Source organism: Scyliorhinus torazame, chromosome 18 (genome assembly GCF_047496885.1).
Source record: "Scyliorhinus torazame isolate Kashiwa2021f chromosome 18, sScyTor2.1, whole genome shotgun sequence".
NCBI classification, from domain to species: Eukaryota; Metazoa; Chordata; class Chondrichthyes; order Carcharhiniformes; family Scyliorhinidae; genus Scyliorhinus; species Scyliorhinus torazame.
The window spans coordinates 56790691-56932525 of NC_092724.1; the positions used below are offsets into that span (position 1 = coordinate 56790691).

The 141835-nt window shown below is 47.4% G+C and overlaps 1 protein-coding gene and 2 long non-coding RNA genes across 4 annotated transcripts; 1 reads left to right on the forward strand and 2 right to left on the reverse strand.

The window, feature by feature from the left end:
* Nucleotides 1-8070: 8070 nt before the first annotated feature.
* On the reverse strand, nucleotides 8071-71463 carry uhrf1 (ubiquitin-like with PHD and ring finger domains 1). 2 transcript variants are annotated; one of them, XM_072482758.1, is made up of 16 exons: nucleotides 71131-71463; nucleotides 57722-57991; nucleotides 54370-54554; nucleotides 50326-50541; nucleotides 40174-40283; nucleotides 35125-35311; nucleotides 29984-30107; nucleotides 29381-29488; nucleotides 28294-28398; nucleotides 21930-22036; nucleotides 21210-21372; nucleotides 19424-19561; nucleotides 19117-19231; nucleotides 10563-10723; nucleotides 10175-10273; nucleotides 8071-9245 (listed from the first exon to the last, which is right to left on the reverse strand). In XM_072482758.1, the coding sequence occupies exons 1-16, from the start codon at nucleotides 71281-71283 to the stop codon at nucleotides 9099-9101; spliced, it is 2388 nt and encodes a 795-aa protein (XP_072338859.1). In that variant the 5' UTR covers nucleotides 71284-71463; the 3' UTR covers nucleotides 8071-9098. The 2 variants fall into 2 exon arrangements, with proteins under 2 accessions (XP_072338859.1, XP_072338860.1); XM_072482759.1 differs by lacking the exon at nucleotides 71131-71463 and adding an exon at nucleotides 70198-70451.
* LOC140394814 (uncharacterized) lies at nucleotides 67099-68265 on the reverse strand. The gene is made up of 2 exons (XR_011936017.1): nucleotides 67948-68265; nucleotides 67099-67407 (listed from the first exon to the last, which is right to left on the reverse strand). It is a non-coding gene; the product is annotated as an uncharacterized lncRNA (long non-coding RNA).
* Nucleotides 71464-71621: 158 nt separating the features above from the next.
* LOC140395218 (uncharacterized) lies at nucleotides 71622-116029 on the forward strand. The gene is made up of 2 exons (XR_011936130.1): nucleotides 71622-71782; nucleotides 114134-116029. It is a non-coding gene; the product is annotated as an uncharacterized lncRNA (long non-coding RNA).
* Nucleotides 116030-141835: the final 25806 nt, after the last annotated feature.

A 141835-nucleotide genomic window follows, 5' to 3' on the forward strand; every position in this document is an offset into this window, starting at 1 on the left:
CTGACCCATTTATCATCTCGACTGTTTCCTCCCAGTTAGCCAATCCTCTATTCATAATATATTAGCCTCAACATCATTAAAGTCTACTGCACTCAATAGCTAATGTGGCACTTTATCGAATGTTGCTTGGCAATCCAATTACCCAACATACTTTATCCATTCGCAAATATCTTCAATAAATTCGTTAAACACAATTTCCTTGTTGACACGGCTTCAGTTCTAATTTTCTATAAAAGCAGATTCAAACTCCAGGCTGTGCTTAGTTAACAAAACCAAAATACCAGATGAAAACCTGGGGCGGGCATGGTGGACAATAGTAATGTAGAGTGATCATGCAGTTCTATGACAAAATGCATGTTATTTGCAGCAGGCTAAAAAGTGGGAACACCATCGGGCTATTGACCGATGATCTGCAACGTCAAATTAATGTTCGAAGAATGGTCGTCGTAAATTGAAAAGCCCATTGACGTGCTTGCGGAATTATTCTCTATCAAGAATCAGGGGCAGCACGGTGGCGCAGTGGGTTAGCCCCGCTGCCTCATGACACCGAGGTCGAGGTTCAATCCCGGCTCTGGGTCACTGTCCATGTGGAGTTTCCACATTCTCCCCATGTTTGCGTGGGTTTCACCACCACAACCCAAAGATGTGCAGGCTAGGTGGATTGGCCACGCTAAATTGCCCCTTAATTGGAAAAAGTGAATTGAGTTCTCTAAATTTATTTTTTGAAAAGTCAGCACCTTCGAAGGACTTTAAAAAATAGTTGTTTAATGCAGAGATAAGTTAGCATGACCTTTTGTCAGAGCACATGCCAGACAATTTGCTGTAAAAGTTGCATGTAGCAACAGATGAGTTAGAGGTGCAAATATTTAGGTGTTGGCCTGAAGTTTGGCACAATACCTGTCCAGTTGAAAAAGATATGCAAGACTGTAGCCAACTTGTCAATGACAGATTCCACGAACCATTTACACAGCAACTTAACTGTGCCGACTCGAGGTTCCAGTGCTATCAGCATAGTAAAACAAATTTTCTGATTTTAAGTATGTTCCATCGAGTCCAAGTGTTGTCATTTAGTTTTTGACATTATTTTGATAACTGCCTTATCCTTGCATGTATTAGTAATTTATATGCTGCGTGTGCTCTCTTTAACAGTGTTGTATCCAATGCTGTTTGGTGTGATAATGATAGCTCCAAGAGTTCTTTGGGTATGGTCCTTCTGCCAATTTAGGAATCTCAAACTTTCCTTCGTTGTGGATTAACTAGGGTGGCACTTGGCACAGTGGTTAGCACTGTAGCCTACGCCACTGAGGACCCGGGTTCGAAACCCGGCCCTGGATCACTGTCTGTGTGCAGTCTGCGCATTCTCCCCGTGTCTGCGTGGGTTTCACCCCCACACCCCAAAGATGTGTAGGTTAGGTGGATTGGCCATGTTAAATTACCCCTTAATTGGAAAAATATATAATTGGGTACTCTTAAATTTCTTTTTAAAAAGGTGTGGATTAACTGAGCTCAGCAGGATCCGTTGAGAAAATATGTTACAGGGTTCAACTAGAAACAAACATTGTGTATAATATTCACAATCTGTTCAGCTAGGACGGAACAGATTGAGTGGTGCCCTTATCCCATTTGTTGCACCTCTGCAATTGAAAGCAACAGTTTGATACCAAACACTTCACAAATGTTTTATCCTACAAAAATGTCAGCTGATGAGACAGTTCAGCAGGAGGAAATTAACATTTAAAAACTCAGTCTCTGGTTCTTTCCAACAAATGCCGGAAGGATCATTTTGGTTCACCTTTGAACCAATAAGTTATCCTTGACTTATTGGGGGAACTGCACTGTTCTATTATCTTTGCCCCAATTCCATGTCTTTGTTAACCAGAATGTCAATTTATCCACTTGAATTGATCTTTGGGTCAGGGAGAGAACAAGGAAGAAAATGGTATGATGTCAAATGCCAATTGTTATAAATAAAATAATTGCCTGAGAGAGGCCATAGAGTCAGGGTGAGGCTAACATCAGACTTAGTCATGATATCTTTCAAAATCAAGGCTACCAAGCCACCATCCATCCTCAATTTAAGCATGAAAATGTAACTTTGCCATCAGGTGGCAGAAGGCTGGAGGTGGTGAAAGACAGTTAGTTTAAAAAAAATACTATTCAACCAAAAAGAAACAAGCACAGTACTACTTTCTTTCCATATTTTAAATCAAAAGAAAGAGCAAGGCTGCTTGATATCTTATGAGAAACCCTGCAGCACATTGTGCACTAGCCTCTGTATTGTGGAACAATTCAGTATAGATTTGTAATAACTATGTCCCAGCAAGTTCCAATCTCTGATGCAGTGTGAAGCAGATGATATGTACTGCAACTGAGGTGAAGCACTCCTGGCAACCTTTGTGCATTACCCAACAATGGCTCAAAAGACAATGTGCCCTCATCTGACCAGGCTGGCCTCAATAGATCAAATGCCATTTTTATACTGTATGGATTAAAGCTATCCAGTCAGAAGAGGATAATGACAGCTTAAGTGTCCCAACATAAATTTAAACTGTAACAATCAATATATTACAGCTTTAAATGAGGTGAAGATTGTAAAACACCACTTCCAATTTGCAATATCGAACCAGGATAAACATATTTGATATTATTAATGATGGAGGGAAAAACCGGCGGCGGCGGCTGCAGCCCGAAGGATCTGCAGCCAGGTCAGAGGGAGTGGAACAAAATGGCGGCGGAGAAACCACAGGTGACATGGGGGCCTGAGCAGGACGAGGTGGTGAGACGGTGCGTGGACCTGCTGAAGGAGGTAATGACCCCGTTGTTACAGGCAATTGAGGGGCTTAAGGAGACTTTAAAGACCCAGGAGACTGAACTTCACGTGGTGGAGCAGAAGGTATCAGGTATTGAGGACGAGGTCCTGGGCCTGGCGGTCAAGACTCAGACGCATGAGGCACTTCATAAAAAGTGTGCTGATAGGATTGAGGCCCTTGAAAATGGAGCGCGAAGGAAGAACCTTAGGATACTAGGTCTCCCGGAGGGTGTGGAAGGAGTGGACTGTGGAGCGTACGCAAGTAAGATGCTGAGTTCACTGATGGGTGCTGAGGCCCCTGTGGGCCCCATGGAGGTGGAGTGGGCAAATCGGATCCCGGCGAGAAGACCAAAAGCGGGAGAACCACCGAGAGCGATAATCATGCGATTCTACCGCCTTAAGGACAGAGAAGAGGTCCTGAGATGGGCTAAAAAGGTGCGGAGTAGCAGATGGGAAAATGCGGTGGTAAGGATCTACCAGGATTGGAGTGTGGAGGTGGCGAGAAGGAGGGCGAGCTTCAACCGAGCCAAAGAGGTTTTGCACAAAAGGAAGGTGAAGTTTGGGATGCTGCAGCCGGCAAGACTATGGTCACGCATCAGAAGAGACACTATTATTTCGAGACGGCAGAGGAAGCATGGTCCTTCATCAATGAAGAGAAACTGGACCGGAACTGAGGGACTGATGCTGCAGGGAACTGTTATTGTTGTTATTATTGTTTTTGTTAATGGGATGATGAAAGTTAATCGAGAAGTAAACAGGGAAGGGGGGGGACACTGGGGAAATGTGGGCGCCGGTGAGGGGGGAGAGGCGGGACATAGTCAGAGAATGGGGAAGGAGAGGGGGAGGGGAAAGGGAGCTGCGCCATAAGAGGCAGATCAGGTAAAGGGATGTTCCCGCGCCAGAAAGAATAAGGCGGGAAAACAGGCGCAAGGTGGATGGGAGTTCCCTCACACCGGTGGGGGGCCGAGGAGCGAGCAGGAGTAGCCGGGGTCAGTTGAAGTCAGCTGACTTACGGAAGTGATATGGGGGCAGCAATCAAGCTAGATAGGGATCTAGCGGGGGGGGGGGGGGGGGGGGGGGACAACTGGGTTGCTGCTGCGGAAATCCAAAAGGAAATGGCTAAAGAGAGGGTGGTCGGGGGCGGAACGCGACGCTGGGGGAGCGAGCGGGAGCGCGGAGGCGGGATATGGGACTGGCCTAGAGAAGGTAATGGCTAGTCGACACAGGAGGGGGGCAGGTAGCCCCCCAGTGAGGCTGATCACGTGGAACGTGAGAGGCCTGAATGGACCGATAAAAAGGGCTCGAGCGCTCGCGCATTTGAAAGGACTAAGGGCAGACGTGGTTATGCTCCAAGAGACGCACCTAAAGGTGGCGGACCAAGTTAGGCTAAGGAAAGGATGGGTGGGACAGGTGTTCCACTCAGGACTGGACGCAAAGAACAGAGGGGTGGCCATTTTGGTGGGGAAACGGGTAGCATTTGAAGCAAAGAACATCGTAGCAGATAGTGGAGGTAGATATGTAATGGTGAGTGGAAGGCTGGAGGGAATGGAGGTAGTGTTGGTTAATGTGTATGCCCCAAATTGGGATGATGCGGGGTTCATGAGACGGATGCTGGGGCATATTCCGGACCTGGAGGCAGGAAATTTGATTTTAGGAGGGGACTTCAATACGGTGGTGGACCCGGGGCTAGATAGATCCAGCTCAAGGACTGGAAGAAGGCCGGCAGCGGCCAAGGTACTTAAGGGGTTTATGGACCAAATGGGGGGAGTGGATCCATGGCGATTTCTTAGACCCAGGGCTAGGGAGTATTCCTTCTTCTCCCACGTCCATAAAGTGTACTCCCGGATAGATTTTTTTGTTTTAGGAAGGTCGTTGATCTCTAGGGTGGAAGAAGCTGAATACTCAGCCATAGCGGTTTCGGATCATGCCCCACATTGGGTAGACCTGGAAGTAGGAGAGAAAAGGGAGCAGAGAACACTCTGGCGATTAGATGTGGGACTGATGGCGGATGAGGGAGTGTGTGCAAGAGTGAGGGGGTGTATCGAGAGATACCTGGAGGTCAATGACGACGGCGAGGTCCCTGTGGGAGTGGTCTGGGAAGCACTAAAAGCGGTGGTCAGAGGAGAGCTGATTTCTATTGGGGCCCACAAAAGGAAAACAGAGGCCAAGGAAAGGGATAGATTACTGGGGGAGATTTTAAGGGTGGACAGGGAATTTGCAGAGACCCCAGAGGAGGAGCTGTACAGGGAGAGGAGACGACTCCAGACCGAGTTTGACCTTCTGACCACCAGAAAGGCGGAGGTACTGTGGAGGAAGGCACAGGGGAGGAGGTATGAATATGGAGAAAAGGCTAGTCGCCTGTTGGCGCACCAACTGCGAAAGAGGGCAGCAGCGAGGGAGATAGGAGGAATTAGGGATGAAAGGGGAGACACTGTGCGAAGGGCAGGAAAGATAAATGAGGTGTTTAAGACCTTTTATGAAGAACTGTATAGGTCTCAGCCCCCAGAGGGAGAGGAGGGGGTGCGGCAGTTCCTGGACCAGTTGAGGTTCCCGAAAGTGGAGGAGCAGGCGGTGGCAGGCCTGGGGGCGCCGATTGAGGTGGACGAGGTTATTAAGGGACTGGGAAGCATGCAAGCAGGGAAGGCCCCGGGGCCGGACGGGTTCCCGGTGGAATTCTACAGAAAATATGTGGACTTGTTGGCCCCGTTGTTGGCGAGGACGTTCAATGAGGCCAGGGAAGGGGGGGACACTACGCCCGACAATGTCGGAGGCGACGATATCGCTAATTTTGAAGAGGGACAAAGATCCGATGCAGTGTGGGTCCTATAGACCTATTTCACTATTGAACGTGGACGCCAAACTGCTAGCAAAGGTGCTGGCATCGAGGATAGAGGACTGTGTCCCAGGGGTGGTGCACGAAGACCAGACAGGGTTCGTAAAAGGGAGACAATTGAATGTTAACGTGCGACGGCTATTAGGGGTGATAATGATGCCCTCAGTGGAGGGGGAGGCAGAGATAGTGGCGGCAATGGACGCAGAGAAGGCATTTGATAGGGTGGAGTGGGAGTATTTATGGGACGTGTTAAGGAGGTTTGGGTTTGGGAACGGCAAGCGTAGTTACAGGTCGACATAGATCAGAGTATTTCCGATTATATAGGGGAACAAGACAGGGATGCCCGCTGTCTCCATTGTTGTTTGCGCTGGCAATTGAACCTCTGGCCATGGCGCTGATAGACTCCAGGAAATGGAGAGGGGTGACTAGAGGGGGAGAAGAACACAGAGTCTCATTACACGCGGATGACCTATTGCTATACGTGTCGGACCCAGCGGGGGGGATGACAGAGGTTATGCGAATCTTGAGGAGGTTCGGGGAATTTTCGGGGTATAGATTAAACATGGGGAAGAGTGAATTATATGTGATACATCCAGGGGACCAGAGTAGAGAGATAGAAGGCTTACCGCTAAGGAAAGTGGAAAGAAACTTCCGATACTTGGGGATTCAGATCGCTAGGAGCTGGGGAACCTTGCACAGACTTAATCTGACACGGCTGGTAGAACAAATGGAGGAGGACTTTAAGAGGTGGGACATGCAGCCTTTATCGCTGGCGGGCAGGATGCAAGCAATTAAGATGATGGTCCTCCCGAGGTTCTTATTTGTATTTCAATGTCTCCCTATTTTAATCACCAGGACCTTTTTTAATAAAATAGATAGGAGCATTATGAGCTTTGTGTGGGCAGGGAAAGTACCGAGAGTAAGGAGGGGGTTCCTTCAGCGCAGTAGGGACAGAGGAGGACTGGCACTACCGAACTTGGCAGATTATCATTGGGCCGCCAATGTGGCAATGATACGTAGATGGATGATGGAGGGTGAGGGAGCGGCGTGGAAAAGGCTGGAGAGAAGGTCCTGTAAAGGGACGAGTCTAGAGGCGCTGGTGACGGCGCCGCTACCGTTCTCACCGAAAAAGTACACCACAAACCCGGTGGTGGCGGCAACACTGAACATATGGGGACAGTGGAGGCGACAGAGAGGGGTGCGGGGAGCCCTGGTGGGGTCCCCTATCAGGAACAACCATAGGTTCGCCCCAGGAAGAATGGATGGAGGATTTCAAAGCTGGTACCAGTTGGGAATTAGGAAGGTGGGAGATTTATTCATAGATGGGACTTTTGCGAGCTTGGGAGCACTGGAGGAAAAGTATAAGTTACCCCGGGGGAATTTCTTGAGATATATGCAGGTGAGGGCGTTTACTAGACAACAGGTGAGGGAATTTCCGCGGCCCCCGGCACAGGGGATACAGGACAGGGTGCTTTCAGGGGTGTGGGTCGGAGAGGGCAAGGTGTCAGAGATTTATAGAGAGATGAGGGAAGAGGGGGAGGAGTCGGTGGGCGAACTAAAAAGAAAGTGGGAAGAAGAATTAGGGGAGGAGATAGAGGAGGGTATGTGGGCTGATGCCCTAAGCAGGGTAAATGCCTCTTCCTCATGCGCCAGGCTTAGCCTGATTCAATTTAAGGTGCTACATAGAGCACACATAACGGGGGCAAGATTGAGCAGGTTCTTTGGAGTGGAGGACAAATGTGGGAGGTGTGGCGGGAGCCCGGCAAACCACGCACATATGTTTTGGGCGTGCCCGGCACTGGAAGGGTATTGGAAGGGAGTGACGGGAGTGATTTCGCAGGTGGTGAAGGCCCGGGTCAAACCAGGCTGGGGGTTCGCTCTATTTGGAGTTGCGGAAGAGCTGGGAGTGCAGGAGGTGAAAGAGGCCGATGTCGTGGCCTTTGCGTCCCTCGTAACCCGGCGCAGGATCCTACTCATGTGGAAGGAGGCAAAACCCCCCGGACTGGAGGCCTGGGTAAACGATATGGCGGGGTTTATTAAACTGGAGCAGATAAAGTTTGCCCTGAGAGGATCGGCTCAAGGGTTCACCAGGCGGTGGCAGCCATTTCTCGACTACCCAGGGGAACGTTAGAGGGAAGACGGATGACCAGCAGCAGCAACCCAGGGGGGAGGGGGGGGAAGGAGGCTCAGTTGAGTATAGGTCAATAGAGTACGAGGTTTTGTTACTTGTATATTATTATTATTGTTAAAAAGTTTTAAAATTTCTGTTTTGTTACTGTTATCGTTTCGCTTGTTTTGTAAGCGGGAAAAATGTTGCTCAGGGAAAAAAATTTCCAATAAAATATTTTTTTTTTTTAAAATATTTGATATTATTAGCTACAAATTGACACTTCAGGGATTCTCACAGACACAAAATAAAAGCCACAAGTGAAAAGCAAGAAACTTTATTTTAAGGCAGCATATAGATACAGCATGTACCAAGTGGAACATTTCCATGGAAATTCACAAAGTTTCACAGCCAGCACCCTTAAACAATATTTTATAAAAGGAATTAAAGTAGATTATATCCAGTCTAACTCGATAAAAGCCTAAATCTGATGTATGCAATGATGTCCATGCAATGTTGAGGTACCATACTGCATCCTTTGGTATTGCCATTAGAGAAAGAGGGTGCCTGTGTGAAAAGTTAATTTACAAATACAAACATGTAGGTTGCAGGTCCCTTTTACCCAGGTTCCATCCCCTTTTGCAATTTCAATTAATAAAGGATTGCTTTTCACAGTTAACCAGAGTAGGAAAAGACCATTAACAGTTCAATAAGCATCAATAAACAAGGAAAAAATGTGTACATTTCTGAATTACAAATCACAAATAAGAGGTTACTGTTCTATAAAAATAACGGCATCAAAAACCTGCATATTCCCTGTTAAAATAACTTTGATAAATTGATCTGCACAGCTAAGTTTGTCAACCAATGTGCTATTTGCAGTTTTTATTTTTATTTTTTAAAATCAGTGCTAGGAAGTCGCTCACAGCCCAGCCTTCAACAAGACTAAGGCACTTGTGTGATGGCTTAACTTATCAAGCAAAGAGAATCAAGGCTGACTAGACAGGCAGTGTTCAGCTGAACCTACACTGGCCAAAGAAAATCCCAGAAAATTATCCCCACTTTGAGGTAGTATTTTTTTTTTTTATAAACTTCCCCCCGCAGTGTTACACCAATAACATTGGTCTGCACATCTAGACAAGCTCCTAGACTAAAAACAAAACAAAATAAGCACAAAGATTTTGAAGTTCATACGTGCTACACAAAGATTGGGGAATGGGAAGTCAGCTACCCTGGATTCATTAGTCAATCTGCCCTCCAGTCAAGTTACACAGGCCAGAATGCCCATGCTCTTAAAAAAAAAAAAAATCAGCAACCAAGAAGCAAGAAATAATCTTAAAACGAAAGCATCACCGTCCATTACCATATCCTGGAAACAGTTGGATTAGAAGTGTCTGCAGACATTTGTTGACTGCCATATTGCAGTTTTTGCCAATGTCATAGCGGCAAGCAGGACAGGTATACACATCAGCCTTGAAAGAACGTTGTAAGCAGCTCTGGGTGAAAAGAAAGAATCCGTAAGAAAACTGCAGTTGCAAATCATTGCCAACTAAATCACTAATTGATTTTAACGAGTAAATAAAGGAAATTTAGTACGGTTTCAAGTTTCATAAGATTTACATAGCGAAGAGGTCTAACTGGTTGCTAGACATTATAGAACCTGAAAATGCAAGAAATAATCTTGATGCAAACCAAGGAATCAAAAACATGTTTTCTAAGCTTCCCAACAGAGCTAGAATTTTCTGCTCAGCAAGGACTGAATGCTAGAATGGAAGACAACGAAGCAAGTGGAAGTGGAATAAGTGTTTATTCCTTGGACAACATTGAGCCCATCAAATGAAAACTATTGCCATTTCAACTCAGATCGGAGTTTCTCAGCTCAGAAGGGCAGCACAGTGGTTATCCCTGCAGCCTCACAGCACCAGGGACCCAGGTTCAATGGAGTGGAGTTCTGAAAGTTCTCCCCGTTCCTTTGGATGTTCCGGTTTCCTCCCACAGTCCAAAGATGTGCAGGCTAGGTGGGATTATGGGGATAGGGTGGGTAAGTGGGCCTAAGTAAGGTGCTCTTTCAGAGGGTCAGTGCAAATGCGATGGGCCAAATGGCTTTCTTCTGCACTGCAGGGATTCTATGGAGAACAGTTCCCAGTTAGACTTTTGTATATTTATATGGCCAGATTCTTGACAGAAGTATTTTATTCATAGGATTTGCATATTTTACAGCTTTATGTGGCTTTCTGAAAAATAAGTTTTGATTCTGCTGAAGTCTTTGGTGAAAGTAGAAATTTTGAATTCAAAGTGGGACAGTGGCAATAGATACTAATTTGATCACAAATGTGTTGCAGGATTCTGCCATTTACATATAATCCAGTACAGTGAAAATGGTTTAAGTTTAGTTTTGTAGTGTGGGTTGGTTTACAGTACTTACTTTACAGACGTTGTGTTGACAGTCTGTTGTAATTGGCTGGAATACTACCTCCTGGCAGCAAATGCACAAGAATGTTTCCTCCAATTTTGACAGGAATTTCTGGAGAAACAGATTTCAAATCATCAGTCTTCATAAGATATTGATAGATCATCTCCATACACTGCCCCACAAATGCCACATTCAGTGGACCCTCCTATCTTCCTTATTATGTACAGGAATCGTAGCGCAATTCAAAAATGTTACATCCACTGGTACTTGCTGATAACTATTCAACCTAGAAAGCCAAAAGCTACTTCAGCATCCAGTATACAATAGTCCCACGATCAGGGGGAAATTTGCAATACAATTACAATACAATATTTAAAACTGGAATGCAATCCTTGCTTACCGGACCATCCTTAAGGGACATCAGTGCTTCATCCCACACCTTCTTGTTAACATCATCATCTTTTATCAGTTTCTTTTGCTCTGCTGTTAGTTTGAATGCTTCCACCTTTGGCTTCTTGGGGGTGCCTTTTGGCGATGGGGTTGGTGAAAACCTGTCTTCATCTGAAAATGCATTAAAATTTTAAAGTTAGGCATCAAAATATAGAAACTAATGCACAAGACATCACAAAAGGTTTCTTTTTTAAAATCATGAAATATGATCACTTTCTCCCCCACAAATAATTTGGTGCTGATTGAGTGGATTACATGTTGGAGTTATCAAAATATTAAAAGTTTCAAAAAGCAGCACCTAGATGAAAAGCTAACATTCCATTAGGTTGTTATTTATTTGTTAAATCTTCAAATGTAAGATCAGGACTTCCCAAACTATGCAAGACGACATTTTGGGGTCATGGGCTCAGAGGCAGCAATGGCAGCCGTAGCTTAGACTGATTTCTGACAGCTGTGCAGTCCCTTTAAATGCTTACTTTTTTGTTTTTGGGTCTAACAAACTGATCTTTGAGGCCCAATTGCTGTTGCAAAGAAAAATGCCTGAGAGTCCTGGTCAAGAACAAAAGGCTCCCCCTCCCCCCTCAACAACTGAAGCCTTCCCATCTTCAAACAACACTCAAATCCTCCAGATTTTCACTCTGGGGTCACACAAAGTCGGAGGCATTAAGACAGGGTCACACCGGGAAAACTTTTGGGAAGCACGGTGTTAGATTACCAAGATCCAGTGACTACTTTCCAATCAAATACATATACGCACAGCACACTCATTCAGCAGGAATTTGTAGCAGCCTCCGAGTAACTTGCAATATAGTCCTTTACCCAATATTAATGTCAAAGTTCAACCCCAATCCAAAATCTCCATAAATTCCACACCAAACCTATTACCCCAACCTATTTAAATTTTCAATTTTGTAGACATCAAGTTGAACCTGTAAAAGTGTTGTTTTTTTAATGTTTACTGAAAAATTTTCATTATAAACAAAATAATATAAAACAATTAATTCAAGTTACAATGACAAAGAACACGGCAAACAATCTAAAACATTAAACAATTGACAGTGACTATCGCTGCCATCTTAGGTAGAACCCTTCTACCGCCCCTCTAATGGTGTACTTGACCTTCTCCAAATGTAAAAAGGACACGCGGTCACCCAACCAAGCTGAGGCACTGGGCAGAGTAGGAGACCTCCACCCAAGAAGAATTTGTTTCCCTGCTATTAACGAGGCAAAGACAAGGGCATCAATCTTCACCCCCATCTGCAGCACCGGCGAGTCTGATACCCCAAAAATGGCCATCAGCGGACATGGCTCCAGATCGACATTAAGTATCTCTGACATGGTGCTAAAGTAAGAGACCCAGAAGCTTACAAACTTAGGACAAGACCAGAGCAGGCACCTGAGAAAATGCTCACACCTGGCCCCCAACCCCAAAAAGAAAAAGCTCATCCTCCCAATCCAGTGCACCACCTTAAACTGGATCAGACTAAGCTGAGCACAAGAGGATGTGGAATTGACACTGTGAACATCCCCACTCCATACCTCATTCACCCTCCCATTTCACCTTTATCTCATTCAACGAAGTGATTCCGCTGATAGGATCTGACTGCATATGCACAAAATAGTCCCCTCCCACCAGACCCGGCCAAAGATAGAATCCTCTTCAACAGGGAGGAAGGTGCCAAGGGAAAAGCCTTGTGCGAAAAATTGTGAATCTAAAAGTATCTAAACAGATTGGAACCAAGGACTTGAAATTTCTCCGACAGCTCCTTGAAGCTGGCAAACTTTCCCTCCACAAACAAGTCCCCAAACCTGTCCAAACCCTTCCCCAACCACGACCTAAACTGTGGAGTCAAAATTTGCTGGCATAAAGAGGTGATTAATGCAGATAGCGCCTGTCTGAATAGCTTCCAGATTCTCATTTGGAAACCACTACAGGATTAGAGGAAACTTTGCCAGTGAGAAGGGCACTGATGTGGTTACTAATACACCAAGGCTAGAATCCTAACAGGAACATGCCTCCATTAGCCTCATATGGAACCTGGATCACTAAACCACTCCAGTATATTCTCAATGTTGGTTACCCGATAATAAAATAATAAATTGGGTAAAGCCAAACCTCCTAATCGCCCATCTCTCTGGAGGAACGCTGTATGGTAGACATTAACCAAGACCATCAAGGTGCCTGCCAAAGACCCACAGACAATAATACGTCTACCATTGGGGTCAGCCAAGATCTTAGTGGTGGAAAACTGTATCCTTTTATTGATTAAAATTGCCGCACCCCAGACCCTACCATCAAAGCCCGAATGAAAATTCTGTCCCACCCATTTCTTCCTCAACCTTGTCTGGTCTTGCAATCAGGCCCACCCAAGATGGTGACCAAGTCTACTAACAAGATTAAACAAAGAAAAATCTGTAGTCACCATCAGCAAATGACCCCCTGCCAAAGGCACCAATATACCCAAATATGCATACAGAACGGTGAACCTAAACCACCAAAACCTGCTTCTAATAAACCAAATAGAACAAAACACTCAACTCGTTATACAAAACAGAACTAATATAACAAGCTGCAATCAACCCCTCAGCACACTCCAGTTAGCTACTCTTTGTCAAGCATAGCAGGGTGACTCCCGCCCAGAAAATGCATACAGGAAAAAAAACCAGAAGTATGAAAACCCCTTATAACACAGTACTCCAAAAGGGAGCTATATATTTTCACAACAGTTGGAACAAACAGAACAAAAACCCACATAAAAATAAGCCCTCCACCCAAGTCCAACTTGCAAAATATTCAACCTAAACAAGAACAGAAAAATGCAAACATAAACAAAGAACCCCAACAATTCCACATATCAACATCCTCAATATCCAAAAAACCTCAACCTACACCCAACACATGCTTCTTTACAAAGGAATCTGCCACTTCCAGTGCATCAAAAAAAGCATTTCCCCTCAAAAGTCACTCTTTCATAGATTATCATAGAATTTACACTGCAGAAGGAGGCCATTCGGCCCATCGAGTCTGCACCGGCTCTTGGAAAGAGCACCCAACCCAAGGTCAACACCTCCACCCTATCCCCATAACCCAGTAACCCCACCCAACACGAAGGGCAATTTTGGACACTAAGGGCAATTTATCTGGCCAATTCACCTAACCTGCACATCTTTGGACTGTGGGAGGAAACCGGAGCACCCGGAGGAAACCCACGCACACACGGGGAGGATGTGCAGACTCCACACAGACAGTGACCCAAGCCGGAATCGAACCTGGGACCCTGGAGCTGTGAAGCAATTGTGCTATCCACAATGCTACCGTGTTGCCCATGTGGAAAGCAGGAAGGAGGGTGCCACCTTTGCCACGCAGGGTTCCCATACCAGCCTCCCCGAACAGGCGTCGGAATGTGGCGACTAGGAGCTTTTCACATTAACTTCATTGAAGCCTGCTTGAGACAATAAGCTGTTATTATTATTATACCACCCCAAATGGACTACACTTTTATGCAGGGCGGCTTTGGCCTTGTTGAACGGCGCTCGCTTCTTTGCCAGTTCCGTTCCCACATTCTGATAAGACCTGATGACGTAGCCTTCCCATTTGTAGCCCTGATGCTCCTTTGCCCACCTCAGGACCCGCTCTTTTTCTTGGAAGCTGTGAAACTTCACCACACTGGTTCGTTGGAACGGGGCTTCTATTCGAGTGTTCGGTGGGCACGGTCAAGCTCGGGAGGGTGCCGAATCCAACCTCCCCCACCATTTTTCCAAAATACTCCGTGGAAGTTTCGCCTTCCACCCCCTCTGGCAATCACACAATTCAGATATTTTGTCTTTTGGAACAACGCTTTCACTTTGGCCTCAAGCTCTTTATTTGCATCAGCCATCAAAGACATCTCCACTTCCAGAGGCAATCTGGTCGCTATGCTCGAAAGAACCACCTCCATGCCTTGTATTGTGTCACCTTGCGTTTTTAACGTTTCATTGATCCTCTCCCACGCCATACAAATGGGAACCAAGGCCTCTTCCATCGATTTGCTGAAGTCCCCTGATAAGCATCCACCAGTGCTTATCAAATTCTGTCGTCACAGTGCTGGTATGCCTCTCGGTCACTAGTGGAGTAGCCAGAGTCATATGACAGCCTCCGCCATCTTCTCCACCACTGAGCCCCGAGAAGCTTCCGATTCAGTCGACGAATTTCTACTTTCAGACTTTTTCAGTCTGAGTTTTCTAGGCATTTCATCTATGTAGGCACCTTATTTCACTAAGCAAGTGGGTCTTTAAACAAAAATATCCCTTGAAACTGAGCAAAAAAGTATTAAAAACAGTACCCTAGTGGGAGCCACCTAGTGCACCTCTTCCCCCTGCATAATGCCAACTGAAGTCATCATACCAATAAAACTGTTTCTTAAAGTTATAAGCATCGAGATTACTTTAGGCTTGCGGCAATCATAGAATTCAGCATTTGTGAATCAAAAAGATTGTATTAACAGAGTTGGCATCATGCTGAAAATGAGGGAGGGTGTGTGGAAAAGCAGCTAGAGAAGAACCTATTGAGTTCTGGAGAGAGTGAAGAGCAGCAGACTACATTACAATTCTAATATTGCACAAATTGGAATGACAGGATCAAGTTCAAGTTCGTAATCATGAACATTCAAATTACCAATTTTAGCAGTTATTTTTCAAATGTGTGAAGATAGCAAGCACTGTGGAGCACCTACGCTCAGACAGCTTCAAAATGACACTGGGAAACAGCAAATTTCCAAATTGTGAATATATTCTGCAAGTATATCCAGAATATTGGGATTTATCTGTGATTGGAGGCATAGAAGTCTAATTTTTTTGCATCATCAACCACCATGCTACAAAATGCAGTCACAATTGACCAGACTACCAAAGTGACGAGCTTAGGCATCTGGATTCCTCGCCCAGAAACAACACTATACTTCATTTAATATTCCTCAAAAGGAAACTGAATCTTGAGAATACAATGCTGGCCATTGTAGATTTAATTCAATGCAAGTTTCTCACTTTCTTTCCCATCTTGTCTTCTCTTCACCAACCTCAAATTCAATGATCAATCCTTTGTAGCCAGTAGGGCAACCTCACTGAAATTGACAACGGAGATGGTGATGGAGATTAAAATATGGTGCTGGACCCAAGGATGGATAGATGTTGGCCATGCTCACTGGCTCCTTCCAGGGGGCAGGGGCCGCAAAGGTGTTAGCTGTGTTTATGAAGGAGATTGGAGGGGCAGATCTGTGGAGGTTTTAGCACCTATGGGACAGGGAATATTCATTCTTACCCTGGTACACAAAGTGTATTCGAGGTTAGACTTTATTGTTGTAGGCAGATGTAAAGAAGGCAGTGCACTTTGCGATCGTGATATCGGACCATGCACTGCACTGGGTGAATATGGTCTTGGAGTAGGGTCCGGTCTGTGGGCTTGTTGGCAGACCCAAAGTTTTGCATTAAGATGGGGGTGGTGATTGGGGAGTATGTGGAGTTCAATTGAAACGGGGAGGTCTCGTCATTGGTGGTTTGGGAGGCGTTGAAGGTGGTAGGGAGGGGTGAGGTCAGCGCATTTAAGGCGGCAAGGGTGGATAGGGAGGCGCAGGATGTTCGTCAGTTAGAGGAGATTTTGAAGGTGAATGGAAGATACGCGGAGGATCCAGAGCCGGAGCTATTGGTGAAGAGGAAGGAGTTGCAGGCCAAGTTTGACCTTCTGTCCACAGGCAAGGTGGTTCGGCAGTTGAGGAGAGCTTCGGGGGTGGTGTATGAGTGTGGTAAGAAGGCCAGTTAATTGCAGTTGGGCCAGCTCCGCCGGCAGGCTGCGGCAAGGAAGATTGTGCGGATTAGGGATGGAACGGGAGGGTTCATGGTGGCTCCGCAGCATGTGAATAGGGTGGTAAGAGGATTTTTATTCAGGACTATTAAAGTCGAAGCCACCAGAGGACGAGTTGGAGATGGGAGAGTTTTTGGAGTGGCCAGAGATGGGAGAGGGTTGGGTTAGAGGATGCAGAGAAAGCATTTGACAGAGTGGAGTGGAGCTCTGGTTGCAGTACTGGGGAACTTTGGGTTTGTGGCTTGGGTAAAATTGCTGTACAAGGATCCGACAGCTTGCGTGTGGACGAATGAGACGCAGTCGGAGTACTTCCCACTATTCCAGTGAACAAGGCAGGGCCCATGTCCTCACTCTTGTTCGTATTGGCGATTGCGTTGAGGGGTTCAGGCTTATGGAGGGGAATAGGGAGGGGAGGGGAGGGGTGGAGCATAAGGTGTCTCTGTACGTGGATGACTTACTGCTGTACATTACGGGCTCATCGGTGAAGGATACAATGAGGTTGCTAGGGAAATTTGGGGCGTTTGGGGTACAAATTGAATTTAGGGAAGAGTAAATATTTTGTCATGTCCCCTTTGGGTGGAGGGGTGGAAGTGGAAGGGTTGCCATTCATGGGCGTCATTCTCCGCTGGCGGGAGTCTCCGTTTTGCCGGCGCCCGGGGGTTTCCTGCCAGCGTGGGGCTGCCCCACAATGGGAAACCCCATTGACCGGCTGGTGTAACGGAGCATCCCGCCGGCGGGTCGGGGCAGAAATGTGGCGGGGCGGGATGGAGAATTTCGCTCCAGATTAGCGACAACTCACTTTAGGTACTTGGGGGTGCAGGTAGCACAGGGCTGGATGCCACTCCATAAACTAAATTTCACGACCCTGATAGGAAAGGTGAAGGAGGATTTGAGAGGTAGGATAGTCTCCCTTTGTTGTTGACTGGCCGGGTGCAGGCAATAAAAAAGGAGTATTTTGCCACAGTTTCTGTTCTGGTCCCAGTGTCTACCGGTCTTTTTGCCAAAGGCAAGGGGTGGATAAGCTGGTCTCATCATTTGTGTGGGCAGGGAAGGTTGCGAGGATAAGGAAAGCGGTGCTCCAAAGGGGCGGCAGTCTAGGAGGGCTTGGCACTTCAGAATCTGTTGCACTATTACTGGGTGGCGAATATAGATCAAGTGCAGTGCTGGAGAAGGAGACGGAAGCTTTTTGTGGGTGCGGTTGCAGGCGGGGTCCTGTAAAGGGTCAGGACTGCAGGCACAGGCAACGGCGCCGGTAGCCCCAGGGAAGTATTCCAGGAATCCGGTAGTGGTAGCCACGCTGAGGATCTGGGGCAATTTCAACAGCACTTAAAGTTGAGGATAGGGCCATACCGATAAGAAGAAAGCATGGGTTTGAGCTAGTGTGGATGGATGCGAGTTTCTGGGAGGAGAAAGGTGCAAAAGAGATGAAGGATTTGTTTCTGGATGGGAGATTCACAAGTTTGGAGGAGTTGGGAATCAAATATGGACTGCAGCACGTGAGGGCTTTAGGTATTTTGCAAGAAAGGCTTTTCCAATGGCACTGTCCTCCTCATTGCTAGAGGTGCAGTTGGTGGTTGGAGAGTAGGGTCGTCTCAGCGATTTATGGTAGGATTATGGAGGACAAAGAGTCTATGGAAGGGATTAAGGCCAAGTGGGAGGAAGAGCTGGGGATGGGGCTAGAACAAGGGTTATGGTGCGACGTGTTGCGATGGATTAATGCCTCGACCTAGTGTGAGAGGCTGGGGTTGAGACCGGCCGTTTTGAGGGGGTGGTGGATATTTGCGAGCGGTGTGGGAGGCGCCCAGCCAATCCTGTCCCTATGTTCTGGTCCTGCCCAAAGTTGGAGATATTGGGGGTCGTTTTTTTTTTTTAGTACCATGTCCGAGGTTCTGCATATGGAATTGGAGCAGTGTCCCCAAGAGGCCATATTCAGGGTATCAGACCTGCCGGAGTTGCAGACGGGAGTGGGGGCAGATGTTTTAGCCTTCGTCACGTTTGATTGCTCGCAGGCAGTTCCTGTTGGGGTGGAGGTCAGCTTCTTCCCCCAGTTCCTCGGTGTGGCTGGGGAATCTGTTGGGAGGTTTTGTCCTTGAAAAAAGGTGAAATTTGCCCTGAGAGAGGCAGAGGAAACGGTGATATTTTCCCCGAGAGGGGCAGAGGAAAAGGTGATATTTTCCCTCGGATGAGGGAGGTTCCACCAGAGATGGAGGTGCTGCCGAAGGGCGGGGTACTCTTGGTGTAAAACTGTTAAATTAAAATATTTTTCCAAAAAAAGTAATTGAGCAATGTAAGAATTCCATTTTATTTAATTCTCCCATGCTATTCCATCAGTTTTTACATTAGATGAGGTGAACAAAAATTTCAGGTGTCTTTTTAATTGTCTAAATAAAACTCAAATGCTTAAATCTCCCACAGGTCTCTACTTATAAAAATAATTAACACAGCTTCCCCAATTTCAGCAAGTTTCAATAAGAATTCAATGTCATCCTCAACTATGCTTGTTCTTGTAGGTTTTCCAGTAAACTTTATTCACATGCAAGACAAAATACATGGTATTTCGTGGGCGCATACCAACTGAAGTGCTCCAACAGGTTAAACCGTACAATATTCACCGAGAAAACATTGCGATAGCTTGGAGTTCTATAACTTTAGAATATAAGCTACAGACCTGCGTTGGATTTTCTTTTCCTTTTGCTCGGTGTTGGTTCAGGATCATCATCTCGCTTTTTATTCTCCTTCTCTTTCTCTTTATTGGCAACAGAATCAAGGTAACCTTCAGGGTACTGTTATAAAAGATCAGTTAATTCAACATATTACACAATGGGGAAAAAAAACACTGACAACTCACATCTTAGTCAAACTGAATTTTATGCCTGTGCTGAAAACATCAGGCAATGCCAATTTTGAGCTAAAATTTAATTGTACAAAAATCCATTAGATCATTAGGCAACCATTTTGAAATAAAAAGGAGTTACCTGCATCGTTAATCCTAGCTTTTTCATCCTCTCCTTGCCATCTCTGGTCCATGGAGCTGGTTCTTCGTCATCCCTTTTCAATAGGTACCTCCATACCAAGAAACCAGACTTTCCCTTCTCAGGCCAGTATTTTACCACCTAGTTCAAAAACACAGATGAATGAGGTTAAAGCCAAAACGGTCTGAATTTTGAGCCAAGGAGTTATAGCACTTTTTATGATCTGTAGTGAATGCTATTGCTTCTAAGCCACTTCAAATGGGCGGCATTCTTAGGACTTCAAATGGGTAGGAACATTTTTTTCTCTTTAAAACCTATTACCATAAAGACTGGACCAATGCCATCGTCTATGGCCCCTATAAAACAAAACAGTTCTCATGTCACCTATTTCACCCCTCCCAGCGCTGAATCAGACTGTTCTGACCACAAGATGAGCTTCCAACCACATGGCTGTCCCATGGGGCATCACAGTGGCGCAGTGTTAGCACTGCTGCCTCATGGCACCGAGGAGCGGGTTTAATCCCGGCCCCAGGTCAGTCCGTGTGAAGTTTGCGCATTCTCCCAGTGTCTGTGTGGGTCTTACCTCCACAACCCAAAAAGATATGCAGGGTAGATGAATTGGCCACAATAAATTCCCCCTTAATTGGGGGGGGGGGGGGGGGGGGGGGAGATTGAACACTCCTCTTTTCATATAAAAAAGAACAGGGTGGCGCGGTGGTTAGCACTGCTGCCTCATGGTGCCAAGGACCTGGGTTCGATCCTGGCCCCGGGTCACCGTCTGTGTGCAGTTTGCACATTCTCCCCATGTCTGCGTGGATCTCGCCCCCACAACCAAAAAGATGTGCAGGGTCGGTTCTCCAACATTGGTGGTCATACTTTCACTGCCCCGACACTAGGCTTAAAGTTTCCACCTATTTAGCCTATCTACCTCACTTTCCTCCCCTAAGGCATGTCTCAAAACCTACCCGCCCAATCTTTTGGTCATCTGACTCAATATCTCCCTTTTGTGGTTCAGTGTCATACTTTCTTTATAGTGCTCCTGGTGAAGCACCGTGGAAAGTTCTCACATTATAAATACAAATCACTAGTATAGTGTTCACAAGAATTTTGAATTACCGGAATTGATTTCTCAGACATCACCAAACAAATTTTAAATTCATATTTTTGCCTCATTTTACAGGGTTTTCTGAAACAAAATTGCAAATTGTATGTTTCATGTCTTCTGCCGGGATAATTGTTTACAATAATTTTCAATGATGTCGCCATATTCAACATTCCTGGCTGGTCAATTAAGTTAAGCAGTAGCCTACTACCCAGTGCTTTATAACCAAGAGAGCTTGGCAAATAAATGTTCAGCAGAACTCCCCAGTTTATGCTGTGTGCAATGCCGGATAAATCTGTATCTGCTATTGAATGCGACTGGGATCTGCCGGCTAATTCATGTAATAATAATAATAATCTTTATTACTGTCACAAATAGGCTTACGTTAACACTGCAATGGAGTTACTGTGAAAAGCCCCTAGTCGCCACGTTCCAGCGTTCGGTTACACAGAGGGAGAATTCAGAATGTCCAAATGACCTAACAGCACGTCTTTCGGGACTTGTGGGAGGAAACCGTAGCATCCGGAGGAAACCCACGCAGGGGAGAACGTGCAGACTCCGCAGACAGTGACCCAAGCGGGAATTTTACTCGGGACCATCTCTGTGAAGCAACAGTGTTAACCACTGTGCTACCATGCCGCCCATTATGTTTAATAGAGATTATAAATTTGTTTATCTGGTATGCACCTTATAAATTCCATCATAGCGGTTCCCTTCTTCTGGTGCATATTTGCTGTGTTTACGGCCTTTGGCGCTTCTCACAACCCTCACCGATTTTCCAGCTCTCCAATCTTTAGCATCAGCTCCCATTTTGTCATTAATGGGAGCATTACAGTTCAGAGCCAGAGCCCTGCAAAAGAAAGTGAATTTCCATTTACTATTAAACTATACATTTATATACACCGATGCAATATTTAAGCAAAATATATGTCCAGCGGTCAACTGGAATGTACAAGATATTTTGGAAAACAACCTCTTTAGATGGGGAAGATCAATGGGATGCTTTCAGCAATGGGTAAACCAATCTGCAATTGAGAGAATTTAGCGTGGCAAGGTGATTTAGGCATGTACTAAACTGAATTGCATATTTAAGAAAAGCAAAAGCTTCAGTATAAAAGACGCACATTTAGTCTTATGGATTTTCAAACATCACATTTGAGTACAAAACATGATCCAGGTAGGGGCAGCATGGCAGCGCAGTGGTTAGCGCTGCTGCCTCACGGCACCGAGGTCCCAGGTTCGATCCCGACTCTGGGTCACTATCCCAAACCCAGCTCCATAAATGCACAAATACAGTGCAAACAACATACTGTCAGAATTATCATTAGTAAATAATGGAAAAATAAAATGCGTTTCTCAAAGCAAAATCATTTTTTCTTTCTTTTAACAGATGTTAAAAGGACAAACCTGTTCATGTTGGTCAGTTTCTGATCACATGATTGTTCTGCAGTACGTTTGTTTCCAGAAAGGTCTCGTCCACCACTACCTGTATAGGTGAAGTCACCACCATGATCCTGTAAAACGAAAGGTTCAACAGTCATTTCCATCTTTTCAGCAGAGTTCGCAATTGTTCCCTAAATGTATTTTCCATAGTTTTAACAGGTTCCAAGGAAATAGCAACAAAGCGTATGCCCAAAGGTCACTTTGCGATCATCTACCAAACATGGTCTGGATACTACTACCTTCCTCCCACATCAGCCCCCATGCAAAACTGTTTAATTAAGGTCTATGCCATTCAAAACTTTATTAGATTACATTTTAATTATTAAACATGCATACAGTAATACTCAAACTACCAAAATACTTAATGTAGGACTATTCAAAGTTGATCCAAAAAAAATCATTATTCCAATACAAGGCACATAAATGGCTAGTGGCAGCAATATCAATGAAGCCTATTACATTATTTGCACAAACATTTTCAGAATCTTTCATCAATCCTGGACAATCTCAGCAGGTCTGGCAGTATCTATGGAGCGGGAAAGGAGCTAACGTTTCCAGTCTGGATGACTCTTAGTCAAAGCTCACCAATCTGATCGGTCTCTGTTTTGGGTACAATTATGAAGTTTATTGGGACAGATGCAGGAGTTTACATGCTCCATTAGGATACTTTCCACTATTTTCCTCTTGCTTTCTATGTCTGTTTAATTCTCTTTTTCACTCTCTCCCTCTCTCTCTCCATTTTCTTGCAATCTCAACTCTACTCAGCTGTCGCTGCCACTATGTTTCCCGGGGACCCAGAGTGAAGGTCCGTAGCTTTCAGTGATTTAAAAACCACCCTATCCCAAGGTGGAGGAAGCCTTTCTTCTGGTTAACGTTTTGTGGCTTGTTTCCATTTGAACCTCGTAATAAAAGTGGAGTGAAAAATGTCTTAACATGATGGGGGGGAAAAAAATGGGCCGATTTAGAAACGATATGACATAAAAGGTTAGATGGGGTTATTGGGTACGGGGATAGGGTGGAAGTGAGGGCTTAAGTGGGTCGGTGCAGACTCGATGGGCCGAATGGCCTCCTTCGGCACTGTATGTTCTATGATAGTCTGACAACCATACTCACACGATGGAATTGCTTACACAATTAGGGAGATGGTGACGTAGGTGTTGTCACTGGACCCGTAATCCAGAGGCCTGCGGTAATGCTCTGGGGACCTGGGTTCAAATTCCAGCATGGTAGATGCTGAATTTGAATCCAATTAAAAAAATGCTGGAACAAAAATTCTAATGATGTCCATGAAACCATTGCAGATTGTTCTGAAAACCCATCTGGTTCACTCCTTTAGGGAAGGAAATCTGCCATCTTTGCCTGGCTTACATGTGACTGCAGATCCACAGCAATGTGGTTGACTCGGAAATGCTCGCCGAAATGCAAGCTACTCAGTTGTATCAAATCATTAAAAGATTTCACGGGAATTAAATTGGACGGACCACACAGACCACCAGAAATGAGAACAGCAAACTCAGCCACGTCGAGCCTACAAAGTCCTCCACCTCGAACATCTGGGGCTTCTGCCAAAATTGTGCTGTTTCAGACGAGTCAGACATAATCAGACACCTGCAAGGACATGGCTGCTGGACTAGATCTGGGGCAAGTGACGAGGGACCCAACAAGAGGGAAAAGCATATTTGACCTCATCCATGAACAGATGCATGTTTATGACAGCACTGTTACACCATAAAAGTGACAGGCAATGACCATCTCCACCAAGAGAGAACCTCATCATCCCCTCTTGACATTCAAAGACTTAACATCACCGAACTAGAAACTGGATTGGACCAATTATATAAAATTTCACTACAAGACCAGTCAGAGGTTGGGAATTCTACAGCAGGCAAATCACGTCTTTGCACCCAGAAGCCTTTCCAGCATCAACAAGGCACAAATCAGGAGTGTGTGTTGGAACAATTTCCACTTCAATAGGAGTGGATGAGTGAAGTGTCAACAACACAAGAAGCTCAACACCATCCACGACAAAGCAGCTTGTTTTAACATTCACTCTCTCTACCACTCCGTGCAGTGGCAGCAACCATCTTTACGGTGCAGTGCAGTAACTTTCCAGGGATCCTTCGACAGTATCTTCCAAACCTCTATCACCGTGAACAACGCAAGAAGTCTTACAACACCAGTTTAAAGTCCAACAGGTTTGCTTTGAATCACTAGCTTTCTGCGTTCCGAAAGCTAATGATTCGAAACAAACCTGTTGGACTTTAACCTGGTTTTGTAAGACCTCTTATTGTGCCCACCCCAGTCCAACGCCAGCATCTCCACATCATGACCGAGAACAAATGCAGTCGATGTATGGGAACACCACCACCACTTGCCAGTTCCCTCCAAGGCGTATACCAAATTGAGTTGAAACTATATCGGCATTCCTTCATGGTCACTGGATCACAAAACATGTAGCTGAACCTTCCTAACAGTACTATGGGCATCAATGCACCAGATGGACACAGCAGTTCAAGGCGGCTGCTCAGCACCATCTTCTAAAGGTTAATTAGGGATGGGCAAGAAATGCTGGCCGTGGCACACCATGAAATATAAAAATTACACCCACAGAATATGTCAGTCTCTGCTCACCCTTTAAAACTATCCCATATATTTCCTCCACTCATTCTTCCTACTTTAGTTCTCAACATTAAATTTCATCTGCCACGCAGGTGTCTTCACAGCATTTCACCAGTCTATGTCCTCTTGAAGTGTCTGCTATCCCCCTTGCTGCTTAACGTCATCTGATAAATGTTAAATTAAGCCACCAGATATACAAATCCATCTGACTAATAAAGGTCAAAAAGAGCAAGTCCCAATACCAACGTTTTGGTAAGAACGGTGTATACTTCCCTCGAGACTGAAAATAAACTGATCATTACTAGTTTTTGCCCCTTAGCTAATTTTGTATTAACACTTCTCCTGTTCCTTTAATCCCAAAGACCCGCTAACAAAACTAAAAGCCAATTATGCAATATTTCATCAAACACCTTTCAACGGTGTTGTAAAACGTCACTCACGCTACCCACATCGACCTTCTGTTACTTCAAAGAACTATTAAACAGAGCGGCATGTGGTGCAGTGGTTAGCACTGGGACTGCGCAGCTGAGGACCTGGGTTCAAATTCTGGCCTTAGGTCACTGTCCATGTGCAGTTTGCACATTCTCCCCATGTCTGCGTGGGTTTCACCCCCACAACCCAAAGATGTGCAGGTTAGGTGGATTGGCCACGCTAAATTACCCCTTAATTGGAAAACAAAATTGGGTACTCTAAAGAACTATTAAACACTTATGGCAAGTAGTTTTTGTCATAGAATTCCTTGGTTATTTTTGGTTAGCAAAGCTGTTCAGACTTCCGGTGGCGGCTATGAAGGAGTAAGTCGCACATTTGGTGGCTCCTGCTCTGGTCGGACTTTTGGACCTTTCCCCAGTTTTTCTACCAGACTCAAATTGTAAAACGGATGTTAGTGGCAATTGTTTACTGAATTCCCACTTCAGTGCATGGAGAGAAGGTGCATGGGCAGCAGGGTAGCATTGTGGATAGCACAATTGCTTCACAGCTCCAGGGTCCCAGGTTCGATTCCGGCTTGGGTCACTGTCTGTGCGGAGTCTGCACATCCTCCCAGTGTGTGCGTGGGTTTCCTCCGGGTGCTTAGTTTTCCTCCCACAGTCCAAAGATGTGCAGGTTAGGTGGATTGGCCATGATAAATTGCCCTTAGTGTCCATAATTGCCCTTAGTGTTGGGTGGAGGTGTTGAACTTGGGTAGGATGCTCTTTCCAAGAGTCGGTGCAGACTCGATAGGCCGAATGGCCTCCTTCTGCACTGTAAATTCTATGAGAAGTGTTCGTAAGGGCAGAAACAAAAAGATAGAGAAGGCTTGGGCTGTAGCTGCACAGAAGACAGCAAGGCGGAGGTTCGGACATCTGGCTTGACGACCCAACAGTCTATGGAGCAGCTGATGCAAGTCATTCAGGAAGGCTTTGCTACGCAGAAACGGGACTGCTTGGACTCAATAAAACAGTTGATTGAGCAGTTGGAGCATCGATTGGACGGCCAGGATCGGGCAATCCAGAAGGTGGAGAAGGCGCTGGTTGAGCAGGAGAAACATCAGACTGCGGTGGAACTGGAGGCGAGGATGCCAAGGGACCAGCAGAAGAAGCTCCTGGAGAAGGTGAAGGACCTAGAGAATAGGTCCCGCCGGCAGAACCCAAGAATCGTCGGGGTCCCGGAGGGGTCCGAAGGAACGGACGCTGGGGCATACATCGCAGACATGTTTGTGAAGCTGCTGGGGGATGGGGCATTTTTCTGGCCCTTGGAGTTGGATAGGGCTTACAGAGCACCCGTGAGGAAGCTGCGAACGGGAGACCCCCGACAGCAATGGTAGTGAGGTTCCACAGGTTCTCGGATAAGGAGCGCATTCTACAGTGGGCCAAGCAGACACGGAGCTGTAAATGGGACAATAGCATCCTGCGGGTGTACCAGGACCTGAGTGTAGAGATGGCCAGGAGGAGGGCAGGCTTCAACCAGATCAGGTCGATCCTTTTTAAGAAAAAGGTGACGTTTGGACTGTTGTACCCTGCCCGTCTCTGGGTCACGCATGAGGATCAGCACTTCTACTTCGAGTCGCCCGAGGACAGCGTTGGACTTTGCGAAAATGAAAGGGCTGTTGATGCATTGAGAACTTTTGAACTTGGCTGCAACATTCATGTTTTTGTTTTTTCTTTCTGTTTTTGCAAAAGGTTTCTCGTTTTGCATTTCATGTAAGATGTTTGCGATGCCTTTTGCATTGATTTGGAACCAGCGGTAGAGCTGAGTGAGTTAAGGTTTTCATTTGCACTGTTGGGGGATGGAGGTGTGCTTGTTTTAATCTTGGTGTTTTTCTGTTGGGCAATTGTTTGATTTTGGAGTTTGTTTGTATGAGCGGGGGGGGGGGGGGGGGGGGACACAATAGGTGGGAGACTATCTGGTGCCGGGGATGGGAGCCACCAAGCTAGCTGGGCGAGCTAGCTCTCGGAAGCGCAGTGGGGGTGTGTGCACATCTGTTTCGTTTAGTAAAGGGGTTGGGTTACAGAGTGTTGCTACTAGGGGGGGCAAGGGAGGGTGAATGTTCTGCTGACGAGGGAGGGACTTGGGATGAGGGACAGAGAGGAGGTTGGGGGCTGCCTGGGGATGGACCAGTGGAGGCGTGGAACACGGGCTGGAGGTGGGCCTAAAAAAGGGGATGGCTGATCAGCGGAGGGGAGGGGGGGGGGGGGGGGGGGGGGGGCAATGAGACCCCAACTAGGTTGATCACCTGGAATGTTCGAGGTTTAAATGGGCCGGTCAAAAGACCACGTGTGTTCGCACATCTTAGGGGATTGAAGGTGGACGTGGTAATGTTGCAGGAGATGCACCTTAGAGTAACGGACGAGGTTAGACTGAGGAATGGCTGGGTCAGTCAGGTCTTTCACTTGGGACTAGATTCAAAGACTTGAGGGGTCGCGATCCTGATCAATAAGCGGGTGGTGTTTGAGGCGGGTAGGATAATCTCGGATGTGGGAGGTCGGTACATTATGGTCAGTGGGAAGCTAGAGGGGGCTAGTAAATGTGTATGCGCCAAATTGGGATGATGTGGAGTTTATAAAGAGGATGCTGGGGAAGATACCGGACCTGGACTCGCACAGGTTGGTCATGGGAGGGGACTTCAACACAGTTATGGACCCTGGCTTGGACCGGTCAAGCTCGAAACCGGGCAGGGTGCCAGCAATGGCAAAGGAACTAAGAGGGTTCATGGAGCTGATTGTGTGTGGGGGGGGGGGAATCCATGGAGATTTGGGCAGCCGAGGGTGAAGGAGTTCTCCTTCTACTCACACGTGCATAAAGTGTACTTCCGGGTTGAATGCCTGGAAGAAACCCACGCAGACAAGGGGAGAATGTGTAAACTCCACGCAGTCACCCGTGGCCAGAATTGAACCCGGGTCCCTGGTGCTGTGATGCAGCATTGCTAACCACTGTGTCACCGTGCAGCCCCTTATTAGGCCAGTTAAGAATTATTGAGAGTGAATTTACAATAACGTTCAAGTGGGAATGGATAACACTTGAAGAGGAAGAATGTGCAGAGATATGGGGAAGGAGCAGAGGAGTGGGACTAATCGGATTGCTGTTTCAAAGAGCCAGCAGAGTCCCAATGGGCCAAATGGCCGTATGCCATTACCCTATGATTCCAGGTGCCTATTTTGCCAAATTTATAGTATCTTAAAGGGCACATGCACAAGTCGAAAATATTCAGATCTTCATATATGATACTCACCACATCATCTTCATAGCCACCTGCAAGCACAAGGGAATATGCTCCATCATTACTTCGACCATGAATTCCTGCAACATGAGGCCTGTGAACCCCTGACTCACTCACCTTCAAATAGAGAAATCAAGTGAAATGGTCAGTCACAAAATGTCCATAGCAGAGCAGACACTGGGACAAAATAAGTGTAACCAATTTCCTTGCCTGCAATTACACAATTTAATGCAGCCAACCCCACCCAGGAGGGTAGGCCACAATGTTACTGGGCGCAACATTACCATTTTAAAGTGCACATGACTGCCAGTCCATGCTTTGCATGCACAAAGGAAAGAGATATGGCTGTACATGTCAAAATGTCTTGCAGTATGCATCAAGTAACAAACAAATTCAATAAAGATGGGCTCATGGGTGATACACTTAGCTGTAGTACTAGTGAGTAATATATTACCAATTTTCTTAACAATTTGGGGAGCCCCTGAAGTCAATTTTAGAGCAAACAAGTCAGTTCAGGTACCTTTACCTTTATGGCCACATTGAGGTCAATATACAAAGGGTGCTAATCATAGTTTGTAATGGTAGGCTTTATAATTACTGGAAAGAGGCAGGCAGGGGTCAGGACCAAACACCAATCCTATTCTAGTCCCGTAACTACATTCATAGACGTCCACAGAGGTTGCTGGATAGTAATGCGGGTCTTAAAATCAAACTAATTTCCCCTCATCAGATTGACTTCTAGTTACCTGATTCCAGATCTACATGGATCAAGTAGGCATTAGGGAACCTAAAAATACCATAGTGAAATGTACTGATAAACGTCTTATAATTTAAACCCCCCCCCCCACGCTAAAAAAGAAAACACATCACCTACTGGCAGTGCCAAGATCTAATAACAAGACAATTAATTATCTTTCCACATGAGTATAAACAGCTGCTGCTCAGTAAGAGAAACACATAGCTGACTTTCTTTTTCTTCTGAGAATGAAAGGATGCAAGTAGAGCAGTTAGTGTCAAACAAATGGACTAAAATATGCTTTAATACTGTATTCCCAGCCTATTTCATCAAACCAAAACTGTAAATAGAAAGCAAACATACCTGGACCCTGAATTTCCACTGAGTACCCACAGGAACACCAGGAATAGGTCCATAATGGTTGGAGGGGACAATTGTGCATTCCTTTGTGCGACCTACACAAGCCATACCCTGGAATAAATCATTAAAAGATTAATGCAGTTCATAGCGTTCTACCCTTCCGAATACATAAAAGGGCTATTAAAAAGCATAAGAAAGTTCTGACAGCAGATTTGCTGGGTATAGTTACAGCGAAGCCATATAGACATTACACAAAACAAAATCATTGGAACCAAAGTAAGATTAACATGGCCAGGGTTGTGCTTAATATGCAGGCAATGTGTATCAAGATTAAATAGACATTATAATGCCTCCTATAGTTTCTAAGTTTTACTATGGAGGCTAAATTGGAGTGCAGCGTTGCCAATTTCAGGGTTTTAAGAACATGACTTCCGAGAGAAATGTATCCCGCACCAAAATCTCATTACATCAGACTTGGTTGGAGAAATATACTGAGAATGGCTTATCCCCCTTCCATTTCTACCTCCTTTAAAACTGCAACAAACAGTTGAAATCTAGTTGTTTCAATCTTCTGGCCCCACCCACAACTGTTTGAAATTTACTCACCTTACCCCAGTCCCTCTGGCAGGCAGAGTTAGCAGAAGCCATCTTAGCTTTCTTTTTGCTCTCTTTCAGTTTCTCACCAGCTAGCACCACTTCATTGGCATCAATTTTGCAGAGAGGGCAATACCTGTGAACAGGTCCCCACAACACACATTAGGAGTTGGCTAACAAGGTTAGTTACAATCTGTAATGAAGCTACGAAAACATGACAAAAAAGATAAGCTTTCACTGGGGCACTGGAAAAAAATGGTAGTGATTAAAAACTAAGCACTGAAACTCTCAGATACAACACCTTGCTTCAACAGTGTTCTTGAATGATATTCAATTGCATGTTTTCCAATTTGATTTATATCACAAGTTCTTAGTCCTGCAATATTGTCTCAATATGATATTCATATCCATCTGCTACGGTAGAAGATTTAAGGTGCTTTTCAGAGGGGGCAGAAATACTTTTATACCAAAAATGGGTTTCTTCCATTTAAACAGCAAAAAATTGACAGTTAAGAGTAATAGAGGTTCCTTCGTCAAAATGATGAGACTGCAAGATGGATCTATAGCTTCAATACTGATCAATACCCTACATTTCTTTCATGTTCAGCTACGTAGAAATGCATTCTTAAAAGCTGCATCCTGTAACCTCTGGATCTTAAAGGTTTGGTTTGTGAGTTGAGGAAATTGCAGATTATGCAATTAAATGCATTTTTTAAACAATTTTGAACATCCGGTTTCAACAAGAACAAAACAATATAACCAACCCCCCCCCCCCCCCCCCCCCCCCCCCAGTGACAAACCCCAGCCAACATGGCTTACAAACAATACCACCCTCCCCAGTCCCCATTCAATTAAAAGCATCTTAATTAAGTCAGAAATATATCTAATTGCAAACAGTTGCAGTAATTACCTTCCTGCTCAAATACAAGGCAATTTTTAGTCAAGTAATGTTCAGCAAGCACTTTATTCATTGGTTACTTGAAGGGTGATGAGTTTGCTGAATAGATTTCATCCATTATTATTTGCATTACAGAAGTATAGGAGGAACCACTAGTTCTGTAATTGCATTTGTTGCATTGCAAGTGAAATCCTCCATGTTTTAGTTGCAATTCTTTGAAAGTCACAATGAAATGTTATTTTCTGGCTGACATATTTCCCAGTCTGGGGAATGCCCGCAGACCAGCAGGCAGCAAAGAAAAAAATGTCAGTTAACATTTATAGCCCTATTCTGATTCCAATTCCACGGATATTCACATAAATCATAGAATCTCTACAGTGCAGAAAGAGGCCATTCGGTCCATCGAATCTGCACCGACCCTTTTGAATGAGCTACCGATTTAAACACCCCCCTCCCCATCAAATCCCGTAACCCCATAGCCTAACCTAAACATCAAGGGGCAATTTAGCTTGGCCAATCCACCTAATCAGCACATCTTTGGACTTTGGGAGGAAACTGGAGCACCCAGAGGAAACCCGCGCAAACACAGGGAGAACCTACAAACTCCACACAGACAGACAATGACCCAAGGCAGGAATCGGAACCAGATCCCTGGTGCTGTGAGGCAGCAGTGCTAACCACTGTGCCACCATGCCACACCACAGGGACTCTCAGCTTTTTTATCATATTTGAAGTTGCAATCTGACTCCTCGGATCAGGTCTCTTGTTAAAACCTGAAATGGACAGGTTAAAGGTGCATTGGGTCAGGAGATAGATTTTTCTAACTTTAAGCAACCCCAAGCCTGCCCATTTTTAAAAGTTAAAATATTGCCCTTTATTGCATTGATCTTTTCCAATTCTTCCTATTTTAACTAGGTTTCAGTACTGCCTCATTTACCTTAGTGCTAACATTGAATAGTAAATGGCACTATATGATAACAATCCAAATGTTGTTAGCAAGAACAGTAGCATCGTGGTTGTATTACTGGATCACTAATCCAGACGCTGGGACAAATAATCCTGAGACACATTCAAATCATTCAATGGCAGCTGGTAATTTAAATACTTAGTCAAATAGGAGCTGGAATAAAAAAAAACTAGTGACAGCAGCAATGGTAAGTAATCAATAGCTACCGATTGGCTCAATAGTATCCTTTAGGAAAGGAAACTTGCCGTTCTTACACTGTCTGGCCCATGTGTGACTACAGCAATGTAGTTGACTTAACTGCCATCAGAAATTGGTACAACTGATAGCTAATTGCTAGGCAAACTGCTCACCACAGAACTACAACTGGCGGGTTCCCCACCACCACTTTCAAAAATAACAACTACCGACCATACTGGTGATATTCACATTCGGTGAATTAAAAATAACATATCTAGCGCCCTTAACATAATAAAATGTCGCACATGAGCTTTATTAAACAAAATGACACCAAGCCACATAAGGAAATATTAAGTCAGATGACCAAATGCTTAGCCAAAGAGGTAGATTTTAGGGGATGTCTCAAACGAGAAAAAAGGTAGAGAGGTTGTGGTGTGTCTAGAACTTAGGCTGAGGCTACTGTGGTGGAGGAATTAAAATTGAGGTACCAGAATTAAGAGGAACACATATGGGTTTCCTCCGGGTGCTCCGGTTTCCTCCCAGAGTCCAAAGATGCGCAGGTTAGGTGGATTGGCCATGCTAAATTACCCTTAGTATCCAAAATTGCCCTTAGTGGTGGGTGGGCTAACTGAATTATGGGGATAGGGTGGAGGTGTGGGTTTGGGTAGGGTGCTCTTTCCAAGAGCCGGTGCCGACTCAATGGGCCGAATGGCCTCCTTCCGCACTGTAAATTCTATGATGATATCTCACGGGTTGCATGGCTCGAGGACATTACAAATGTAGGGAACGGTGAGGCTGTGGAGAGAATTGAAAACAAGGACAAGAATTTTTTAAATCAGGATGCTGTCTGATGGGGAACCAATCTAAGTTAAGAGCTGAGAGATGATTGATGAACAGGACTTGGAGCAATCCAAAACATGGCAGCAATTTTAAATGACCCAAGGTTTACAGAGGGTTGAATATGGGAAGTAGCCAGAGCGCATTGCAATTATCAGTCTGGAAGTAACAAATCCACAAATGGGGGTTTCAGCTATTAAACAGAGAGAGGGACGAAGTTGGTCAATGTTACAGAGAAGAGCAAAAGGGTATTGTTAGTGATGGAATGAACATGTTCAAAAAAACCATCTCATGGTCAAATGAAACACTAAATTTGTGAACAGATTTTACCCTCAATTTTAACCCCCAAGCTGTTGCTATGGAGATTGATGGAATCAGTAGCCCAGGAAATGAGTTTGAGGTGGAGACTAAAAACAGTGACTTCCAGTATCAGATGTCAGATAAGCAGTGTGTTAATTTAGCAAGGGTGGAGGAATTGAGAGGGGTAGTGGTGAGGTAGGGCTGGGTGTCATCACGTGTACACGTTAAAATTTTTAAATTTTTTTTTTTTTTTTTTTTATACAGTACCCTCTAATTAAGGGGCAATTTAGTGTGGCCAATCCACCTACCCTGCACACCTTTTTGGGTTGCGAGGGTGAGACCCACACAGACTTGGAGACAATGTGCAAACTTCACACGGACAGTGACTCGGGTCCTCAGCGCCATGAGGCAGCAGTGCTAACCACTGTGCCACCGTGCCGCCCTATACGTGTACAAGTTAACGCTGTGCTTTGAATGATGTTGTCTAATGGGCACCATGTACACAGCAAATAGGAGATAGCCACGGTGGATCTTTTGTGAGGCACCAAGAGAAAGCAGAGTGGAAGCAAAAAGAGAATCAATTACAAGTAATACCCTGGATCAGATTATATAATAGAACCAAGTGATAACAGTCCCACCCAACTGGATGATAGTGAAGAGAATGGTGTGGTCAACCATGTCAGTCACATAGTTGTCAAGTGACTTTCACATAGATGTCATGTGACTTTGCTAAGAACTGTTTCAGTACTGTGGCAAGGGCAGAAACCGGATTGGTAGCAGAAACCGGATTGGTAGGATTCAAACATGGAGTTTAGAGAAGGGTGGGCATAGATTTGGGAGGCGGAAGCACGTTCAAAAACTTTAGAGAAGAAAAGATGGCAAGGAAAGTGGAGTAACGGTCTAGACGTTTGAGAAGCAGGATAATGATGGCAGATTTAAGGAAAGATGGACAACACCTGAAGAGAGAGAATGCTATTAATATCAGCTTACATCAGGACAGGGGTGGGGGTTGGACAGTTAAGTGGGAATTAAGTTCCAGGGAACGCAAGGTGTTCATGGAAAAGACGAGTGCAGATTGCACGAGGAGAGGAAGGAGAGAAACTAAGACAGGGCAAGGCATTAGAGGAACTTTGGCAAATGGAAGGGAAGGACATGGCAGAGGCATCTGATCAGATCGTCTTGATCATAGTGACCAAGTCCACTAGCTCCACACATTTATTAGAAAAAGTCCACAAATTTGTTTCACCAAGTACCCTTTGGAGCACTGTTTATGTGACTTTACAGGGCACAAAATGGCTATTGTATTTGTTTAAGTAACAGTGACTGCATCCTATTAAGTACTTTAGGTCTAGTCTACAATGAAATAATTTAATGCAGGTGATAGTAGATAACTACTCTTCAGTTATTGCAGAAATATTATTTGAGGAGTGGGAGCTGCCTAATTACCATGCCCATTGGTAGGAAACTAACCTCCTCTCGAAGATGAAATGGTTGTGTAATCATGTCCAGACATAATCAGGAGTACACAACCTACAGGATTGGAAATATCAAAGTTCAGGAAACAAATCGTCAGCAATAATCGTCAACAATGATCTCCCGCATATTCTCAGAGTTGTGGGCCACATGAGGAACTAACGTTAGGATTGTGAAACCCTATTCAACGCATTAATAAACTTCGGAATTGGGCAGCATGGTGGTGCAGTGATTAGCACTGCTGCATCACGGCGCCAAGGACCCAAGTTCGTTCCCGGCCCCAGGTCAGTGTGTGTGGAGTTTGCACATTCTCCCAGTGTCTGCGTGGATGTCACCCGCAAAACCTAAAGATGTGCAGGTTGGTGGATTGGGCATGTTAATTGCTCCTTAATTGGAAAAAAAATTGTGTATTTTAAATTAATAAACGTCTGAACGTTTTTAAAAAGGTTCTTTTAATTCTGCAGCAGAAACAAAGAAGCATAAAAGCAGAGGTCAACGTACCAGTCTTCGACTTCTGGTATGCTAGTAAGAGGAGGGTTAAGACAGTAGGTATGATAGGCCATATCACACTCATCACAAAGCAGTTGCTTCCCTGGGTCACCTTTCCCACCACATGTGTGACAGGCACACTGTTTGCAGTCCTTGTTAGGGTTATCTTTGCAATGCTTGCATTCAGGTCCATTCTGCCCTAGAGTCAAAAAATAAACACACAAAAAAAATCTAATATACAGTATTGAGATTCAATACCACTGTAAAATTACTAGGGGGATAAACAAGTCAGCAAAATGCAAAAGTGCTCTTAATTTTTCCCTCCTCAACCTTCTGTGGCCTCCCCAACTGTAACAACATGATTCAAGTTCGAACTTTACTTCCTTGTAAAGCAGCTAGCCTACACTTTGCAATTTTACATCGAGACAGGCAACTCATTACACAGCAGTAGACAAACCAGTATCCTACCACAATGCTTCAGCTCAGTTCAGAAAGCTACTCTATTACATGGTTGTTTGCAATAAGAGGATTTGGTCTCAGTACAGAATGCCAGCTAATAGTCACTAAATAAAAGTAAACTGCACATAACATACAAGTTATAACGAAGCGAAACACCCATTGACATGCTCAGGATTGAGTCCATCCATCAGCTTTTCCAATTAAATGAGGTGGGGTAGGGGAGCAGGCATGGTACAGGACTAGGAATTCAGATAGCACAAATGCAAATCGCACTGCAGAAAAATATGAAAAAGAATTCAATAACAATGATAGTTTGGCAGGGGGGGGGGGGGGGGGGGGGGGGGGGGGGGGAAAGAGGGTCAGCACCTTACAGAAGAGAAGATGCTCATGAAAATTCAACAGTGGCGCAGTGGTTAGCACTGCTACCTCACAGCGTTGAGGACCTGGGTTCGATCCCGGGTCCCAAGTCACTGTCCATGTGGAGTTTGCACATTCTCCCCGTGCCTGCATGGATCTCACCCCCACAGCCCAAAGATGTGCAGGGTAGGTGGATTGGCCACCCTAAATTGTTTTTTAAAAAAATGAAAATTCAACTGGTCCAGGTTAGTGAACCTACCATCCATAGTCAACCTATCAGCGGTTTGACAGTATAAGTGCCAGAACAGGAGACTTCTGGTGGCAACATGTTGGTAGAGGTCACACGTTGGGTAACTCACGCTAGTCTTCGATTTTTCAGCCCAGTCTCAGGGGTACTTTTTGGAAGATCCAGTGGAAGTTCTAAGGAATCAGTGGAATGTCAACATTCCAGATGAAAGGTCAGGGAAGGAAGGGGCGAGCGAAAGGTCGCCAGCGAGTGTTACTGTCAGTCCAGCAGGAGGGAAGATGGCAGGTGCTGGTTCGTCGGATGGGGCTGCTCCCATTATGATTGAAACTCTGACTGAGGTGTATCAGGGGAGTTTGAAAGGCTGTTCGCTAAACATCTAAAGTGCACCGGAGAGAGATGATGATGACCCCGCTCGAGGAGGGTAGGGGAGACGCTTACTCCAATAAAGGGGATTTTGACAAAGACATTGATGGAGGTGCGAGAGCAAGGAGAGAAGATGAAGGATGTGGAAGAGGCACTGTCGCAGCATAGCGACTAGCTCACCTCGATGAGGAGGAGCTGTGAAGGATGGTGGACAGCAATAAAGGGCTTAGAGCCAAATTGGAGGCCCTGGACAACAGGTTGTGGAGACAGAACTTGAGGATCATGGGCTTACCCGAAGGGGTGGAGGACGGAGGCCGACCGAGTACTTTGCGGACATGTTCACCTAGTTGATGGGTGAGGGGGAAAAACCCTCCCTCTATACGAGTTGGACAGGGCCGAGGGATTGGGAGTATTTGGTTGGATGTGGGATTGTTGGCAGATTACAGTTTGTGTGTTAGAATGGGGAAGGCAATCGAGGAATGTGTGAGGTTTAACTAAATGGCGAAGGACTCATACAGAGGTTTTGGAGGCTCTGAAGGCAGTGGTCAGGAGTGAGCGGTGAGGTTATTTCATTTCAGGCTAAGATGGATAAAGATGCAAGGGAGGAACATCAACGATTGATAGAAAATATTCTGGAAGTAGACGGGAGGACTCCGACGCGGGACCTTTGATGAAGAGGAAAGAGTTGCAGGCAAGGTTTGATCTGTTGTCCACAGGGAAAGCGGTGCGTAGCTGAGAAAGGCGAAGGGGGCCAACTATGAGTCTGGAAAGAAGGCCAGCCGTATGTTGGCCGGTCAGCTCCGTAGGCAAGCTGCGGCGAGGGAAATAGTTTGTGCGAGCTGGTGGTGGCGCCAGCGCAGATTACTAAGGTGTTTGAGGTGTTTTACAGAGACCTGTATAAGTTGGAACCACCAGCAGACGAGCTGAAGAGGGGGGAGTTTTTTTTTGGGGGGGGGGGGGGGGGGGGTCGCGGTTAAGAGTGCTGAAACATGGGTGAAGTGGAGAGGATGGGGCTGGAGGAGTGGTGGGGGTATAGAGGTGAAGGTGGTGATTGGGAGGATGCAAGCGGGAAAGGCAGCGGGGCCGGATGGTTTCCCGGTGGAATTCTATAATGAATTTAAGGATAAGCTGGCACCATTGTTGGTGGAAATGTTCAAGGATTCGATGGTCAGGCACATTTTGCCAAAAACAATGGGAGAGGCCTTCATCTCGCTGCTGCTAAAAAAGGATAAGGACCCGATGGACTGGGGGTCGTACAGGCTCATCTCTGCTGAATGCAGATGCAAGATATTGGCAACGGTGCTGGAATTAAAATTGGAGGTGTGCCTACATTGGGTGATTGGGGAGGATCAAATGGGGTTCACAAGTGCAGACAGCTGTCGTTGAATGTGCGGCAGCTGCTGAACGTGGTGCTTTCTCCATCAGTAGAAAGGGAGTTAGAGGTGGCATTAGATGCGGAGAAGGCGTTTGATCTGGTGGAGTGGAGCTATCTGATTGAGATGTTGGAGGTCCCCCATTCAATTTACATTGGCGAGAGCCCTTGGCCATTGCGCTTAAGAGTTCAAAGTTGTGGAAGAGGATAGTGGGGGACACAAATGATTTATCATTATACATTTTGGAGCCGGGCTCCTTGGTGGGGGACATAATGGGTTTGCTTCAAAGATTGGGGGATAAGCTGAATTTGGGGAAAAGTGAGCATTTTGTGGTATCTGTTCCAGGGATGGGGCAGAAGGATGCCATTCCATGTAGCAGCTTCTCATTTTAGATATCTGTAGGTACTGGTCTGGGATTGGGCGGGTCTTCGGAAATTGCATTTTTCGAGCTTCGTAGGGAGAGTGAAAGCGGATTTGTTGAGGTGAGATGGTCTTCCCCCGTCGTTGGCAGGTCGGATGCAGGCAGTTAAGATGAACATTTTGCTGCAATTTTTGTTTTTATTTCAGTGCCTCCCGGTCTTTTTGCGTTTTCAAGACTGGTTTCTTCATTCATTGGATGGGGAAGGTGGCACCTCAGAGGGGACGGCAGTCGGGGTGGGGTTGGTGTATGCATGTGTTAGGCCTCCCAAACCTGATCTTTTATTACTGGGCAACGAATGCGGAGAAGTTACGGGATTGGCATAGGGAGGCGGAAGCATTGTGGGTAAGAATGGAGGCAAGCATGTGTAGGGGGAAGCGTTGCGGGCGCTAGCAATGGCACCTGTTGGCTCCAGGGACGTATTCATGAAGTCTTGTGGTGGTGGCCATGCTGAAGACTTCAAGGCAATTCCAGCAGGTTGGGAGCAGGGTAGAGTGTGATATCGATCAGGAGGAATCACGGATTCAAGCCGATGAGGATGGATGCGAGGTTGCGGGGATGAGATAAGAGAAGGGCCAAGGAGATGAATGATCTGTTTCTAGGAGGACAGTTTGTGAACTTGGAGTTGATTGAGAAGTTTGGACTGGCACAAGAGGACAGCTTTCAGTGCATGCAGGTGCGGAACTTTGTGAAGGTCTTTCCAATAGCGCCCACCTCCTTGACGTTGGAGGAGCTGCTGTCAGTGGTGGGGCTGGAGTCGTCTCGGCGATTTATGGGAGGATTCTGGAGAAGGAGGTTGTTTCCATGGAGGGGATCACGGCCAAGTGGGAAAAGAAGTTGGGGCATCAGAGGAGGGAGTATGGAGTGAGGTGCTGCAGAGGGTGACTGCCTCAACCTCGTGTGCGAGGCTAGGGCCAATACAGCTGAACGTGGTGCACAGGGCACATCTGACAAAGTCAGATGGGGTAGAGAACACCTGTGAGCGGTGTATGTGGGGGGGGGGGAAAGGGAGTTGGGCCTGCTAACCATGGGAGTTTGGTCTCCTGGGGGCCATATTCAGGATGTCGGACCAGCCGGAGTTGCAAATGGGTGCGGGGGCAGATGTTTTAACTTTCCCGTCTCTGATTGCTCATAAGTGGGTTCTGTTGGGGTGGAGGTCAGCTTCTCCATCCTGTGCCTGGCGGAGCTCTTATCGCTGGAGAAGGTGAAATTAGCCGCACGGGGGTCGAATGATGGATTCCACAAAAGCTGGGGTTTGTTCATTTTGCCTTTTGGAGAGCTGGTTATCGTCGACCATTGGTGGTGGTGGGGGAGGGGGGTCTTCTTGTGTGGTGGGTTTAATATGTTGAGTTTTTTGTTATTGTTAAATGTTATAAACTGAAATTAAAACTTTTTAAAAAATAAACGGTAGAACAGAAACATCCATACCTGAACACGCATTTTAAAAAGCAAAATGCAGATGTATGTGGATGATACGCAGAAAGATGCCTTTTACAAACAGGAAATAAGCTACGTCTATGTGTTTTAAAAAATTTTTTTTAGAGCACCTTACTTTTTTCCCCCCAATTAAGGGCAATTTAACGTGGCCAATCCACCTACTCTGCACATCTTTGGGTTGTGGGGTGAAACCCACGCAGATACAAGGAGAATATGCAAATGTGTGCTATTAAATACAATTTCCTATTCATTGAACCAATAAATATCTTCTCACCGAATCGTGAACTATAACCTGCATAACATATAGTGCCATGCCAAAACTAAGATAAACAAGAACACCCATCCTATTCAGTTAAAGGAGACAAGCAATTTGTACATGACATACCACCAATCCTCAAGAAGCTTACTTTTCAAAGGACTTTCAGATCCATTCATTCCAACGCTTCCCGGCTCCTCAATCTTATAGACTTCATCCACCAATGAAATTCTGCAATCATTCAAAGAATCACCAGCGTCCCTGACAAAAATAAAATGATTATTTACAAAAATTAGCAAGCAAAGACCAAGAAGTCTGGGTCGTCATTTGGTATCAGCTGGATTCCAGCATACATGAATGGGTTACGCAGGTGGGGGAAGTGAAACATTGCAGAAAACATTTTTGCTTTGTAGTGTCACGGCTATAGTAAATTAAGAGTATTTTAATGTTTTTAGTTAACACTAAATAATATCCAATGATATTCCTCATTGCACATCAGACGGTAGTCATTTGGGAAAGACCTAACCATTTAAATTTGCAAGTATGCACCCTCTAGCAGAATGTATTGTTGTATTTAAAGTTCATAAAACACACCAACATAGATGACATTGTGATTGAGCAGTGCAACAGCATATATCTTTAATCAGCTTCCCAATTCTTTCATGCAGACCATTTAATAGTCATTGGCCACCTCATTAAGTCTTATTTTCTTTGCTTCGTCAAATGTACAAGTGTGATTTTTAAACGTCTTTCACAAGTAATTATTCCACTGAATGTTGAATGAATGCGCCCAAGGGCATGGAAATTGCTGCAGTAGCCGAAGATGATGGCTTCAGTCTTGCATACAGCAAGTTTATTTAATAAATCACAACATATTTTATTTTAAAAGCAAACAGGAAAGTCTATCCAAATCGGACTACTGAGCTGGACAACCCACTCCATTTGAAAAGTCAAAGTAATTCACAACTGTTCACAGAATATTACAGTGCAGAAGAGGCCCTTTGGCCCATTGAGTCTGCACCAACACGTGAAAAACACCTGACTTGCCTACTTAATCCCATTTGCCAACACTTGGCCCACAGCCTTGAATGTTATGACTTGCTAAGTTCTCATCCAGGTACTTTTTAAAGGATCGGAGTCAACCCACCTCTACCACCCTCCCAGGCTGTGCATTCCAGACTGTCACCACCCTCTGCATAAAAAGGTTTTCCTCACATCCCTCCTAAACCTCTTGCCCCTCACCTTGAACTTCCGTCCCCTCGTGACTGACCCTTGAACTAAGGGGATCAGCTGCTCACTATCCACCTTGTCCATTCACCACATAATCTTGTATACCTCAATCAGGTCGCGCTTCAATCTTCTCTCCTCCAGTGAAAACAACCCAAGCCTATTCAACCTCTCTTCATAACTCAAAATATTCCATCCCAGGCAACATCCTGGTGAATCACCTCTGCACCCCCTCCAGTGCAATCATACCCTTCTGTGGCAACCAGAATTGCACACAGTACTCCAGCTATGGCCTCACCAAAGTCCGACACAACTCCATAGAAGTCCCTGCTTCTGTAATTTATGCCTCGATTGATAACGGCAAGTGTCCCATATGCCTTTTTCTCCACCCTATTAACCTGCCCTTGGGCAGCACGGTGGTGCAGTGGTTAGCACTGCTGCCTCCAGCGCTTGAGACCCAGGTTCGATCCCGGCCCCCTGTCTTTGTGGTTTCACCCCCACAACCCAAAGATGTGCAAGTTAGGTAGATTGGCCACACTAAATTGCCCCTTAATTGGAAAAAAATAATTGGGTACTCTGAAAACAGAAGGGCAGGTGTTTAAAAAAATTTTTTTTTAAGAGGTCTATGGACAAATGTGCCCAAAATTCCCTTGTTCCTCAGAACTTCCCAGTATCAGGCCATTCATTGAATACTTCTTAGTCACATTATTCCCTCCAAAGTGTATCACATCATACTTTTCATGGTTAAATTCCATCTGCCACTTTTCTGCCCATTTGACCATCCCGTCTATATCTTCCTGTGACCCAAGACACTCAACCTCATTGTTAACCACCCGGCCAATCTTTGTGTCATCCGCAAACTTAATGATCCTACCCCCGACATAGTCATCTATGTTGTTTATATAAAATGACAAACAAACGGGGACCCAGCACAGCCACTGGACACTGGTTTCCAGTCACTAAACAAGCCATCACCCTCTGTCGCCTACAGCTAAGCCAATGTCCACCTTATCAAGTCACCCTGAATCCCATGTGCATTTGCCTTCTTTATAAGTCTCCCATGTGGGGACCTTGTCAAAGGCTTTGCTAAAATCCATGTAACCTACATCTACTGCAGTACCCTCATCTACACACCTGGTCACATGCTCAAAAAATTCAATCAAATTTGTTAGGCATGACCTCCCTCTGACAAAGCTATGCTGACTATTCCTGACCAACCTTGCTTCTCCAAGTGAAGATCGATTCTCTCCTTCAGATTGTTCTCCAATAGTTTCCCTGCCACCGCACGAGACTCACCGCTCTGCAGTTCCCTGGCTTATCTCTACAACCTTTCTCAAACAGTGGGAAACATTTGTAGTTCTCCAGTCCTCTGGCACCTTCCCGAGGCCGGATAGGAATTTAAAATTTGGGTCCGAGTCCCTGCAATCTCCTCCCTCGCTTCCCCCAGCATCCTGGGACACAATTCATCCGGACCTGAAGATCTGTCCACACCTCAAAAACCTCGTCCCTCCCTAGGACAATTTGCCTCTCAGTCTCTCTCCCAGAGTTCTATATCTACCTCCTCATTCTCTTGGATGAAGACAGATATGAAGTATTTGTTCAACATCCGACCAATGTCGTCTGGTTCCACCCATAGGTCCCTAATGGGCCCCAAATCCTTTGCTAGGTATCCTCTTTCCATTGATATACTTATAGAATAGCTTGGGATTTTCCCTACTTTGACCAGCCAGAGCTTTCTCATATCCCCTCTTTGCTCTCCTAATTTCTTTCTTAAGCTCCATCCTGTACTCCACTAATGCCACAGTTGATTTGCTCCCGTTTTTCTTGCACAAAGCCTCTTTTCATAGAATTTACAGTGTAGGAGGCCATTCGGTCCATCAAGTCTGCACCGGACCTTGGAAAGAGCACCCTACTTAACCCGACCTAACCTTTAGGATCCTAAGTGGCAATTTAGCGTGGTCAATCTACCTATCCTGCACATCTTTGGACTGTGGGAGGAAACCGGAGCACCTGGTGGAAACCCATGCAGACACAGGGAGAAAGTGCAAACTCCACACACAGTCAACCGAGGACGGAATTCAACCTGGGACCCTGGAGCTGTGATGCAGTAGTGCTAACCACTGTGCCGCCCATCGTATCCGGATGTCTCTGGTCATCCACGATTCTCCAGACTGGTTACTCCTTCCTATTACCCTAGAGGGAAATGTTGGGCCTGTACCCTCCCCATTTCCTTTTTGAACTAAAATCCGCTCTCCCTCAATCCAAAACCTTTTTTGCAACTTGTTGATAACAAATTTAAATTGTACCAAGTTGTGGTCGCTATCACCAAAATGCTCCTCCGCCAACACATCAACCACCTATCCGGCTTCATTCCCCAGAATTAGGTCCAGCAACCACCTGTCCGGCTTCATTCCCCAGAATTAGGTCCAGCACTGCACTGTCCTTTGTTGGACTCTCTACATATTGAGCTTAAAAGTTAAGAACTCCACTCCATTTAAGCCATTAATACAATGACTATCCCAATTAATGTTGGGAAGTTGAAATCACCTAATATGCACTCTTCAATTTCCCGCTGACTATCTGGGGGTCACATCTAGCAATGTGGCTGTTCCCAAGCTCTACCCACAAAGCTTCATTTGACATCCCTCCAAGATTTCAGCTCTCCAATCACAGTAACGGACTCCTTAACTAATAATGCAATGCCTCCTCCTCTTTCACCCTCTTCCTCTGTTTCTTCCAAAGATTTTATATCCCGGGATGTTGAGCTGCCAACCTGCCCCTCCCTCAACCACATCTCCGTGATGGCTACTATATCACAATTCCACGTGTCAATCCTCATCCTTCACTCATCCGTTTTACCTGCAATACTCGTGGCATTAAAGTAGAGCTCATCCAGCCTCGTCTTACTCCCTCTGACTCGATTGCTTTTCTGTGTTTTGCTGTGTCTCTATTCTGCATCTCTTCCCCCTGCCAAATTAGTTTCAATTCCTCCCAGTAGCACTAGCAAACCCATCGGCAAGGATGTTCACTTGTACAGGTCCCACCTTCCCCAGAAACGGTCCCAGTGGTCCAGGAATCTGCAACCCTCCCTCTTGGGCCAACTCTTAAGCCACACAATCATCTGCACTATTCTCCTATTTCTGCATTCGCTGCATGTGACTGGGAGTAATCCAGAGATTACAACCCGAGAGGTCCTGCTTTTAAGTCTACCACCTAACTTCCTGAATTCTTGATGCATGGCCTCATCTCTCTTTCTACCTATGTCATTTGTACCGTGTACCATGACCTCTGCCTTATCACCCTCCTCTTCAGAATGCCCCGTGCCCGTTCAGATACACCCTTGAACTTAGTACAGCGAGTACTGAGACTTCCGGGTGCGGCGATGACCAGCTGAGTCGCACGTTTCGGCAGCTCCCTGTGAAACGGACTTTTGGGCTCTTGATAGGAGCCCCAACGGCAATTTTGACGGCTAAAAACACTGTGCGGTAAACCAGAAGGGAATCCCCCCTGGATACGGATGGAAAAAGGAGAGAGTGGCCAGATTGCAGTGGATCCTTTCGAACAGCGGCAAGGAAGGCAAGCAAAAACCAAGATGGCGTCGGAAGGTGGCAGTTTAACATGGGGCCCTGAACAACAAGAGTTCTTGAAATGCTGTGTGGAAGAGATCAAAAAGGAAATGAAGAAAGAGCTATTGGCCCCGATACTACAGGCGATCGAAGGGCTAAAGGAGGAACAAAAGACCCAGGAGCGGGAGCTTCGGGTCGTGAAGGCAAAGGCAGCCGAGAATGAGGACGATATACAGGGCCTGGTGGTGAAGACGGAGACGCAGGAGGCACATCAGAAACGATGTGTGGAAAGGTTGGAGGCACTGGAAAACAACGCAAGGAGGAACAACCTGAGGATTCTTGGTCTTCCTGAAGGTGTGGAGGGAGCGGACGTCAGGACATATGTGAGCACGATGCTGCACTCGTTAATGGGAGCGGAGGCCCCGGCGGGTCCGTTGGAGGTGGAGGGAGCATACCGAGTGATGGCGCGAGGACCGAGAGCAGGAGAAATTCCCAGAGCCATAGTGGTGAGATTCCTCCGTTTTAAGGATAGAGAAATGGTCCTTAGATGGGCGAAGAAAACTCGGAGCAGTAAATGGGAGAACGCGGTGATCCGCGTTTATCAAGACTGGAGTGCGGAGGTGGCGAGAAGGAGGGCGAGCTTTAATCGGGCCAAGGCGGTGCTTCATAAAAAGAAGATAAAATTTGGAATGCTGCAACCGACAAGACTGTGGGTCACATATCGAGGGAGGCACCACTACTTTGAGACGGCGGATGAAGCGTGGACTTTTATTGTGGAAGAAAAACTGGAATGAGCGGGTTATTAAAAAGAACGTTCGAACAAAGTGGTGGGGCGAATGTGGGGGGCAAAGAGGGGTTTTATGTACTAATCCTGCGATGTGGTAACTTTTCTCTCTCCCACAGGTGGTGATGGGGGGAGATGGGGAGGTGGAGGAGATGGGGCGTTGGCCATTGGGGGCGGGGCCAAGGGAGAAGCGCGGGCTTGGTTCCCGCGCTATGATAATCATGGCGGGAATAGAGAAGCAGGACGGAGGGGGCGTCGCACGGTGCGAGCCGAGGTCACGGGGGGAAGCCGAGGTCAGCCAGAGTTTGCTGACTTCTGGGAGCAACATGGGGGGAGTAATTACGCTAGCGGGGGATCTAGCGGGGGGGGGGGGGTGGGGTGGGAGGGGGGAATTACTGGGTTGCTGCTGCTGGGGAAAGGGGGGAGCTGGTATGGGAGAGGATGGGCGGGGGGGGGGCACCGCCTGGGGGAGATACAGCTGCGTGGGAACCGGGTGAGGAGCTGGAAAAAGGTGATGGCTAATCGACAAGGGGGGGTAGGAAGCCCCCCAACTCGGCTGATCACGTGGAACGTGAGAGGGCTGAACGGGCCGATAAAGAGGGCACGGGTACTCGCACACCTTAAGAAACTTAAGGCAGATGTGGTTATGTTACAGGAAACGCACCTGAAACTGATAGACCAGGTTAGGCTACGCAAAGGATGGGTGGGGCAGGTGTTCCATTCGGGGCTAGATGCGAAAAACAGGGGGGTGGCTAGATTAGTGGGGAAGCGGGTAATGTTCGAGGCAAAGACTATAGTGGCGGATAACGGGGGCAGATACGTGATGGTGAGTGGCAAACTACAGGGGGAGACGGTGGTTTTGGTAAACGTATATGCCCCGAACTGGGATGATGCCAATTTTATGAGGCGGATGCTAGGACGCATTCCGGACCTAGAGATGGGAAAGCTGATAATGGGGGAGATTTTAATACGGTGTTGGAACCAGGGCTGGATAGGTCGAAGTCCAGGACTGGAAGGAGGCCGGCAGCAGCCAAGGTACTTAAAGATTTTATGGAGCAGATGGGAGGTGTAGACCCGTGGAGATTTAGCAGACCTAGGAGTAAGGAGTTCTCGTTTTTCTCCTATGTCCATAAAGTCTACTCGCGAATAGACTTTTTTGTGCTGGGTAGGGCATTGATCCCGAAGGTGAGGGGAACGGAGTATACGGCTATAGCCATTTCGGATCGCGCTCCACACTGGGTGGACTTGGAGATAGGGGAGGAAACAGGAGGGCGCCCACCCTGGAGAATGGACATGGGACTAATGGCAGATGAGGGGGTGTGTCTAAGGGTGAGGGGGTGCATTGAAAAGTACTTGGAACTCAATGATAATGGGGAGGTCCAGGTGGGAGTGGTCTGGGAGGCGCTGAAGGCGGTGGTTAGAGGGGAGCTGATATCAATAAGGGCACATAAAGGGAAGCAGGAGAGTAAGGAACGGGAGCGGTTGCTGCAAGAACTTTTGAGGGTGGACAGACAATATGCGGAAGCACCGGAGGAGGGACTGTACAGGGAAAGGCAAAGGCTACATGTAGAATTTGACTTGCTGACTACAGGCACTGCAGAGGCACAATGGAGGAAGGCACAGGGTGTACAGTACGAATATGGGGAGAAGGCGAGCAGGTTGCTGGCACACCAATTGAGGAAAAGGGGAGCAGCGAGGGAAATAGGGGGAGTGAGGGATGAGGAAGGAGAGATGGAGCGGGGAGCGGAGAGAGTGAATGGAGTGTTCAAGACATTTTATAAAAAATTATATGAAGCTCAACCCCCGGATGGGAGGGAGAGAATGATGGGCTTCTTGGATCGGCTGGAATTTCCCAAGGTGGAAGAGCAGGAAAGGGTGGGACTGGGAGCACAGATCGAGGTAGAAGAAGTGGTGAAAGGAATTAGGAGCATGCAGGCGGGAAAGGCCCCGGGACCGGATGGATTCCCAGTCGAATTCGATAGAAAATATGTGGACTTGCTCGCCCCGGTACTGACGAGGACCTTTAATGAGGCAAAGCAAAGGGGACAACTGCCCCCGACTATGTCTGAAGCAACGATATCGCTTCTCTTAAAGAAGGAAAAGGACCCGCTACAATGCGGGTCCTATAGACCTATTTCCCTCCTAAATGTAGATGCCAAGGTCCTGGCCAAGGTAATGGCAATGAGAATAGAGGAATGTGTCCCGGGGGTGGTCCACGAGGACCAAACTGGGTTTGTGAAGGGGAGACAGCTGAACACGAATATACGGAGGTTGTTAGGGGTAATGATGGCGGCCCCACCAGAGGGAGAAACGGAGATAATAGTGGCGATGGATGCCGAGAAAGCATTTGATAGAGTGGAGTGGGATTATTTGTGGGAGGTGTTGAGGAGATTTGGTTTTGGAGAGTGGTATGTTAGATGGGTGCAGCTGTTGTATAGGGCCCCAGTGGCGAGCGTGGTCACGAATGGACGGGGATCTGCATATTTTCGGCTCCATAGAGGGACAAGGCAGGGATGCCCTCTGTCCCCATTATTGTTTGCACTGGCGATTGAGCCCCTGGCGATAGCGTTGAGGGGTTCCAAGAAGTGGAGGGGAGTATTTAGGGGAGGAGAAGAGCACCGGGTATCTTTGTATGCGGACGATTTGCTACTATACGTGGCGGCCCCGGCGGAGGGGATGCCAGAAATAATGCGGATACTTGGGGAGTTTGGGGATTTTTCAGGGTATAAATTGAACATGGGGCAAGTGAGTTGTTTGTGGTGCATCCAGGTGAGCAGAGTAGAGAAATAGAGGACCTACCGTTGAGGAAGGTAACAAGGGACTTTCGTTACCTGGGGATCCAGATAGCTAAGAATTGGGGCACATTGCATAGGTTAAATTTAACGCGGTTGGTGGAACAGATGGAGGAGGATTTCAAGAGATGGGATATGGTATCCCTGTCAATGGCAGGGAGGGTGCAGGCGGTTAAGATGGTGGTTCACCCGAGATTCCTCTTTGTGTTTCAATGCCTCCCGGTGGTGATCACGAAGGCTTCTTTTAAAAGGATTGAAAAGAGCATCATGGGTTTTGTGTGGGCCGGGAAGACCCCGAGAGTGAGGAAGGGATTCTTACAGCGTAGCAGGGATAGGGGGGGGCTGGCACTACCGAGCCTAAGTGAGTATTATTGGGCCGCTAATATTTCAATGGTGAGTAAGTGGATGGGAGAGGAGGAGGGAGCGGCGTGGAAGAGATTAGAGAGGGCGTTCTGTAGGGGGACTAGCCTACAGGCTATGGTGACAGCCCCATTGCCGTTCTCACCGAGGAACTACACCACAAGCCCGGTGGTGGTGGCTACACTGAAGATTTGGGGACAGTGGAGACGGCATAGGGGAAAGACTGGAGCCTTGGGGGGGTCCCCGATAAGAAACAACCATAGGTTTGCCCCGGGGGGAATGGATGGGGGATATGGAATGTGGCAAAGAGCAGGAATAACGCAACTGAAAGATCTGTTCGTGGATGGGAAGTTCGCGAGTCTGGGAGCGCTGACCGAGAAATATGGGTTGCCCCAAGGGAATGCATTCAGGTATATGCAACTGAGGGCTTTTGCGAGGCAACAGGTGAGGGAATTCCCGCAGCTCCCGACACAAGAGGTGCAGGACAGAGTGATCTCAAAGACATGGGTGGGGGATGGTAAGGTGTCAGATATATATAGGGAAATGAGGGACGAAGGGGAGACTATTGTAGATGAACTAAAAGGTAAATGGGAAGAAGAGCTGGGGGAGGAGATCGAGGAGGGGCTGTGGGCAGATGCCCTAAGCAGGGTAAACTCGCCGTCCTCGTGTGCCAGGCTAAGCCTGATTCAGTTTAAGGTATTACACAGGGCACATATGACTGGAGCACGGCTCAGTAAATTTTTTGGGGTGGAGGATAGGTGTGCGAGGTGCTCGAGAAGCCCAGCGAATCATACCCATATGTTTTGGTCATGCCCGGCACTACAGGGGTTTTGGATGGGGGTGACAAAGGTGCTTTCAAAAGTAGTAGGAGTCCGGGTCGAACCAAGCTGGGGGTTGGCTATATTTGGGGTTGCACAAGAGCCGGGAGTGCAGGAGGCGAGAGAGGCCGATGTTTTGGCCTTTGCGTCCCTAGTAGCCCGGCGCAGGATATTGCTAATGTGGAAAGAAGCCAAGCCCCCGGGGGTGGAGACCTGGATAAATGACATGGCAGGGTTTATAAAGCTAGAGCGGATTAAGTTCGTTCAAAGGGGGTCGGCTCAAAGGTTCACCAGGCGGTGGCAACCGTTCGTCGAATACCTCGCAGAAAGATAGACGTAATGGGAAAAAGAAGGCAGCAGCAGCAGCCCAGGATCGGGGGGGGGGGGGGGGGGGGGGGAAGGAACCAGAAGGACTCTCAGGGTTGTTAATATATACTGTATAGTATGTATAGGTCGTTGCTACAGATAATTATATATTGGACTGTTAAATTATATTTTTGGAGAGTGTTACTTGTGACAAGGCAGTTGCCAATTAGGGCTAGTTTTCATTTTTGTTATTTATTATTTATTCATTTTTTGTTTATAAAATAGGTCATTGTTATTTGTGTTGTTATAATATTGTGTAAAGGATGCACAATGTACTGTGTTGGTTGACCAAAAATTTTCAATAAAATATTTAATAAAAAAAAGTACAGCGAGTACTCCTGAAACAAGACACAAGACCAACACGTCCAACAAACTATTAAGATTCCTTACCCCAGAAGAATTTTTGCATAGATCTCTTTGATTGTCCTGGTCTCCCTCTTTCGTAGAATTTCTGCATCATACCAGTATCCTCGCTCTTTAGGTTCATCTGGGTTGTAATTCACCATCACCACATGTCCAACATGAATTTGGTGCCATTGCAAGACCACCCTCGCCCGTGGCCGGATGTCTTTGCATCGCAGCTGCACAATTCCATTTTCCGGGTAACTTGGAAATTTAAATAAATAATTTCCAAGTTACAATTTTCATATACATTACATTACACAAGTATAGAGTGTGGCAAAAATATTAATGAGAACTTTGTCAGTCTTCACCGTTGAAGATGATGCTCATCTGTCATGAAGATAATAAAACTAATAGTATTAACAATGGTGATCATGTTGTTTTAGAGACACATTGGACAAGACCCCCATGCCAGCTCCTTTTAGGGAAAGCCCACCAAATGCAACTCAGTGCCCAGGATCAAGGTCCACAGGGGTGGAAATCTCACCCCAGAGGGCTGCCAGCCAGAGACCAGAAGCATCAGCAGGAGAGATGGGAGCCACTGCTAATACACCCCGGAAGAGGCCTGGGATCATCAAAGGACCGAGGTGAGTGAGTGAGAGATCAGTGACAGGAGGAAGATTGGCCAGGGGATGGCTCTCAGCAGTTCCCTGTTACACTCTTGACCATATTTTTAATAGCTTACTGCATTCTGGGATTGTTCCTGCAGACTAAGTCAATAAATAAAGAGAAGAAATTGACCCGTGTAACTAACCATAGGTCAATCACTAATTGGAAAGATGCCTGAGGAAACCATTTAAGAGTACAACATTCGATCACTTAGAGAGGGGCATATTAGGGACACCAAATGAACAAAACGATCATGCTTTACAAGGTTAATTGTAGTTTTGAAGTCACAAAGAATGTGGGAAGCCCAATAAACATTGTATCTAAGTTATAAAAAGCTTTCGACAAGTTAACACACAAAGAGGATTCTCTACAGGGATCTGTGCCTCTGGTATCGGTGGTAATATGTTGAGTTGGATTGATAACAGAAGCAAAATGTAGTTATTGATTGATTGTGATCTTTTCTAGATTAGCCCCAAGTAGAGGCCAATAACGACTATTGCTTGCCTATTTTTATTTATGATGTAGCTGTTAGTGGTACAATTTTCAAATGATCGCATGAAAATGCCAGGCCCTTAGAGGACACTTGAATGCACTGGTGGATCTGGATAGGTCAGGGGATTAAGCCTGACAAATTAAGTGTCATTTTTTAAAATCGCAGTATTGTGCAGGGCAAAACACTAACAGAAAAATATCTTGGAGAAAGGAAGATATCTAGGTGTATGTGTTCCAGTGCATAAATCTCAAAAGTTCATGTGCAATGTTATGAAGTAATATATAGAGCAAATAGGATGCTGGATGTATTCAGGAGCCAGTTGACTGTAAGACAAAATATGCAAATTAGTAATTGTTCAAGTCCTTCATCAGACCTCAGTAAGAAATACTGTGTTCAGTCTCCTTACAAGATGGGTGGTAGTAAAGCAATGGAAAGGATACAGAGGTGGCACATTGGAATAATTCAGAGTTGAAAGTATTTTAATTATCAAGGTAGGACTTAAAGACAATACTCAAGAAGCTTTGGGTGATTTGATGGAGGTTTGTAAGCTGAAAACATGGTGTTCAAGTTGGAAGTTTAGAATCATAGAGGCCATGTGGCCCATTAAGTCTGCACCAACCTTTGGAAAGAATACCCTCCCTAGGTCCACACCCTGGCCCTATCCCCGTAACTCCATCTAATCTTCTGGACACTAAGGCGCGATTTATCATGGCCAATCCAGCTAATCTGCACATCTTTGGACTGGGGGAGGAAACTGAGCACCCGGAGGAAGCCCACACAGACACAGGGAGAATGTGCAAATTCCACAGACAGTCACCCAAGGCCGGAATTGAACCCGGGTCCTTGGCACTGTAAGGCAGCCATGGTAACCACTGTGCCATTCAGTTTGTTCTAATTGGTTAGGTTGAGTGATACAGGTGGGTCACAATTTTAAGTTGTTTAAGGCAAGATCAAGATGTCAGGTGTTTCATTTCCCCAGAGAACAGTTGACTGCTGGAACAGGCAGCTAACTCGGGCATTCGTGGCCAATCGTTGAATTCTTTGAAGCAAGAGCTGGGCCTCTTTCTTGCTGGGAAGGAGGTCACATCTTAAGTAATATCAGAGTCAGAGTGATCTCCAAAACTAGTTTTAATTTCCCATAGAGTCGGAGATGAATACACTAAATATTCCCCAGCCAATGATTTGTTTGAAGTTTTACCCAGGAGATTGCATGGTGATTGATTGGTGAAGTGTATATATGGTGATATATTAATAAATAGGGTTTGTGGGGGAAGAGAGGAAAGAGGAGAGGAGAATGACATTATTTTAGAGTTGGGGATCTTGTCTGCCAGTTGGAAAGGCAGTGAGATATCCACGTCGCTTCCTCAAGGAGGCCAGTCGGTATGAAGTACCTCTTCAGAACTTAAGTGGCGACCAGCAGGTCTCCCCTAGCACAAATTCCACCTACCGAGAACTAGCAACTTTCTTTTTGCTAAGGGGCAGCACGGAGTTGCAGTGGTTAGCACTACTGCCTCACGGCGCTGAGGATCTGGGTACAATCCCGGCCCCGGATCACTGCCAGTGTGGAGTTTGCACATTCTCCCGCGTGTGTGCGTCTCACCCTCACAACCCAGAAAGATGTGCAGAGTAAGTGAATTGGCCACGCTAAATTGTTCCTTAATTGGGAAAAAAAGAATTGGGTAATCTGAATTTTTAAAAAAAACTTTCTCTTTGCTTACTAGCGTTACAAGAAAGGTGGTGGTTGTTATGGGACCAACTGCCACTGGAGGCCCCGGATCGAGGTGTAATCCAGGCCAGAGGTTACTTATGGTGGGAGAGTTTGCAGAGTGTTGGGGTTATAAGCAACAAGGCAGAGTGTCGCCCTTCCAGATGTTGGGTCTCTTGTTCAAGCACAAAGTGCCTTTGAACGAAGATGCCTTCTGGCAGACCACAAGCAACCCGCACGTTTGCTGGTCATGCTCAGTGGCGATAGGTCTACCCACCATTGAGTTAATATCAGCAGTTGTGGGACGAGACCTTTAATTGGTCATAATTGTTCACTTAAGGACCTCCGTTGGCAGCTGAACAGGAGGTTTTACCTTAGACCTTCCCATCCCAGACTTAATTTTGGTGGAGTTGATAAGGTGGCACAATGCTTGCATGCCCCCACCCTATCTGATTTAATGCCCTCCATGCCTCCAAACATGCCAAAAGAAGTGGCATATAATTTCTCACGGCATCACAACTGTTTGGGACAGACTGGGTGGACCAGAGGGTCTCTTCCTGTCAGTTATTGTGTACATGTTCTTTAAACCCCTACTAATTCTTCAAACTACAGTAAATTACAAAATCTACAGCACAAAGAGGCAGTTGAGTCAAGTTGGTCTATGCCAGTATTTATAGCCTTCCTACTCCATTTACCTCTTTCCATCCTGCGTCTATATCACTAGTCTTTCCTCTTATGTATGTAAAATGGAGAGGAATCTTCCAAACGCACTATAGGATGATAGAACGGACAGCATCACGAATAGTCAGGGTGAACAAACTAATCGGTCAGCTTTTCACATTTTGCATATCTTCTAGACCAATTTGTCCAATTAAACACAGCCCAATTGTTCACACAAACCAGCAAGATCCAAAATAACATCTTATTTTGGGAATAGAAAAAAGATTAATGCTCCCTACAGAAGCATATACCCATGATGCCCTCCCATACCCAGTGAAATGTGCAGATTATATAGTTTGCCTAAGGTCTTTACATTAATGTGGACACATAACGTTGGCAGCCAAGATCCATGAAATTGCATCCCTCAAGTACCACTTCACCAGATAAGGAATATAAATAGGAACAAATAGGCATGGATTGGTAAATTGGAGGATACTGCCCCATCCCTTGTGTGGAAACAGCATGAGAGATAAATGGTACTCCTTATATTGTCATTTTAACATACTCTTCATATTTTATGTGATAAATCACATCTTCAGCAGCAATCTTTGTTTCTGCAGCTTTGCTTGAATGTGCAGACTCTTCATTATTGGTAGTATTACTTGCACTCTCGTCCTGTGTCACATTAACGACGACAGCTTCAAACCAAGCACCCATATGCATGTCTCGAGCATCAATCAATTCATTTATCTGAAAGAAAAAGCACAAATTCAACATATTTCAAACTGTTTACTGGTTACACATTACCAGGTGTCCTCTGGAGGGAGAAATTACTCAACCTACTATATAGCAAAGTAATTGCAAGTCAACAAAGCCAAAAGTGCCCGTTTAGCATTACTTAAATCAACCCAACATTATTTCACTGCCAAATCTTATATTTAGACTATGCAGTGCCACATAGTCATTTCAAGATCAGAAAATTCCCAATAGCGTTGTGATCTGTTCTATAAGTTTCTGTCTAATAATCAGCAATTCTGCCTGCCACCAAACATTTTCAACAGGCTAGATCATAGAAAGATTTTCCACGGCACTCTTACTTCAGGAGATGCCACCAACTGTAAATGTCAACATTTCCATCACCTGAATATTCAAAGTATAGGCATGCTTGAGATCTGATGGTTAGTAGGCTAATTCACATGAATGCAGTATAATTGCTGTAAAATTAAATTAATGGCTTAAAGTGGAGCTCTGTGTCTAAACACAAGATGCCCTGGTTCATAAAGTTGGCACTCAGTAGAAGTGCAGTCCAACACACAAGCACTCCTGCTTTCCCTGGCATTCACCCATGCTTTTCCCCTCAACAGCATCATGCCAACATATAGTTCCAGCAACATCTAAGCATGTCAATAAGCTATTAAATTCTGTTCAGGCCATTACAATAGAGTCCACAGCAGTGTGAGCCAAAGATATTTCAGAAATATTAGAAATCCCACTACTTTGGACGAGTACATTTTCAAAGGCTTTCAACAAATGTTATGAAAAATAAAGCTACACCAAGAGCTCAAGTTTTATCAAAACTTGTGTTGCAAGCTTCAAACTCTGACAGTTTAAATGTTGAAGCCTATAACCATTTAACTTTTATGGTCTAGCACACTTTATAGGGAATGGTGTGGAAAAAAAATTAATTATTTTGTCCAAGATCCATCCTTATAGCTCATCATAAATGATTACTTTTTGTGGAGGTAGCACCAAGCATTGAAGCAATGGTTCATGGCACTGCCAGAGAAAATTTAGAAATCAAGTTTGCAGCCACATCTGCATTGTAGAAAATAAATCTTGGCAAAATGCACAAAGTGAAAAACATGATTTTAAACTTACGCTTGAAAGTATGTGACATTCAACACGTGCAAGTGGTAGGTAATATAGTACAGAGAATCACCAAGTTGAGTCATATTTTTCATGTTCAAACAAATAAATTGATTCTGTTCGGTGGACAGGAATTCAGCTCCCTGCAAGCCAGGTTTCAGTAAAACTGATCAATTGGTAGAAATTGCCACTTTTAGAACAGAAAGATTTTAAAAATTATTCCTGATGTGGACAGTGCCTTAAAGCCAGCATTAATTGAAAGGTGGTGGCAAACCACCGTCTTCAGAGAATTTACAGTGCAGGAGGACATTGGGTCCATCGGTTCTGCACCAGCCGTTGAAAAGAGCATCCTAGGCCTCCACACTATCCCTGTAACCCCAACTAACCTTTTGGAAACTACGGGGCAATTTAGCATCGCCAATCCACCTAACCTGCACATCTTTGGACTGTGGGAGGAAACCGGAGCACCCGCAGGAAACCCACGCAGACAGGGGGAGAAAGTGCAAACTCCACACTGACAGTTACCCAAAGCCGGAATTGAACCTGGGACCCTGGAGCTGTGAGGCAGCAGCGTTAACCACTGTGCCACCATGTCTTGATTCGCTGCAGTCCCTGTGGTGAAAGTGCACCTTTCAATGCTATTTGACAAACTGCCACTGGGTCAAAATAGAGGGAGTGAACAGCGATAATATTCCCAATTTAAGATGATGAGTTGCAAATGGAACTGAAAACAGAGCGAGCATCTCTATTTCTGGTCTTATGATGAAGGAATAGTTGTTGTTGAAGCATATGGAGATGGTTGGGCCAAAGAAACTGCCTTAAAGAACTTGATGGCAGCAAGGTTGACAACTACAACCATTCTCCCAAGAAAGGTCACAGACCCAAAGGTTAACGTTGCTGACAGATATGCCAGACGCTGTATTTTTCCAGCATGTTCTGCCTTTATTTCATCTTCTTTTAATGTCAGAATGACTCCAGATATTGGAGATGTGCATTCCTGATCACCACTGGCCTTAACTTTAAGTAGGAGTCCTTGGTGCCAACATGGTCAAATGTTACCTTGATCGGTGGCATGTGGCGCAGTGGTTAGCACTGGGGCTGTGGCACCGAGGACCCGGGTTCGAATCCTGGCCCTGGTCACTGTCCGTGTGGAGTTTGCACATTCTCCCCATGCCTGCATGGGTTTCACCCCCACAACCCAAAGATGTGCAGGTTAGGTGGATTGCCCCTAAATTAAGTAAATTACCCCTTAATTGGAAAAAAAATAATAATTGGGTACTCTAAATTTATTTTTCTTTAAAAAAAATGTTACCTTGATATCACTCAACTCACCTCTGGCACTGGGGTGTTTCATCCATTTTTAGACCAATGGTCTGGAGTCAAGTAGACCCATCAGAACCCAAACTGAACACTGAGAGCAGGTTTGTTTCACCATTGACTCTATTGCTGATGATTGAGAGTAATCTGATGGGGCGGCAATCAACCTTTTGGATTTGTGCTGCTTCTTGTGATCAATACATAGCTAAACATTAGATATAATTCTTGGGGTCAAAGAGATCAAGGGATATGGGGGGGACGGTGGGGATCAGGGTACTGAACTTGGATGATCAGCCATGATCATAATGAATGATGGAGCAGGCTCGAAGGGCCGAATGGCCTTCTCCTGCTTCTATTTTCTATGTAAACAAGTTTCCACTGTCAGGAGATGCTGGCGTTGCAGCTGTACTGATCAGTTTGGCTAGCTATGGAGCACAGATCTGCAGCAATCTCCAGAACATTATAACTGCATTGATTTCAAAAAGATTAGAAACAATACTCTCGTACAAGCCAAATGTAAGAGTTCCATGCAAATTGCTACGGAGATTCTACAATTATATTAACTTGGAAGTCAACAATTTAAAAAGTGACTTGACTTGTGCTATACTAGGATTTTCCCCAAGAGGAGCATCATAGTTTGGATCTTCAAATGGAAGATTCAGATACTTAAAACAAAGACACCAGTACAACCAGTGTAACAGTTCTATTGATAAATAAAGAAAGACTTTGCTCACCTTATATAATCCAAACCCTGGGTCAATGAGATCAGGCTGAGTGGATGTTCCTGCCTGTCCATCCAATTCCATAGCAGCTTCACCATTATTAGAGTTCTTGTCTGATTCACTTTGTGCAGAACCACATCCAGAGTCTGTGTCAGACAGCTCTGCATCCTTTTCTTTTCTAGTGATGCCTTTTGTTACAACTTGATCAACCTGGCGAATAAGCAGCTGGATGATATCATTAAGTCCCACATTATAGTCAAAAAGTGAATGGGCATCTTCCATCTAAAAAGGAGAGAGATTAGACAGATTAGACAGTTATTACGGTACTATCTGAATTCAGACTCTGCATTTATCTCTTCACATCTACGGGCTACATTTAATGGTAATACTGTACATTTGATATCACCAAAGAACCATCATATAAAAAGCAATAAGCTGGGAAATGGAAAATATTGTTTTTTTTTAAATAAATTTAAAGTACCCAATTTTTTTTTCCAATTAAGGGGCATGGCCAATCCACCTACCTGCACATCTTTGGGTTGTGGAGGTGAGAACCACGCAGACACGAGGAGAATGTGCAAGCTCCACACAGATAGCGACCCGGGACCGGGATCAAACCCAGGTCCTCCTTACCGTGAGGCAGCAGTGCTAACCACTGCGCCGCCATGTCGCCCTATTGTTTTTTGTTTAATTGCTAAACTAGTATTACAGCCAACAGTAGCAACTGCAGTTACTGCATAGAAGTACCTTCCATTATCAAGCAGTGTCCTTTTAAATTAAAAATCCTGAAATTTAAAAAGCAGTCCATTCACAAGCTGAGTTTCTAATCTACATAACCATGCTTTTAACATGGGATGAAAACCATGCAACCACACATGCTCCAAAGTGGGAAACATTTGAGGGTGGGTTCTATTAGGCACATGACCACAGACATTTTACTGTCACTTTGGAAACTCAGGACTGTTAGTGATAATAGGATTCAAGATCCTAGGTTAGAAATTCTTTTTTACTTTGCTGTGACACCATATGACCTTCCCCCATGGAAATTTCAGCGAAGCAAGACAACAGAGTGGGGGGGGGGGGGGGGGGAATACAACAACTTGCAAATAAGCCTCCTACTGCAATGAAATCAAGAAATTAAATGCAACTTGCCTGACCAACAAGTTCAACAGCTGACAGGCAGCATTGTAAAGAACCGATGCAACATTGCTTTACTTTGAACACTGCGCAGAAAATTAGTTGTGGTTGTCCTGTGAGGGAATTCTTTTGAGCATACTGATCTGAGGTTTTAAATAGAAATATAGAAGCAGGAGAAGGCCATTCGAACCCTTGAGCCTGCTCTGCCATTCATTAAGATCATGACTGATCATCCAACTCAATAGCCTGATCTCGCCTTCCCCCCCATATCCTTTGATCTTCTTCGCCCCAAGTGCTTCTTGAAAACATACAATATTTTGGCCTCAACCACTTTCTGCGGTAGCAAATTCCACACGCTGACCACTCTGGGTGAAGAAATTATTCAGCTCTTACGGTGTACCCTGTATCCTCAGACTGTGACCCCTGGTTCTGGACACCCCACCATTGGGAACATCCTTCTTGCATCGACCCGGTCTATTCATTTTGGAATTCTAAATTTCTATGAGATCTCTCTCGCTCTCCGCCCCCCCCATCTTCTGACCTCCAGCAAATACAATCCTAACCGACTCAATCTCTCATCATACATTGGTCCTGCCACCCCAGGAATTAATTTTGTAAACCTCCTCTAGAACAAGAACACCCTTCCTCAGATAAGGAGACTAAAACTGCACACAATATTAGAGGTGTGTCCTCAGCGAGGGCTTGTATAATTGTAGCAAGCCATCCCTGCTCCTGAACTTTCTCTCACTATGAAGGCCAACATCCCATTTGCCTCTTTTATCACCAGCTGCACCTGCATGCTTGCCTTCAGCGACTGGTACGAGGCCATTCGGGTCTCGTTGCACATTCTCCTCTCCTAATTTATGGCCATTCAGATAATAATGTCTTCCCATTTGAGGGGCTGTTTAGCACAGGGCTAAATCGCTGGCTTTGAAAGCAGACCAAGGCAGGCCAGCAGCACAGTTCAATTCCCGTACCAGCCTCCCCGAACAGGCGCCAGAATGTGGCGACATGGGGCTTTTCACAGTAACTTCATTTGAAGCCTACTTGTGACAATAAGCGATTTTCATTTCATTTCATTTCAAGTGAAATAAATTCAGCATCTGCCCAGCATATACTGGATCATTACAGCCAATACAGAATGAATATATATTTTAAAATGTAATAACCTCTAGATTATTACAACCATCCATTAAAAGCAGATTTCACTATATCAGGAATTAAGCTTCATTTTAACACAGCACCATCCTGTGGCAAGAATTTAACATCTCAGTAAAGTTTTTCTTCACTCTGGTATATGAAACACTGGACAAACTACATGGACAAATTATCTCCTGATATCTATGCCTTTCCAAACCCGCTAAATTATTCAGAGACAGGGCAGTTACCCACTCTAAAACCTTCACCAAGCCCAATGAGCTACCAATAGGAGCTGCGAGCAAATAAAGAGCAGAGGTTCCCAAACTTTAAAAAAAATGCACAAAGAATTTTGAGACGCAGCTATTTTCTCCAACTAAACTGCCCTCTAGCAAAAGCCTTTTATCTCCAAAGCCTCCTAAATATAATAATAATGATGATTAAAAACCATGTCAAGCTACCATCTAATGCAATTTTCATTGTGTAAGCTTACAACTGATAGCAAGGCTTTCATTGTATGTTAAACACAATATTTTTATTGAAAAATGTTGTTTAAAAGCGTTTCCTGTTAAAGATTTTAAACTTGTTCATTTTTATGTCTGCATTTCTCAACGAGGAAGTTCATAAATGAAGGAAATATTATAAGCAGTCTGACAACATTAATTGACACTTGTGCCTGCCTCTGTGAGCGGTCCCTTGATCCAGCGAGGAACCGATGACAGGGAAACTCGCAGATTTGTTCCACTGACGGGTGCTTCTTTTTTTTTAAAAAAAGATAAGCCAGCGTTGAGAATGCCAACTCGCACAGGTAGATTGTGGAAAACAGTAAGTGCTGAGAGATCGTAATCTGAAAGAGATGGATATTCTTGTCCTGCAAAGCACTCAGAGGCATATCTGCAAACTTCAGTTCCAGTGTACCAACCACCCTGAGCTCTACAAATTCCTCTTCTTTTCATGAAAACTTCTATGATTCAAGAGAAAGCAAACTAAATGGATCACGTACCCAGTCAAAGTCTTCCATACTCGTGGAGGGAAAGTAACATTCAAACTTATCTTTCTTTTAAATTAATTTATAGTAGCCAATTATTTTTTCCAATTAAGGGGCAATTTAGCATGACCGATCCACCTGCCCTGCACATCTTTAGGTTGCGTTGGTGAGACCCACGAAAACATGGGGAAAATGTGTAAATTCCACACGGACAGTGACCCCGAATCAAACCCGGATTCCCAACGCTGCGAGACAGCAGTGCTAACCACTGTGCCGCCCTCAAACTTATCTTTTAATGTTTTAGGCTATGTGGAGATACGGTGAAGCATGGCTTTGCCAGCAGGGTTTGCTGATGCCAACTTGAACATCTCAATTGACGCACTTGTTACTTTTTCCTGCCAAGAAACCAGTTTTGATCTGAAATCCTGAAGTTCATCTGTAGCAATCAGAATATTCTTTTTTTTATCCCTGTATGTTAACATTCGGCTAATTCAGATGGCCGAATGTATCTGGAAGATATGCAAGCTTAGCACACCAAGAAGCATCACATATTATATTGGTGTGTGGCAACTCATGCAGAGCTGAAAACTCTTTCACCTCGTTACAGAGCTCATAAACACAAGGGGACCTTTCCACAAGACACCATTGCATTGCATGAGTAAAGCCTGGCTCTCAGCTCCCATTTTTTCACACAAAAAAGTAAACAAGCATGATTTCAAAGTATGTGACATCACATAATTCACAATTTCCACTGTTTAGCCTAACACTGCAGCCAACTCAGGTGGCATTGTTTTGACAACAAAGATTTCACTGTGCAGGATACAGCGAATGACCTGTATGTCAGGATTATTGGGTGGGGGCGGGAATCGGGCCGCGCCGGTTGGCGGGACCCCCCGGATGGGCCGAAGTCCCGCCCAGGAATTGCCTGTCCCGCCGACGTAAATCAAACCTGGTATTTACCGGCGGGACCAGGCGGCGTGGGCAGGCTCCGGGGTCCTTTGGGGGGGGGGGGGGGCGCACGGGGCGATCTGACCCCGGGGGGTGCCCCCACGGTGGCCTGGCCCGCGATCGGGGCCCACCGATCCGCGGGCGGGCCTGTGCCGTGGGGGCACTCTTTCCCTTCCGCCTCCACTACGGCCTCCACCATGGCGGAGGCGGAAGAGACTCTCCCCACTGCGCATGCGCGGGAAACTGACAGGGCCGCTGACGCTCCCGCGCATGCGCCGCATTTCCGCGCCAGCTGGCGGGGCAACAAGCGCCATTTCCGCCAGCTGGCGGGGCGGAAACCCCTCCGGCGTCGGCCTAGCCCCTCAATGTCGGGGCTCGGCCCCCAAAGATGCGGAGCATTCCGCACCTTTGGGCCGGCGCGATGCCCGTCTGATTGGCGCCATCTTTGGCGCCAGTCGGCGGACATCCCGCCGTTGGGGGGGAATTTCGCCCCTGTTCTTTCACCTTCCTCACAAACCTTATGACTTTTCCCATCATGGGAGCAGCTCCATCAGTGCAGATGCTATCTCACTTGGTCCAGTCCAAGATAGTTTCTCTCTAAGTAAGCATAGCATATGTGACAAAAAATATTTCATCTGGTACACGACCTGACAATTCTCTGCAGGTGAAGAAATTCTCTTCGAAGGAATCCCCATCAATATCCTGACTTTGGATTGGATTTGTTTATTGTCACGTGCAACGAGGTACAGTGAAAAGCATTTTCCTGCAAGCAGCTCAACAGATCATTAAGTACATGGGAAGAAAAGGGAATAAAAGAAAATACATAATAGAACAACACAAGGTGTACAATGTGACTACATAAGAACTGGCATTGGATGAAGCATACAGGGTGTAGTATTAATGAGGTCAGTCCACAAGAGATTTAGGAGTCTGGTGACAGTGGGGAAGAAGCTGTTTTTGAGTCTGTTTGTGCGTGTTCTCAGACTTCTGTATCTCCTGCCCGATGGAAAAGTTGGAAGAGTGAGTAAGCCGGGTGGGAGGGGTCTTTGGTTATACTGCCCGCTTTCCCCAGGCAGCGGGAGGTGTAGATGGAGTCAATGGATAGGAGGCAGGTTCGTGTGATGGACTGGGCGGTGTTCACGACTCTCTGAAGTTTCTTGCGGTCCTGGGCCGAGCAGTTGCCATACTAGGCTGCGGTGCAGCCAGATAGGATGCTTTTTATGGTGCAACTGTAAAAGTTGGTAAGGGTTAATGTGGACATGCCGAATTTGCTTAGTTTCCTGAGGAAGTATAGGCGCTGTTATGCTTTCTTGGTGGTAGCGTCGACATGGGTGGATCAGGACAGATTTTTGGAGATGTGCACCCCTTGGAATTCGAAACTGCTAACCATCTCCACCTCGGCCCCGTTGATGCTGACAGAGGTGTGTACAGTACTTTGCTTCCTGAAGTCAATGACCAGCTCCTTAGTTTTGCTGGCATTGAGGGAGAGATTGTTGTCGCCGCACCACTCCACTAGGTTTTCTATCTCCCTCCCGTATTCTGACTCATCGTTATTTGAGATCCGGCCCACTATGGTCGTATCGTCAGCAAACTTGTAGATGGAGTTGGAACCAAATTTTGCCACGCAGTCATGTGTGTACAGGGAGTAGAGTAGGGGGCTAAGTATGCAGCCTTGCGGGGCCCCGGTACTGATGACTATTGTGGAGGAGGTGTTGTTGTGCATTCTTACCGATTGTGGTCTGTTGGTCAGCAAATCGAGGATCCAATTGCAGAGTGGGGAGCCAAGTCCTAGGTTTTGGAGCTTTGATACGAGCTTAGATGGAATTATGGTGTTGAAGGCGGAGCTGTAGTCAATAAATAGGAGTCTAAGAGCTGGCAGTGCGTGCTAATACCTATGGAGTCAATCTGCAGGGAGGGGGTGGCACGGTGACACATGCCTCATGGCACTGAGAAAGCGGGTTTTATCCCAGCCCTGGGTCACTGTCCGTGTGGAGTTTGCGCATTCTCCCAGTGTCTGCCTGAGTCTCACCCCCACAGCCCAAAGATGTGCAGGGTAGGTGGATTGCCCAACTTTAAATTGCTCCTTAATTGGAAATAAAAAGAATTGGGTACTCTAAAAAAAAAAAAATGTTTTATAAAGTCAATCTGCAGGGCAAATATTTTCACTCATTTCTAATCTCTGTTCAGGCACCTGTTCAATATCAAACATTTTGTCAATGCGAAGTTGATTGTATGATCAGAAAGATGAGCTTTGTTGATTTCTTTAGCAACATCAGCTGCTGACATTAGTTCTGTCAGCCTGAAACGGTATTGTGAAAGTAGAGTTTCAGCAATGGTGTGTGGCTTAGTTCACCTCCTGGGGACTTCCGGTGGCGGTGATGTGATGAGCAGACGCACATCAGGTGGCTCTCCTCCCACCCAGACCCAAAATACTGAATTTTATGAGATTTCTGGCCCAGAAAAACACCCAACTCTCCCAAACCTAAATGGGACGAAGAACAACACAGTGGAGAAGAAAATGCCGGCAAACGGCAGCTCATAGCCGACGAGAAGGCAGAAGCAGCGGAAAGGGGTACAAGCAACAGGCGGACGGACCAGCGGACCCACGAGGCAAGGTGGAAGCCCTGGTAAATCAGGAGCAGGAAGACTGGCGACCTGAACGGCGGAACCAGAGCGAACGTCGCCATCTCCCTCACACCAGGGAAGAGTTTCCTAAAAAAGGAACTAGCCGCCATGAAGGAGGCGATACAAAAGGGAGTTCAGGTGGTGGTGACAGAAGCGATGGCTTCCCTCCAGCGTACAATAGACGGCCTGAGGAAGAAGGTGGAGGCACAGGAAAAAACAACCTTGGACCTGGAAAAGACATAATTTGATCAGAGCGACAGGATCGTGCCCCCCCAGAACTAGACAGGGCACACCAGCCAAAACCCAAAATAGGGGAGCAGCCGAGAGCGATCATTGCTAAGTTGCACCAGTACCAGTCTGGGAAAATATCCTGAGGTAGGCCCGACTAACAAAGTTAAGCTCATGGGAAGGACACAGAATCTGGGTCTACCAATACATTGGGGCGGACCTTGGGGAAAAAAAAAAAAAAAAAGGGCAGAGTTCAATAAGGCAAAATCGGCGCTCTATAAGAACGGGGCGAGGTTCGGCATACTGCTCCCGGCCAGACTCTGGGGCACATTTCAGGGGAAGGAATACTACTTTGGTACCATGGCGGAGGCCGACATGTTCGTCAGAGCGATTAGTCCAGAGAGGAAACAAACTCAGCAGCGGTGAGGGCACGTTGAAAAATGTACTGCAGTGGGAAGAACGAACGAGACCAGAGACAACTGTGTGAACTTTGTGTCTGCGCGGGACTGTGCTGTCTCGCTTTCAGTTTAAAGTTGGAAGACAGAGAGAACGGAGCAATGACAGGGGAAGCAGGCGAGGAAGGGAATGGAGGCAGGTAGACAGAATGGATATGGGGCTGAACCAGCCCAGGGAGTGGAGCCACTGTATTAGCAGAGAAGACTAGCACGGGAAGACAGGTAGTAAGGGGGGTTGTGGCACACCTCTGAGGGGAGAGGGTGCGTCTGGCCAGAGGGAGGGGGGGTGGGGAGGGATTCACAGAACAGACAGGGGACAAAAACAATAGGGAACGGTTGGCAGCAAGATAGGCACAGGATTCAGCAGGCATAGAAATCAAGACAGCGGCGTAAGCAGCCACTTTGGAGGGTCCCTAAACAAAGGGAGACCCTGGAATGCAGGAGCGCGCCCACGTGGCGTACAGTTGCCGGCCATGTTGGGTGCCCCCTGGACAAAGGGAAACCCCAGAACGCAGAGGCCAGACCTCATGGGGAGAACGGCGACCACGGCCATTTTGGACGGCCTCCTAACAAAGGGAAACCCCGGAGTGCTGGGGCACATCCAACAAGCAAGTATGGTTGATCCCGCAAGAACTGGGGTACAAAAACCTCCCACCAGGATAGTCACCTGGAATGTTATGGGGACTTAACGGCCCAGTGAAAAGATCCAGAGTATTCGTCCACTTGAGAAGCCTGAAATAATCTACCTACAGGAGACACACCTGAGGGAGAAGGACAGGCGACTGGTCAGGAAGAGCTGGGTGGGATAGACGTACCATTCATGCTACAGGACGTGGGCTAGGGGAGTAGCCATACTGATCAACAAGAGGACAGGATTTACTGAGACCAGGACAGTTATGGATCCTGGGGGACGCTCCCAACTGGGATGACACTGAATTTATTAAAAAGACCATGGCGGACATCCCTGACATTGACACACACCGACTGATAAATGGAGGGAGACTTTAACTGCGTGAAGGACCCGCTCACCCACCGATCGAGGAAAAAAAAAACGGCATGGCTAAGGAACTGGGAACATTTGTGGAGCAGTGGATCCATGGAGGTTCCTACACCCGAGAGAAAAGGAATTCTCGTTCTTTTCACCAGTGCACAAGGTACACACCCATATTGACTTCTTTGCAATGGGGAAATCGGTGCTACCAGGAACTGTAGGAACGGAATACTCCGCGATCGTCATCTCTGACCACGCTCCACACTATGTGCATGTGAGGTTGGAGACGGGCCGTGCCCAACGCCCCACAGAGGCTGGACACGGACCTCCAGGTTGACAAGGCTTTCTGCCGGCAAAAATCACAAGGATTAGGCCACGACGTGTATCCTTGCTCCAACACCATGCAGTTACCAACCTTCAGTTGCCTCCATGGATCTTCAGGGCTTCTTTTGGGGTTCCCTCACCGAGTAGAGCTTCTCCTGAGCCCATCTGCTCTTTCTGACCTTTACTTCAAATGGAGCCTGTTTCTCCCTTTTTTAATTTTATTGGTTCCTGTTTCTTACCTCTATCGTCTTCCCTTACTGCAAAGTTTTTTTTTTTTAAATAAACTTTCCCAGCCACCCTCGCTTCTCCCAGAGTTTTCATTCCCTTTTGTGCGAGCGCACGGGGCCTTAAACGTCAGCTCCGTAATCAGCATCTCCAAGACCTGGAAAAGCTCAATTCTCCTGCGCAGACACCAGCCGAGAAAGGCCACATATGCGCATCTGGATTTTTTGTAAAAACAATAATCAGGCCCATGCACCTGACCAATGTAAAAAATCTGAAAGCACATGTACAGCCCTTTCCTAGCCAGTGCATGCATGCCAGAGGTTCATCAGGATTTAGTTCATTCATACTAATTTTTAATCATTTTGAATCTTATTTTACAGCGCAACACATGGCACATCAGTTGGGAACCTCTACTCTAGAGGAAGACAAAATGTACTGCACTGTATTAAGTGCTCTGCAGAAGCAACTTGCAAAAATTGATTACACCATAGATCAGCAATTCTATACATGACTTTTGAAGTGTGTCTGGAAGTAACACTGCTGAGCCACCGCAAGTTTTCACTTTTGCATCTTACTGCCGTCAGGTTACTTCAACATGCCCAACTAAGCGACCAGTTGTAGGGCAGTGTGGAATGGAAATCTGAGAAACAGGACAGATATGGAATCATGTTAAAAATGTTAAAACAAAACACATATCGGTAGACCAAAAGAACGGGAAAACCCAAAAACTGAGCAAATATCCTATCATCTTTCACAAGGAAGACCACTATTTCAAATGGACCCTGGAACGTTGTAGTCGGATCCGGTTAGGGACCATTAATGCTCTGCTTAAAGTAGATTAAGTTTGAGATGTTTACGAAGCAAATAAAGCCGCAAGACTCCACAGGTTTTGAATCAAAAATAAACAAACACTTATCCAAGTTCAGCAAGAATTTACAATATGTATCTTCTGCTCAGGATACGTACGAGGCATGTGTGAATTAACATGCAAACTGGTTGAATCCACCAAACTACATAATAGATGACAAAACAGATTCTGTGAATTTCTCAACAGCCTACTTTATGAGCCAGCCAACCTAACCCTTTCTCACAAGGGTTTTCAATCTGCACATTTGAAGATCCCTCCTGGGAATTTTTTCCAAAAGTCACTCTCACTCTGGCAACTTCAATAATGGCCCACCTCACAGGGTTTCAATCTCACATTCAAAGATTCCTTGCCCTGGATCGCAAAGTACGCTCAAGCTTCACCATACTGCAGATCTTTGCCTCGCCAAGCAGAACACTGCATGCGGCTTCAAAGGGCTATCTTAGCCCCAATTGCTCCCAACAGCCCTTAAGGAGCCCGTTTCCCAACTTCTTTCTTTAAACTTAACTCGGACCGTTTCCTAACACTTGCAGGCTGACTCCCCGAAACATACGGGCTACAAACTGACCCTTGAACTGATCTGGTGACCTATCACAACACTCCAAGAGAGTCTCACCATTACTAGAAAGGAACCAATGTAACAAACATTGGAACCTCCTCTACTTTAAATGTTACAATACCCAGATGGCCAATTTAGCATCCAGGACACAGCAAATTGATTACATAACACCAAAAAGAAATAAAATTAAAATTGAAACTTTGAAAATGGAGTATAATGAAATTCTACATTCAAGAAATACCCAAAGTTGGCATCCACTCAATCAGCATGTCACCATTTATCAATTTGTTGAAATGCATATTGAGGTTGAAAATGTCACAACACATTGATGCAAGTTAGACATTCAGACAATATGTCCACTACTAAATGGTGCTTTTTAAAAAATGTATTTTATTCCAAACTTATGCAAATAATTACAAAACAAAGAGTCCGGAGAACATATCACAATTATACAGTTTGTACAAAATCTTCCCTTTTTAACCGCCTACCCCCGCGCTGAACAACTCTTCAAACATGGCCACGGCATCCCCATCTTGCCTCAAACCCCTTCGCTGAACCTTTCAGTTCATGTTTCATCTTTTCAAGATGGAGAAAGTCATATGCGTTTCCAAGTCAGACCACCATTCCAAGAAGATTCTTCGCCAGGCAATGAGAGAGGGAAAGGCCACGACATCGGCCTTCTACCCCTCCATCAGCGCCAGCTTCTCCGATGTCCCAAATATCACCACCAATGGTCCCCGCCCACACTTCTCGCTCTCCCTGGAAGAACCCACTCATTCTTGCCTGAGTCATATGCACCCTATGTACCACCCCAAACTGTATCATGCTCATCCGAGCACGAGGAACTCGTGTTTACTCTTCAATGCCCCAGTTTGAAATACTTTGTCACCAAACAAAGTTCTGCAACTCACCACCCAACAGCATTGTGGGAGCACCTTCACTTAACTGCAATTCTAGGAAGAGACTGATCTCTCATCGTTGTTAACCAATAGGGATGGGCAATAAATGCTTACTTTGCTAGTCATGTCTACATCCTGACTTTTTTATAAACACCAACTGAGATATTCTGTGAACCCCACACATGTTCAAATGCCAATTATAGTTATACATAAATGTTTCTGCTGTTCACCAAATGAAAAGAGAATTTAGCAACCTACTTTCCATCCTAGAATTTAAGGTTGCAAAATGTATTAAAGTTCTGAATTCTTGGAACTAGCTCCAATGGTGTCAGCTGAGTAAATGCCAATTTATTTGTGTTAGCATAGACAGCAAGAATAATTTATTTGATTGAAATAAACAAATAAACTAGCATTTATGTAGCACCTTTCATGATCGTAGGACACCCCAACTTTACAGCTCGTCACTTTTGTAATGTAGGAAACACAGCTGCCAATTTCAGCACAGCAAACTCCCAGAAATAGGAACATGATAATCACCATAAAATCTGTTACAAGAAATATCCTTTCTGCTCTGCGAAACAGCACCATAAGATCTTTCATGTCTACACCTGAGGGACTAAACAGGATGCTGGTTTAACATCTCATCGGAAAGGCAATGCAATCAACAAGGCTCCTCAATATTTAAAAGTTTAAATTAATGAACCTTCCATCTTCCTGATACGTAAATCAGTTAACCAGCAGGTAAACTTGGTGATAGCAGTTGTATTTTTAGTCAATTCACCTAATGTTTAATAAATTCAACCTTTTACCATACGCCCAGTTACAATACAGCAAACAAGATGGGTGGGGGTGTAAAAGAGGTAAACAAACCTCTTGTACACCAGCAATAAACAAAGAAGCATTTGGCAAAATTTGCCATTTTCAAAATCCATTTAGACTCTCTGTCAGAGAATCAGCTGTCCAAGAAGATGGAAATTCATATATTGGAAACGTGGTTCTCTAGGCGGCGCTCAAACACAAAGATCTTTTCAACAATTAAAAGCCCAGAGCATCAAAAAAAGGTCACTAATTCGTCCTAACTGCATGACTTTTTAAAAAATTGTATACTTCTCTTTTTCAGGACATCAGCTGCTGTAATGCTGTCAGCAGCAAAGGGAGTTGATTCAAAACAAACAAACCGCGGTCCAATATATGATCCTATATTTAACGAAGAAATTGCCTGTGAAAGAGTGGCGCCAACTGAAACTTTTAATATTTCCCAGTCCCCGTGTGGTTGAAATAAAATTCTTGCTCACACCCCTAAACATTATACAACAGAAACGAAAAGAAATGTAATCGTCATGGGAGGACACAATCCACAGTGGAGGTGAACTCCGTTCCAAGTGCGGCCAAATGATTATCTACAAGCGGCCCTGGGCATTTAGCGCCTTTTTCTTCACTCAACAACTCCCGCGCAACCAAACGTGAATGGGGGGGGGTGACTGACATGCTGGATGGCCAATCAGGAACAGCGCAGCCGGACAATGGCCATGACCCTTTGGCTAATGATGTTGCGACAGCCAGCAGGCTAGGTTGCAGTGTAAACAGCCCGCCTTCGGGAGCAGTTGAAAGAGTTTCTGACTGAAGTTTTAAACCCATTTAAAAAGTTGATTTAACACGGGATTGTAATGGCGCGGAACGGACGGTCAATCGGCAGGAAAAGAGACAACTTGAAACATATCCCGTTCCCCTCAGCGACGGTTATCGAAGTGCCTCCCCCACCCACTTTCCCCCTCCCCAGTGACCGGGAGAATTCGGACTCAGTCGGTTATTTACCGGGGTGGTGGTCAATCCCCGTTTCTCCCGCTCCTCAGCGGCGAACATTAACCCCTGCGGTGCCAGTTTGCATTCCACACTGCCGCAATCTCCTTAACGCTCCCCGAGTTGCGACTCATGCTGGTCGTCGGTTGTTCCCGTTGGAGAAAAAGCCGCTCAACTTCCCCCTCCTCCCCGACCACCTCAACCAGCCGCCGCCGCCACCATTATCCCCTGGAAAAGTACCTGTTTCCCCCGATAGAACAGCCGTTGCCGATCTGCCTCCACGCCGAACGCTTCCCGGATCTTTTCCCTCAGCTCCTGCACCAGGGTCAATTTGGAGAGCCCGTCAATGTGCCGGGTCTCCTTGCCGTCCATGGTCCGCACCTGGATCCACATCTTCAGTCACCACCAGCGCTCTTCTATTGGTATACAGGTGAATAATGATAATCAGAGCGGAGGTGTTGATGTATCTCCCCTGATCTCCTTCTCATTGGGAGAGGGGGGAAGAAACTTTCCCGCGAATTCAGATTTTTTTTTGAACACAACGGATCTCCTCCGAACGCTGTGTCGGATTCAAATCCGCGCTCTCCCGCCTTGCGCGAGCCGTCCCTTGGCTCTCCCGCCTATTGCAGCGCGCGCAGTCTCGCCCGGCTCCGATTGGATGGGAGACCGGCAGCGTGGAGTAAAGACAAGTCACGCTCCCCCTGCGATGGCGTGGGGCGGAAATGGGTTTTGCCCCGCCCTCTGGGGGGCGCGGGTGGTCTTGGCGGCGCCAACCAAATCATGCCATCTGAGGAAAATGTACATATTGGTCTTGGCCGAGGGTGATTGAAAAATGACTAATGGAGGAGGAAACGTTCAGAAAATAGTCCCTCGGGTGACAAATAGCAGAAAAGTGAGTTTTTTGTTCGCCATAAGAAAGCGGCATTCAGCAGGCGCATTCATTTGGCGCCAAAATGTTGGGTTGTTTGTGCAGGTTTGGCGGGAAATGGCTCATCGCAGTGAGTCCCAGACGGCCACTCCTTACCTCAAACCACATTCATCTCTTTGCAGAAAGTTGTAGGTGTCTTTCAAAAAAAAAACTGAGCACAACACACTTGCATTTATTATTAACACGACAACTTTCAATGAAATTATCCTCTTCAACATGGTAGTGTTCATTTCTAATCTCGCTCTTCTGCTGGTAGCTTTAAATCTTTTTTGTCCTTGAGATTGTCATTTACAATCGTGCACATTTTTCTTTGAAATCAATAATTAAATACGTTTTCAGCTATTGATCGACTGACCTTGCTTTCCTTGGCGCGGGGAAGGCTGAGGGGGTATCCCAGGTTGGTTGGGATCTGGAACTCACTGTCTCAAAGGGTGGTGGTAGAGGCGGGAACCTTGTCACAACATTTAAGTATTTTGATGAGTATTTGACATGTTCTAACATACAAGGCTACAGCCAAGTGCTGAAAAATGGCATTTGGTACTTGATGGCATGCACCAAAGGACCTCTTGCAATGAAACTGATGCAATGTATGCAGAATTTGAAGTTACTTTGCTGTTACTACAATAAATTGGAAGCACCTTTTTGGTACAAAAGCCTCTCATTCCGGAGTGAGGGAAGTTATAACCGACAAATGGTACGTGAGCATTATTAACCCAACACTAGCCATTGCCAGCAAAAAAGAAATGAGACCTTTGAAGGGGTGAAATCATGCTTTATGATATATAGGAACAGGAGTGGGTTAACACCTCACAAAATAGACAAAGGAAATGCATGCAAACATGAGATACGACCCTGATGAGGTAAGTGAAATCTAGACCTGAGCCTGAGATGTGTTGCAGAGCCAGGATAGAGCTGGCTGTGTCTTACCACATCTCGCTTCTAAACTGAGACCTCAGCCTCCTGAGATTCACTGAGGAATACAGCTGGAATATTCTGCAATGTTTAATGGCTATACTGTGGGGATTATTTGCCAATTTAACAATGAATGAATTTAAGACATAATCAATTGTGCAGCACTTTTGAGATTTTTTAATGCAAAAGAGAGTGGACGGGATCCTCCGTCCTGCCACACCAGTTTTCTGGTGCCCACCTGCAGCAGGATTCTCCATCCTGGCAGCCGGCACAAGATGTCAGCGCAGGAGCGGCTATGTTTTTGCAGGCTCTGGCGCTTCTCATCTTTTAATCCTGACGCACACCCCATAATTATTTGCGTTGGGTGATATGTCTTGTGCTATGTCCCTGGTAGATCCTGGCTAGATTTTAGCGATGAGCTGAGTTAAGTCAAAATATCTTCAATTGATTGAGGTGGCTGGGTTGAGCCCAGTTCGCAGTGGCGGTATTGCTGGTGAGTGGCCCTACACCTCGGCGGTGCTGTCGGCATCGAGATGATGGCTGGCATTGCAAATTATAATGTGGATAATGGTCCCGGCACCGTGGCACAGGTTCTTGGTGCTCCCTTCGATGAACAGTGAAATATCATTGAACAGAGAAGAGAATCCCGTTACTCGACAGGGCAGTCTTCTTGGTGGGGGTTTGTCTTTAATCCTTGGAAATTTGGGGCGAAATTCTCCGGAAACGGCGCGATATCCGCCGACTGGCGCCCAAAACGGCGCAAATCAGTCGGGCATCGCGCCGCCCCAAAGGTGCGGAATGCTCCGCATCTTTGGGGGCTGAGCCCCAACCTTAAGGGGCTAGGCCCGCGCCGGACGAATTTCCGCCCCGCCAGCTAGCGGAAAAGGCCTTTGATGCCCTGCCAGCTGGCACGGAAATGACATCTCCGGGCGGCGCATGTGCGGGAGCGGCCGCTGACGGCATTCCCGCGCATGCGCAATGGAGGGAGTCTCCTCCGCCATGGTGGAGGCCGTGGCGGAAGGGAAAGTGCCCCCACGGCACAGGCCCACCTGCGGATCGGTGGGCCCCAATCGCGGGCCAGGCCACCGTGGGGGCACCCCCCGGGGCCAGATCGCCCTGCGCCCCCCCCCGAGCCCGCCCGCGCCGCCGTGTCTCGCCGGTAAGGTAGGTGGTTTAATCTACGCCGGCGGGACAGGCATTTTAGCGGCAGGACTTCGGCCCATCTGGGCCGGAGAATCGCCGGGGGGGGGGGGGGGGCGCCAACCGGCGCGGCGAGATTCCCGCCCCCGCCGAATATCCGGTGGAGAATTTGGCAACCGGCGGGGGCGGGATTCACGCCAGCCCTCAGCGATTCTCCGACCTGGCGGGGGGTCGGAGAATCTCGCCCCTTGTTCATGGTATGTTGATTATCCTGTCCGATTCGGGGAGATGGGGCCAATCAGTGAGTGTTCGTGCGCCGGGTCTCTTGCGAGCAGGGGATGAATTCCTGGCTGAATTTGAGTGTTGGCTGCCATGTTTTTGCAATCTCGATTTGAAGGCTGAGCTTTTCAAGTTCGATAGAGCACAGTGTATCCATTTTTCGAGACCATGGCCACTGGTCTTTGTCTTGTCCTCGATGCTCGTTGAGAGGGCTTGGAAGCGGCTGGAAAGGGGGGTCTCTGCCTCCTGCCGGAGCGTAGATTTCCTGTTTGGGCTTCGGGACGAACGGCGTGGCAGAGGACTTCGATGGAACTTTGGAGGGATTCTGAATGCTGCCCTACAATCCTGTCATGACTTTGCCCTTTTCAAGCTCCATGAATGGTGTTATTATCCTGCAGTTCATCCATAATCCTGAACTTTCTTCCCTAGTGACTATGCTACTGATTTTATGTTCTTGTCTTTTTTCCTGACAAGGATGTACAATATATGAACAAAGGCGGTGATTCTCTGTTATCCTGTTATGCCAAAAATTATACTGTGTCAGTAGTGTGACGTGAGGTTTGACAGTATTTGTCTAGTTTTGCCTTTTTAATGTCTTGTAATCTTTGCATTTACAAGAGGGAGTACATTTTTGATACCTTTCACCTCGTTTATAGCCCCACAGCAAGGTGGAGGGTTGGTGTGGTGAGTGGTATCGACATGTAATTCCTCACTGAATGAAGAAATCCCCCAGTTAGAACTATCAGTGCCAATTTTTTCTCGAGATAGGGTTCCAGTGGGGTGGTAATAGCCTGTGCTGTGGATCGGCATTGTTTTTTAAATAAATTTAGAGTACCCAATTCATTTTTTTCCGATTAAGGGGCAATTTAGCGTGTTCAATCCACCTACCTTGCACATCTTTGGATAGTGGGGGCGGAACCCATGCAAACATGAGGAGAATGTGCAAACTCCACACGGACAGTGACCGAGAGCCGGGATCGAACCTGGGATCTCGGCCCTGTGTGGCAGCAGGGCTAACCCACTGCGCCACCGTGCTGCCGCTGGATCTGCATTGTTGGTGCCCTTCTTCGGTTTGAGGGTAGGCTGAGTGAGAGAGATAGGTGCCCTCCTCCAAGTGGCTTATATCGTGACATCCTGATTTCTCTCCTTTTTGAAGCCAGGGCTCCCTGCGGGGGAAGGGGGGGAGGGGTGACTGTTCTGTCTCTGGTGAGGCTATGCTGTTCTGCCCTTGTATCCTTTTTGCGATGGTGCAAGGCGTTGCTCCTTGTCTGCATTCTTTGGCTAATCCCAGTGTCTTTCCCTTTTTGGGGTTAAGTTTCCTTACTTGGTTATGGAAACGAGCTGATGCAGGCCCCGAATTGGCAAGTTGCAGGGTGGGTTCCCTTATCATGCCGGGGGAGGGAGGGGTAGGATTGTACCCCTTCCAAGTTGCTCAGTTGGTGGATGCCTTAACAATTTTTCTTCTTGTTTTTTAAAATAAATTTAGAGTACCCAATTATTTTTTCCAATTAAGGGGCAATTTAGCGTGGCCAATTCACCTACATTGCACATCTTTGGGTTGTGGGGGAATGTGCAAACTCCACACGGACAGTGACCCAGGGCCGGGATTCAAACCCGGGTCCTCAGCGCCGTAGGAAGCAATGCTGACCACTGTGCCATTCTTCTTGTTGGTAGGGTCTCCTCTATGAAGGACGGTGTGAGTTTTCCAATGTCGATGAAACTGGTGCACTGCCTCTGATGCGGTTAAAGTGGAGTGATATTGGTTGTGTAGTGGGTCTTGGCAGGGTGTGGGTATCCTTGATTTACTAACCCCTATGTGCAAGTGTGTACAGTGCCAGGCCATGTCCTGTACTCTGCTGGGTATCCTGTTGCTCCCCTGAGCCTGAGATGTTCCTTGTTAGCCAGGAGATCCTGAGAGGCTGAGTGAGATTTCGAATGAGCAGCTTTTTCCTTTGTCGTGTGGTGAAGGGCATGCGCCAGGGAGTATCCTGGTGACATTATCTTGAGATCCTCTGCACTTGGTAGTATTTTTTTAATCCTTACATTGTTTGTGCATTGGGAGACGCTGACTGCATTGATTATAATCTGAACCAAATGTGTGAATATTTGTTTTCATCTCTGTACAAATATGTGGAATGAGGATCACTTTGTACTGTGCCGGAGTTTGGGGATTTGTTGTGTCTTGTGGTTATATGCAAAATATTCTCTTAGAAATAGTATCCTCACAAATTTTTGTCTGTTATTTTGGGGTTAAAGCGTCCTCGAATGTACTCTGCAAATGTACAAACCAGTCTTGTTCCCGAAACAAGGGCATCATAATGTGTTACTGTTGCCTCTGGTATGACTTGAGCTTGCGGAGACAGTTTCTGGTGCATGGCCGACTGTGGCGCCAAGATCTTACCCTGGACTCTTATGGGCTGTGTGAGCACTCACTACGTGGGAAGGTCATGCTTCTGGTCTGATCCTCTTCCTCCCTCATTCTTGTGTATCCGTTGGTACATATGGAGGCAACAATTTTAGTGATTATGCTAAACCAACTGTACTGTTCTGTCCTCTTCTGTATGCTGAAACATTTATGCTGTGCTGTTTCAAACCTGAGAATTTGTTAAATTTGAAAATGTCAATCAAAATACATATTTAAAAATTGATTACATTTATCTAAAAGGAATGCAATTAAACTTTTTAGGAAAATAAAATGAAGGGTGGCACGGTGACAGAAGTTAGCACTGCTACCTCACGGCGCTGAGGACCCAGGTTCGATCCCTGCTCCAGGGGTCACTGTCTGTGTGGAGTTTGCACATTCCCTCATGTCTGCGTGGGTCTCACACCCACAACCCAAAGATGTGCAGGTTCGGTGGATTGGCCACGCTAAATTGCCCCTTAATTGGGAAAAAACAATTGGGTACTCTAAATTTATTTAAACAAAACTTTAAATTTATATTTTTTTAAAAAGAAAATGAATAGAATGTTTCTGATGAAATTATTAATACAATAAAAACAGATGCTATTAACGACAACAAGGGAGACGCAAGGTGGTGCAGAGGTTAGCACTGCTGCCTAACAGCGCTGAGGATCCGGGTTTGATTCCGGCCCCAGGTCACTGTCCGTGTGGAGTTTGCACATTCTCACCGTGCCTGCATAGGTCTCACTCCCACAATCGAGAACGATGTGCAGGATAGGTGAATTGACCACGCTAAATTGGCCTTAATTGGAAAAAAAAGAATTGGGTACTCTTAAAAAAAATTTTTTAACTACTAATGACAACAAATATATTTGGTTATTCATTAAGTTTGTAATAATTATGATTTATTTGCATTAACTTGCCTTATGTTATTTAGAATATTACAGTACACGTTTATGTTACTAATCACAATATTTAAATTATAAATGGCAGAGCTTATCCCAGCAGGAAGGTAAAAGAGATAGTGGAATGTATGGGGTTTGGACGGAAGCATGTCGTGAATCATGCAGAGAGCAGCTGAAGTGGGGCTTTAGGCAGGAACAATGCTACTGGTAAAAGATCATCAAAGAGGCAGAGCGAGGCCTCAAGGGTGGCTCACCAGGAAATGGAGAGAGAGATAGACTGTCACAGTAGGAATCTGTCAGGCATGGCTCAGTTGTACTCTCAACTCCATGTCAGAAGATTGTGGATTCAATCACGTCATACTAAGGGAGCATTAAAGTGTTGGAGGTGCCATCTTTCAGATGAGGTGTTAAGCCCATGCCCTGTTAGATGGACATAAAAGATCCTTTCGCATTTCAGAGAAGGGAAGAGGGGTTTTGCCAGTTTCAAAGCCTATATTTATCACTCAACCAACATGACTAAAAATAGATTTCCTGGTCATCACCTCTTTGTGGCAAATATTGGCTTTCAATTTTCTGCAATGCAACAGGGACTACACTGCAAGTAAATACGATACTTATTGGCTGAAAAGCCTTTTTTGATGATGATGGGCTTCAGTTGATGGGATGCAGATACAATGGCCGCTTATGGTGTCCCTTAGCTGGGAAGGGGAAAAATGACAGGCCTTCAACTCCTTGAAAGCTTTCCAGTGACTGCCTTGTGCTTCACCTGTAATAGACCCCAGAGTTAATTTTAAAAATAATATTTCCAATTAAGCAGCAATTTAGTGTGGCCAATCCACCTACTCCGCACATCTTTTTGGGCTGCGGGGGTTGAGATCTACACAGACACTGGGAGAATGTGTAAACTCCACACGGACAGTGACCCGGGATAGGGATCAAACCCAGGTCCTCAGCGCTGTGATGCAACAGTGCTAAACACTCAGCCACCATGCCGCCCAATAGGCCACAGAGTTGATTCGCCTGCCAATGTTGTGTGCAATTAACAGATAATTGTGCAAGGTATTCATGATGGTGCTGGTGCTCAACGAACAATATTTCAGTATGAGCAGAAAATAGTGGAGGGAAAATGTTGGTCTGTTTTAAGCATAATTTGCAGATAGCACACAGGAAACGGATGATTGGCCAGCCAAGCTACTGGTACCTGTGAAACTATATTCCAGCACATGGAATCATAGAAGAATTGTAGAATCCCTACAGTGCAGAAGGAGGCCATTCAGCCCATCAAGTCTGCACCGACTACGAAAGAGAACACTAACCAGGTCCACTTCCCCAGTCTATCCCCATAACACCACCTAACCGTTGCACACAAAGTGGCAATTTATCATGGACAATCCACCTAACCTGCACATCTTTTGGATGGTGGGAGGAAATCGGAGCATCTGGACGAAACCCACTCAGACATGGGGAGAAAGTGCAGACACCACACAGACAGTCACCCAAGGTCGGAATGAACCCGGGTCCCTGGCGCTGTGAGTCATAGGCATCAGTGCTAACCACTGTGTCGACATGTGATCCCCTTCAGAAACATTAATAATAATGTTTTGTAAAATATTTCTGCAATATGTTTACTTAACATTTTGGTGCAGCTGTGGCATGAGTTTACAGATGTACCCTCGCAGGCTGAATTTGGATTCTCAGTTCTGCCGAGGGTAGATATCAGTCAGAGTTGTGGACCTTTGAGAAAGCGTAGAGAGAAAAATTAGAAGTTTAATTCTACTTCTAATTGTGCATGGTTGTATGCAAATTATCAGAAACTTCGACCAGTTTATTAGTAAAACATTTTACCCAGGTACCCTTATTTGCAAGGTGAACAAAGGGCAAACACAGGTTTACGATTCAACTCAAATTGATTACAAACACAATAAAACAGTTATTCTCCCAAATTATCCCAACTATAATATGCAGTTAGTACTGCTGCCTCAGCGCCAGGGACCCGGGTTCAATTCCGGCTTTGGGTGACTGGAGTTTGCACATTCTCCCCGTGTCTGCGTGGGTTTCCTCCCACAGACCAAAGATGTGCAGGTTAGATGGATTGACCATGCTACATTGCCCTTTAATATCCAAAAGGATGTGCAGGTTAGAATAAGGGGTTAATGGGATAGAGAGGGGGAGTGAGCTTGGGTGAAGTACTCTTTCAGAGGGTTGGTGCAGACGCGATGGGCCGAATGGCCTCCTGCACTGTAGGGATTCTATGCCCAAGGTTCTAATACTACCCGTGCCGGTGAACTTGATCGAGCTGCGGGTCCAATCCTCTTTTAATAAATTTAGAGTACCCAATTCTTTTTTTTCCAATTAAGGGGCAATTTAGAGTGGCCAATCCACCGACCCAGCGCATCTTTGGGTTGTTGGGTGAGACCTACGCAGACATGGGGAGAATGGGCAAACTCCACACGGACAGTGACCCGGGACCGAACCCGGGTCCTCGGCGCCATGAGGCAGCAGTGCTAGCCACTGGGCCACTGTGCTGCCTGCGAGTCCAATCCTCTGAATTGCCGTTGTCTCAGGGCCCTATTTTGCAAAGGTGGATCTTGCACGCCTCTTCTATCCGTTCTCTGGTCTGCTGTTGAGTCTTCTCTGTTGCCTCTGCACCGAGTCTTCACTGCGGAGGGTCTCTGATCCCCCTCTTCACTCCTCTCCAGAAGTTTCTCTGCCCCTCGGTCAATGAGGTCACAGGGCAGGGGTCGCAACACCCAGTAGAGTTACCGATTGCAACTCTGCAGAACACCAGGAACTCCCCCCACCCTCCCCTGTCCATCCTCGGCTGCATTGTCCACACGTAACCTGATCCCATATAAGGTAACAGTGGGAAATCAAGGTGCCAGAAAGTCTGGCTGCATCTGGGCAATCCACAACAATCGATCCATTTGAATGGGGCCAATTATCTTCTGATCTCCTGTTTACAGGACAAGCCCAGACTTGCCCCAGCTATCTGTCCCTGTCCAGTATATCCTAGTTTGGCTGTTTGATTTCCCATCAGGCCTGTCTGTGGTTCTGACTAGTTTTAATTTAAAGTGTCCAATTCTGTATTGGTCTTACGATTCAGGCCATTGGCCTTTTTAACACAGCATTTTCTAATGGCTATTTTGGAGTGACACTGGTGGGTGCTGCGAGGCAGATGAGAGCCTCCGATGAAGTTAATACATATCACAGAGAGACCAAGGAGAAAAAGGAACTGAGCAATGAATGTGCAAGCTTATGGAAAAAGTCTGGAAGTTTGGAGCCTTTTTCTATGCCTCTATAATATACATACATAGCCAATGTTTAATGAGTGGATTGGATTTCCTTTTGGACTTCAGACTTCCCATTACTATTTTACAGTCATCTATTTTTTTAATTTTTGCCTTTTATATCCCCTTCAGAAGCAAAACTTTATTGTTCAAAAGGACCATTCTATCTGAGTCATAGCACAAAGCTAACGTGACTTTTTTTACAACCAGTGCTTCGACTCAGTCAATTGAGATGGCAGATTTTCTCACTTTTACAGATTTGTTCTTCATAAAGTTATCCAGCCTCTGCTTCCAAGTGACTCACAGCCAATATGATTACAGTCTTTTTCTGTAAATGGCTACTGATCTATGCCAGTAAACAATGTAATAGATATCAGATTGTGTGATAATATTGTTTAGGAATTTAGTTTCACACAGGATTAGAACAGAATACTAAGTACAGAGAAACAAGAGACTTTCTGTATTGGGAGAACATTTAATTTCTCCACAGAGAAGCTCATCATGTTTCAGACTAAGATCATTTAGCATGCTCTTTTTCCTTTTAACTGTTTCGTGACAGTAAAACATTTATGGCTTTCTTTGTTCCATCTGCATGTTAACTGTTTCCCAACCAATGTGAACAGAAATATAATTGTTGCTATTTAATCATCCATGGGCACAGGGTCACTTCTATATGTATGGTGATGACACCCATGGCCCCCTCAATTACCTCTGTGCTGTCAGAATGCTTGCCAAACACCCAGCTTTGAATGATTATTACATTCCTCCAGTTCAGCACTGAAAAGACTGAAGCCATTTGTCTTCAGTTCCCTCCCACCAGAAACTGCTCTGTTGTCACTGACACCATCCCCTCAGGCTGAACCAGGCATATTGATTCTAAGCTAAACTTTAGACTCCATATCGTTTCTACAGTAAGACTGTTCATGTTTGTCTTCACTCCTAACTAACAACTGAAACTTTTAAAAGTGACAGTGTCACCTCCAGACTCAACTAATCGAGTGCATTCCCGACGGGTCCTTCATTTTCACCATCCATAAATTTCACATTTTCCAAAGCTTCATTGCATTTTCCCAGCACCTATGTGCTGGCTACCTTGACTCCAAATAACTATATTTTAAAATAGAAACACAGCTTTAGCCCCACTCTCATTCCACAATCTCCTCCAATTTCTCACAAAAACACCTCCATTTCCCACAAACTCCATTCTTCTCACTGCAGCCTCATGTGCATTCTCCCATTCTTTCTGCCATTGGTGACAGTCTTTACTTGTCTGGATCCTTTTCTCCAGAATTTCCTTTCTAATATCCTTTTCCTTGACACCTCCTTAAAAAAAAACACCACACAATGTAATTATCCATCCATCTTTCCTAAACTTGGTGCAGCATCTGTCTTCCTGGGGATGTTTTTTAACGTAAAAAGCAATATATAATTAGCAGTTGTTGTTTAGTGCGATCTCCGTAAAGACTAATTTTATAAAAATAAATTCAATCTGAAAGGATGACACAACATGATTTCACATTTTAAGAGGTTTACCGTAACAAATAGCATAATTGACTAAATACTCGGCGGGTTTCTCCGTCCCGCTGCGCCACATTTCAGTTTCACCCTGCCGGCGGGATGCAAAGTCATGCTGGCTGGTCAATGGGGTTTCCCATTGTAGGGCAGCTCCACACCGTCGGAAAACTCCAGGGCTGCTGGCAAAACAGAGCATCCCGCCGGCGGAGAATCCAGCCCACTATCTTTGTAGGCAACGTAAACTTCAAACAAAAGAATGGGTTACCTCCTTTTTTATTTTCAACACAACTGAAAAACACCATATCACAGGTATGAATAACATTGTCCTTTAAATAGACATTCAATTCTCCTGAAATCAGTCAAAAGTGATTCTTAGCTTCTGTTCTTTTCTTTTCTCAGCCTGACTTCTAACCCAAGAACTGCCCTTCACAGTGAGAGTATCACTGGAGACCCTCCCTCCAATGCTAAATTAATCTTACGGCTTCCTTTTAACTCCTCGCAGGTCGGCATGTAGTGCAGTGGTTAGCACTGGGATTTCGGCGCTGAGGGCCCGGGTTCGAATCCCGGCCCTGGGCCACTGTCCGTGCGGAGTTTGCACATTCTCCCCATGTCTACGTGGGTTTCACCCCCGCAACCCAAGGATGAGCAGGTTAGGTGGATTGACCACGTTATATTGCCCCTTAATTGGAAAAAAAAATAATTGGGTACTCTAAATATTTTTTAAAACTCCTCGCAAATTTGGTCTTTTCAACCCAAGTGCGAGCTTCCATCCGCGTTGCGCACAGTGAACCATAGAGACCTTTGGCCTCTAGCTACACTCTCTGTCCGGGAGCCTCGTAGACTACCTGTCTGTAATATTCACTGATAATCTAGGAAAACCTATGACCTGATATCACAATGGATCTCTCTGTATGATTCCCATCTCAAGGATTGTCACCATGGCAACATGAATCACAAGAGCCTTGTAACCAGGTAGAGATGCTGATTAGTTATTCTTGAGAATTCAACTCTATTATAGAATGAAAGTAAATGGGTAGTTTAAAGGGCGGCACAATGGTGCAGTGCTTAGCACTGCTGCCTCACGTCGCCAAGAACCCGGGTTCAATCCCGGCTCTGTGTCACGGTCCTGTGGTGTTTGCACATTCTCACCATGTCTGCATGGGTCTAACCTCCACAACACAAAAAGATGTGCAGGGTAGGTGGATTGGCCACGCTAAATTGGGAAAAAATAATTGGGTACTCTAAATTTTTTTTTAAAGAAAGTGAATGGACAGTTTAAAGCATCACTGTTTACATCCCAACATTCTCACCAACATTCTGGGACTTTGGACTCTCCAGCCTACACTATATTAGCATTCCGACTGCTGCAATTGTCTCCAAATGTAAACACCTTGCACCTTCTCAATAAAAACATCTCAGTCCCCTTTAACCTCTGACAATCAAACCATCCAGGCTTGCTATCACATTAAACCTTTATTAGATGTTTTAATAAAGAGAATGATTAGGGCAGTGGTGGGCAACCTGTGGCTCCAGGGCCACATACGGCCAACAAGACATTTTGTTGACTGTTACCCACATGCAGGGTTGCCACGTTTCACTGATTTCTGTCCACGTAGTTCTTTTCCTACCGGTATGGCTGAACTGATACACACCGTAAAGCGAGGGCAAGTGAAGTAAGATTCATGCAAATTGTTCCATAACATTGACTGTGAGAGCCGTGTGTTCCCTCTGTGTCCAAAGTGTAAATATTTATTGCGTTTTACCAGTTGAAGTTCATGACATTATATAATTCGTGATGAAATATTTTGTATGCATTAAATATATTTAATTTATGGCGACGCAGTGGTAGCACTGCAGTCTCACGGCGCCGTGGTCCTAGGTTCGATCCCGGCTCTGGGTCACTGTCCGTGTGGAGTTTGCACATTCTCCCCGTGTTTGCGTGGGTTTCACCCCCACAGCCCAAAGATGTGCAAAGTAGGTGGATTGAACACGCTAAATTGACCCTAAATTGGAAAAAATGAATTGGGTACTCTAAATTTATTTTAAAAATATATATTTAATCTTATTCGTGGGGTCATGGTTAGTGAACAAGCCTGATTTCAATCTTGTGGCCCATTGAGATGAAGGAGAGCCACTGAAGCAGTGCGGTAACACAGTGGTTAGCACAGTTGCTTCACAGCTCCAGGGTCCCAGGTTCGATTCCTGGCTTGGATCACTATCTGTGCAGAGTCTGCACGTTCTCTGCGTGGGTTTCCTCCGGGTGCTCCGGTTTCCTACCACAGTCCAAAGATGCGCAGGTTAGGTGGATTGGCCATGCTAAATTGCCCTTAGTGCCCAAAAAAGGGTTAGCTAGGGTTACGGGGATAGGGTGGAGGTGTGGGCTTAAGTGGGGCGCTCTTTCCAAGAGCCAGTGCAGACTCAGTGGGCCAAATGGCCTCCTTCTGCACTGTAAATTCTATGAAGCAGCCCACTCACTAATCTAGGTTGCCTATCAATCACTGGATTAGGTCTATAGGAAGCATACAGGGATTAAAGTAGATATTTCCAGTTGACTAAAAAGGCATTCCATAAGTACTATAGTTTATGTGCTCCTTGCATTTTTGCTACTTCCATTTTTTACATTCCTCTCCTGGGCAGCACGGTAGCCTTGTGGATAGCACAATTGCTTCACAGCTCCAGGGTCCCAGGTTCGATTCCGGCTTGGGTCACTGTCTGTGCGGAGTCTGCACATCCTCCCCGTGTGTGCGTGGGTTTCCTCCGGGTGCTCCGGTTTCCTCCCACAGTCCAAAGATGTGCAGGTTAGGTGGATTGGCCATGATAAATTGCCCTTAGTGTCCAAAATTGCCCTTAGTGTTGGGTGGGGTTACTGGGTTATGGGGATAGGGTGGCGGTGTTGACCTTGGGTAGGGTGCTCTTTCCAAGAGCCGGTGCAGACTCGATGGGCCGAATGGCCTCCTTCTGCCCTGTAAATTCTATGATGATGAAGTTGCTGGCGCATCATGTGGTCTTGTTGCATGGGTGCGGGTCATTGTGGTCGTGGTTACTGCAAACAGGCGTGAGAATCCCACAATCAATACAACCTGGCTTTGAAATTTTAAAACTGATCATTATATCTGACTAATCATTAGAAACAGTGGATACTACAAGTGGATTCTAAGGTATTGTGTAACAAAGGGGGTTCCCCAGGTGGCGCAGTGGTTAGTACTGCTGCCTCACGGCATCGAGAACGCGGGTTCGATCCCAGCCCTGAGTCACTGTCCGTGTGGAGTTTGCACATTCGCCCCGTGTCTGCGTGGGCCTCACCTCCGCGTCCCAAAGATGTGCAGTCTAGGTGGATTGGCCACACTAAATTACCCCTTTATTTGAAAAAACAAGAATTGGACACTTTAAATTTTAAAAAAGAGGGGTTCCCAAACGTGGTACAAATATCCTTGGGGATACATAAACATCCCATGGGGTAATGCAGGAGAAGTAGTCTAATGGTGCATTTAAAGTCTACTACATATAGTTCATAATTTTTGTCCTCATTTTTATTTTTAGTTCATTAATATTTCATTGCGTCTATAAAGAAAAAAAAGTTTGAAGGGGGTTGCTCCCTGGTGGATGTTTGTTCTGCCGCTTGTATTCCAAAAAGCAAAGAAATGAAGAAAGCTGGGACAGACTGACAGATTAGTCCCTAGAGTCAGATCTCTGTGTTATCTGATCGCCAACAATCCTTCACTCCACAACGAGTCCACAGGTCACTGAAAGGGGCAACACAGGTGGAGAAGGTAGTCAAGAAGGCATACGGCATGCTTGCCTTCATTGGCCGGGACATTGAGTATAAAAATTGGCAAGTCATGTTGCAGCTGTATAGAACCTTAGTTAGGCCACACTTGGAGTATAGTGTTAATTCTGGTCGCCACACTACCAGAAGGATGTGGAGGCTTTAGAGAGGGTGCAGAAGAGATTTACCAGGATGTTGCCTCGTATGGAGGGCATTAGCTGTGAGGAGAGGTTGAATAAACTTGGTTTGTTCTCACTGGAACAAAGAACATTGAGGGGCGACCTGATAGAGGTCTACAAAAGTATGAGGAGCATAGACAGAGTGGATAGTCAGAGACTTTTTCCGAGGGTAGAGGGGTCAATTACTAGGGGGCATAGGTTTAAGGTGCGAGGGGCAAGGTTCAGAGGAGATGTGCGAGGCAAGTTTTTTTTACACTGAGGGTAGTGGGTGCCTGGAACTCGCTGCGGGAGGAAGTGGTAGAAGCAGGGACGATAGTAACGTTTAAGGGGCATCTTGACAAATACATGAAGAGGATGGGAATGGAGAGATACGGACCCTGGAAGTGTAGAAGATTTTAGTTTAGATGGGCAGCATGGTCGGCGCAGGCTTGGAGGGCCGAAGGGCCTGTTCCAGTGCTGTACTTTTCTTTGTTCTTTGAGTTTCCTATCGTGGGTCGGACATCTCCATGGTGTGCTTTTGGGTCTTCTACTTTGATGACGCATAGAGAATATCTGTTTAAGGTCCCTGCCATTTCCTCATTCGTCATTATCAGGGGCGGCAGGGTAGCACAGTAGTTAGCACTACTGCCTCACCACCAGGGACCCAGGTTCCTTTTTTTTTGATAAATTTAGAATCCCGACTTCCGGTTGCGGCTATGCGGAGCTAAGTCGCACATTCGGCGGCTCCGGCAAATGACTATTTTGAGCAGGGCGCTGATAGCGAGAGTAGAGGATACCGAGTATTCGGCGATAGCCATTTCGGACCACGCTCCGCATTGGGTAGACTTAGAGCTGGGGGAGGAGAGGGACCAGCGCTCGTTGTGGCGCTTGGAGGTGGGTCTGTTGGCGGACGAGGTGTTGAGCGAGCGGGTCCGAGGAAGTATAGAGAGGTACCTGGAGGCCAACGATAACGGGGAGGTCCGAGTGGGGATGGTATGGGAGGCACTGAAGGCGGTGGTTAGGGGAGAGCTGATCTCCATTAGGGCCCACAAGGAGAGGCTGGTGGGGGAGATGGTGAGGGTAGATAGGAGATATGCGGAGGTGCCCAAGGAAGGATTGTTGAGGAAGAGGCGCAGCATCCAGGCCGAATTTGACCTGGTGACCACCAAGAAGGCGGAGGCGCAGTGGAGGAAGGCCCAGGGGGCGATTTACGAGTATGGGGAAAAGGCAAGCCGGATGCTGGCGCATCAGCTTCGGAAGCGGGACGCAGCTAGGGAGATCGGGGGAGTTAAGGACAGAGGAGGGAGTGTGGTGCGGAGTGGGGTTGGCATCAATGGGGTTTTATGAGGAATTGTACCGGTCCGAGCCCCCACGGGAGGAGGGAGGGATGGGCCGCTTCCTGGACCAATTGAAGTTTCCGAAGGTGGAGGAGGGACTGGTGGCGGGATTGGGGGCCCCGATTGGGCTGGAGGAGCTGACCAAAGGGATAGGAAGCATGCAGGCGGGGAAGGCACTGGGGCCGGACGGTTTCCCGGTCGAATTCTATAAAGAATATATGGACCTGTTGGGCCCGTTGCTAGTTAGGATCCTCAATGAGGCGAGGGAGGGGGGGCTTTGCCCCCGACGATGTCCTGGGCACTGATCTCCTTGATCCTGAAGCGGGACAAGGATCCCCTGCAGTGTGGGTCTTACAGACCGATTTTGTTGCTAAATGTAGATGCCAAGGTGCTGGCGAAGGTCTTAGCCTTGAGGATTGTGTGCCGCAGATCATCCACGAAGATCAGTCGGGGTTCATGAAGGGGAGGCAGTTGAACGCGAATGTGCGGAGGCTTGTGAACGTTATCATGATGCCGACGAGGGAGGGCGAGGCGGAGATAGTGGTGGCGATGGACGCTGAGAAAACCTTTGATAGGGTAGAGTGGGGGTACCTGTGGGAGGGTCTGAAGAGGTTTGGGTTTGGGGAGGGGTTTGTCAGGTGGGTTAGGCTGTTGTATGAGGTCCCGATGGCAAGTGTGGCCACAAACAGGAGGAGGTCCGACTACTTTCGGTTGCACCGAGGGACGAGACAGGGGTCCCCCCTGTCCCCCCTGCTCTTCACACTGGCGATTGAACCCCTGGCTATGGCACTGAGGGAGTCGAGGAACTGGAGGGGGTTGGTGCGGGGTGGGGAGGAGCATAGGGTGTCGCTCTATGCGGACGACTTGCATAGGCGGACCCGGTGGGCGGAATGCCAGAGGTAATGAGGATCCTTAGGGAATTCGGGGATTTTTCGGGGTACAAGCTCAACATGGGGCAGAGCGAGCTGTTCATGGTTCACCCAGGGGACCAGGAGAGGGGGATTGGCGAGCTCCCACTTAAAAGGGCGGAGAGGAGCTTCAGGTATTTGGGGTCCAGGTGGCCTGGAGCTGGGGGGCCCTGCATAGGCTTAACTTTACAAGGCTGCTGGAGCAAATGGAGGAGGAGTTCAAGAGGTGGGACACGTTGCAGCTGTCCTTGGCGGGTAGGGTGCAGTCAGTCAAAATGACGGTGCTCCCAAGGTTTTTGTTCCTGTTCCAGTGCCTCCCCGTGTTTACCCCGAAGGCCTTCTTTAGGCGGGTCAACAGGAGTATAATGGGGTTTGTGTGGGCGCGAGGGACTCCGAGGGTGAGAAGGGTGTTCCTGGAGCGGAGTAGAGATAGGGGGTGGCTGGCGCTGCCCAACCTCTGTGGGTACTACTGGGCCGCCAATGCGATGATGGTGCGCAAGTGGGTGATGGAGGGGGAGGGGGCTGCATGGAAGAGGTTGGAGACGGCGTCTTGTGTGGGTACGAGCCTGGGGGCGCTGGCAACGGTGCCGCTGCCGTTCCCTCCAAGGAGGTATACCACGAGCCCAGTGGTGACGGCTGCCCTCAAAATTTGGGGGCAGTGGAGGCGGCACAGGGGGGGAAGTTGGGGCCTCGGTGTGGACCCCAATACGGGGGAACCACCGGTTCGTCCCAGGGAGAACAGATGGAGGGTTTTCGTGGTGGCACAGGGCAAGGATACGAAGGTTGGGGGACCTGTTTGTGGACGGGAAGTTCGCGAGCCTGGGTGAGCTGGAGGAGAAGTAAGGGCCATCCCCGGGGAACACCTTCAGGTACTTACAGGTAAGGGCATTTGCCAGGCGGCAGGTGGTGGAATTCCCGCGGCTGTTGCCACACACAGTACAGGACAGGGTGCTCTCGGGGGGGGGGGGGGGGGGGAGATCTCGGAAACTACCAGGTGATGCAGGAGGAGGAGGCGGCCTCGGTGGTGGAGGTGAAAGGTAAATGGGAGGAGGAGTTGGGAGAGGAGATTGAGGAAGGGACGTGGGCAGATGCCCTAGGGAGAGTGAACTCTTCCTCATCGTGCGCGAGGCTCAGCCTCATACCGTTTAAGGTGCTGCCCAGGGCACACATGACCGGGACAAGGATGAGCCGGTTTTTTGGGGGGTGAGGACAGGTGTGTTAGGTGCTCAGGGAGCCCAGCAAATCACACAGCCCAGCCCAGCGCTGGAGGAATTTTGGAAGGGCGTAGCGAGGACGGTGTCGAGGGTGGTAGTCAAACTGAGCTGGGGCTTGCAATATTTGGGGTGGCAGAGGAACCGGGAGTGCAGGAGGCGAAAGAGGCCGGTATTCTGGCCTTCGCGTCCCTGGTAGCCCGGCGAAGGATTCTTCTTCAGTGGAAGAATGCGAGGCCCCCAAGTGTAGAATCCTGGATCAACGATATGGCGGGGTTTATTAAGTTGGAGAGGGTGAAATTCGCCTTGAGAGGGTTGGTACAAGGGTTCTTTAGGCGGTGGCAACCGTTCTTAGACTTCCTGGCAGAACGGTAGACATTGGTCAATGGCAGCATCAACTCGGGGGAGGGGGGGTTTACTTTATTTTTGTTATTTGTTATTTACACTGGAGGGTCTGAGGGGGTTTATATACCTGTTGTGTTAAGTCGGGGTGTTAATGTTAATTTATTATTTATGTACGGGGGAGGGGGCATGGAGGGTTGCTTTACTAGACTGTTTTGTACTTAACCTTGTTGGGTTCCTTTTTCATTGTGTTATTGATATTTTATGAAAACCTCAATAAAAATTATTTTAAAAGAATAAATAATTTAGAATACCCAATTCATTTTTTCCAATTAAGGGGCAATTTAGTGTGGCCAATCCACCTAGCCTGCACATCTTTGGGTTGTGGGGGCGAAACCCAGGCAAACACAGAGAGAATGTGCAAACTCCACATGGACAGTGACCCAGAGCCGGGATCGAATCAGGGAATCTTGGCGCCGTGAGGCAGCAGTGCTAACCACTGTGCCACCGTGCTGCCCCCTCCCATCCACACATGACTGTGTGGCAAGATTTGGCTCCAACTCCATCGACAACTTTGCTGGTGACAGGACCATAGTGGGTCGGATTTTGAACAACGACTAGTCAGAGTATAGGAGGGTGGTAGAGAACCTAGTGGAGTGGCATAATGACAACAACCTCTCCCTCAATGTCAGCAAAACTGCAGAGCTGGTCATTGACTTCAGGAGGCAAGGTATCGTACACACACACCTGTCTGCATCAATGGTGCCGAGGTGGAGATGGTTGACAGCTTCAAATTCCTAGGTGTGCACGTCACCAACAATCTGTCCTGGTCCACCCACGTCGCACTACAACCAAGAAAGCACAACAGCGTCTATACTTTTTCAGGAAACTAAGGAAATTCGGCAGGTCCACATTGACACACCAACTTTTAAAGGCACCATAGAAATCTTCCTATCTGGCTGCATCACAGCCTAGTATGGCAACTGCTCGGCCCAAGACCGTAAGAAACTACAAAGAGCTGTGAACACAGCCCAGTCCATCACGCGAACCCACCTCCCATCCATTGACTCTGTCCACACCTCCCGCTGCCTTGGGAAAGCGGGCAGCATAATCAAAGACCCCTCCCGCCCGGGGTATTCACTCTTCCAACTTCTACAAAAGTCTGAGAACACAGCACTAACAGATTCAAAAACAGCTTCTTCCCCACTGTTACCAGACTCCTGAATGACCTCGTATGGACTGATCTGATCTCTTCAAACATCATCTCCACTGATTAGTACTGCACTCGTGTATGCTTCACCCGATACCTGTGCCTATTGTTGGGATATACCTGTGAATAATATTGTGTATATAGTAGCAATGCGACCTCCAACCAGCTAGTGGTGCCAGACATCGGTCATGTGACATCCTCCTCTCGCCAGTTGGTAGTAAGGCGTACAACAGGACAGTCGCACATAGGGTAGTTCCAGGAGTCCATGAAACTCAAATAGTAACTTAGTCTGTATAGTATTCTGTATGTTATCTTACCATGCGTTGATCAATGAATCATAATTCTAGTTAAGTCCCCTGCAGTTCTGTAAGAATCATTGCAAAGACAAGGTCACAGAACACAACACCTATGTATTTACATTGTGTATTTATGTATGCCCTATGTTTCTTTCATATATGGAATGATCTGTCTGGATTGTACGCAGACAATACTTTTCACTGTACCTTGGTACACGTGACAATAAAACAAATCCAAATAAGGGTAACTCCTGAACTCAGAAGATCAGGAAATAGATTCAAAATAGGTGGAGATAAAAAATAATGAGAGGGCGAAAACACTGATGGAAGTAGATTATAGCCCCATAACCATTGCAATATGCTGAACAGAGTATTAATCAAAAGATAAGAGAGGCTTGTAATAAAGATAATGCAATAATCAGACTTTGATCTCATACAGAGTGATTAAATCAAATGGCAAAGAAATTTTGGAAGGTTGAGTCCATGGAACGTATTCAAGATAGTTTGCTGTAATAATACACCATAGAACCAACCAAGAAAGAGGATATTTTAGGTTGTATCTTGTGTAATGATATAGGGTTAATTAGTAATCTCATTGTAAAGGATCCACTGGGGAAGAGTGATCACAGTATAACAGAATTTTAAATAGCTTTTGAGAGTAATGTAACTAAGTACTTCAACATTGGTATGAGGTGCAAGCTAGCTAAAATTGATTGGAAAATTAGATTAAAAGGGATGATAGATAAAACAATGGCAGATATTTAAAAATAAATATTCCATTATGCTCAATGAATATACATTCCTTAAAAACAAAATTAAATTCCATGAGCAAAGTGATTAGTCGGTGGTTAACTCCAGAAGATAAGGATAGCATTGCATTTTTTAATATAAATTTAGAGTACCAATTATTTTTTTCCAATTAAGGGGCAATTAAACGTGGCCAATGCACCTACCCTGCTCATCTTTGGGTTGTGGGAATGAGACACACGTAGACACGGAGGGAACCTACAAACTCCACACGGAGAGTGACTTGGGCCAGGATCGAACCTGGATCCTCGGTGCCGTGAGGCAGCAGTGCATCACCATGGCTACCCTGAGAATAACATTGTATCAAAAGAGGCGTATAATGTTGCTAAGAAAAGTAGCAAGAAGGGCAGCCAGTTGTGCAGTGGTTAGCACTGCTGTGCCACGGCGCCGAGGAAATGAAATGAAAATTGCTTATTGTCACAAGTAGGCTTCAAATGAAGTTACTGTGAAAAGCCCCTAGTCGCCACATTCCGGTGCCTGTTCGGGGAAGCTGGTACGGGAATTGAACCGCGCTGCTGGCCTGCTTTAAAAGCCAGCTATTTAGCCCTGTGCTAAACCAGCCCCTAGGTTCGATCCCGGGGCCCCGGGTCCATGTGGAGTTTGCACATTCTCCCCATGTCTGCATGGGTCTCACCCCCACAACCCAAAAAGACATGCAGGGTAAGTTAATTTGCCCCATTAAATTGCCCCTCAATTGGGTAGTCTAAATTTTAAAAAATAAGAAAAGTAGCAAGGCTGAGGATTGGGAAAGTTTAGGAAAGAATGAACAAAAACATGATAAGGAGGAAGAAAATAAAATGAGAGCAAACCATTATGAAATAAAGTTTGTAAGAGCTTCTGCGATTATGTAAAAAAGAGTAGAGCAACAAAAGAAACCATTCGAGGCTAAGAAAAGAGAAATTATAATAGAATTCCTACAGTGCAGAAGGAGGCCATTCGGCCCATCGAGACTGCAAGCCCACTGCCCCACCCTATCCCTGTAACCCCATAACCTGCACATCTTTGGACACTAAGGGGCAATGTAGTATAACCAATCCACCTAACCTGAACATCTTTTGAACTGTGGGAGGAAATCGGAGCACCCAGAGGAAACCCACGCAGACACAGAGAGAAAATGCAAACTTCACACAGACAGTCACCCAAGAATGGAAGTGAACCTGGGTCCCTGGGGGCAGTACGGTGGCGCAGTGGGTTAGCCATGTTGCCTCACGGCGCCGAGGTCCCAGGTTCGATCCCGGTTAAGTAGGTAGCTTTGCGGGGCCCCAGTATTGAGGGCTATCGTGGAGGAGGTGTTGTTGTCTATCCTTACCGATTGTGGTCTATGGGTCAGGAAGTCAAGGATCAAGTTGCAGAGGGAGGAGCCATGTCCTAGATTTTGGAGCTTTGATATGAGCTTGGCTAGGATTATGGTGTTTTTTTTTTTTCTTTTCTCTTTTTAAAAATAAATTTAGAGTACCCAATTCATTTTTCCAAATTAAGGGGCAATTTAGCATGGCCAATCCACCTACCTTGCACATCTTTGGGTTGTGGGGGCGAAACCCACGCAAACACGGGGAGAATGTGCAAACTCCACGCCGAAAATACGGAAGCATGGGATTCAGGGAGATTTAGCAGTTTGGATCAGAAATTGGGTAGCTGGAAGAAGACAAAGGGTGGTGGTTGATGGGAAGTGTTCAGACTGGAGTCCAGTTACTAGTGGTGTACCACAAGGATCTGTTTTGGGGCTACTGCTGTTTGTCATTTTTATAAATGACCTGGAGGAGGGTGTAGAAGGATGGGTGAGTAAATTTGCAAATGACACTAAAGTCGGTGGAGTTGTGGACAGTGCGGAAGGATGTTACAAGTTACAGAGTGACATAGATAAGCTGCAGCGCTGGGCTGAGAGGTGGCAAATGGAGATTAATGCAGAAAAATGAGAGGTTATTCATTTTGGAAGGAATAACAGGAAGACAGAGTACTGGGCTAATGGTAAGATTCTTGGCAGTGTGGATGAGCAGAGAGATCTCGGTGTCCATGTACATAGATCCCTGAAAGTTGCCACTCAGGTTGAGAGGGTTGTTAAGAAGGCGTACGGTGTGTTAGCTTTTATCGGTAGAGGGATTGAGTTTAGGAGCCATGAGGTCATGTTGCAGCTATACAACACTCTGGTGCGGCCGCATTTGGAGTATTGCGTGCAATTCTGGTCGCCGCATTATAGGAAGGATGTGGAAGCATTGGAAAGGGTGCAGAGGAGATTTACCAGAATGTTGCCTGGTATGGAGGGAAGATCTTATGAGGAAAGGCTGAGGGACTTGAGGCTGTTTTCGTTAGAAGAAGGTTAAGAGGTGACTTAATTGAGGCATACAAGATGATGAGAGGATTGGATAGGGTGGACAGTGAGAGCCTTTTTCCTCGGATGGTGATGTCTAGCACGAGGGGACATAGCTTTAAATTGAGGGGAGATAGATATAGGACAGATGTCAGAGGTAGATTCTTTACTCAGAGAGTAGTAAGGGCGTGGAATGCCCTGCCTGCAACAATAGTGGACTCGCCAACACTTAAGGGCATTCAAATGGTCATTGGATAGACATATGGACGATAAGGGAATAGTGTAGATGGGCTTTCGAGTGGTTTCACAGGTCGGTGCAACATCGAGGGGCCGAAGGGCCTGTACTGCGCTGTAATGTTCTATGTTCCACACGGACAGTGACCCAGAGCCGGGATCGAACCTGGGACCTCAGCTCCGTGAGACTGCAGCACTACCTCACTTCGCCACCATGCTGCCACTAGGATTATGGTGTTGACAGTGGAGCTGTAGTCAATGAATAGGAGACTGACGTAAAAGTCCTTGTTGTCGAGATGCTCCAGGGACGATTGTAGGGCCAGGGAGATTGCATCTTCTGTGGACAGGTTATGGCGGTATACGAATTACAGTGGATCAAGGTACTCTGGGAGTATGGAGTTGATGTGTGTCATGACCAACCTCTCAAAGCACTTCATAATGATCGATGTCAAGGCCACCAGTGGTAGTCGTTGAGGCACGTTGTCCCTGGTTCTTCTTTGACATCAGTATGATGGTGGTCTTGAAGCAGGTGGGAACCTCGGAACAGAGTAGGGAGAGATTGAAGATGTCCACAAACACACCTGCCAGTTGGTCCACGCAGAATCTAAATGCACGACCAGGGACCCCGTAAGAACCCATCACTTTCCGAAGGTTCACTTTCAAGCTACAACCGAAGAGAGTCCGTGACGTTCGTCTGTGACTCGAGCTTAGTCTGGTATTGTCTCTTGGCATCCTTGATGACTTTGCAGAGATCGTACCTGGGTTTCTTGTGTAGGTCAGGGTCGCCTGTCTTGAACGCCTTCAGGAGGGTGTGAATCTTTTTAAAAATAAATTTAGAATATCCAATTCATTTTTACCAATCAAGGGACAATTTAGCGTTGCCAATCCACCTATCCTTCACATCTTTTGGGTTGTGGGGGCGAAACCCACACAAACATGGGGAGAATGTGCAAACTCCACACGGACAGTGACCCAGAGCCGGGATCGAACCTGGGATCTTGGCGCTGTGAGGCAACCGTGCTAATCCTTTGCGCCACCATGCTGCCCAGTAGGGTGTGAATCTCATGATTAAAGCATGGTTTCTGATTGGGGAACGTACGTACTACCTTCTTTGGCACACAGTCTTCTACACACTTGTTGATGAAGTCTGTGACGGTGTAGGAGCTCTTCTGTTGCCTCGGACCAGCATTGCATGACTGTCCTAACCAGATTCTCCCACTTAAGTTTCTGCTTATTTGCTGGGTTTGCTTGTGTTTTATCCTTTATTATCATTGCTCCCAAAAATCTAAAAGAAACAACTTTTTTTAACCAATGTCAAAGCTAAGCTACCTTTTCAGCCTTGCATTTGCCAGACCAGAGACTTATTATGTGCCCTGTCTGTCTTTCCAATAGAAATATGAAGTTCGTCTTTTGCAAATAGCTTGTCCAGGCGGCATGGTGGCGCAGTTGGCACTGCTGCCTCACGGCGTTGAGGACCCAGGTTCGATCCCGGGTTACTGTCTGTGTGGAGTTTGCACATTCTCCCCATGTTTGCGTGGGTCCCACCCCCACAACCCAAAAGATGTGCAGGTTAGGTGGATTGGCCATGCTAAATTACCCCTTAATTGGAAAAAAAAGAATTGGGTACTCTAAATTTAAAAAAGATAGTTCTTCCTTGTACAGAGACAGAAAAGAATCCCTGACAAAGAAACGCAGGTGTGTGTTTGTAACATATGCAGCTTTACTTTCACTTGTTGGAACAGGAAATTACATTTAAAAGTGATAGCAAGGGTTTAAAACAGCTCAAGTTTGTATCGCGCTTATCCATTTCTGTTTAGTCTTATTGAATTAAGTGAATTTGATTACCAACCATTGATGGTCACTAGATGAGAAATATACCCCCACTGACCTTACAAAGCAGAAAAGTGCAAGTTAAAAATGACAAGGAGTTTAATTAAAAATATAATTAAAACTCCCAAAAGTAGTTTGAAATTACTGTCAAAAAAACTTAGCGACAGCAGCTGTCCCTCAATTTGAGGATGCCGTTTGCTCATGGTTGCAAGTTCCTGCCATGGGTCTTCATGTGACTGAATAGGGTTAATCTTCACTCACAGATCTTTGGGCACAGGTAGCAGGATACAGAGTAAGTTATTTTCTTCCTTTTCTTTCCTTCTCTGCCATCTTCTGCCTCATTAAGGCATTGGGACTCAAAGTATGATGCAGTTTAATTGACAGGTTGTCACCGTTCTGAACGATTGATAACAAGCCCGTGCCAAACTCTAAGGTCAACACTACTGTCCTTCAAGGAGAGCTTCATGGTATCTTTGAAGTGTTGCTCCCCTGGCATGTTGGCCATCTGAGAGTTGCAAACAGGACCCAGTGGTGGAGACGGTTTTCAGCTATTCGGACTGTACCCGTTCAATCAAAGTTGAATTTGCAGGAGTTTTGGTTGAATGCTTCTGGACTTGCCTTCAAGAAAGACACTAGCATTTGTTCAACGGCCCGACCATTGAATCCAGAGAATGCAGCAGAAGCATTGCCAATGGAACAGGATGTCAACATGTTCCTCGAAAACCTCTTTATGCAGTATAGTAAAGCATTTTTTGTTATTTCACAGTTCAAAGGATTTGGGTGTCGCTGATTGCCTTTAGACAGTGGTGGTGAATTGCCTTCTTGAATCGCTGCAGTCCATGTGGTGTAGGTACATCCACAGTGTTGTTCGGGAGGGAGCTCCAGGATTTTGACCCAGTGAAAGAACAGGGATATATTATGTCAGGATGTTTGTGGCTTGGAGGGGAACTTCCAAGTGGTGGTGTTCTGTAGCCATCTGGGATCGCCACGTCCCGATTACAAAATGGACACCCGCAAAGAATGCAGGGAAAATTGGACAATGCTAAGAAACAAGCAGGTGCAAGCTCTGTCTGTTGATTAGAGCCTTAAACTCTCAGACAGGACAGAAACTACCAAACAATCTACATGCTAATGAGCCATCTCCAGGGACAAAACGGAAACATTTAGATACACAATGTTAAGGCAGACTCCCCGGTGCCAGAAGAAGCTAAGACAAAACAGACTGACAGTCACCAGGACACGCCCAGCGATCAGGGAACCACCCCTTATTGGAGGAAAATCGATACAGATGATTGGGAAAGACCCAATTAGTTGAGGCCAAGTTCAAGAATTCTGTGATAATGAGGAGACAGGACCCGGGAGTACAGGACAAACTTGGTGGGAGAACCTGTCAGAGATCCACAAGAAGAGCTTGGGGAAAGCTCGCAAGCCGATGGGATTCGTGTCCTGTTTGGCACAGAGGAGGTCGTTAGGACACTCCGTAGAGAGATAGGGGAGAGAGATAGAAGTAGTGAGGTAGACGGGAGTGAGGTACAGAAAGAATAGAGATCTGAAAGAACAGTTAGCAGCAAGGGTCAGAGAGGTGGATGATGCCAAGAGGGCACATCAGTCTTGTCTCACGCATTTGAACAGTTTTCAGACACAATATGATAAGGCCTACCAGGACACGCAACGTGCGGTCTTGGTAAGACAAGAAACAGAACAGCAAGTTGAGAAATTGCAGAAACAGTGCAATGATTTAAAAGCAGCCCTACGAGCACTCCATACTTCCACAACGGAACAAAGGCAGAGCTTCGTAGACCACGCAAAGTGCCGGAAGCAAATTGCAGAATTGCAATCTCTACTGTCCGTGCAAAATGGATTTCAGAGTACATTCGGGCCCCAATTAGATCAAGAAAATGGCCCTGATTGGCAGGAATTGAACGAGACTGTCCATAGATACGTACATGGGACATGTACGCAGGAATAATCCCAGAAAAGGAAAGCGCCCAACCCCCAACCGAACAGGCAGAACACACCCCCGTGAATCCTGTAACCACATGCCGCAGGAGAAGCAGACTTCCTTTACAGAACCCCAATTACGGGACGCGTGTGGAAAAATTACACCGTTCCTTCCCACTTCAGACCCCCACCAATTTTTCGCGAAAGTCAAACAACAGGCTACCATGTACGGCCTGGACGAAAAAGAGCAAGTGAAGCTCACAGTTTTAAGCCTCGACCCTTCAGTCGTAGCAGCCCTTCCCGACCCACAGAATGTAGGAGGAGGCACACTTCAAGAGATGCACACAGCGATCCTTGATGCGATCAGTTTTAACAGAGGAGACCCCGTAGAAGGCCGAAATAAGTGTAGGCAAAAGAAGACCGAGCACCCCACAGCGTTTGCTGGACATTTGTGGATTCACTTTACCGCAGTTTTTGGAGAGTTAGCCCGTGCCATTTGTCCCCAGATAATATGGCCAAATGGACCCGAATTCTAGTCTCCCACACCACAGAAGCAGAACAAAAAGCTTGCGCAAATTATGACCCCTCAGATGAGGCCCACAATGAAAAATGGGGTTTGAAGAGATTGTCCCGCGCTTGGGAGCAATCAATTGCAGGCAAAACCACATTTATAACACCCGATGAAGAGCAGGTAGAAATGAACCCAGTAAAGCACACCAGAACCCCGCATGGGTAAATGAGGGCAGGAACAGCCAACCCCAGCCAAAACCTCAAGAATGTTATAATTGTGGACAGCTAGGACACTTTGCACGAGAGTGCAACGCGCCCCAGAAGCAGCAGAGAAACCAACAGACAGGCACCCTAAACAAGAATAGGGCAAAGCCGATCCATAGCGTTAGCGCCCGTTCAGAGAGTACAGACGTGAACGGCACCGACTGATGGTGTTCGGGCTCCCCAATTTGGGTCTGCGACACCCTTTGGGACAAGTCCGGTGGACCGGTAATAGCAGGCAAAGTGCGGGGACGACCCGTAGAATTTCTTTGGGACAAAGGAGGGTCCCGCACCACACTCAATTCCTCCACGATGTTCCAGCGAGACACGTGGCCCACAACAGACACCATTACACTCAGCGGCTTTACAGGCCATTTACAACAGGGACACATCACGGCCCCTATAGCAATACAGATAAGGAACATCACAACTAAGCACCCCGTAGTTTTAGTTGATCTTCCCCAGACAGCAGAACATATCCTTGGGATCGATTTCATGAGCTCCCATAACCTTTCTTTTGATCCAGTTAACAAGTGTGTTTGAAAAATGGCAAAGGCAGCACGAGCCCCCGCCACGCTCACAGTAGGAGAATACGTAAATAGGATTAGCTCAGTAGGAGACTTCTGGTTCGACCCTCCAGCCATTAGTGCAGACAAACCGGTTAGGGCAGTCCTGCAGGAACACAAAGCAGCATTTGCACAGCGCAAGCACGACTGTGGCAGTTTGGCTGGCTTTGTGAACATTACAGGTCCCGACCCTAAACCCCAGAAGCAGTACGGATTTCCCCAGGAAGCAGAGGGAGAAATCTCCACAGTAATAGAAAGTTTGTTGGATCAAGGCGTACTCAGATCAGTAGCCTCCACAAACAACGCACTGATTTGGCCCGTCAGGAAACCGGGTGGATCATGGCGACTGACCATTGATTACCGGGAACTGAACAAAGTAACCCCAGCAGCAGCGCCCACCCTAGCCACGAGTCCCAAGACCATGCTCAAACAGGGACTCCAGTCAAAATCTTTTTCGGTTTTGGGCATTAGTAATGGCTTCTGGTCCATTCCATTGGCTAAAGCGTGCCAGTACAAATTCGCCTTTACATTCCAAGGGCAACAATACACGTGGACGTGCCTTCCACAAGGCTTCCACAACTCCCCCTCCAATTTCCACCGACAGCTGGCAAATGGTTTAGCAACATTTTCCCGCCCCGATTGTCTGGTCCAGTATGTAGACGACTTGTTACTACAGACAGACACAAAGGGAGAGCACATTTTGCTTCTCACTAAACTCCTAGCACTCCTAAAAGAAATTGGTTGTAAAGTCAACCCCAAGAAAGCCCAGATTCTGAAAGAAAAAGTGATTTACTTGGGAACAGTGATCACTCATGGTAAACGCAAGATCGAGCACAAGAGAATTGACTCGATCGTCAAATTGCCCCTTCCCCACAATGTCTCAGCCCTCCGGTCATTTTTAGGACTGGTTGGCTACTGCCGAAACCATATTGACGGTTTCGGCACTAAAGCAGCGCCCCTTTCCGAACTTCTCAAGAAGCAGGCACCTTGGGAATGGCTTCCACAGCATTCAAATGCCATGGACGCTTTAAAAAGAGCATTCAGCACAGCCCCCGCACTGCAGGTTCCAGATCCACATTCCCCGTACGCTATTGAGGTAGCAAGCACCGACCGAACCCTTTTGGCCGTGCTGCTCCAGGAATGCCACGCCTCACGCATGTTAGACCCCATAGAGCAAGGATTTTCTGCCTGTGAAAGGCATCTGCTCGCAGTTTTTAGGGCAGTACAATACTTTGCATACATTACAGGACTCAACCCCATCACCATCCTCACAGAACACGCACCGACACAGCTATTGTTAGACGGCCGACTTAAAGATGGCACAGTCAGCCAAATCCGCGCAGCCCGTTGGACCTTTCTTTTACAGGGACGGGACATCACGGTAAAGAGAACCAAAACCCACACATTCCTTGCCGATAATTTGCAGTATGCAGACACCCCCCATGAATGTGAGATCATCACCACGAAACAGAACACAGGCCCATTTATTCCCAAAACACCCCCCAGGAAAACAGGTAGTACACCCCAAAGACCCCAGCCCACAGACGCGTGCGCACCCCTGAAGATATATATGGATGGCTCCTCCACAGTGTTACATGGAAAGAGAATTACCGGTTGCGGTATATATGTAGAGGACGCGCAGGGACGCGCCCTAGATGAAATTTCCTTAAAGTTGCCAGGACACTTAGGCTCGCAGGCAGCAGAGCTGGCAGCGATTGCATATATTGTAGATCACTCAGACTCGTTCCTGACCCCAGCAGACATCTACTCAGACAGCTTGTATGTCTGTAATAGTTTGACAGAATTCCTACCACTCTGGAAAACAAGAGGATTTGTTTCCGCGGACGGTAAACCCCTACCCTCAGCCCCATTACTCTGCCATATCTTAGAGACAGCGAAGGATAGGAAATACGGAATAATTAAGGTTCGCAGTCATCACCGTTCTTCCCCCCCCCCCCCCCCCCCCATGGTAACGTTAAAGCAGACGCCCTAGTGAAGGCAGGCTCCAGGCATGGTTATTTTTGGAACCCCCCGAAAGCACCCCAGTACACGCAGTTCAGGTCTCACAGGCCAACATTCAGGATCTAGCGAAGGCTCAGAAAGAGAACGAGAAACTGAGGGAAGTTTTAACGGGAACCTTCCCAGCCCCGTACGGCAAGTTTAAAAACTCAATCACCACACACAACGGTGTGATTTTAAAGGATGGCATTTATATAGTTCCCAGCCAGGACAGGAACCAGATCATTTGTCAGTTCCATGACAATCATGGACACCAAGGAATTGAACCCATCCTAGCCCACCTCAGACCGCTTTGCTGGTGGCCTGATTTAAAAATCGATGTCACACACTACGTAGACAATTGCTCAATCTGTGCCCAGAACAATCCGGACAGATATGCAAAAAAGGCTCAACTTAGTCAGACCCACCCCGTTAATGGATCCTGGACAAATCTCCAGATAGATTATATAGGACCCCTACCCCCGTTCAGAAATGGTTACAAGTATGTGTTGGTGGTCATAGACACCTTCACAAAATGGGTGGAAGCATTTCCGTCAAGAACTAATACGGCCAAGACATCGGCTAAAATATTTTTTTTTTAAAATATATTTTATTCAAAATTTTTGGCCAACCATGACAGTACATTGTGTATCCTTTACACAGTAATATAACAATATAAATAACAATGGCCCGTTTTAAGCAAGAAATAAATAATATATAAACAACATCGAAATTTTAAAAAAACTAAGTGGCAACTGCCTTGTCCCAAATAAATACTCTCCAAAAATACAATTTAGCAGTCCAATATACAATTACCTATAACAACAACCTATACATATTTTACATATACACTAACATCCCTGAGAGTCCTTCTGATTCCTCCCCGCCCCCCTCCTGGGTTGCTGCTGTTGTCTTCTTCTTTTCCATTCCCTCTATCTTTCTGTGAGGTATTCGACGAACGGTTGCCACCGCCTGGTGAACCCTTGACCCGAATATAGCCAACCCCCAGCTTGGTTCGACCTGGACCCCCACCACCTTCGAAAGCACCTTTGTCACCCCCACCCAAAACCCCTGTAGTGCCGGACATGACCAGAACATGTGGGTGTGATTCGCTGGGCTTCTCGAGCATCTCGCACACCTATCCTCTACTCCAAAAAATTTACTGAGCCGTGCTCCAGTCATATGCGCCCTGTGTAACACCTTAAATTGTATCAGGCTTAGCCTGGCACACGAGGACGATGTGTTTACCCTACTTAGGGCATCAGCCCACAGCCCCTCCTCAATCTCCTCCCCCAGCTCCTCTTCCCATTTCCCTTTCAGCTCATCTACCATAATCTCCCCCTCGTCCCTCATTTCCCTATATATGTCTGATACCTTACCGTCCCCCACCCATGTCTTTGAGATCACTCTGTCCTGCACCTCCTGCTTCGGGAGCTGCGGGAATTCCCTCACCTGTTGCCTCGCAAAAGCCTTCAGTTGCATATACCGGAATGCATTCCCTTGGGGCAACCCGTATTTTTCGGTCAGCGCTCCCAGACTTGCAAACGTCCCATCTACAAACAGATCTCTCAATTGTGTTACTCCTTCTCTTTGCCATGTTCCAAATCCCCCATCCATTCTCCCCGGAGCAAACCTATGGTTATTTCTTATCGGGGACCACACCGATGCTCCCGTCTTACCTCTATGCCGTCTCCACTGCCCCCAGATTTTCAGAGTAGCCACCACCACCGGGCTTGTGGTGTATTTCTTCGGTGAGAACGGCTACGGCGCCGTCACCATAGCTTGTAGGCTAGTCCCCCTGCAGGACGCCCTCTCCAATCTCTTCCACGCCGCTCCCTCCTCTTCTCCCATCCACTTACATACCATTGAGATATTGGCGGCCCAGTAGTACTCACCTAGGCTCGGTAGTGCCAGCCCCCCCCTATCCCTACTACGCTGCAAAAATCCCCTCCTCACTCTCGGGGTCTTCCCGGACCACACAAAACTCATGATATTCTTCTCAATCCTTTTGAAAAAAGCCTTCGTGATCACCACCGGGAGGAACTGAAACACAAAGAGGAATCTCGGGAGGACCACCATTTTAACCGCCTGCACCCTCCCTGCCAGTGACAGGGATACCATGTCCCATCTCTTGAAGTCCTCCTCCATCTGTTCCACCAACCGCGTTAAATTTAACCTATGCAATGTACCCCAATTCTTGGCTATCTGGATCCCCAAGTAGCGAAAGTCCCTTGTTACCTTCCTCAGCGGTAAGTCCTCTATTTCTCTGCTCTGCCCCCCTGGATGCACCACAAACAACTCACTTTTCCCCATATTCAGTTTATATCCTGAAAACTCCCCAAGTATCCGCATTATCTCTGGCATCCCCTCCGCCGGGTCCGCCACATACAACAACAAATCGTCCGCATACAGAGATACCCGGTGTTCTTCTCCTCCCCTGAGTACTCCCCTCCACTTCCTGGAACCCCTCAGTGCTATTGCCAGGGGCTCAATCGCCAGTGCAAACAATAATGGGGACAGAGGACATCCCTGCCTCGTCCCTCTATGGAGCCGAAAATATGCAGACCCCCGTCCATTCGTGACCACGCTCGCCATCGGGGCCCTATACAGCAGCTGTACCCATCTAATATACTCATCTCCAAAGCCAAATCTCCTCAACACCTCCCACAAATAATCCCACTCCACTCTATCAAATGCTTTCTCGGCATCCATCGCCACCACTATCTCCGCTTCCCCCTCTGGTGGGGGCATCATCATTACCCCTAGCAGCCTCCGTATATTCGTATTCAGCTGTCTCCCCTTCACAAACCCAGTTTGGTCCTCATGGACCACCCCCGGGACACAATCCTCTATCCTCATTGCCATTACCTTGGCCAGAATCTTAGCGTCTATATTCAGGAGGGAAATAGGCCTATAGGACCCGCATTGCAGCGGGTCTTTTTCTTTCTTTAGGAGAAGCGATATCGTTGCCTCTGACATAGTCGGGGGCAGCTGTCCCCTTTCCCTCGCCTCATTAAAGGTTCTCATCAGTCGCGGGGCGAGCAAGTCCACGTATTTCCTGTAAAATTCAACTGGGAATCCATCCGGTCCCGGAGCCTTCTCCGCCTGCATGCTCCTAATTCCTTTCACTACTTCCTCCATTTCGATCTGTGCTCCCAGTCCCACCCTCTCCTGCTCCTCCACCTTAGGAAATTCCAGCTGGTCCAGAAAACACATCATTCTCTCCTTCCCATCCCGGGGCTTAGCTTCATATAATCTTTCATAGAATGCCTTGAACACTCCATTCACTCTCTCCGCTCCCCGCTCCATCTCTCCCTCCTCATCCCTCACTCCCCCTATTTCCCTCGCTGCTCCCCTTTTCCTCAATTGGTGGGCCAGCAACCTGCTCGCCTTCTCCCCATATTCGTATTGTACACCCTGTGCCTTCCTCCATTGTGCCTCTGCAGTACCCGTAGTCAGCAAATCAAATTCTACGTGTAGCCTTTGCCTTTCCCTGTACAGTCCCTCCTCCGGTGCCTCCGCATATTGCCTGTCCACCCTCAGAAGTTCTTGCAGCAACCGCTCCCGTTCCCTACTCTCCTGCTTTCCTTTATGTGCCCTGATTGATAACCACTGCCTTCAGCGCCTCCCAGACCACTCCCACCTGTACCTCCCCATTATCATTGAGTTCCAAGTACTTTTCAATACACCCCCTCACCCTTAGACACACACCCTCATCCGACATTAGTCCCATGTCCATTCTCCAGGGTGGACGCCGTTCTTTTTCCTCCCCTATCTCCAAGTCCACCCAATGTGGAGCGTGATCCGAAATGGCTATGGCCGTATACTCCGTCCCCCTCACCTTTGGGATCAGCGCCCTTCCCAAAACAAAAAAGTCTATTCGCGAATAAACTTTGTGGACATAGGAGAAAAACGAAAACTTACTCCTAGGTCTACTAAATCTCCATGGGTCTACTCCTCCCATCTGCTCCATAAAGTCTTTAAGCACCTTGGCTGCTGCCGGCCTCCTTCCAGTCCTGGACCTCGATCTGTCCAGCCCTGGTTCCAGCACCGTGTTAAAATCTCCACCCATTACCAACTTCCCCACTTCTAGGTCCGGGATATGTCCTAACATGCGCCTCATAAAGTTGGCATCATCCCAGTTTGGGGCATATACGTTCAAAAAGACCACCCCCTCCCCCTGTAATTTGCCACTCACCATCACGTATCTGCCCCCACTATCCGCCACTATGGTCTTTGCCTCAAACATTACCCGCTTCCCCACTAATATAGCCACCCCCCTGTTTTTCGCATCCAGCCCCGAATGAAACACCTGCCCCACCCATCCTTTGCGTAGTCTAACCTGGTCTATCAGTTTCAAATGCGCCTCCTGTAACATAACCACATCTGCCTTAAGTTTCTTTAGGTGTGCGAGTACCCGTGCCCTCTTTATCGGCCCGTTCAGCCCTCTCACATTCCACGTGATCAGCCGGGTTGGGGGGCTCTTTACCCCCCCCCCCCCTTGTCGATTAGCCATCCCCTTTTACCCAGCTCCTCACCCGGTTCCCACGCAGCTGTGTCCCCCCCAGGCGGTGCCCCCCCGCCCACAACACCCCATACCAGCTCCCCCTTCTCCCCAGCGGCAGCAACCCAGTAAATCCCCCCGTCCCACCCCCCCGCTAGATCCCCCACTAGCGTAGTTACACCCCCCCCGTATTGCTCCCAGAAGTCAGCATACTCTGGCCGACCTCGGCTTCCCCCGTGACCTCGGCTCGCACCGTGCGACGCCCCCTCCTTCCTGCTTCCCTATTCCCGCCATAATTATCATAGCGCGGGAACAAAGCCCGCGCTTCCCTTTTGGCCCCGCCCCCAATGGCCAACGCCCCCAACTCCTCCACCTCCCTTTCTCCCTCCCCCACAACCTGTGGAAGAGAGAAAAGTTACCGGGTCGCAGGATTAACAACATAAAAATCCTCTCTCCCCCCTTTTTCCCCCCTCTTCGCCCCCCATATTCGCCCCACCACTTTGTCTCGAACGTTCTTTTTTAATAACCCACTCATTCCAATTTCTCTTCAACAATAAATGTCCACGCCTCATCCGCCGTTTCAGAGTGGTGGTGCTTCCTTTGATATGTGACCCACAGTCTTGCCGGCTGCAGCATTCCAAATTTGATCTTTTTATGAAGCACCGCCTTGGCCCGATTAAAGCTCGCCCTCCTTCTCGCCACCTCCGCACTCCAGTCTTGATATACTCAGATCACCGCGTTCTCCCATCTACTGCTCCGAGTTTTCTTTGCCCATCTTAAGACCATCTCGCTGTCACTATGGCTCGAGGAATTTCTCCAGCCCTCGTCTTCGCGCCATAACTCGATAGGCTCCTTCCACCTCCAGCGGACCCGTCGGGGCCTCCGATCCCATCAACGAGTGCAGCATCGTGCTCACATATGGCCCGAGGTCCGCCCCTTCTGCACCTTCAGGAAGACCAAGAATCCTTAAATTCTTCCTCCTCGCATTATTCTCCAGCACCTCCAGCCTTTCCACACATCGTTTATGGTGTGCCTCGTGCATCTCCGTCTTCACCACCAGGCCCTATATATCGTCCTCGTTCTCGGCAACCTTTGCCTTCACGACCCGAAGCTCCCGCTCCTGGGTCTTTTGCTCATCTTTTAGCCCTTCAATCGCCTGTAATATCGGGGCCAACAGCTCCTTCTTCATCTCCTTTTTAAGCTCTTCCACGCAGCGTTTCAAAAACTCGTGTTGTTCAGGGCCCCATATTAGACTGCCTCCTTCCGACGCCATCTTGGTTTTTGCTTGCCTTCCTTGCCGCTGCTCTGAAGGATCCACCGCAATCCGGCCACTTTCCTCTCCTTTTTCCATCCGTATCCAGGGGGGATTTCCTTCTGGTTTACCGCACAGTGCTTTTAGCCGTTAAAATTGCCGTTGGGGCTCTTATTGAGAGCCCAAAAGTCCATTCCACCGGGAGCTGCCGAAACGTGCGACAGCTGGTCATCGCCGCACCCGGAAGTCCTAGGCTAAAATATTAACACACCACATCTTTACAAGGTGGGGCCTCCCACGCAGTATAGAGTCAGGCCAAGGCTTCGGACGTGTAATAAAAAACGTCCTCACGATTTTCGGCATTAGCCAAATGTTCCATATCGCATACCACCCCCAGTCAAGTGGTATTGTAGAACCAATGAATAGGACATTGAAAGCCACCCTCAGGAAAATACAGCAAAATAATAGTACCTGGGATTCAGTACTCCCATTTGCTTTGATGTTTTTGAGAAACACGGTATCTACATCCACAGGATACACCCCCCACACCCTCATGACCCGACGCCCCATGAAAGGCACTGAATATTTACTAGGACTGGATTTGGCCAACCCCGCAGTTACAGCCCTCACATGAAAACGCTGTTAAACAACTACTACAGAACATAAAGGCAGCTCAACTCGCCGCAGCAGTGAGACTTGGAACCAGGAAGAAACAGAGCAATGCTTGTTTCGACAAAACAGTACACACCAATGAGTTGACAGTAGGGCAACAAGTTATACTTTCCCTTTACAACCCCAGTTCATTCCTTTCCCCAAAACATTCCGGACTGTACTCCATTTCGGACAAAGTCAGCCTCTCAGTATACAAAATAACCTGTCCCAATGGTAAGTCTGCGTGGTTTCATATAAACCAGCTCAAGGCTTACGGATCACAGAATAACCACACACAAGACGGGAACTGCGCCATCAGGAGCGGGGCCGAGTGGGAAACGCGGGCTTTGCTCCTGCACTATGGTAATTGTGGCGGGAACGGGGACGCAGGAAGGAGGGGGCCTCGCACAATGAGGGGCCGAGGACAAACAGGGGAAGCTGAGGTCAGCCAGAGTTTGCTGACTTCTGGGAGCAACATCGGGGGTGCAACTATGCTAGAAAAGGATCGAGCGGAGGGGGGTGGAAGTTAACTGGGTTGCTGCTGCTAAGGGGAAGGGGGAGCTGTTATGGGGCGGGGTGGTCGGGACGGGAGAGCACCGTCGGTGGGATATACGGGTACGTGGGAACCGGGTGAGGAGCTGGGTTAGAAAAGGGGATGGCTAGTCGACATGGGGTGGGGGGGTAAAGAGCTCCCCAACCCGGTTGATCACGTGGAACGTGAGAGGGCTGAATAGGCCGATTAAAAGGGCACGGGTACTCGCACACCTAAAGAACTTAAAGGCAGATGTGGTCATGTTGCAGGAGACGCACCTGAAACTGGCAGATCAGGTTCGACTACATAAAGGATGGGTGGGGCAGGTGTTCCATTCGGGCTTAGATGCGAAGAATAGGGGGGTGGCTATTTTAGTGGGGAAACGGGTACTGTTTGAGGCAAAGACCATAGTGGCGGACAGTGGGGGTAGATACGTGATGGTGAGTGGCAGATTGCAAGGGGAGGCGGTGGTTCTGGTGAACGTATACGCCCCGAACTGGGATGATGTAAACTTCATGAAGCGTATGCTGGGGCGTATCCCGGACCTGGAGGCGGGAAAGCTGGTAATGGGGGGAGACTTCAATACGGTGCTTGATCCAGGGCTGGACCGGTCTAGGTCTAAGACTGGGAGGAGGCCGGCAGCGGCCAAGGTGCTTAAGGACTTCATGGAGCAGATGGGAGGAGTAGACCCCTGGAGATTTACTAGGCCTAGGAGTAAGGAGTTTTCATTTTTCTCCCATGTTCACAAGGTGTATTCACAGATAGACTTTTTTGTCCTGGGAAGGGCACTGATTCCGAAGGGGACAGGGACGGAGTACATGGCCATAGCCATTTCGGACCACGCTCCACATTGCGTAGATCTGGAGGTAGGAGAGGAAAAGGAGCAGCACCCACTCTGGAGATTGGATATGGGGTTGTTGGCGGATGAGGGGGTATGTCTAAGGGTGAGGGGGTGTATCAAAAGGTACCTGGAGCTTAATGATAACTGAGAGGTCCAGGTGGGAGTGGTCTGGGAGGCGCTGAAGGCGGTGGTCAGAGGGGAACTGATATCCGTAAGGGCCCATAAAGGGAAGCAAGCAAGCAAAGAAAGGGAGCGACTGTTGAGAGAACTTCTGAGGGTAGACAGGCAATATGCAGAGGCTCCGGAGGAGGGACTGTACAGGGAAAGACAAAGGCTACATATGGAATTTGACCTGCTGGCCTCGGGCAAGGCAGAAGCACAGTGGAGGAGGGCACAGGGAATACAGTATGAGTATGGAGAGAAGGCGAGCCGGTTACTGGCCCAACAACTGAGGAAGAGGGGAGCGGCGAGGGAGATAGGTGGGGTGAGGGATGAGGAAGGTGAGATGGAACGGGGAGCGGAGAGGGTGAACGGGGTGTTTAAGGCATTCTACGAGAGGCTGTATAAGGCTCAGCCCCCGGAAGGGAAGGAGGGAATGATGCATTTCCTAGATCGGCAGGAATTCCCGAAGGTGGAGGAGCAGGAGAGGGCGGGGCTGGGAGCACGGATTGAGGTGGAGGAGGTGGTAAAGGGGATTGGGAGCATGCAGGCGGGGAAGGCCCCGGGACCGGATGGGTTCCCGGTGGAATTTTATAGGAAATACATGGACCTACTGGCCCCGCTTTTGACGAGAACCTTTAATGAGGCCGGGGAAAGGGGGAAGTTGCCCCCGACTATGTCGGAGGCGACGATATTGTTACTCTTAAAGAAGGAAAAAGACCCGCTGCAGTGCGGGTCTTACAGGCCTATTTCCCTCCTGAACGTGGATGCTAAGCTCCTGGCCAAGGTGATGGCGACAAGGATAGAGGATTGTGTCCCGGGGGTGGTCCACGAGGATCAAACTGGGTTCGTTAAGGGGAGACAGCTGAACACGAATATACGGAGGCTGCTAGGGGTGATGATAATGCCCCCGCCGGAGGGGGAGGCGGAGATAGTGGTGGCGATGGACGCTGAGAAAGCATTTGACAGAGTGGAGTGGGACTACCTATGGGAAGTGTTGAAGAGATTTGGTTTTGGAGAGGGGTTTATTGGATGGGTACAGCTGCTATATAGGGCCCCAGTGGCAAGTGTGATCACGAACAGGCAGAGGTCCGACTACTTCCGTCTTGATAGAGGGACAAGACAGGGGTGTCCCCTGTCTCCGTTACTGTTTGCATTGGCAATTGAGCCGCTGGCCATAGCACTGAGGGGCTCTAGGAAGTGGAGGGGAGTACTCAGGGGAGGAGAAGAACACCGGGTATCATTGTATGCAGATGATCTATTGCTGTATGTTGCGGACCCAGTGGAGGGGATGCCTGAGATAATATGGACATTCAGGGAGTTTGGGGAATTTTCGGGGTACAAATTGAATATGGGGAAGAGTGAGTTGTTTGTGGTGCATCCGGGGGAGCAGAGCAGGGGAATAGATGATTTACCGCTGAGGAGGGTAACAAGAGATTTCCGGTGCTTAGGGATCCAGATAGCCAGGAACTGGGGAACCCTACATAGGCTTAATTTAACACGATTGGTGGAACAGATGGAGAAGGATTTTAAGAGATGGGACATGGTGTCCCTGTCACTGGTGGGCAGGGTGCAGGCGGTCAAAATGGTAGTCCTCCCGAGATTTCTTTTTGTGTTCCAGTGCCTCCCGGTGATGGTTACGAGGGCTTTTTTCAAAAAAAATTGAGAAGAGTGTTATGAGTTTTGTGTGGGCTGAGAAGACCCCGAGAGTGAGGAGGGTTTTTTTGCAGCGTAGCAGGGATAGGGGGGGACTGGCACTGCCGAGCTTAAGTGATTATTATTGGGCCGCCAATATCTCAATGGTGTGTAAGCGGATGGGAGAAGGGGAGGGAGCGGCATGGAAGAGATTGGAGATGGCGTCCTGTAAAGGAACCAGCCTACAAGCATTGGCGACGGTGCCGTTGCCGTTCTCCCCGAAGAAATACACCACAAGTCTAGTGGTGGTGGCAACGCTGACAATTTGGGGGCAGTGGAGACGGCATAAGGGAATGACGGGTGCCTCGGTGCGGTCCCCGATAAGGAATAATCATAGGTTTGTCCCGGGGAGAATAGATGGGGGATTTAGAACATGGCAGAGAGCAGGGATTGTGCAACTGAGGGATCTGTTCCTAGACGGGACGTTTGCGAGTCTGGGAGCGCTGACGGAAAAATACGGATTGCCCCAGGGGAATGCATTTCGGTATATGCAATTGAGGGCTTTTGTGAGGCAACATGTGAGGGAATTTCCGCAGCTCCCGACGCAGGAGATTCAGGATAGAATGATTTTGGGGACATGGGTAGGGGATGGTAGGGTGTCAGATATATACAGGGAAATGAGAGACGAGGGGGAGATCATGGTGGATGAGCTGAAGGGAAAATGGGAAGAAGAGCTGGGGGAAGAGATCGAAGAGGGGCTGTGGGCAGATGCCCTACGCAGGGTAAACTCTACGTCCTCGTGTGCCAGGCTTAGCCTGATATAATTCAAGGTCTTGCACAGGGCGCACATGACCGGAGCAAGGCTCAGTAAATTTTTCGGGGTAGAGGATAGGTGCGGGAGGTGCGCGAGAAGCCCAGCGAACCACACCCACATGTTTTGGTCATGCTCGGCACTGCATGGGTTCTGGGTGGGGGTGGCAAATGTGCTTTCGAAGGTGGTGGGGGTCCGGGTCGAGCCAAGCTGGGGGTTGGCTATATTCGGGGTTGCAGAAGAGCCGGGAGTGCAGGAGGTAAGAGAGGCCGATGTTTTGGCCTTTGCGTCCCTCGTAGCCCGGCGAAGGATATTGTTAATGTGGAAGGAAGCTAAACCCCCGGGCGTGGAGGCCTGGATAAACGACATGGCAGGGTTTATAAAACTGGAACGGATAAAGTTCGCACTAAGAGGTTCGGCTCAAGGGTTCACCAGGCGGTGGCAACCGTTCATTGACTATCTCGCAGAACGATAAAGGAACTGGGAAAGTAGCAGCAGCAACCCAGGGGGGGAGGGGGGGGGGGAGGGCTCGGGTGGGTCCTCAGGGGTGTTTTTGTATGGATATTTTTACTTGGATATATATATTGGCTTGTTTGACTTTATTATTTGGGAGAGTTAATATTTTGTTATAGCAGTTGCCATTTATTTTATATATTATTTATTTATTTGTTAAAAACGGTCACTATTATTTATATTGTTTTATTGTTGTAAAAGGGAAAACATTTTGTACTGTTGTTTGGCCGGAAAAAACATTTGAATAAAATATATTTCAAAAAAATAAATAACCACACACACCACATCCTGCTCGCAACAGCAGATGATCACGCCCTGCCCACAGATGACGTATTCCTACCCTCCCCCAGCCCCTCCAGCCCGCCCTCAGACACAACTTCAACTCCGCCGCCAGAGGCACGACTCCGCCTCTCCCTATTCGCCCCAAGCAGCTTTAGTACGGTTACTACAGACAAGAGTTTGGCAGCCGGGAGAAGATGATGATATAGAGTCTGACTCCCACCAAACAAATCCCTTTGCGACCCTGTTCGCTATTGAGCAGTGAGGTGTCCAGATGATGCAGAAAAAGGAACCGATGGAGAGATACGGTGTCCTTTCTGATGGAACCTGCACCATGTTTGTTGAATGTTTGTATGTTAGTGTTATCATTAAGTGTTGTGTGTAAACTCGGAAAGTTTTTCACGGCCCCACGTCCCACTCCTTTAATGCCCCCGGCTGTTAATGGAACAAGTTTGTCCCAGACAATAGTTCAGAGGAACTAGTTTGTCTACAGAACACGACTCATAGTTGCTCTCCTAATTCGAGAGGCAGCCCCCCACGATGACCACATTCTTGCCGGTTGCTCAGGCAGTGGAGAAACGGCATTGGTCCCCGCCCTGCCTGAGGACCCCCCTCTGGTCAGCTACACTCGGGTAGAGCACATACGGCATTGATCACCGTCCTACCCGGGGATTCCACCCATTTCTTACCCGCCGCGGCCCATAAGCACCCCATTTTTGGCTCATTACGTTCGAAATTCTTTTGTTTGGTTTTGGCAACCCTTAGGTTGCTTCCCCATGCTATTTACATCCTCAAACATTGGAATAGTAAATCACACAGGCTGCGAGATGGCTTGCAGTATGGCAATATGTTTCTTAGATGTCTAGTCCAAATATTCGGGTTAAAAAACTTTTTTTTTAAATGAGGGAGTCACAGATGGTGACCAATTATAAAGGGAAATTGGCAAGAAAGGACAGACAGATAGACACACGAGATCTTAAGCAAGATAATAACAGAAATTATGCTTGTGTTCACAGAACTCGGAAACCCAGGAACCCCAGAGGAAAACAAAGAAGAAGTCCGACAAAGATGAAGACAGCCTTCGTGTTCACATGGATCTTAGCGGGATCCCTTCAGTTGCGCGCGGACACTACCCCCCTGACCCCTACCACACAAACCGTAAATGACTCTCACCCCTGTAATACACGGAACCCCAAGATAACTAGCCCAGCGACAGCTAGCAATACCCCGACCTGGTGTGATAAGTTTATCACCTGCTACTCACTCTCATATGTAGTCGAAGCACTCTTAGTGCTGGCGATACTTTGCAGTGTCGTGCAAACGTTAGAGTCAAGAAATGGCAAAAGAGAGCATCATAGATCATCATAGAATTTACAGTGCAGAAGGAGGCCATTCGGCCCATCGAGTCTGCACCGGCTCTTGGAAAGAGCACCCTACCCAAGGTTAACACCTCCACCCTATCCCCATAACCCAGTAACCCCACCCAACACTAAGGGCAATTTTGGACACTAAGGGCAATTTATCATGGCCAATCCACCTAACCTGCACAACTTTGGACTGTGGGAGGAAACCAGAGCATCTGGAGGAAACCCACGCACACACGGGGAGGATGTGCAGACTCCCCACAGACAGTGACCCAAGCCGGAATCGAACCTGGGACCCTGGAGCTGTGAAGCAATTGTGCTATCCACAATGCTACCGTGCTGCCCCAAGAGCATATCGCTCTCGCACCCCGGTATACAGATTTAGGTCCCCCATTTTCGGATTTCACCAGACCCCCGAACCCATTGGGACTGATTAAAGAGCATCCATTTTGTTTAATGCATTCTGTGGAATAAAGAGATGTAAACCTCTGTGTCTGACTGCCAGGCCAGAGAAATTTGTGTGCTGCTATTTTGTACAGTTTAAGATGTATAGATTATTTTTGTATTGTTTGTATTTTTGGATTGTTTGACTGAGGATAGCTTATTGAGAATAGTTAGAGGTTCCAGTTTTTATATTTTTCTGTAATGCATGTATTAATGTCATAGCGCCCCATAGAATTTTATGATAATGAATGTATTTAAAATGGTTTAGGTAAAATTGTGTTGCATAGGATAGGACAGTGTAGAGCCTAAGTATGGGTGCCCCGGCTGGTCAGAGGATGAAGACGACATAGTAATGTGATCCTTCACACTTCGCGCTGAGAATCACAAGGAGGGAGTGTAGCCATCTGCGATGGGCATGCCCCGATTACAAAATGGACACCCGCAAAGAATGCAGGGAAAATTGGACAATGCTAAGAAACAAGCAGGTGCAAGCTTTGTCTGTTAATTAGAGCCTTAAACTCTCAGGCAGGACAGAAACTACCAAACAATCTACATACTAATGAGCCATCTCCAGGGACACAAGGGAAACATTTAGAAACACAATGTTAAGGCAGACTCCCCGGCGCCAGAAGAAGCTAGGACAAAGCAGACTGACAGTCACCAGGACACGCCCAGCGATCAGGGAACCACCCCTCTATTGGAGGAAAATTGATACAGATGATTGGGAAAGACCCAATTAGTTGAGGCCAAGTTCAAGGCCCGCCCAAAAGCACGCGAAGCCCCTTTTTAGTACAAAAGGTATCCCCCAAGGGAGAACGCTCTCCTTTGGCTTTGGCTCTCATCGAAGAGAGAGACCTGCCTAGCAGCTGCACCAGACCAAGTAAGTCCCAAGTCAACGCACGCTACAAGATAGACGCTCCTAGTTGCTACCCTGTGAACAGCTCAACCCAGCAGCCTCAGAACCAAGCAACGGCCATTGTTCATCTGACTGAGTGGGCACCCGAAGCTAAGTGTAGGCTTTAGTAATAGTGGTAGTTTAGTTTGTAGAGTTTATGCATGAGTAGATTTAACTGTGTAAATAAATGAGCATTGCTTTTGAACTTACTAACTGGTGTATCGAGTCATTGATCAGTATTCGGTTCTGAACCTTGTGGCGGTGTCGAAAGAAACCTGGCGACTCTTGAGCAAATGTGATTAAACAGAGCCAAATTAAGAGACAACCAAATGTTAGCAACAGTTCGCATGCATCTGCTGCCCTTGTCCTCCGAGGTCAGTGTTTTCCAAACTTTTTTGCCCGAGTCCCATTTTACAACCGGGCATCCTTTAGGACCCACGCCACCCGAACTTCGTGACCCACCATTTCCGCTTATCAAAAAATAAATTTAGAGTACCCAATTCATTTTTTTCAATTAAGGGGCAATTTGGCTTGGCCAATCCACCTAGCCTGCACATCTTTTGGGTGGGGGTGAAACCCATGCAAACATGGGAAAAATGTGCAAACTCCACACGGACAGTGACCCAGAGCTGGGATTGAACCTGGGACCTCGACGCCGTGAGGCAGGGCTAACATTTCCGTTTATGTTTAATGTGACAGGTGAGCCTGCCTGGTCCTCACGATCTCACTTGGTTTGTTATTCGATGTTACATTTCTGATGAGGACTTCAGCTGACAATTTAAGATCTCACTGCATCCGTTGAAAAAAATCAAGAGGTTTGTCCTCAAACTCACAATGCATAGTCTTGAAATGCCTTTGAAAATTTGAGGATTTTAATCTCTCATTTGCCAGTATTTCCCTGTATGCAATACACATGAACTTTGCATCCAATTTGCAATAGCACAATTAATAAACCCATAACTCAAGAAATTATCTTTATGCTGCTTTGTTCCTGTTTTCAGCCCTGCAGCTCATACCAGCACTGCTGTCAGCTACAAAATGAAGGAATCTCTTTCACGCCCAGAGGACGTGATGTCAGTGTAAGGGGCGTGTGATCAGCTCTCTGCCGCCAGGCAGGAAGACTCCATCGATCTTTTAAAGGAATCAGCTCCTGGGTCAGCGTGCTGACATCAGGGGGAGGCAGTCTGCCTCGCTGGGCTCCGAGCCTGTGCACTGTTGAGGGACTCAAATGCGCAGGATGACCAGCTTTCTGAAAGCTGGTCACGGCCGGCATTTTTAAAAGCAGGTTGTAGCCGTCGGGCACTGCTTCCCGAGATCGGAAATGCCACGACCGATAGCCCCGCCACCCGCCTGCGACCCACCCACAGGTCGCGACTCTGACTTTGAAAATGACTGTCCTCAGTGATAGAGGTCACAGGTTTGGAAGACGTTGTCAAAGGAGCCTTGGTGTGCTGCACTGCATCTTGTAGATGGTACACACTGCTGCCACTGTATATCAGTGGTGGAGGGAGTGAATGTTTAAGGTGGTAGATGTAGCAGGTTGTTTCGTTCTGGATGGTGTTGAATGTGCACTCATCCAGGCAAGTGGAGAGTATTCGATCACATTTCTTTTTTTACATAAATTTAGAGTACCCAGTTCATTTTTTCCAATTAAGGGGCAATTTAGCGTGTTCAATCCATCTACCCTGTACATCTTTGGGTTGTGGAAACCCACGCAAACACGGGGAGAATGTGCAAACTCCACACGGACAGTGACCCAGAGCCGGGATCGAACCTGGGACCTCGGCGCCGTGAGACTGCAATGCTACCACTGCGCCACCGAGCTGCCCCTTCAATCACATTTTTGACTTGAGCCTAGTAAATAGCGGAAAGACTTTGGGCAGTCAGAGTGTGAAGTGCTGCAGAATTCCCAGCCTCTGACCTGCTCTTGTAGTCACTTTACATGGTTAGTCCAGTTCAGTTTCCGATCAATGGTAACCCTAGGTTGTTGATAGTGGGGGTTCCAGTAATGGTAATACCGTTGACTGTCAAGCGGAGATGGTTAGATTCTATCTTGTCGGAGATGGTCATTCCCTGGCTCTTGTGTGGCTTGAATGTTACTTGCCACATACCAGCCCAATCCTGAATGTTGTCCAGGTCTTGATGCATATAGACACAGACTGCTTCAGTATCTGAGGTGTGATGTAGCCCTGTGATGTAGCTTTGACAGTACGAAGTCTTACAACACCAGGTTAAAGCCCAACAGGTTTGTTTCGATGTCAATAGCTTTCGGAGCGCTGCTCCTTCCTCAGGTGAATGAAGAGGTATGTTCCAGAAACATATATTTAGACAAATTCAAAGCTGCCAGACAATGCTTGGAATGCGAGCATTAGCAGGTGATTAAATCTTTACAGATCCAGAGATGGGGTAACCTCAGGTTAAAGAGGTGTGAATTGTGTCAAGCCAGGACAGTTGGTAGGATTTCGCAGGCCAGATGGTGGGGGATGAATGTAATGCGACATGAATACGCTGCAGGAAAGGATGTCCCGAAGTGTGGTACATTGGCGAGACCATGCAGACGCTGCGACAACGAATGAACAGACATCCCGCGACAATCACCAGGCAGGAATGTTCCCTTCCAGTCGGGGAACACTTCAGCAGTCAAGGGCATTCAGCCTCTGATCTCCGGGTAAGCGTTCTCCAAGGCGGCCTTCAGGACACGCGACAACGCAGAATCGCCGAGCAGAAACTTATAGCCAAGTTCCGCACACATGAGTGCGGCCTCAAACGGGACCTGGGATTCATGTCGCATTACATTCATCCCCCACCATCTGGCCTGCAAAATCCTACCAACTGTCCTGGCTTGATACAATTCACACCTCTTTAACCTGGGGTTACCCCATCTCTGGATCTGTAAAGATTTAATCACCTGCTAATGGTCGCATTCCAAGCATTGTCTGGCAGCTTTGAATTTGTCTATATATTTGTTTCTGGAACATACCTCTTCATTCACCTGAGGAAGGAGCAGCGCTCCGAAAGCTAGTGACATCGAAACAAACCTGTTGGACTTTAAACTGGTGTTGTAAGACTTCGTACTGTGCTCACCCCAGTCCAACGCCGGCATCTCCACATCATAGCTTTGACAGATTGACACCTCATTTTAGGTTTGCCTGGTGCTGCTCCTGGCATGCCCTCCTGCACTCTTCATTGAACCAGCATTGATATCATAGCTTGACAATGGTAACGGTGGGGCTAGGCAAGACTGTGAGGTACAGATTGTGGTTGAATACAACCGCACTGATGGCCTGGCGACATGGTGGTGCAGCGGCTAGCACTGCTGCTTCACGGCACCGAGGACCCGGGTTCAATGCCGTCCCCGGGACACTGTCCATGTAGAGTTTGCACATTAACCCCATGTCTGCGTGGGTCTCACCCCCGCAACCCAAAAATGCGCAGGTAGGTGGATTGGCCACGCTAAATTGCCCCTTAATTGGGGGGGGGGAGGGGGAACTACGCTGATGGCCTACAGTGCCTCATGCATGCCCAGTTTTGAGCTGCTGGATCAGTTTAGAATTTATTGCATCTAGCACAGTGGTAGTGCCACATGATGGCAGGTGTACTTATTGTGAAGAGAGAACTTGGTCTCCACAGAACTGTGTGGGTGGTCTCTCCTACCAATACTGTCATGGATAGATGCATTGGTGACAGGCAAATTGGTGAGGTTTTTCCCTCTTGTTGGTTCCCCACCTGCATCAGACTGAATCTAGCAGCTTTGTGACTTGACCAGCTTACTGAACCACTTTTAATGAAGTCCCCCACCCAGAGTACATTCTGTGCCCATGCCACCTTCCGTGTTTCTTCCAATTGGCTATCAGTGTGGAGGAGTATTAATTCATGGGAATTGGGACAGGGGACTATTGGGTGGTTATCAGTAGGAGGTTTCCTTGCCAATGTTTTTTAAAATAAATTTAGAGTACCCAATTCATTTTTTTCCAATTAAGGGGCAATTTAGTGTGGCCAATCCACCTATCCTGCACGTCTTTGGGTTGTGGGGGCGAAACCCACGCAAAAACGGGGAGAATGTGCAAACTCCACACGGACAGTGACCCAGAGCCGGGATCGAACCTGGGACCTCGGCGCCGTGAGGCAGCAGGGCTAACCCACTGTGCCACCGTGCTGCCCCTCCTTGCCAATGTTAGGCCTGATGCCATGAGGCTTTATGGGATCTGGAGTCAATGTTGAGGACTCCCAGGGCAACGCACTCCCAACTGTATACCACTGTACCACCATCTCTGGCAGGTCTGCTCTGTCAGTGGGACACAACATGCCCAGGGATGGTGATGATAGTGTCTTGGACATTGTCTGTACTTTATGATTTGGTCAATCGATTTTGTGAATTGAATTTAAATTCCACCACCTGCCCATGGGATTTGAATCTGTGTCTCCAGAGCATTAACCTGGGCCTCTGGGTTACAAATCCAGTGACATTACTGACATTACCAAAAGGTTTGCTTTAAATGAGTTAATAAATGGGTTAAACCATAACACAGGAATATTATAACCAACATGTTAACATGCTTGTAATAAATACCAGAGAAAAAGTACAACTCTAAAATTACATTTCAGCTTTGTATTAAATAATTTATCATTTACTCCCATTTCATGGCAGTCCTGATTTAAGTATCTTAAAAGAGGAATTAAGCTCCCCCAATTAAGTAATTTTTTTTTCATTACTTGACAAATTTTTCTCTCTTTAAGAACTCTAATCTTTTTCATCGTTTCTTATTGCTACGATTAAAACATTCAGTGTGGTCACTTATTTGGGCCAGCTGCACTGCTACAAATCCTGTAACTATTGTCGCACTCGTGTGTGCGGAACACGTTGAGGCCGCACTCATGTGTGCGGAACTTGGCTATAAGCTTCTGCTTGGCAATTCTGCGTTGTCGCGCGTCCTGAAGGCCGCCTTGGCGGTCTTCAAGGCGGCCTTCAGGACGCGCGACAACGCAGAATACCGAGCAGAAGCTTATAGCCAAGTTCCACACACATGAGTGCGGCCTCAACCAGGACCTGGGATTCATGTCGCATTACGTTCATCCCCCACCATCTGGCCTGCGAAATCCTACCAACTGTCCTGGCTTGACACAATTCACACCTCTTTAACCTGGGATTACCCCATCTCTGGATCTGTAAAGATTTAATCACCTGCTATTGCTCGCATTCCAAGCATTGTCTGGCATCTTTGAACCTGTCTATATATATATGTTTCTGGAACATACCTCTTCATTCACCTGAGGAAGGAGCAGCGCTCCGAAAGCTAGTGACATCGAAACAAACCTGTTGGACTTTAACCTGGTGTTGTAAAACTTCTTACTATACTTAGCTGTGACTGAGGTACGTTAATTCAGTGTTCTCAAACTTTTTTTCCCAGGACCCTCTTTTGCCCATGTTCGCTTACCTTTAATGTGGCAGGTGAGCCTGCCTAGTCCTCACAACCTCACTCCATGAGCTTTGCATCCTGTCCCGGGCTGCATCTGCCGAGAGTAACTGGAGCACATAGAAGAAAACCCGCTCCTCCTTTTTTTCTTTCTCTCCCTCTCTCGACCCTTCCCGGTCTGGGCTATCCATAATTATTTCAGTGTCACTCTCTCCCCATCAATGTTCATCTCCCTACAAGTCACTCTGCATCTCCTACCACGTCTGATTGTCTGTATCTCCTTGCCTTAGCCATTATTTCCCTTTTCCAATATCTCTCTTGTGCATTGCAAGTCTCTTTTCTCCAGGTTTTCTCCTAATGTATGACTCTTCCCCGTTTTCCCTTTATCACCCGGAATTTATTTGATTACCTTCATTGTCTCTCTGTTCCTACCTGGCCCAGTCACCCCCCTCTCCTCGCCTCTTCTCTTTTTTCCCTGTTCTCAAACAACTCTTTCAATTTTCTGTCTGTCTCTGCTCACTAATTTTGCTTTTCTTCCCCCACATCATGTTTGGCTCAATTACTTCAGCGCTCTCGTGTATCAAAGTAGAATTTAAAAAAAATTTTTTTTAGAGTACCCAATTCATTTTTTCTAATTATGGACAATTTAGCGTGACCAATCCACCTATCCTGCACATCTTTGGGTTGTGGGGGCAAAACCCACGCAAACGTTTTTTGGGTCGGTCTTCACAGTGGAAGACACAAATAACATGCCAGTGACTGATGGAAATGAGGCTATGACAGGTGAGGACTTTGAGAGGATTGTTATCACCAAGGAGGTAGTGATGGGCAAGCTAATGGGGCTAAAGGTAGACAAGTCTCCTGGACCTGATGGAATGCATCCCAGAGTGCTAAAAGAGATGGCGAGGGAAATTGCAAATGCACTAGTGATAATTTACCAAAATTCACGAGACTCTGGGGTGGTCCCGGCGGATTGGAAATTAGCAAACGTGACACCACTGTTTAAAAAAGGAGGTAGGCAGAAAACGGGTAATTATAGGCCAGTGAGCTTAACTTCGGTAGTAGGGAAGATGCTGGAATCTATCATCAAGGAAGAAATAGCGAGGCATCTGGATGGAAATTGTCCCATTGGACGGACGCAGCATGGGTTCATAAAGGGCAGGTCATGCCTAACTAATTTAATGGAATTTTTTGAGGACATTAACAGTGCGGTAGATAACGGGGAGCCAATGGATGTGGTATATCTGGATTTCCAGAAAGCCTTTGACAAGGTGCCACACAAAAGGTTGTTGCATAAGATAAAGATGCATGGCATTAAGGGGAAAGTAGTAGCATGGATAGAGGATTGGTTAATTAATAGAAAGCAAAGAGTGGGGATTAATGGGTGTTTCTCTGGCTGCCAATCAGTAGCTAGTGGTGTCCCTCAGGGATCAGTGTTGGGCCCACAACTGTTCACAATTTACATAGATGATTTGGAGTTGGGGACCAAGGGCAATGTGTCCAAGTTTGCAGACGACACTAAGATAAGTGGTAAAGCAAAAAGTGCAAAGGATACTGGAAGTCTGCAGAGGGATTTGGATAGGCTAAGTGAATGGGCTAGGGTCTGGCAGATGGAATACAATGTTGACAAATGTGAGGTTATCCATTTTGGTAGGAATAACAGCAAAAGGGATTATTATTTAAATGATAAAATATTAAAACATGCTGCTGTACAGAGATACCTGGGTGTGCTAGTGCATGAGTCGCAAAAAGTTGGTTTTCAGGTGCAACAGGTGATTAAGAAGGCAAATGGAATTTTGTCCTTCATTGCTAGAGGGATGGAGTTTAAGACTAGGGAGGTTCTGCTGCAATTGTATAAGGTGTTAGTGAGGCCACACCTGGAGTATTGTGTTCAGTTTTGGTCTCCTTACTTGAGAAAGGACGTACTGGCACTGGAGGGTGTGCAGAGGAGATTCACTAGGTTAATCCCAGAGCTGAAGGGGTTGGATTAGAGGAGAGGCTGAGTAGACTGGGGCTGTACTCGTTGGAATTTAGAAGGATGAGGGGGGATCTTATAGAAACATATAAAATTATGAAGGGAATAGATAGGATAGATGCGGGCAGGTTGTTTCCACTGGCGGGTGAAAGCAGAACTAGGGGGCATAGCCTCAAAATAAGGGGAAGTAGATTTAGGACTGAGTTTAGGAGGAACTTCTTCACCCAAAGGGTTGTGAATCTATGGAATTCCTTGCCCAGTGAAGCAGTAGAGGCTCCTTCATTAAATGTTTTTAGGATAAAGATAGATAGTTTTTTGAAGAATAAAGGGATTAAGGGTTATGGTGTTCGGGCCGGAAAGTGGAGCTGAGTCCACAAAAGATCAGCCATGATCTCATTGAATGGTGGAGCAGGCTCGAGGGGCCAGATGGCCTACTCCTGCTCCTAGTTCTTATGTTCTAACACGGGGAGAATGTGCAAACTCCACACGGGCAGTGACCCAGAGCCGGGATCGAACCTGGGACCTCGGCGCGGTGAGGCATCAGGGTTAACCCACTGCGCCACTATGCTGCCCTGTATCAAAGTAGAATTAGAATTACAAAGGGATGTAGGGAGAGTGATATAGAGATATGGAGAAATTGTGATATAGACATAGAGATGGAAGTTAGACTGTCCCCTTTTGATAATACAGTTAAAAACTCAACCACGGAGTTGCTTCCAAATTTGCCTGCCTGATTTTAACTATCTGTCACTCCGCCTCTCACCTTGTGATGTTCAGCGTTGGACAGATTCACCATAGTTACCACATGGTAAGGCTGCAGACTTAAGATTAAGGCTGCTTTTGTCCTGTGACACCAGAAGTGCCCTTCAGCGCAGTAAAAGGGAAATGAACCCGCTGCCCCCAAGTGCCGAGTCACACATCGGTATAGAGAAAATAATCTTAATCCTACACTTCTGAAACCAAAGAGATTGCAGTATTGCTCGGCGATGTGAGTGGAAACGGAACCCAAATTGATACAAATCACACAGATCTTTGTAACAAGGCTCCAGAACTCACTCACCCCACTCCCAAAAAGGGGTTACCTTCTCTTTGGTATGTGGACATCGCTGTTCACAGTTCCAGCTAGATGACAGTGTTGCAGCCAGCTGTTTTGGAACAGCTCGGCCAGGTGTGCTGCAAATTGTAGAGCTTTAATCTTCAACAATATCACCGGGATCTATTGGGAACACCGCCGCAACCCTCAGCTCCACGACCCTTCAGACACTCGCCCGCGACCTACCCGCACTTTGGAAAACCCTACATTAAATAACACACAATGGAGTTTTCCTCCAAAACACATAGATTCTCATTTGTATCTAATGTTTCAAGGAAATCATAGACCTGGTCAAGCCTCATCCACCAATTTTCTATCTGAACTTAAATTTACTGTACTTGAGTACAGGATGGCACAGTGGTCAGCACTGCTGCCTCACAGCACAGGGACCGGCTTCTATTCTGGCATACGGTGACTGTATGTGTGAAGTTTGCATGTTCTCCCCGTGTCTGCGTGGGTTTCCTCCGGGAGTTCCGGTTTTCTCCCACAGTCCAAAAATGTGCAGGTTAGGTGGATTTGACTTGCTAAATTGCCCCTTAGTGTACAAAAGATGTGCGGGTTAGGGGGATAGGGTGGGGAACAGGCCTAGGTGGGGTGCTCTTTCAGAGGGTCGGTGCATACTCGATGGGCCAAATGGCGTCCTTCTGCACTGTAACAATTCTGTGGTTCTATTCTATTCTATTTTGCTAAGTTTAGTAAGCAACAGCCTGTGAACAATATGTTTAGATTTTTAATGGTGGCACAGTGGTTAGCACATCCTCACAGCGATCGGGTTGAATTCCAGCCTTACGTTCTCCCCGTGTCTGTGTGGGTTTCCTCCAGGTGCTCTGGTTTCCTCCCACAGTCTAAAGATGTGCAGGTTAGGGGGATTGGCCATGCTAAATTACCCCTTAGTGTCGAAGGATGTGCAGGTAAGGTTATGGGGATAGGGCTGGGTGGCTGGGGGAGAGGACCTAGGTCGAGTCCAGAGGTGGCGATGTTCGGTGTGTCAGAAGACCCGGGAGCCCAGGGGGTGAGAGAGGCTGACGTCCTGGCCTTTGACCCCCTGGGGTGCCCTGGAGACGGATCTTACTAGGGTGGAGGGACTAGGAGCCCCCTTCGGACACAAAGTCGGGGGTGGTGGTTTGTGACATGGCGTGGTTTCTCAGACTCGAAAAAATTAAATTCGCTTTGAGGGCTTCGTTACAGGGGTTTGCTCAGTGGTGGCAGCTGTTCATCGACTTCTTTGAGAAAAATTAAGCTGTCAGCAGGGGGGGTGGGGGGGGGCATGGTTGGGGAAGGTGGCACTGTTTGTGTAAGCCATATTGGCTGGGGTTCGTGCCCGGGGGGGTTTGTTGGATATATTATTGTGTTTTTGTTGAAACTTGATGTTTAAAATTGTTAAAATTATAAATGCCTCAATAAAATATTTTCTAAAAAAAAAAAGAAATTTGACACCATATTCACCCACCTAAATACAGAGCAGTGAGAAGACTGGACAACGCTGCACACGTGCATTTAAAAGCATCTGTAGAGACAAGCTAGGCTGCCTCACTTTAGCTCTATATAATGCGGATGTGAGAGGGGCTGACCCCATAGGGCAACATCTCTACTGTCACGGTCCAGAAACATTGGCCCATGTTTGGGAGGAGATAGGGCAGCACGGTGGCGCAGTGGGTTAGCCCTGCTGCCTCATGGCGCTGAGGTCCCAGGTTCGATCCCGGCTCTGGGTCACTGCCCGTATGGAGTTTGCACATTCTCTCCGTGTTTGCATGGGTTTTGCCCTCACAACCCAAAGATGCGCAGGCTAGGTGGATTGGCCATGCTAAATTGTCCCTTAATTGGAAAAAATGAATTGGGTACTCTAAATTTATAAAAGAAAAAAAAACATTTCCAGCTATCCAATTAAGTGTAATTTAATTAGTTTCAGCCTCAATATCGAGTTCAACAACCTCAGCTCTTAATCACTGCTGGTAATGGTTCTGATGTTGCTATTTACACCTCCGATGAGTCCATTTTTTGATTCTTCATTGTCCCATTCATTTCTTTATTGTTCCTTTTGCCTTGCATCGACATTCCTTTTGTAATTTAATCACTTCCGCTCTCCACCCTCACAGATCTTCCCTTTTGTTCATTCCCTTATCACTGCACACCACTCCCCCCATCTCTTCTCCCCAGCCTTTTGTATTTGCTGATGATGTCCAACCCTCCCAGAAACCTCCTCCTCCCTGGTCGGGGGTTCCAACTTATACAAATTACTGTAAAACTCCCTAAACACCCCATTAATCACCGCCATGTCCAAGACCGTGTTCCCTCCCGTGACCTTCACGTTCCCAATTTCTCTGGTCCCCCACCTTCAGGTGTGCCTCTTGCAGCATGGCCACATCTGCCTTTAATCGCTTTGAGTGCACAAACACACGGGCCCTTTTAACTGTCCCATTCAATCCTTGCACGTTCCACGTCACTAGCCTGGTCAGGTGGCACCCTGCCAATCAACCATAGCCCCTCTTGAGCCAGCCTCCGTCCTGTGGCCCGCACCTCTTCAGGCTCGTCCTCGGGCATCCACCGACATCGATCCTCCTCCCCATATATTTTTAAAGCCCTACCCCTGTCAGAGGTACTTACGCCCCTGAGCCCCCAGCAACAACCCCTGCCCCGATCCCCCGAATGATCTTCCACACACACCCCATTGCGCTTCAATGAACTAGCCCACCCAGCAAGCCTGGCGGCCCCCACCTATGGCGCCTAGCATCCTACTGTTGATTCCCCTCCCCCCACCGCTCAAACATTAGTGCAAACAAACCAAAATAAAACCTTCCCCAAACAAAGAGACCAACCTCCCATCCCCTAACAAAGAACAAAAAACAAACCTGAAGATGAAAAAGAAAGAAATTATCCCGAACATAAGTTAACAGCAACATCATAATAACATATCCACAAAAAATTCAAAGTCCACCATCTCCTGCCATTGTCTATGCCAAATTCTACCGCCTCCTCCGCCGATCTAAAGTACAATTCCCGGCTTTGGTAGGTCAGTCACAGATGTGCCGGGTACAACAATCCGAACTTCACCCCCTCCGCACAAGGGCTGCCTGGACCTTGTTGAAACCCACCCTCCTCTTGACCAACTCTGCACCCAGGTCCTGGTACACTCAGATTTCACTACCCTCCCAGGTGCAGCGCCTCGCCTGCCTGGCCCACCTCATAATGTGCTCCTTGTCCAGGAACCGGTGTAGCCGCACCACCATCGCCCTCGACGGCTCTCTCCCCTGGAGCTTCCTCAATAGCGCCCTGTGCGCCTGATCCACTTTCAACGACCGTGCAAACACGCCCTCTCCGAGCAACTTCACCAGCGTCCTCCCCATGTATGCACCAGCATTAGCTCCTTCACTCCCCTCCGGCAGGCCCAGGATCCTTATATTCTGCCTGCGTACTCTATGTCCTCGACCTTCTCCTGGAGCTGCTTCTGCTGATCGCACATCAGTCCCATCTCCGCTGCCATCGAGGCAAACTGCTCCTTGTGTTCACCCACCACCTCCCCCATCTTCTAGATCGCCTGACCCTGGGCCACCAGCCTCGTCTCAAGGCGGTCGACCACCGCCTTAATCAAAACAACTGCCCTGGCCAGGTCCTCCAGACTCTCCTTCCGTTGCTGGGTGAACTTCTCATTCAAGAAGCTCACCAGCTGTTCCGATGACCACTGAGCCAGCAGGGTTGCTCCCTACCCCTCCGCCATCTCCACGTGCGTCGCAGGTGCTGCACCAGCTCTACCCGACTGATTCCCTCTTTTTCAACCACTTCTGGCCCTCAGCTCCATACACTAGAGGGTAAATCTTTTTCTCTCAGTCTCCTTCACCTATATTCCGCCTCACATCCACTTGTTATCTGGGGAAAAGGCCCGAAAAAACCGCCACGAGCGGAAGCCACCAAATGTGCGACCACTCACTCCATGGACGCCACCGGAAGCATGGTGTCCAATTTCAATAGAATTTCTCTGTTTGCTAGCCGGACAGTAGTGGGTTCATTGTCAGCCTCACCACATCTCCCTCCAATTCATCCTCACTGTTCCTTTCGGCCTCCAGGTCTGTTGTTATTGGACAGACCTGCTTGTCCCCTTCTTGGCTGTGATAAGGGTTTATCATGTTGACATGACACAGCCTTTGCGTTTTCCTGCAGTCTAGTATGTTAGATAGCTAACCTCCCAAGCTTCTTTGCAACTATGTACAGTCCACTGAACTGGGCTTTTAGTGGTTCACCCAGTATTGATAGGAGCATTAGCATTAAGTCTCTTGGCTGAAAAGTTCAAGCCCTGGCATGTTTGTCTGCCTGTTTTTTCATAGTTGTTTGGGAGATTGTTCGTAAGCCACATCATAGACTCTCATAAGTCACTCACAGAACATGGATATGTAACCTAAGATAGAGTCTTCCCTCTGTTCTAAAAACCTCCCCTTGATTAGTTTCAGAGGACCTCTCAGTTGGTGTCCATAAACCAATTCAAATGAAATAATACCAGTGGGTAAGTCTCTGATCGCGAACAGAAGGAAACCTCCTTTATCCCAATGATGAGGGTACTTGTGGCAACATGCCCATTGTTTTTAGGAACTGGTGGTACCATTCTAGCAATCCCTGTGACTGCGGGTGATACATGGAGGATTTCATCTAGGTTGCGCCCAGGTTACCCATGTCTTCCTGGAACATTCAGGACATGAAATCTGAGCCCTTATCTGACTGGATCTTGGTGGGCAGTCCATACCGGATGAATTGTGTTTTGGCCGATTTGGTTCTCAGGATAACAGGCCCTGGGAAGCAGATAGACACATCTATGATGGTAAGGTTATACCAGTAGCCCCTTTTCCTTTGGGCAAGGGTCCCACACAGTCCACTAGCAGCTTGCTGAAGGGTTCCTCAAAAGCAGCATGGGAATTGTAGGTGCAGGTTTTATTACAGGCTGGGAATTTCCCCCAACCTGATTGGCACAACAGGTTCTGTAAATCCGTACTACCTCCCAGGGTGGCACGGTAGCACAGTGGTTAGCACTGTTGCTTCACAGCACCCAGGAACCTGGGTTCGATTCCCGGCTTGGGTCACTCCCTTCCTAATAGCGTTGTGTGTGTACCTATATCACATGGACTGCAGGAGTTCAAGAAGGCAGCTCAAGGGCAATTAGGTATGGACAATAAATATTGGTGTAGCCAGCAAAGAAGCCCACATCCTTTGAATTAATTTTTAAAAACTAATTTTTAATGTAGTACATTCAGGGATTCCTGTGCTTCAGCCTCAGTTCGGGCAGCCTCAGCTAATGTTTTTTTTTAATAAAATATTTTATTGAAAATTTTTGGTCAACCAACACAGTACATTGTGCATCCTTTACACAATATTATAACAACACAAATAACAATGACCTATTTTATAAACAGAAAATGAATAAATAATAAATAACAAAAATGAAAACTAACCCTAATTGGCAACTGCCTTATCACAAGTAACACTCTCCAAAAATATAATTTAACAGTCCAATATATAATTATCTGTAGCAACGACCTATACATATTATACAGTATATATTAACAACCCTGAGAGTCCTTCTGGTTCCTCCTCCCCCCCCCCCCCCCGCTCCCACCCCCCTCTCTCCCCGCGCCACCCCCCCCCCCCCCCCCCCCCACCCCCAATCCTGGGCTGCTGCTGCTGCCTTCTTTTTTCCATCTATCTTTCTGCGAGGTATTCGACGAACGGTTGCCACCGCCTGGTGAACCCTTGAGCCGACCCCCTTAGAACGAACTTAATCCGCTCTAGCTTTATAAACCCCGCCATGTCATTTATCCAGGTCTCCACCCCCGGGGGCTTGGCTTCTTTCCACATTAGCAATATCCTGCGCCGGGCTACTAGGGACGCAAAGGCCAAAACATCGGCCTCTCTCGCCTCCTGCACTCCCGGCTCTTGTGCAACCCCAAATATAGCCAACCCCCAGCTTGGTTCAACCCGGACCCCCACTACTTTTGAAAGCACTTTTGTCACCCCCATCCAAAACCCCTGTAGTGCCGGGCATGACCAAAACATATGGGTATGATTCGCTGGGCTTCTCGAGCACCTCGCACACCTATCCTCCACCCCAAAAAAATTAACTGAGCCGTGCTCCAGTCATATGCGCCCTGTGTAATACCTTAAACTGAATCAGGCTTAGCCTGGCACACGAGGACGACGAGTTAACCCTGCTTAGGGCATCTGCCCACAGCACCTCCTCGATCTCCTCCCCCAGCTCTTCTTCCCATTTCCCTTTTAGTTCATCTACCATAGTCTCCCCTTCGTCCCTCATTTCCCTATATATATCTGACACCTTACCATCCCCCACCCATGTCTTTGAGATCACTCTGTCCTGCACCTCTTGTGTCGGGAGCTGCGGGAATTCCCTCACCTGTTGCCTCGCAAAAGCCCTCAGTTGCATATACCTGAATGCATTCCCTTGGGGCAACCCATATTTCTCGGTCAGCGCTCCCAGACTCGCGAACTTCCCATCCACAAACAGATCTTTCAGTTGCGTTATTCCTGCTCTTTGCCACATTCCATATCCCCCATCCATTCCCCCCGGGGCAAACCTATGGTTGTTTCTTATCGGGGACCCCCCCAAGGCTCCAGTCTTTCCCCTATGCCGTCTCCACTGTCCCCAAATCTTCTTGTGGTGTAGTTCCTCGGTGAGAACGGCAATGGGGCTGTCACCATAGCCTGTAGGCTAGTCCCCCTACAGGACGCCCTCTCTAATCTCTTCCACGCCGCTCCCTCCTCCTCTCCCATCCACTTACTCACCATTGAAATATTAGCGGCCCAATAATACTCACTTAGGCTCGGTAGTGCCAGCCCCCCCCCTATCCCTGCTACGCTGTAAGAATCCCTTCCTCACTCTCGGGGTCTTCCCGGCCCACACAAAACCCATGATGCTCTTTTCAATCCTTTTAAAAAAAGCCTTCGTGATCACCACCGGGAGGCACTGAAACACAAAGAGGAATCTCGGGAGGACCACCATCTTAACCGCCTGCACCCTCCCTGCCAGTGACAGGGATACCATATCCCATCTCTTGAAATCCTCCTCCATTTATTCCACCAACCGCGTTAAATTTAACCTATGCAATGTGCCCCAATTCTTGGCTATCTGGATCCCCAGGTAACGAAAGTCCCTTGTTACCTTCCTCAACGGTAGGTCCTCTATTTCTCTACTCTGCTCCCCTGGATGCACCACAAACAACTCATTTTTCCCCATGTTCAATTTATACCCTGAAAAATCCCCAAACTCCCCAAGTATCCGCATTATTTCTGGCATCCCCTCCGCCGGGTCTGCCACATATAGTAACAAATCGTCCGCATACAAAGATACCCGGTGTTCTTCTCCTCCTCTAAGTACGCCCCTCCACTTCTTGGAACCCCTCAACGCTATCGCCAGGGGCTCAATCGCCAGTGCAAACAATAATGGGGACAGAGGGCATCCCTGCCTTGTCCCTCTATGGAGCCGAAAATATGCAGATCCCCGACCATTCGTGACCACGCTCGCCATCGGGGCCCTATACAACAGCTGCACCCATCTAACATACCCCTCTCCAAAACCAAATCTCCTCAACACCTCCCACAAATAATCCCACTCCACTCTATCAAATGCTTTCTCGGCATCCATCGCCACTACTATCTCCGTTTCCCCCTCTGGTGGGGGCATCATCATTACCCCTAACAGCCTCCGTATATTCGTGTTCAGCTGTCTCCCCTTCACAAACCCAGTTTGGTCCTCGTGGACCACCCCCAGGACACATTCCTCTATTCTCATTGCCATTACCTTGGCCAGGATCTTGGCATGTACATTTAGGAGGGAAATAGGTCTATAGGACCCGGGTCCTTTTCCTTCTTTAAGAGAAGCGATATCGTTGCTTCAGACATAGTCGGGGGCAGTTGCCCCTTTCCTTTGCCTCATTAAAGGTCCTCGTCAATACCGGGGCGAGCAAGTCCACATATTTTCTATAGAATTAGACTGGGAATCCATCCGGTCCCAGGGCCTTTCCCGCCTGCATGCTCCTAATTCCTTTCACCACTTCTTCTACCTCGATCTGTGCTCCCAGTCCCACCCTTTCCTGCTCTTCCACCTTGGGAAATTCCAGCCGATCCAAAAAGCCCATCATTCTCTCCCTCCCATCCGGGGGTTGAGCTTCATATAATTTTTTATAAAATGTCTTGAACACTCCATTCACTCTCTCCGCTCCCCGCTCCATCTCTCCTTCCTCATCCCTCACTCCCCCTATTTCCCTCGCTGCTCCCCTTTTCCTCAATTGGTGTGCCAGCAACCTGCTCGCCTTCTCCCCATATTCGTACTGTACACCCTGTGCCTTCCTCCATCGTGCCTCTGCAGTGCCCGTAGTCAGCAAGTCAAATTCTACATGTAGCCTTTGCCTTTCCCTGTACAGTCCCTCCTCCGGTGCTTCCGCATATTGTCTGTCCACCCTCAAAAGTTCTTGCAGCAACCGCTCCCGTTCCTTACTCTCCTGCTTCCCTTTATGTGCCCTTATTGATATCAGCTACCCTCTAACCACCGCCTTCAGCGCCTCCCAGACCACTCCCACCTGGACCTCCCCATTATCATTGAGTTCCAAGTACTTTACAATGCACCCCCTCACCCTTAGCCACACACCCTCATCTGCCATTAGTCCCATGTCCATTCTCCAGGGTGGGCGCCCTCCTGTTTCCTCCCCTATCTCCAAGTCTACCCAGTGTGGAGCGTGATCCGAAATGGCTATAGCCGTATACTCCGTTCCCCTCACCTTCGGGATCAACGCCCTTCCCAGCACAAAAAAGTCTATTCGCGAGTAGACTTTATGGACATAGGAGAAATCGAGAACTCCTTACTCCTAGGTCTGCTAAATCTCCACGGGTCTACACCTCCCATCTGCTCCATAAAATCTTTAAGTACCTTGCCTGCTGCCGGCCTCCTTCCAGTCCTGGACTTCGACCTATCCAGCCCTGGTTCCAACACCGTATTAAAATCTCCCCCCATTATCAGCTTTCCCATCTCTAGGTCCGGAATGCGTCCTAGCATCCGCCTCATAAAATTGGCATCATCCCAGTTCGGGGCATACACGTTTACCAAAACCACCGTCTCCCCCTGTAGTTTGCCACTCACCATCACGTATCTGCCCCCGTTATCCGCCACTATAGTCTTTGCCTCGAACATTACCCGCTTCCCCACTAATATAGCCACCCCCCTGTTTTTCGCATCTAGCCCCGAATGGAACACCTGCCCCACCCATCCTTTGCGTAGCCTAACCTGGTCTATCAGTTTCAGGTGCGTTTCCTGTAACATAACCACATCTGCCTTAAGTTTCTTAAGGTGTGCGAGTACCCGTGCCCTCTTTATCGGCCCGTTCAGCCCTCTCACGTTCCACGTGATCAGCCGGGTTGGGGGGCTTCCTACCCCCCCCCCCCCCCCCCCTGTCGATTAGCCATCCCCTTTTTCCAGCTCCTCACCCGGTTCCCACGCAGCTGTATCTCCCCCAGGCGGTGCCCCCCCGCCCATCCCCTCCCACACCAGCTCCCCCCTCTCCCCAGCAGCAGCAACCCAGTAATTCCCCCCTCCCACCCCTCCCCCCGCTAGATCCTCCGCTAGCGTAATTACACCCCCCATGTTGCTCCCAGAAGTCAGCAAACTCTGGCCGACCTCGGCTTCCCCCGTGACCTCGGCTCGCACCGTGCGACGCCCCCTCCTTCCTGCTTCTCTATTCCCACCATGATTATCATAGCGCGGGAACCAAGCCCGCGCTTCTCCCTTGGCCCCGCCCCCAATGGCCAACGCCCCATCTCCTCCACCTCCCCTCCTCCCCCCATCACCACCTGTGGAAGAGAGAAAGGTTACCACATCGCAGGATTAGTACATAAAACTCCTCTTTCCCCCCTTTTTAACCCCCCTCTTCGCCCCCCACATTCGCCCCACCACTTTGTTCAAACGTTCTTTTTAATAACCCGCTCATTCCAGTTTTTCTTCCACAATAAAAGTCCACGCTTCATCCGCCGTCTCAAAGTAGTGGTGCCTCCCTCGATATGTGACCCACAGTCTTGCCGGTTGCTGCATTCCATATTTTATCTTCTTTTTATGAAGCACCGCCTTGGCCCGATTAAAGCTCGTCCTCCTTCTCGCCACCTCCGCACTCCAGTCTTGATAAACACGGATCACGCGTTCTCCCATTTACTGCTCCGAGTTTTCTTTGCCCATCTAAGGACCATTTCTCTATCCTTAAAACAGAGGAATCTCACCACTATGGCTCTGGGAATTTCTCCTGCTCTCGGTCCTCGCGTCATCACTCGGTATGCTCCCTCCACCTCCAACGGACCCGCCGGGGCCTCCGCTCCCATTAACGAGTGCAGCATCGTGCTCACATATGCCCCGACGTCCACTCCCTCCGCACCTTCAGGAAGACCAAGAATCCTCAAGTTGTTCCTCCTTGCGTTGTTCTCCAGTGCCTCCAACCTTTCCACACATCGTTTCTGATGTGCCTCATGCATCTCCGTCTTCACCACCAGGCCCTGTATGTCGTCCTCATTCTCGGCTGCCTTAGCCTTCACAACCCGAAGCTCCCGCTCCTGGGTCTTTTGTTCCTCCTTTAGCCCTTCGATCGCCTGTAGTATCGGGGCCAACAGCTCTTTCTTCATTTCCTTTTTGAGCTCTTCCACACAGCATTTCAAGAACTCTTGTTGTTCAGGGCCCCATGTTAAACTGCCACCTTCCGACGCCATCTTGGTTTTTGCTTGCCTTCCTTGCCGCTGTTCTAAAGGATCCACTGCAATCCGGCCACTTTCTCCTCCTTTTTTCATCCGTATCCAGGGGGGATTCCCTTCTGGTTTACCGCACAGTGTTTTTAGCCGTCAAAATTGCCGTTGGGGCTCCTGTCAAGAGCCCAAAAGTCCGTTTCCCCGGGAGCTGCCGAAACGTGCGACTCAGCTGGTCATCGCCGCACCCGGAAGCCTCAGCTAATGTTTTTAACAACAGGTCGGCTTGCTGATCCACATCCAGGGAAGATGCTCCTTATTACCACCTTAAAGTCCCCTAGACTTCCAAAAAAGCTTCAGATAATCAGGCAGTGTGGTCATTTGTCTTCAGTGAGGCGCTGCAAGGTGGTGCAGTGGTTAGCACTGCTGCATCACAGTGCCAAGGACCCAGGTTCAATCCCATTCCCGGGTCACTGTGTGGAGTTTGCACATTCTCCCTGTGTCTGCGTGGAACTAACCCCCACAACCCAAAGATATGCAGGGTAAGTGGATTGGCTACGTTAAATTGCCCCTAAATTGGAATGAAAAAGAATTTGGCACTAAGTTTATTTTTTTTAAATTGTCTTCAGTGCAACTTTAGCCTCCTCTGATCAGTTTGGCCACAGACAGTCAGGGAAAATCCCAGACACTTTCACCTGCAGCTGTTCTGTCTCCCTGACCTTGGTTGGTGATGCTCGATCAATGACTCCAGAAGTGAGATTGGATGACAATTGAAGGAATTTATTGGACTAGATATTTCCCCCAGCAGCGCAGGTACAGAATGCAGCTGCTAGGGAGACACAGACTCTTATACCCCGCCTTACTGGGCGGAACCAGCAGGCAGGCTTCACCAATGATCTTCCTGTCTCAGGTACCTCCCACACCAATGATCTTACAGCCTCAACCTAGGTACCGTAATACCCCTAATACTGACTACCATAGTTGGCTTCTCTGAGACTACTGTGGATGGTATCATTTTGATCCTGCCAAGTTATTGCCTAGAAGCAGGACGACCTACAGATAAACTGAGGACGACTCCAATGGTCACCAATCCTAACACAAAGTTGCACTCCAGGTGCCCCCGGTGTAAGAGGATGGGCATGTACCCTCCTTCAATACCTTTAGCACTTCCTGCACTCCCTGCCTTTTCTTAGCATTTGGCTGGTATCACTATAGGCTTATTCATATTGCTCTGGGGAAATGTGGCCACACTTCTGGATATTAATTACATCAAGAGACATGGGGGTTAAGGGAAAAAAATGGGGTAGAGGTAGATGCTCAGCCATGGTCTGTTTGAATAGTGGAGCAGGCTCAAGAGGCTGAACGACCTGCTCCTGCCCCTGTGCTTCAATGTTCCATGTTGAATCCTGCAAGAATAGAGGTGTTCAAAATCATAAAAGGTTTTATTGGAGCAAATGAGTAAAAACTGTTTCCAGTGGCAGAAGGGTCAGAGGACACATGAAAATACCATAATTGGCAAGAAAAACAGATGAGTAGGCGCATGCGTGATCCGACAGTGCATGAAATTGTGTGAGATGACATTGGGCGCACATCCTGATATCATCACGCACTCGCGCGATATTTTGCTTGGCGTACCACTTGGGAGTCCGAAGTATGCCTGATGAAAATTAAGCGGGCCATTAAGGAGTCAAATAAAATCAATTGCATGGCCTAACTGTAATGTTCTTTGATTATGCTGATGTTGAGTCTTGATGTGGTAGTGTCAACAAAGAACATTAGACTTTGTTTCACAACAAAACTTTATTACTAACACTACTCTAAAGGATTACTATAATGTTTTAAGATTAATACAGTTGGGAAAAGCGGTCTAACGCTTAACTTACACTAAGATGGTTCCGGGTGCGGCGATGACCAGCTGAGTCGCACGTTTCGGCAGCTCCCTGTGAAACGGACTTTTGGGCTCTTGACAGGAGCCCCAACGGCAATTTTAACGGCTAAAAACACCGTGCGGTAAACCAGGAGGGTGTTCCCCCTGGACACGGATGGAAAAAGGAGAGGAAAGTGGCCGGATTGCAGCGGATCCTTTGGAACAACGGCAAGGAAGGCAAGCAAAAACCAAGATGGCGTCGGAAGGTGGCAGTTTCATATGGGGCCCTGAACAACAAGAGTTCTTGAAATGCTGCGTGGAGGAGATAAAAAAGGAAATGAAGAAAGAGTTGTTGGCCCCGATACTACAGGCGATCGAAGGGCTAAAGGAGGAACAAAAGACCCAGGAGCAGGAGCTTCGGGTCGTGAAGGCGAAAGCAGCCGAGAATGAGAACGATATACAGGGCCTGGTGGTGAAGTCGGAGATACAGGAGGCACACCAGAAACGATGTGTGGAGACGTTGGAGGCACTGGAAAACAACGCAAGGAGGAACAACCTGAGGATTCTTGGCCTTCCTGAAGGTGTGGAGGGGGCGGACGTCGGGGCATATGTGAGCATGATGCTGCATTCGTTAATGGGAGCGGAGGCCCCGACGGGTCCGTTGGAGGTGGAGGGAGCATACCGAGTGATGGCGCGAGGACCGAGAGCAGGAGAAACTCCCAGAGCCATAGTGGTGAGATTCCTCCGTTTTAAGGATAGAGAAATGGTCCTTAGATGGGCGAAGAAAACTCGATGTAGTAAATGGGAGAACGCGGTGATCCGCGTTTATCAAGACTGGAGTGCGGAGGTGGCGAGAAGGAGGGCGAGCTTTAATCGGGCCAAGGCGGTACTTCACAAAAGGAAGATAAAATTTGGAATGCTGCAACCGGCAAGACTGTGGGTCACATATCAAGGGAGGCACCACTACTTTGAGACGGCGGATGAAGCGTGGACTTTTATTGTAGAAGAAAAACTGGAAAGAGTGGATTATGAAAAAGAACGTTTGGACAAAGTGGTGGGGCGAATGGGGGGGGCGAAGAGGGGTTTTATGTTCTAATCCTGCGGTATGGTAACTTTTCTTTCTCCCACAGGTGGTGATGGGGGAGGTGGGGAGGGAGAGGAGATGGGGCGTTGGCCATGGGAGGCGGGGCCGAGGGAGAGGCGCGGGCTTGGTTCCCGCGCTATGCTAATTATGGCGGGAATAGAGAAGCAGGAAGGAGGGGGCGTCGCACGGTGCGAGCCGTGGTCACGGGGGGAAGCCGAGGTCAGCCAGAGTTTGCTGACTTCTGGGAGCAACATGGGGGGAGTAATTACGCTAGCGGGGGGTCTAGCGGGGGGGTGGGAGGGGGGAATTACTGGGTTGCTGCTGCTGGGGAAAGGGGGGAGTGGGTACAGGAGAGGATGGGCGGGGGGGCACCGCCTGGGGGAGATACAGCTGCGTGGGAACTGGGTGAGAAGCTGGAAAAAGATGATGGCTAACCGGCAAGGGGGGGGGGTGGGAAGCCCCCCAACTCGGCTGAACACGTGGAACGTGAGAGGGCTCAACGGGCCGATAAAGAGGGCACGAGTACTCGCACACCTTAAGAAACTTAAAGCAGATGTGGTTATGTTACAGGAAACGCACCTGAAACTGATAGACCAGGTTAGGCTGCGTAAAGGATGGGTGGGGCAGGTGTTCCATTCGGGGCTGGATGCGAAAAACAGAGGGGTGGCTATATTAGTGGGGAAGCGGGTAATGTTCGAGGCAAAGACTATAGTGGTGGATAACGGGGGCAGATACGTGATGGTGAGTGGCAAATTACAGGGAGAGATGGTGGATTTGGTCAACGTGTATGCCCCGAACTGGGATGATGCCAACTTTATGAGGCGAATGCTAGGACGCATCCCGGACCTAGAGACGGGAAAGCTGATAATGGGGGGAGACTTTAACACGGTGTTGGAACCAAGGCTGGATAGGTCGAAGTCCAGGACTGGTAGGAGGCCGGCAGCAGCCAAGGTGCTTAAGGATTTTATGGAGCAGATGGGAGGTGTGGACCCGTGGAGATTCAGTAGACCTAGGAGTAAGGAGTTCTCGTTTTTCTCCTATGTCCATAAAGTCTATTCGCGCATAGACTTTTTTGTGTTGAGTAGGGCATTGATCCCGAAGGTGAGGGGAACGGAATATACGGCTATAGCCATTTCGGATCATGCCCCACACTGGGTAGACTTGGAGATAGGGGAGGAAACAGGAGGGCGCCCACCCTGGAGAATGGACATGGGACTAATGGCGGATGAGGGGGTGTGCCTAAGGGTGAGGGGATGTATTGAAAAGTACTTGGAACTCAATAACAATGGGGAGGTTCAGGTGGGAGTGGTCTGGGAGGCGTTGAAGGCGGTGGTTAGGGGGGAGCTGATATCAATAAGGGCACATAAAGGGAAGCAGGAGAGTAAGGAACAGGAGCGGTTGCTGCAAGAACTTTTGAGGGTGGACAGACAATATGCGGAAGCACCGGAGGAGGGACTGTACAGGGAAAGGCAAAGGCTGCATGTGGAATTTGACTTGCTGACTACAGGCACTGCAGAGGCACAATGGAGGAAGGCGCAGGGTGTACAGTATGAATATGGGGAGAAGGCGGAGAGAGTGAATGAGGTGTTCAAGACATTTTATAAAAAATTATATGAAGCTCAACCCCCGGATGGGAGGGAGAGAAAGATGGGCTTTTTGGATCGGCTGGAATTTCCCAAGGTGGAAGAGCAGGAAAGGGTGGGACTGTGAGCACAGATCGAGGTAGAAGAAGTGGTGAAAGGAATTAGGAGCATGCAGGCGGGAAAGGCCCTGGGACCGGACGGATTCCCAGTTGAATTTTACAGAAAGTATTTGGACTTGCTCGCCCCGGTACTGACGAGGACCTTTAACGAGGCAAAGGAAAGGGGACAACTGCCCCCGACTATGTCTGAAGCAACGATATCGCTTCTCTTAAAGAAGGAAAAGGACCCGGGTCCTATAGACCTATTTCCCTCCTAAATGTAGATGCCAAGATCCTGGCCAAGGTAATGGCAATGAGAATAGAGGAATGTGTCCCGGGGGTGGTCCACAAGGACCAAACTGGGTTTGTGAAGGGGAGACAGCTGAACACGAATATACGGAGACTGTTAGGGGTAATGATGATGCCCCCACCAGAGGGGGAAACGGAGATAGTAGTGGCGATGGATGCCGAGAAAGCATTTGATAGAGTGGAATGGGATTATCTGTGGGAGGTGTTGAGGAGATTTGGTTTTGGAGAGGGGTATGTTAGATGGGTGCAGCTGTTGTATAGGGCCCCAGTGGCGAGTGTGGTCACGAATGGACGGGGATCGGCATATTTTCGGCTCCATAGAGGGACAAGGCAGGGATGTCCTCTGTCCCCATTACTGTTTGCACTGGCGATTGAGCCCCTGGCGATAGCGCTGAGAGGTTCCAAGAGATGGAGGGAAATACTTAGGGGAGGAGAAGAACACCGGGTATCTTTATATGCGGATGATTTGCTACTATATGTGGCGGATCCGGCGGAGGGGATGCCAGAAATAATGCGGATACTTGGGGAGTTTGGGGATTTTTCAGGGTATAAATTGAACATGGGGAAGAGTGAGCTGTTTGTGGTGCATCCAGGGGAGCAGAGTAGAGAAATAGAAGACCTACCGTTGAGGAAGGTAACAAGAGACTTTCGTTACCTGGGGATCCAGATAGCTAAGAATTGGGGCACATTGCACAGGCTAAATTTAACGCGGTTGGTGGAACAGATGGAGGAAGATTTCAAGAGATGGGATATGGTAGCACTGTCAATGGCAGGGAGGGTGCAGGCGGTTAAGATGGTGGTCCTCCCGAGATTCCTCTTTGTGTTTCAGTGCCTCCCGGTGGTGATCACGAAGGCTTTTTTTAAAAGGATAGAAAAGAGCATCATGGGTTTTGTTTGGGCCGGGAAGACCCCGAGAGTGAGGAAGGGATTCTTACAGCGTAGTAGGGATAGGGGGGGGCTGGCATTACCGAGCCTAAGTGAGTATTATTGGGCCGCTAATATTTCAATGGTGAGTAAGTGGATGGGAGAGGAGGAGGGAGCGGCGTGGAAAAGATTAGAGAGGGCGTCCTGTAGGGGGACCAGCCTGCAGGCTATGGTGACAGCCCCATTGCCGTTCTCACCGAGGAACTACACCACGAGCCCGGTGGTGGTAGCTACACTGAAGATTTGGGGACAGTGGAGACGACATAGGGGAAAGACCGGAGCATTGGGGGGGTCCCCGATAAGAAACAACCATAGGTTTGCCCCGGGGGGAATGGATGGGGGATATGGAATGTGGCAAAGAGCAGGAATAACGCAACTGAAAGATCTATTTGTGGACGGGAAGTTCGCAAGTCTGGGAGCGCTGACCGAGAAATATGGGTTGCCCCAAGGGAATGCATTCAGGTACATGCAATTGAGGGCTTTTGCGAGGCAACAGGTGAGGGAATTCCCGCAGCTCCCGACACAAGAGGTGCAGGACAGAGTCATCTCAAAGAAATGGGTGGGGGATGGTAAGGTGTCGGATATATATAGGGAAATGAGGGACAAAGGGGAGACTATGGTGGACGAACTAAAAGGGAAATGGGAAGAAGAGCTAGGGGAGGAGATCGAGGAGGGGCTGTGGGCAGATGCCCTGAACAGGGTAAACTCGTCGTCCTCGTGCGCCAGGCTAAGCCTGATTCAGTTTAAGGTATTACACAGGGCACATATGACTGGAACACGGCTCAGTAAATTTTTTGGGGTGGAGGATAGGTGTGCGAGGTGCTCGAGAAGCCCAGCGAATCATACCCATATGTTTTGGTCATGCCCGGCACTACAGGGGTTTTGGGTGGGGGTGACAAAGGCGCTTTCAAAAGTAGTAGGAGTCCGGGTCGAACCAAGCTGGGGGTTGGCTATATTT

Excerpts from the sequence above, each read along its gene's own strand:
- uhrf1 (XM_072482758.1), bottom strand. The coding sequence starts at position 71,283 with ATGTGGATCCAGGTGCGGACCATGGACGGCAAGGAGACCCGGCACATT. Across the intron at positions 57,992-71,130 it reads TGTTCTATCGGGGGAAACAG|ATGGAAGATGCCCATTCACT; the intron begins GTACTTTTCCAG and ends TCTCCTTTTTAG. Across the intron at positions 29,489-29,983 it reads GCCAGAGGGACTGGGGTAAG|GGTATGGCTTGTGTAGGTCG; the intron begins GTGAGTAAATTT and ends GATTTATTCCAG.